Source organism: Loxodonta africana, chromosome 23 (genome assembly GCF_030014295.1).
Source record: "Loxodonta africana isolate mLoxAfr1 chromosome 23, mLoxAfr1.hap2, whole genome shotgun sequence".
Taxonomy (NCBI): domain Eukaryota; kingdom Metazoa; phylum Chordata; class Mammalia; order Proboscidea; family Elephantidae; genus Loxodonta; species Loxodonta africana.
Genome location: NC_087364.1, coordinates 72,236,012 through 72,380,190, shown reverse-complemented (window position 1 = coordinate 72,380,190; position 144,179 = coordinate 72,236,012). Strand labels below are relative to the sequence as shown.

Here is a 144,179-nt window from a genome sequence, read left to right as displayed (position 1 = left end):
GTTCGTGGACCATTTGTCCTTTTGTGATTGACTTACTTTAGTAACTTATAATAAAAGTTAAAATAAGTGGGTAGAGGCTATGAGGGCATAGAAACAAAGAGTAGACAATGCTTTAAAATTTTGGACCCAGAGGAGAGAATGAGGCATGGTGGGTACGGGTGTGTAGGGAAATGAGGGTTGTGGGGGGAGCCGAAAAAATTTGTTTTTAAGTTAGGAGAGACAAAAACTCTTGCCATCTAGTCAATTCAGACTCATAGCAACCCTATAGGACAGAGCAGAACTGCACCATAGGGTTTCCAAGGAACTTCTGGTGGATTTGAACTGCCAACCTTTTGGTTAGCAGCCATGCTCTTAGCCACTATGTCACCAGGGCTCATTTAGGAGAGACAAGCATGCTTAAATGTTGATGGGAAGGATCCAACTGAGAAGAAAATGTAGAAGATAGAAAAGAGTGGGCATGATTAACAGCAAAATACTTTTGAGGAGATAAGACTGTTAAAGAAGATACCTCCAAATAAGGAAGGATGCTGTCTCCCCCAGTGCCACAGCAGAGAAGATAGGATAGATGCAAATGCAAATACGTTTTACTTTAGATGGCAGGAAGTACACCTGAATCCACATCTGCTGATCCTTTTTTTCATCTTTGAAGTAGGAGCCAAGGTTATCTGCCAAGAGTGAAAGGGGATATAGTGGGCTTGGAAGTTTAAGGAAAAAGGCAAACAGCTGAAATTTCCTTCATGGAAAGTGGGAAGTAAAGCTTATTGAGAAAAGACACACGAGATTTCAGGTAGCTTGGAGGGCTCAGGTGATGCTGAGAATTACAGTCTGTGTTGCATGGCTTTCCGTAGAACTGCTGGAGCCAGTTAAACCTAGCAGACCTCACAACCTGCTGTCCCCAGGGTCCGCCTCAATCCACGCTGTTACTTCCAAAGCACTTTCCATTCTTGTCCATTACCTTGCTGCAAAAATCACTTCCCCTTTCCACAGCCAGGGAATGGAATGGAGGTGGAGGTGGTTACCCAGGACTCACTTGAGGGATTTCTTATCTTAAGTAGATGGGGAGGTTCTGATAACTCTAGAAATAGTCAGTGGCTAAATTTCATTGTGGTTGGCATAATTACGTAAAACTTGACATATTTTAGAAAGTCGAGGGTGATAACTTAGACTATGTGTGACAACATGATTTAATGTAGGAAAGATAAGCCTGTAGATGACCTAAGTTAATATGACTTGGTTGTTTGTTCCAGGAAATTTTGTCTTGGAAAGAAAAACTATAAACCAATAATAAATAACTTTACTGTTCTCTTAGGAAATTCCTACAGATCAATTCCTTGGGGACAGCAGCCTGCTCATGTAAGAAACTCTTGCTTATCAGTCAAACAACTGTTTACATACATATCAAGACTGCTTAAAGATGTTTGCCTTACTAGGCCCACTAATCCTAAACTATTATATCATATACCTTGTCCAATCCCAACTGGTTCCCCAACTTGAAAGTCCTGGATTAACCCACCAAACCCAGACCTCAAAAACCCATAAATATCTCACTTTTGACTTCCCTTTTTGAGATACTCCTAAGACTCTGTCAAGATTCATATGTTGGGAAGTGCAACAAGGGAAACGTATAGAGGTATGGCAGAAAACAGACCAGTAAAACCCACTTTTTAGCAGTTCTTGGCTGTAAAATCACTTCCTCAAGGAACAAGTTCAACTTTTTCAATTCTCCAAACTCTGCTCTGCTCCTCCATGATGGACAGCTCATTGTAGAGGTTCTTCCCATCTAAACACTCACTGTGCTGAATTAATTTTCTCCTCCTTCATTCTCATTTCCCACAAAAACTCACTTACCTTTTGATTCCACCTCATAATTAGCTCCCAAGTCTGTGTATCCTTTGTCATCACTACAGCCAGCCCCTGGTCCAGCCCACCTGGGCTTCTGCAACGGTGTCCTGATTATCCTCTGCCAGTGCTTCCCGATCATATCCGTAGCATGGTGCCCATGGTACTCATAGTGATATTTGTACTGCACGCTCTTGTCAATGGAGAAGGTTGCTTGTGGTTGGAGGAAACTGGTCCAAGATTCTGGCCACTGCAAGTGCCTCCAAAACCAAAAAAATCAAACCCATTGCTGTTGAGTTGGTTCTGACTCATGGCGACCCCATGTATTATAGAGTAGAAATGCTCCATAGGGTTTTCTTGACTGTAATCTTTATGGAAGCAGATTGCCAGGTCTTTCTTCTGCAGTGCCACTGGGTGGGTTCAAACTGCTATCCTTTAAGTTAGTAGTCAAGTGCAAACTGTTTGCGCCAGCTAGGCACAGGTATATCTCAGTTGGTTCAAATGCTGAAGAGATCAATATCTTGATGCACCTACGGGTGCAGTTGATGGGTCCGTCCTGGCATACTGTGTAGGAAGCTGTGCACCAAATGCTGCCCAGCGCATTGGCATAGGAGCATTTCTTCATCTTTTATCACCAATTCTTAGTGGCACCCGTCACATACTAAGTCCCTAATACGTGTTGTTGAACTGGTACAAGCCAATTTCTAGGGCTGATATCTTGAAACAAAGATTATTCATGTCACTTTCCAGAGCAAAAACTTTGGGGATTGTCTTAGTTGTCTAGCGCGGCTATAACAGTAATAGCACAAGTGGATGGCTTTAACAAAGAGAAATTTGTTCTTTCACAGTCTAGGAGGCAAGAAGTCCGAATTCAGGGTGCGAGCTCCAGGGGAAGGCTTTCTCTCTCTCTTGGCTCTGGAGGAAAGTCCTTATCATCAATCTTCCCCTGGACTAGGAGCTTCCAGCACAGGGACCCTGGGTTCAAAGGACAGGCTATTCTCCTGGCTCTTGTTTCTTGGTGGTATGAGGTCATCAGGTCTCTCCACTCGCTTCTCTCTTTTATATCTCAAGAGGTTGGTTTTTAAGACACCACCTAATTTTGTAGACTGAGACCTGCCTCATTAACATAACTGCCTCTAGTCTTGCCTCATTAACATCATAGAGATAGGATTTACAACACATAGGAAAATCACATCAGATGAAAAAATGGTAGACAATCACACAATATTGGGAATCACGGTCTAGCCAAGTTGACTCATATCTTTGAGGAACACAGTTCAATCCATTACAGGGATCCGTCATAAAGCTTTGCTTCCATAGGCTGCCTTTCAAGGTTCTCCCTCTCCTTCATCACAAAGTACTTCTGTAGCCTGGCCTGGAGTGCTACTTTTCAGATGCCTGGAGACCCCTCACTGCTTCTGGAACCTGCTCTGCATTCTTACGTTGCTCCACCTTTCTTACTCTACCTCCCCTGCTCAGGGTGCCGTTCATTCAATTTTTGACCTGATGAAAAATGCTACTCCTTTAAAACCCAACTAAATGTCACTCTGTCACTTAAGTCTTCTCAAAATGACTGTCTCCTTTTTACGTGTTTCTAAAGTACTTGGCAAGGAACCCTGCTGGTGCAACAGTTACGTGTTTGGCTGCTAACCAAAAGTTGGCAGTTTGAATCCACCAGGTGCTCCTTGGAAACCCTATGGGGCAGTTCTACGCTGTCCTGTAGGGCCGCTATGAGTCTGAATTGACAGCAACAGGTTTGGTTTTTTTTTTTTTTTTTTGGTAAAGTACTTTGCTGATAGTCTGTCAAACCAAACCCAGTGCTGTCGAGTTGTTTCTGACTCATAGCGACCCTATAGTAGTAGGGTGAAAAAGATATCTTACTAACAGGTAACAGAATTCTTATAAAGAAAAAAAAATTGCATTTTGGGGAAGAAATTGACTTATAGGAAAAAGGTCTTGATAACTCTGAAAACAGGTAATAAGGTTAGCAAAAGATCTGGGATGCTGTGTATGAGAAATGAATAGGAATTTTAGAGTGTAGTGAGCAGAGAGGAAGTTGGGAAAGATAGCTGGGTACATGGCAGAGTAGCCTGAACACTCTTAATGATTGCGATATCAGTCTTCAATGTTAGGGTATTAGTATCATTTTGACGTACGACCCCATCTGTATCTCTAAAACTTTCACTAAAGTATCCCACACACTTAAAACTCTCACAAGAGAGAGGATTTTAGTTTATTTTATTGTAGGAGACAGAAAAATCAAGGGCGGAGTTGAGTGTCATATTTGGCTTGAAAATAGTGGAAACAAAGGTGCACCCACAAGACAGAAAGTGAAAGATAAGAAATCAGCAGAATAGAAGGTCGAGGCTGAAGGTGACCGTGAGTTTGAGAGCACCTGGAAAGTCACAGGACAAACATGGGAATTTAAGTCAGTCTTCTCCAGATCTTAAGGAACAGCAAAACCTTAGCTGCCATCTCAGTTACATCTCAATTACACCAGTTATCAGACTCCATCTTATATTGGAGGTGATTATAGGTCATGTGAATACTCTCTTGGCAGAGTCACAATAAAATATAACTGCCTCTGTGGCAACCGTGGGTATAAAATGGGACTGGGAGAATTCACAGAAGAAGGCAGCCTAGGTGGAAAAGCAGTGGGTCTTTGTGCTAAACAACAATTGCCTTTACTTAACACAGCAGTAAAAAAAACATCACCTAGGAGGCCCTTAATTCTGCGTTGCATATTGTATTATCATTTGAGATCTCTTGCCTTTTCCTTTCTTGGAAGCGTGGGCTGTGACAGACGACACACCATAAACCGTGGGAGTATTACATTTCTAAATAGTCCCTTTGCACCAAATTCAAGTTTACCACTGAGCACAAGGGTAGGTTTTATGAGGACAGAAATTGTATGTGTTCTATTTACCACTGTATTCGGGTCCACAATAGAAGTCAAATAAATATTTGTTGAATGAATGAAGAAAAATTGATAGTTGCTCAATTATTTTGAAGTACATAATTTCTTGAAGAATGCATCACAGTGAGCTGGACCCAGGACTGTGGTGGTTAGTGGCTGATGAGGCACGGGCACAGAAAAACACGGAACGTGCTGTCTGCACAACCTATCACCAGGATCTCTTTTTCTTTTCTTGGTGCCAACTAACCTTACACTATACACGGTGGGCGTATGGTTGTCTCAACCCTGTGTGTTTAGTGATTTTCTAACTAATTCCTAAATAAATTTCAATATTTGCCAACAAACTGAATTGGATCTACTAACGCACAATCTCATTTTCTGAATTATTTAAATTTTATTCCCTTTGTGCTTTTAAGCAAACTAGAAATGCATGTGAAAGTACGGCCTGGGTTGAAGTGTTATAAGCTACTCCTAATGGTTCTGGAAAAAGCTATCTATGAAGCCTGGCCTTGCTGGTCTCCGTTCATCCCCTACGTCTTCAGAATCGCAGCCTGCCCGTGCCAAGCTGAAATTTAAGTCAGAGTGTCATTAGCTAAACATCCGCTAATTTCTGGCAACATCAATTTCCTCTGTGAATTGAAAACGCGCTTGTCATTCACATATATCCACATGCACAAATCCTGAAGGATAGAGTTCTAGGAGGCATTAAAATTACCTTCCGGACTAAAAGCTTTTATTTTATGAGCAGTTGACGTAACAGAAGTAGTTCTATCTGATGGCCTCGTTTTCTCAATACTGTAGTACTCAGAGTAGAATAAGTACATGTTGATCAAATATTGGATTGCCTTTACCTTCTACATTTTTATTTTACCCTTCTTAGTAATTTTGTGTGCAATTTGCAGTTGTTCCCTTGTTGCTGTATGTATTATCAATGCTTACTGAATGCGGGTATATCATTGTCAGGGAATGAAGTAAGGTAAGATGCGTAAGAGACAGAAATTTCCTGGGAGCTTTAAGTTGGACCCCGAGGGGGCAAAGTGCAAGACCTCGTGGAAAAAGAACACTTCACAAGCCATGGAGATGCAGACTTACCATGATGCTTTTGATTGTTGTGTAACATCTGCACCAAACACACATGGAGAGGGTCTTTTGAAAGAGATAACTAGTAAAAAAGAGCAGATTCTAGTCCCAGCTCTGCCATTTTCCAGCTAAGTAATTGTTGTCTAGTGTTGCTATAACAGAAATGCCAAAAGTGGATGGCTTTAACAAAGAGAAATTTATTCTCTCACAGTCCAGAAAGCAGGAAGTCCAAATTCAAGGTGCCAGCTCCAGGGGAAGGCTTTCTCCCTTTCTGGGCTCTGGGGGAAGGTCCTTGTCATCAATCTTCCTCTGGTCCAGGAGTTTCTCAGCACAGAAACCCTAGATCCAAAGGATATGCTCTGCTCCTGGCTCTTCTTGCTGGTGATAATGAGGTCCCCCTTTTTCTTTCTTCTCCTGTTTTTGTTATTTTATTAAGTTAAATGATTAAAGAATTTAAAGAAAATCCTTAAAATGCATAACACCCCTCAATGTGGTATGTATTGACTTTGCACTACTGTAGAGTCCATGCTGGTTCCCTGGCTAGTGGAATGGTGGGAGGCGGCTCACACAGGATCACGAGGCTCGGGGAGCGCATGTATTGAGAGTCACACCAGGAAGACACCTGGGCTCTCAATTGCAGGTTGCAGTGCCAGCCAGTAGCTCTGCTTGCCTCTTAGGCACCTCTCTTGTCTCATGCGTGGGCCCAAATCCTCATAGAACCCACTCTCCACCAGAGCTGTGAGGGATACCTGGGCTATGGGCTGGATTCTTACCCCTTTATTGAGTCTTCTCTGCAACGAGGGAGTATCTTAGGCTGGGTTCTCTATAGAAGCAAAACCAGTAAAGTGTATATATAGAGATATTCATATCAAGGTAATGGCTTGGGAGGTTGTAGAGGCTGGAACGTTTCAAGTCCGTGAGTCAGGCTGGAGGCTTCTCCTGATTGACATAGGCACCAGTGCTGGCAAACCCAAGATTGGCAGGCCAGAGAGCAGAGCTCTTACTCATAGGCTTCGAAGACCTGCGAATCCCCAGATCGGCAGGCAAGACGACAGGTAAACTGCTAGCTCAAGTCCCAAGAACTGGAGGTCAGACAGACAGGAGCCAGCAGCAGGATCCAGAGTGAGCAAAAGCCCAAGATCCTTTCCAGAAAGCCCACCTATATTGGATATAGGCCACACCTCCAAGGAAACTCCCTTTCAACTGATTGGCTACTCAGAGCAGATCCCATCAGAAAGGTGATCACATCATATCAAATCTTGTCATGGAATTGATCACATCATCATGTTGTTGTTAGGTGCTGGCCAGTCAGTTCTGACTCATAGCGACCCTATGTACAACAGAACGACACACTGCCCGGTCCTGTGCCATCCTCATAATCATTGTTATGCTTGAGCCCATGCAGGCACTATGTCAATCCATCTCTTTGAGGGTCTTCCTGTTTTTTGCTGACTCTGTACATTGCCAAGCATGATGTCCTTCTCCAGGAACTGATCCTTCCAGATAACATGTCCAAAGTATGAGACGTAGTCTCATCATCTTTGCTTCCAAGGAGCATTCTGGCTGTACTTCTTGCAAGACAGATTTGTTCAGTCTTTTGCGAGTCCATGGTATATTCAATATTCTTCACCAACACCACAGTTCAAAGGCATCAGTTCTTCTTCCATTTTTCTTATTCATTGTCCAGCTTTCACATGCATATGAGGCAATTGAAAACACCATTGCTTGGGTCAGGCGCACCTTAGTCTTCAAGGTGACATCTTTGCTTTTCAATAATTTAAAGAGGTGTTTTGCAGGAGATTTGCCCAATGCAATGGGTCGGTTGATTTCTTGACTGCTGCTTCCATGGCTGTTGATTGTGGATCCAAGTAAAATGAAATCCTTGACTACTTCAATCTTTTCTCTTTCGATCATGATATTGCTCATTGGTCCAGTTGTGAGGATTTTCGTTTTCTTTATGTTGAGGTGTAATCCATACCGAAGGCTGTGATCTTTGATCTTCATCAGTAAGTGCTTCAAGTCCTCTTCACTTTCAGCAAGCAAGGCTGTGACATCTGCATAACACAGGTTGTTAATGAGTCTTCCTCCAATCCTGATGCCCTGTTTTTCTTCATGTAGTCCAGCATCTTGGATTATTTGCTCAGCATACGGAGTGAATAAGTATGGTGAAAGGATATAACCCTGACACATACCTTTCCTGACTTTAAACCATGCAGTATCTACTTGTTCTTTTCAAATGACTGCCTCTTGATCTGTGTACGGGTTCCTTACGAGCACAATTAAGTGTTCTGGAATTCCCATTCTTTGCAACGTTATCCATAATTTGTTACGATTCACACAGTCGGATGCCTTTGCATAGTCAATAAACACAGGTAAGCATCTCTCTGGTATTCTCTGCCTCCAGCCAGGATTCCTCTGACATTAGCAATGATCTCCTTCACTCCACGTCCTCTTATGAATCCTGCTTGAATTTCTGGCTATTCCCTCTTGATAGATTGCTGTAGTATATCAGCAAACTGCGTCATAACTGCCAAACCACTGAGAATCATGGCCCAGCCAAGTTGATACACAGCCTTAACAATCACAGTAACCCTGTATGAGCAAACTAACTTTCATAAGCCTGTTTTTTTCTTGTCTGTAAAATAAGAACCTAACAGCTTGAGGCTTAAATGAGATCCTTGATGTGACGTACCAAATGGTACCTGTAACTTGGCTTAATAATAAAGCTTCTCTTCTCTCCTACTCCTTTTTCCTTTCTCCTTCTCTATCTTTAAAGTCAAAAAATTGCCCATACCAACGACTTCAAATAAATGAACATTTTATAGTGTCATGTCTGTCTGTCTTTTTTTTTTTTTTAAGATAAGTGATTGAAGGAGGAGGCTGTACAGCTGTAGTATAAAAGGATTCTGAATTGTTCTTCTGTTTTCTGTCACGAATCCTGCAATTTTAGCTTCTTTTGGGGGTCAAGGCATTTGGTCTTAGCAGTTCCTTTTTATGGCTTCCATCTAGCTTGGGACAATATTGGAGTCTCTGGATGGCACCAATGGTCAAGAGTTTACTTGCTTAGGGATCGGTTGGTGGTTTGGGTCCACCCAGAGGTACCTCAGAAGAAAGGCCTGGCAATGTACTTTTGAAAAATCAGCCACTGAAAACCCTATGGAGCACAGTTGTACTCTGACACATAAGGGGTCATCGTGAGTCATAATGTATTCAAGGGCAACTGGTTTTTGGGGGGCGGGTGAGAGTATTATAAGAACAGATTAGTACTAAATGATTCTTGTGGTTGGGCTGCTGTTTATTAGATGAACCAACAGGATCTTGAGGGAATTTGTTAGACCTAAAACGCTTGAGCAGAAGGCAGTGTTCGAATTCTTGCTTTCTGTGCGATAGAATTCTAGCAAATGCACCTCATATGCAGCCGGACCTGTCTGTTGGTGGGGGATTACATGCTACTGTGATGCTGAACAGGTTTCAGCAGCTTCCAGGCTCAGACAGACTAGGAAGAAAGGCCTGGCAGTCTACTTCTGAAAAATTGGCCACTGAAAACCCTATGGATCTCAATGGACTGGTCCTGTTATGCAGGGGGTCACCATGAGTTGGGGCCAACTCCACCGCAGCTGATAACAGAAAAATGCTTTGGAGTCATTCAGCTGGTGTTCATGAAGCTCCTTTTCTGTGCCAGAGACTGTGGTTGGGGCTGGGTGCCTGCTTTTGGAAAGCTCTCCTTTTCCTTCCGTGGAAGCACACGTTTCTCTGTACTGGAGGGTCTGCCAGGCCTGTTGCTGTACCTGAGGTCTGGGTGAGGCCAGGGGAAGGTACTGAGAAATGGATGCTGTTACCTGTGGGTGAGGAGGGTAAAGCTGTTTTACGGTTTTGTTTCCCCCAAAAGATATGTTGAAGTCCTAATCCCTGGTACCTGTGAATGTGACCTTGTTTAGAAATAAGGTCTTTGTAGGTGTAATCGGTTAAATTAACATAAGGTCATACCGCCATTCTTTTCATAAGAACGTCAGTCCTAATACAATAGGACCAGTGTTCTTATAAAAAGAGGAGAGACACCCACCCAGAGGGAAGAAAGCCATGTGAAGATACAGGAAGAGATTGGAGTAATGTCTCTCCAAGCCAAGGAATGCCAGGAATCGCCAGAAGCTAGGAAAAGCAATCAAGAATCTTCTTGAATTTTCGGACAGATCACAGCCCTGCCTACACCTTGATTTCAGATTCCTAGCCTTCAGAACTATGAGACAATAATATTTTTGTTTTGTTTTAAGCCATCCACTTTGGGGTACTTTGTTACGGCACCCCTTTGAAACTTATACAGGATTCAGGGACCAGGGCTTTGGAGCCAATCCCTTCCGGTTCGAACCTCTGCTGAGAATTTGCGTTTCTAACAAGTTCCCAGGACATGCTAATGCTGCTGGTTAGGGATCAATCCCGAGAACCTCTAGTAGAGCAGTGGGTCTCAAAATTTATTGTACCTAAGGATCACCTGGGGATCTTGTTAAAATGTAGATTCTGATTTAGTATATCTGAGGTGGAAATGCAAATTCTCAGCAGGGCTTCTAATGGGAACAAACTGGTTCCAAGCCCTGCCAAGGGCACACATGTTTTATTTATTTTTATTTGTTGATTTTTATTCTACTTTAGATGAAGGTTTACAGAGCAAATTAGTTTCTCATTAATACACATATTGTTTTTTGACATTGGCTGCCAATCCCACAACATGTCAACACTCTCCCTTTCTCGAACTTGGGTTTCCCATTTCCATTCATCCAGCTGGCAGTAGTAGCCGGGCACCATCTGGTTGTCTAGACTCAGTCTGGTGGAGGCTGTGGACACACATATTTTAGAGCTGGTCTTGATGGAGTGAAAAAAATTTTCTCCTCATTAAACAGTGCTTATCATGATAAAGTAAGGGTAATAAACAGCCATCTGTACTGTTAAGAATACACTTCAAAACAGCACATTTGAAAAATTACTAGGGAAGTTTGCACAACATCTCAAAGGCAACTGTGTTGTCTATCAGGCACAAGAAACAGTCCAAAAAAAAAAAACCCAGTGCTGGGAGAATTTTGCTTTCAGGCATTATGGCATGATTCAATGATAAGAAATAAAGAAAGCTCAGGCATCCTCTGGCTTGCTGTGTTATTATGCCTAGTAACACACCTTTCCCCTTATTTAGTCACGCTGCGACTCTGCAGAGTGTTTCAATGAAATACGACGTTGGAGCCAAAAGAGATTTTAGACATCATCTAGTCCACGTACCTCAATTTAGAGGAGAAGAAATTGAAGCACGTAGAGATTAAGCACCTTGCCCAAGGTTACAGCTCCTTCATGACAGGTCTCCTTTACTTCGATTGCTATTCTCTTTCCTCTTGGAGTTATTATTAAGAAATAGCAGTGAGAAAATTTTAATGTTTCGATTGTCAATTTCTCTCTGTACAGTTTGAAATAGAGCATGGATTGTCAACTCTCGTTTTCCCACTTCTATCAAATTCAAGTTAAATGTTGGTGCTGAGGTGCTCTGTGGTTTAAGTTTGGGCAGTCTGAAATACATAGAATTCATTAGCTTGGGAAACTTGCCTTCTTTTCTTCTTCCAGTGTTCCCTTCTTTTTCTGTAATGAGTCATCTTGACATGGTTAATGAGTAGATATTTTAACCATTCCTCCTGCTATTCTTACCATTTGATTTCGATTTGTATTAACTACCAGGTGTTAGGCAGCTGCTCTGCTCATTTTGGGTTCATCCTAATTTTGGGGTTCCTCCTTTATTTATTTATTTATTTTCCTTTATTACCTTGGACTGTTTTGTGTAGGATGTCTTAACGGCTTGGCCTAATTCTAAATTACAAAATAGGTTTGTAATTAGCTGCTTGCCAAATCCAGTTGATTTCAGAACAAGCCACGGTTTTTGAATATTCTTCACTAACTTTTAGTACTGGCCTTACAAAATAATTTAATTTGTAATCTTGGATTAAAAAAAAAATTATCTTGTAATGATCAAGGCTGGGAATGCCAAGTAACGCAAGTTTGTTCTTCACGGTTCATAAGCCACAGGCATTCAAACAAAGGGATTATTATGTCAGTTTTATATTTCTTCAGAAAGCTGGTATCTTGCAGGCATAAATACCCAGTTTTATTAGTGTCAAGAAAGAAGCAATCTCTATCTTACCTCAGAAGAACCAAGCAATAAATGAGCTTATTAGCCACCATGTCAACAAGTGTTGATAGACATTTTGGAAATCTATGTTGCTACAGATGTTTTATTTTGAGTGTTGTATAGCACATTGGTAAGCCTATTAACGAGAATTTCTTGGGTTGCCAAATGTTCTCCAGCTCGGAATATCTGCACTGACCCCCAGATGGCTTAACTAGGAAAAATGGGAGCCCCAAGAAGCAAGCAGTGATCGAGAAATGCTGACTTTCCCACAACCTCCTCAGTAGTGTCTCCAGCTAGATTGTCCTTCTGGATAATACTGCAGATCTCCACTTCTCTCTGGGGGCTCATGGAAAATAGGGTGAAGTATTTACTGAGCAAGGCTGTCTAAATTCTGTGAATACTGTAGGAAGGGTTCAACCTCTGAATTTCTTTGGATGAGAGATCACTTAGTCTGATAACTCTTGTGGTTTTTAAAGGGTCTACTTCCCATTTTCTTGCAGCTCAACTACAGTAAATAATGAGTTTCCACATAAAACCAAATTTCCTTGCAAATATCTACAGCCTTGTAAATACACCCAACTTGCTCCCAGAATCGTGTTCTGAGAACGTGTAAGAGCCATCAAGCCTGTTGACCCACATAGCTGTACACCTGATCATCATGTTAGGTTGCCCTTTCTGTCAATCCTAATTCAACTTCTTTGGATTCCTGAGTGAATGGTGAGTGTAGTGACTTGTGCAGTGCAGAGTGTTTTAATATACACGCCATTTTTTGGAGCTCTGCCTGGTGGAACCTACTGAGTCTCACTGAAATCCATTTTGTGAGAATCTGAGAAATGATTTTTTTGAGGAGCAATGTATCGTTGAGCTCTAACGCACAGTGGAGCCCCGGTGGTACAGTGGTTAAGAGCTATGACTGCTAACCAAAAGGTCGGCAGTTCAAATCCACCAGCCGCTCCTTGGAAACCCTATGGAGCAGTTGTACTCTGTCCTGTAAGGTTGTAATGAGTTGGAATTGGCTCACCAGAAATGGTTTTGTTGTTGTTTTTATATGCACAGTGTTAAGATCAATAAAATATTTTAGACTTGAAAAAAATGATTGATTCCAACACATGAAACTCTTGTATAGTTACACACTAATTATATTTTCTGCAGAATCTGAGTACATTTTCAAATGTTTGATGTGAAATGGGGTGGAGCTTCTAAAAGTAAGAATGGCCGAGATGTGGGAAGCTCTTTAAATGCCCCAGTTTCTAGAAACATCCATATCATCAAAGATATAACATTTAAAATTAGACAGCCACAGAATGTTCGATGTGGCAGATATCTCCGGAATCATCTAGCTCAGCTTTCCCACTCTCCAGCCTTTAGTACTTTGTTTGCTGATTTTCTCACAGATGAGGAAATAGAGCCCACAGGGGATGATTATTGCAACCAACTAGGCCATTTAGGGACTTATGCAGTCAGTTAGGGACATGGCCTGGCTGAGAGACCAAGTCTCCTGTCTCCTGGTTTAGCTCTTTATAAAGGTAGTTCATCATCTCACACAACAGTTCGTAGGTATATCTTGAAAAGGCCAGATAATTCTGGACTGAGACTAAATTTACAATGTAATTATGGCATTTTACCAAGGGTTTCGAAGGAATTAATGAGGAAATAAGTTTTATTCTCTCAGTCCCCATAAGACTGGGGCCAATGTTGCAGAATGGAAGTTATTCTGACTCCTTCCTAACTTTGGCATATGCTGCAGACAACACTCCATGACATACTTCACAGAATTGCAGAAAGTCCAGGAGTTTTAAAGGACAACAAATTGTAACCAGTATGTTAAGGGCTGTTGCTTCACAGAGCAGTAAAAATGGCTGCCACGGAAGAAACTGTAAGTACAAACGTTCACAAGCTTCCTGCACTTCCCAGTCTTGCATGTGACTGGTTCTGGCCAATGAAATGGGAGTGAAAATTTTGACTCATTTCTAGGCCTACGTGATAATGTACCCTGGGTCTTCCCCAGGTTCTTTTCTACCTCTCCCACCCCCCGTCCTTGTGTCAGGAAGTAAAGGACTTCAACACGGCAGGTGAAAACACTAGAAGGAGTCCAAATAACAGAGTTGCGAGTTACAGAAGAGCTACCCAGGAAAACTGCCCAATCTGTATTGCATTTTGTGTGAAGGAGAATAAAAACAATTTTTTTGGGTTCTCAAATTATGGGAGTGTTTATTACAGCTACTATTAATTACCCTGACAAGTGCAACTACTTTTTAAATTTTACTTATTTATTCATTTTAATATCATGGCCTGAAAGATCAATTCATATGAGAGAAGTGGCCACAAAAGACGTCATCAGAAAAATTTATTTTAACATAATTTTTTTTGTCATATTAAATCCCAAATAGGGTTGATTTCCAGGCTGCAACGCAGTTTGTAGCGTATAAATCTAAAGCTTCAGCCCAGTTTTTCTTCTCAATAGATATTCTCGCGTTGACTACACATCCTTTTGAGGTTCTATCTTGTAGTTTTTCTGGCCATTCGTATATAAAAAAAAATAGTTAAACCTTTGTTTCTTCCTTTCAGAGACTGATAACTTTCTAATGGCTCCTTGTATTCAGCACACAGATTAAGCGGCTGTAGCAAAGAGACCCTCCAAAACACAAACAAGACAGACATTTATTTCTTTTCATTTAACAGTCCAAAATAGGTTCAGAGCGAGGTTGCCCAGAGGCTGAGGACTTTTCTACTTTGTTACTTGACCATCCAAGGTCGATACTAGTCCATGAGCACACATTTGCGTGTTCCTGTCCACACCATGGAGCACAAGCCATCTCTTCTGAAGGATGTGACCCAGAGTTGTATACACAGCTTCTGTTCACATTCCATTGGCTGAAATGGTCCCATGTCCACACCTAGCTTCAGGAGTGGCTGGAAAATGCAGTTGCTAACTGAATGATCATGTGTTCAAGCAAAACTTGGGAATTCTGTCACAAAAAGGAGGAAGAGGAGAACGGATGACAGGGCACACTTCGTTTCGTCACGCTAACCACTTTGGAGCCTTTTGGCCATGGTTCAGTATCAGAAGGGATCACTAAACCAAACCAAACCAAACTTGTTGCCATCGAGTCATTTCTGACTCACAGTGACCCTATAGCATATGGTAGATTGTCCCATAGGATTTCCAAGGAGCAGCTGGTGGATTCGAACTGTAAACTTATTGGTTAGCAGCTGGGCTCTTAACCACTGTGCCACTAGGGCTCCATAGTAAATACACTAACAAATGAGAAGAATTTAAACACCCTCAAATAATAATGCCTGTACTATATCATATAGCGATTGTATTTTTTTTTCCCACAATTAGAGAAAGAAGGCACAGAAAATGCACTTTCCCGTAACATTTTTTAAAATGCATTTCTGCTAACCTCCATTGTGTTCACCCTCAGATTTCGGAAGGTTCGGAGACAGGGAACTGGTCAAAGTAACTAACACCAGCCAATCACAATGGGTGTCAGCTGTAAAGTGGTCCTGCCAGTTGAGTGTCAGTATACTCTGGAGGGTGAGGCATGTTCAACAGGGGTCTATTTAGAGCAGGAAGTGAGGAACCTCAAGGGAAATAATTTATCATAAGGAAGTGAGAGATGAGAATCAAATGATTCTTTTATGGGAAGGGGAATTCTGAGCTCAGGGCATTGTCTCTCACTCAGAATGTTGCCATGATGTTCAAATCTGGTCCTAGATCAAGTGGCCTGCAACAACAGTATATAAATATATATGTGTGTGTGTGTATATATTCACATGTCTGTGTGTATGTATATATACATCTATGTGTACATACATATATTAACAATGCAGGAAGCATCAAAAGAAGATGAAAGGAATACACAGAGTCACTCTACCAAAAAGAATTGGTCCACGTTCACCCATTTCAGAAGGTACCATATGAGCATGAACCCAATGGTACTGGAAGAAGAAGTCTAAGCTGCACTGAAGGCATTGGTGAAAAACAAAGCTCCAGGACTTAATGAAATACCAGTTGAGATAGAAGTGCTCACTCGTCTACGCCAAGAAATTTGAAAGACAGCTACCTGGCCAATTGACTGGAAGAGATCCATATTTACACTTATTCCAAAGAAAGGTGATCCAAAAGAATGCAGAAATTATCAAACAATATCATTAGTAGCACACACAAGTAAAATTTGCTGAAGATCATTCAAAAGTTGTTGCAGCAATGCACGGACAGGGAACTGCCAGAATTCAAGCTCGATTCAGAAGAGAACATGGAATGAGGGAGATCATTGCTGTCAGATGGATCCTGGCTGAAAGCAGAGAATACCAGAAAGATGTTTACCTGTGTTTTATTGACTATGCAAAGGCATTGGACTGTGTGGATCATAACAAATTATGGATACCATTGTGAAGTACGGGAATTCCAGAACACTTAATTGTGCTTATGAGGAACCTGTACATAGATCCAGAGGCAGTCCTTCAAACAGAACAAGTGGATACTGTGTAGTTTAAAGTCAGGTAAGGTGTGTGTCAGGGTTGTATCCTTTCACCATACTTATTCAATCTGTATGCTGAGCAAATAATCCAAGAAGCTGGACTATATGAAGAAGAACGGGGCATCAGGATTGGAGGAAGACTCATTAACAACCTGTCATATGCAGATGACACAGCCTTGCTTGCTAAAAGTGAAGAGGACTTGAAGCACTTACTGATGAAGATCAAAGACCACAGCCTTCAGTATGGATTGCACCTCAACATAAAGAACACAAAAATCCTCACAAATGGACCAATAAGCAACATCATGATAAATGGAGAAACGACTCAAGTGGTCAAGGATTTCATTTTACTTGGATCCACGATCAACACCCTCAGAAGCCATCAGTCAAGATATCGAACAACCCATTGCATTGGGCAAGTCTGCCACAAAATACTTCTTTAAAGGGTTAAAAAGCAAAGATGTCACCAAGAAGACTAAGGGGTGGGCCTGACTCAAGCCATGGTGTTTTTAATCACCTCATATGCTTTCAAAAGCTGGACCATGAATAAGGAAGACAGAAGAAGAATCGATGCCTTTAAATTATGGTGTTAGCAAAGAATGTTGAATGTACATGCCATGGACTCCCAAAAGAATGAACAAATCTGTCTTGGAAGAAGTACCTGCCAGAATGTACCTTAGAATCGAGGATGGCGAAACTTGGTCTCAGGTACTTTGGACACATTATCAGGAGGGATCAGTCCCTGGAGAAGGACATTATGCTTGGTAAAGTACAGGGTCAGTGAAAAAGTGGAAGACCTTCAACGAGATGGATTGACACAGTGGCTGCAACAATGGGCTCAAACATAAAAACAATTTCAAGGATGGCACAGGACTGGGTGGTGTTTCGTTCTTAGGGTTGCTATGAGTCAGAACTAACTCGACGGAGCTTAACAACAACAAAAACAAAAATGTATGTATGTGTAAAATAGGACAAATTGTTGTATTTATATACCATATATGGGATATGGAACACAAGATGTCAAAAACATAGTCGTTGATGCCATGGAAAGAGTGTATGCAGGAATCTCTTTGGCAGTAATAAGAGACACAGCCCTTAAGTGAGAAGATGATGCCCTCAACATCTGGCATTAGCATGCTCAGAACCATGTCACTGTTAATAGGTTGTAGTGGTAGTCCCTTTGGTAGGATTAGCAGCGGTGGCCCCTTTGAGGGCCCTGGAGCATAGCTGTTACGTGACTTGGCGTCAGTAGGTGTCTGTCCTGGAAACTGGAGCCAGAGAGGAGGGACTTCTTTGGTAGTGAAGGGTACTGGTCTTGGTTTTTACATGGAAGGCATTCGTGGTCCCTGTAGAGCTCTCAGAAGTATTTGGAAGGAAGCTCAGTGGGTCTGGCATTTGTTCCTACATGATGAATGGACCCAGAGGTTGTTTAGTAGCATTTACACTGATGCTATCTACCAGAGCTTAGGAGTCTCTCCCTGACCCTCCTACTATCTATGCTAGTTTTATAAACAGGGACCTCGCAATTCATGGTCTTGCTCTACTGCATCTAGTACTTGAGACCTTATCTGGTAGGGCTTCAAGCCAGTTACTTTCCTGCCTCACCGCTCCTGGCCTTTGTCACTGATTTGTCAGGATGCCCAGAAGCAGGATGTACTTCTGTCATGCTCTCATGCCCTACCCAGATTATCAGAGTAGCGTTCTTTGTCTCCAGGGACCAGGCAATCCTGCGTCTGAGAGGAAATGGTTGCCCTCACTAAAAGACACTCCCACTTTATTCAACCCCACTTTTCTTTTTTGTTGCTTTTGGCCTCACTTCGAGGACTGTTTGCTGCTTCTGACTAAGGCCCTGTGACTGACGGGATGAGGACCACACGACTAAGCAAGTTTCCTTTGTTCTACCTCTTTGTCATGATGTTCCAACATAATTATGCTCTGCTTGTCATTAGATTTGTTTCTAATCTGGCAAAATATTTTACCAGGGGAAAGGATATAAAAGTTGTCACGGATTGAATTATGACCCCCCAAAAATGTGTGCATCAACTTGGTTAGGCCATGATTCCCAGTATTGTGTGGTTGTCCTCCATTTTGTGATTGTAATTTTATGTTAAAGAGGATTAGGATAGGATTGTAACACCCTTAGTAAGGTCACAGCCCTGATCCAATGTAAAGGGATTTTCCCTGGGGTATGGCCTGCACCACTTTTTATCTCTCAAGAGATAAAAGGAAAAGGAAGAAAGCAGAGAGTTAGGGCCCTCATACCACCAAGAAAGCAGTGCCGGGAGCAGAGCACGTCCTTTGGATCTGGGGTCCCCGTGCAGAGAAGCTCCTACTCTGGGGGAAGATTGATGAGAAGGCCGACAGAGAGAGAAAGCCTTCCTCTGGAGCTGACACCCTGAGTTTGGACTTTTAGTCTGCTTTTACTGTGAGAGAATAAACTTCTCTTTGTTAAAGCCATCCACTTGTGGTATTTCCATTATAGCTGCACTAGATGACTAAGACAAAAGCCTTTTTGTAAAATGACTTGAGAAATGGTTTGCGGTTGACCTAGTTGGGAGGTATTGAAAATATTTTAACAGGTGTGTTTTGTGGTAGAAGGATTAAAGACGATGGCATAAACTCAGCTCTTAATTCTCAAACAGGGAGGAAAAAAAAAAGAGTACTACAATGTCCTAGGTGCTTCACAGAGCCTGAAGGCACAACAGTGAAGAAAGTAGACATGAACTCTATTGTCAAGTTGAAAATGAGCCTACGGAAACTATACTGGTCTCAACCATCTGATCCCATTGTGTGTGGGGTCACCATGAGTTGGGGACCGACTTGACAGCAACTAACAACAGCAACAACAAAGATATATATGGAACCCCCAGATTGTGTACATCCTTAGACAGCAACTCTGGTTTTGCTTATCAACCAGATTAGGAGGGGCCTTGGGTCAGGGCCAGTGATATGCTGGCCAATGTTGAACAACTGGCCGTATGGGAAAAACAAACAAACCCTGTTGTGTAGTGTTGGCTGATTTCAAGCCACCAGTGTGACATTATCTAGCTCAGGACATCAACTAGCTAACAAAATGCCTGAAAATTAAGCACCCAGCTCTCGTGAACTGGTTAGAGCTGGTTATTGCACACTGCAGACCAGGCTTTGCTGATTCATTTTGCTATCTATAGAACTCAGTAAATATTGAAGAAGCCCCAAGCAACATAAATATGGAACTTAGAGGTGTCTTGTACATTAAAAGAAAACAGCAACATTTTTGGTATTGTTACCAAGGACAGCACATTCTTGCTGATGTGCCTATCTATTCTCTATCTTTAATGTTCAAGCAGTTGGGCAATATATCTCTTTTATAGCTTACTCCTTAAGGATGAAGCACAGACATTCCTAAGCACACACTAATTCATTACTAGCTTGCCCAAGGTAAAAACAATACCTGTAAATAACTGCTCAGGAAAATGTAAATGTGCCCACCGCAGTAAAATCTCGAGGCTGCTTTATGATTAGTATTTCCATGGTCCTGGATTTCTATTTTCTCAAACCTTTGACTAAACAATTTATATTTTAGCTACTTTAGTGGATAAAGCCATAAATATTTTCCTGACATATTACTGCTTATGCAGGGAAGGTCCTCTTTGTGGCTAATGAGCTTACATGCTGAGATGAGAGGTGGGTGATAGGCAAGGCTTGTTATGTGTCAAATACCTAAGCTGCACATGATGGATTATGTTTATTTTATAAAGGCCAGGGTTTTAATCTTTGCATGAGCGAATCCATTATGACTACTCACTTCGGTTCAGATAAAAATGGCAGCCGGTATCTACTTATTTCAAACTGACGTTGTATCCACATACCCAGTATTTAATAACAGGTAGGTGCAGAACAGTAAATACTTTTGACTGGATTGTTATAGTTGCATACACTTTTGCCAGTAGCTTACCTGAGTTTAGCACACATCTTCAAAAGGTTTAAATAATTCTGAAATATTCCGAGTGCATATTTATATTTACTTACTTACTTATACTGTGTGTTTTTTGTAGTTGCCATGACAAATTACCACAGATGTAGCAGCTAAAACAACACAAATTTATTATTTCACAGTGCTGTAGGTCAGAAATCTGACCCAGACCTCACTGGGCCAAAATAAAGATGTCGGTAGGGCAGTGTTCCACTCTAGGGGAGAAGCCATTTCCTTGCCTTTTCCAGCTTCTAGAGGCTGCTAGTATTCTTTGGTGCTTCCTCTTCTTCTTCCATGTCCTATGCCAGCCACAGCTGGTCGAGTTTTTCTCACATCTCATCAGTCTGACCTCTTCTGCTTCCTTCTTCCACTTTGAAGGACACTTGTGATGACATGGGGCCCATCTGGATACGTTCCCGATTATAAAAAGTCAACTGATTAGCAACCTTAATTCCGCTTTGCTAGGTAACAGTCTCAGGTTTTAGCAATTAGGATGTAGACATCTTTGGGGTCAATTATTCTGCCTGCTACATACCTGAATGACAAAAAACTGATTACATGTCCATACTTTGCTTCTGAGCAAACTAAGTTTCAAAGAATTTAAATAGCTTTCCCGAGGCCTTCGGGCCAAGGATGTTTTCTGAGTCAAGTGAAGACACTTGCACAGTACTGTAAACTGTTTTCCCCAAATTATCTTGCCCCAAACTTCAATTTTGTTTTGAGTGTGTTCTTGCTTTTGCTCCTTTTACTTCTGAGGAACTCCCTTGCTGGTTAAAAGGCAGCACTTTTCCCTGATGGAGCAGGAGAAAAGTGGGATGCAGATCTCAAATTCTAGTCAAAAGGCTAGACTTCATGGTCTGACTGGAGGGACCCCAGAGGTCACGGCCCCCGGACTCTCTGTTAGCCCAAAACTAAAACCATTCCCGAAGCCAACTCTTCAGACAAAGATTAGACTGGACTATAAGGCAGAAATGATACTGTGAGGAGTGAGCTTCTTGGCTAGAGTAGACACATGAGATTATGTGGGCAGCTCCTGTCTGGAGGGGAGATGAGAAGGCGGAGGGGGACAGACAGAAGCTGGTTGAATGGACATTGGAAATACAGGGAGGAGAGAAGGAGTGTGATGTCACATTGTAGGGAGAGCAACTAGGGTCACATAACAATGTATGTGTAAGTTTTTGTATGAGAAACTGGCTTGAATTATAAACTTTCACTTAAAGCACAATAAAAAAGATTGCACTGTTTGTGTTTTTTTCTGTTTCAAGAGTGTCTAGTGAGAAGAGTGATTCAAAAGGGGTCAAGAATGGCAGTCACTTAGAGCAATATGGAAGACAGTACAGGTAGTTCCTGGATCACAAATGAGTTTCATACCCGTGGGTTTTGTTCCTGTCTTTAAGTCAAATTTGTATGTAAATTGGAACAGGTATGAACTATTTGAATCTAATGTCAATTAGTCAAACGCTTGTCTTACTATATAGTAAACCTCTCCGTGCATAAAAAACTTTAAAGAAACGCTTCTAGATATACTAAAACATCTTTAACATAATAATACAGTAATAATAATAATAATGTTTTGATGCGTGTCACAAAGTCGTGTCTGTTAGTACGAATCATTGCATATACCTCGGGTTTTTAATGTAATAAGCTTTACAGGGGTTGGTTAGTAACTATGGGCTGTACATAAACCAGATGTTCACTACCCGGGGACTGCCTGTATGGTAAAAAGAAAAACAAAATTCTGGTCTTTTAGTCAAAACCCTTGTATTCTTCAGGATGCACAGAGCTTAATTAGTGTCATAGACAAGTGAGAAGTAACCATCAAGGCATTAAATCCCAATTCTGTCAAATGTACAATTTGTTGGCAACTGGTACAATTTCTGGAGCTCTGGTGGCGAAGTGGTTAAGAGCTTGGCTGAGAACCAAAAGGTTGGTAGTTCAAATTTTCCAGCCACTTCTTGGAAGCCCTAAGGGGCAGTTCTACTCTGTCCCAAATAGGGTCACTATGAGTCAGAATCGACTATGGACATGGGTGGGATCTTCTTCCCACAGAGGTCTGAATGATTATGACCGTTTTCATTGAAAAGGAGGAAATAGAGGCTTAGAGGAGCAAATGCTTGCCGTGTGGCCATCTGGCTGGCCTTGGCTTTGAACCTGGGTGTCCCTGGGTCTATGTGGCTCTCTCAGATCTAGATCCAGGACACTGAGCCCTAGTTCATCTGCACTCTGATACCTTCCACCATTCTCCAGGGAGTTTGGTTTGCAAAACACTCCATCAACCTCCCTTCTGGTTTCAGAAGGCCTTGATCCTAGCTCCAATTTTAATTCTGAGGAAATGGAAGTGCAGAGAAATTAGTATTTGCTCAGTGCAGCAAGTGAGCCACGGGCTTGGAATTAAGAGCAGAGTTTTAAATTCCAAGAAAGAGGACAAACGTTATCCTTGTCACACAACTTTCAATAAATGCAAGAAGCACCTCAGGGCTTTTTTTCAAAGTAGAATAATAATGAGTCAACTTTGATAACAGCATAAGATGCCTGAATAAGTAAGGAAAGCTTGGACATCAAGAGATGTCAAAAAGTCAACAGCGAATAATGAGTAACTGTGCCAACAGACTCACTCAGATGGCGTATTCCCCGCTGTTGCCTCCTTCCAGAGTTGGCCTGACTGCGCAGAATTGTGCAAGTTTTGCTTGTTATTGCCTAATTTTGCATACGAGGTACCCTTCAGCGGGAATATTTCCTTGCTTCCTTTTCTAATTGTCCAAACCCCATCATCTATGCTGTCAAATGCAATTTAAGTGTTAATTCTTCCAGGATGTCTCTGGCACACTAGGAAAGCCATCTGAATTCTCAAATTTTGTTTTTATTTTTCCTGTATCATTTGGCAGAACACACACCTGGCTGGGTGATGTGTTTGCGTATGTCCGTAAAGTCTCTCCTATTTCAAAAGGCCAGCTGTATTAATTTATGGTGGCGCAGAGGTTAAGAGCTACGGCTGCTAATCAAAAGACCAGCAGTTCACATCCACCAGCCGCTCCTTAGAAACCCTATGGGGCAGTTCAATTCTGTCTTATAGAGTTGCTACAAGCTGAAATTGACTGTATGGCAACAGGCTTGGCTTGGTTTTAGTGGGCCCATTAGGGGTGAATCACACAAAAAAAAGGTACCCAGGGTTTGATCAGCCAACAACTGAATGTATGTAGAGGACAAGTGTAGAGCTGGCCAAAGAACACTTCTTTTTTAACTAATTTTTTTTTTTTTTTTTGCTTCTAAGGTAGTACCTTGAACACAGCAACTGTTCAATAAATGTTTACTGATTAACTGTTGAAAATACCTAACGTTTCTTTAAAAATAGCAAAGGATTGAATAAACAAAAGAAAACTGGAGAATACATTGTTCTTCATTAGTTTTTCTTTAAAGATCATTGCTTTGGGAATTACTAACCACAAATAAATAGTTGATTTTGGTAGGCTAAAATGCATTTTACAGTGATGTAGAGACCTTTAATAGTAAATTTATACAGACTTTGGACTTCAACATACCTTGGTTTGGTCCTCAGCTTTGTCTTCTACTATCTGTGTGAATTTGAGCAAATGAGTTAACCTCTTGGAAACTGAAATTCAATATCTGTAAACCTCCCTGCCAAAACAAAACAAAAATGCTGCCATCGAGTCGATTCCAACTCATAGCGACCCTATAGGATGGAGTAGAATGGCCCCATGGGGTTTCCAAGGAGCGGCTGGTGGATTTGAACTGCTGACTTTTTGATCTTAAGCACTTCATCACCAGGGCTCTGCAGTAGCTGTAAAATGGGGGTCATGATGCTGAACTCACAGGTTAGGTGTCTTCAATGGAAAATTTATATAAACAACCTAAATTATGTGGCTGGCTTATAATACATACTCCATATATATCTCTTCCTTCCCACCATGAATGACTTTCTTTTCTTAAATATAACTTACTGGTGTTGTGGACATCTACTTGGTCTTCTTTTCTTCTAGGAAGGGTGCTTTTCTTCTTTTGGGAAGCGGCTCTTCCCAATTCCCCAGGGAATCAACGATCAGAATTTCTACACATCCCCCCAACAGACTGGCCTTATCCAACAGGGTTGGCATGTTAACAAAACGGGCCAGTTTTTCTCAGGGATTTGTCCAGTGTGGATGATAGTTAGAAGCCTGGATTCTGGGAAGGGAAGATGAGAACCTGGGAGTGACTGACCATCATAGCTTTCTTGTGGACAAAGCCAGTCTGTGACAGTGTGGACCCATGGAAAGAAGGCCAGGTACTCATACCCACCCCACATTTGGTAATGGGATCAACAACATTTCCAGTTTGGCCTAAACTAGTGTGTTTGATTTCTGCACTTGCAAACCAAAGTCTTGACTAATATAAGCACACATAAGCAGTGAGTCCCTACAAGTCGAAATCGACCTGACGACATCTGACGACAAGCAGTGAGTCACCTGGGATTAGCTGCATTTTCTACCTTCTCTCTGGCCAACCTCTTAATTCTAGCATCTGACCACCAGGTAAAGCATGGTGTCCACCAGATGAAGGGTTCAGGTCTGATCATTGCAATTATCTACTGACTTCTGTCTCACAATCATACGCTGATGCTTAACCTTGGTCAGTGTTTCCCAAATGTCAAGGTTTGCTCTGGCGGGGAGGCCAGATGAGCGAGTGTGGCCAGACCAGTCCACCCTTAGCATGTTCAGAATAAATTAATCAACACTCTAGAGCGCGTGCTTTGTTCTCCCAGAACCACTCCGACTCAGAGCCGTCAGAGGAAGGTCCAGCGGATTCCCGTGCTCTGTGCGAACCAGGTGTCAAACCACCTCATTGACCATGAGATCGGACCTGTCCCGTCAGCCTCCTGACCAACAGCCACTCACAGGAGTTCTTGGCTCTATGCCTGAAGCACCAAACTGGATAGCTTCTTAAATAAATTAACAAACCTTAAAGTTCAGAGGAAGTGTATTTCTCTTTTTTTACTCAATTTCCCCCCATTTCTCTCCCTTCTATCCTCTTTCCTTTCAAATAACATTTTTAAAGGATTTTTAAAAAGTAATATTTTCTCATTATAGAAAAATTTAAAATGCAGAGAAACAAACCATAAGAACAACAACAAAAGACACAAGAGTCCCTTATGAGACACAGAGACAGCCTCTGTCAATTTTTGGCATAAATTCTTCCACTCCTTTACTATGTAAGGATATTTTAACATAGCTGAAATCATAATGCATATTCAACATTGTGTCCTTTTTGTATTTTCATTTAACACAGTTAAACATTTTCGGCTCTGTAGATTTTCCTCCCTATTTCTTTGGTACTCTAAACAAAGCCGCCGCTAACATCTGAGCATTACATCTTTGGTTCCATATTTCAGGGAACACAGAGCATTCACAGTATGCGTGTTGAGGATCAATAACCCAGGTACTAGACCCTATTCGTTTCTTCCTGGATATAGAGTAAGCTTTACGAATTTACTGTAATTTGGTAAGATCTGATTGGAGAGAGCAAGTCCATTTCTAGGAGTACAGTAAGAGGTTAATACGCCTGATCCCCGCAAAAATTGTTAGGGTCTGGGTAGGAAGGAAATCTGAAGTCCAGGAATTTAGTCGTATTGACTAGGCTTCCCGGTCTTTCTACACTGCCCACGCTGAAAGTTTACCATTATTTCTGGCAAGAGTCAATGCTTGTTTTTCTGCCAGGCTTCTCTTGCACAAACTAAAAGATCTGTGTAGTCAAACAAAACAGAAGCACAGCTTTTTTGGCTATGAAGTTGAAAACGACACTGTCTTAAAGGAAAGGCAAAATACAAAGGAACCGAAGTTAGGAAGACATGATTAAAGATTAGCATGCAATAAACATGTGCCATGTTGATACCAGTCATGCATGGCCCTTCTCTTCGCCTGATCAAAATCAAGTCCCTCAACCCCAGAAGCCATGGCCCCCAGATGCTCTGTTAACCCAGAACTAAAACTATTCCCGAAGCCCACTCTTCAGACAAAGATTAGGCTAGTCTATAAGATATAAAATAATACTCGTGAAGAGTGTGCTTCTTAGTTCAATCAGATACACGAGACCAAATGGACGGCTCCTATCTGGAGGCAGGATGAGAAGGTAGGAAGGGACAGGAACTGGATGAATGGACACAAGAAACCTGGAGTGGAAAGGGGGAGTGTGCTGTCACGTTATAGGGACTGTAACTAATGTCACCTAACAATGTGTGTATACATTTTTGCATGAGACATTAACTGAAGCTGTAAACTTTCACCTAAAGAACAACAACAACAACAAAAAAGATTAGGCAAAAATCAAGTCCCTCAGCCCAGAAGACAGTGCACAAAGACACTTTCGGCAGAATTCTGCCTGTCCTCTAATTATGCTGTGGCTCCATACAGCATTTGACAACCTTCTCACTTAACTTTTGAAAACAAATCAAATAAAAAAGACGACGGTACCTTTGGAAGAATGTGGCGGTAGAAACAAGAGCACACTGGTAAAATAATTTATGTTGTTCAGCGTTGAAGATTCGATTTTAAGTTAGCAGGAAGTGTAACGTTACACAGAAACAGCTCCGTTTGACCTGAACATTTTTTTTGAAGCTGTAAATGGGATGGGGGCTTAAATAGGGTGACTAGAACAGAGTTGACCAGGCAAAAAAGCAAGCGTGTAAAATTTTTGGGTTTTTTTGTTCAGAGATAAAAATTTCTGATTTTCTATCTTTCTCGGGTGGAGTCTTACTTTCTTTCCCAACTAATAGATACTTTCTACTTGGAGAACTCCACCTGTGACTACAGGAATGATAAAACCAGAAAAAACAAAAACAAAAACCAAACTCATTGTTGGTTGAGTGGATTCCAACTCAGAGCGACCCTATAGGACAAGGTAGAACTGCCTCATAGGGCTTCCAAGGAGTAGCTGGTGGATTCGAACTGCTCACCTTTTGGTTAGCAGCCAAGCTCTTAGGCACCATCTAAATGCCTAACGTTAACAGCATAGACCCATTAGATAAGGCTTTGGCTCTTTTCCTTTGGATTAAAATGTGGTCTCTATGGATTCAGGAAGTTAGTTGGAATTTTTGAGATTATCTTGTCTAGTAGTTCTTAACTGGAGGGCAGATTAAGGGTAAGGTGGCGCTGGACACATACATATTCTTCTCTTGCTGAGAACCACTGATAGAACCTAATGCTTTGTTCTTTCAGATGGGAAAAGCAGGTGCCCAAGGTTATTTTGACAATAGCAGCAGAATAAGACTAGAACAAGCCTGTTCTCCAAGGATCGCATCCTTTACAGCTTGAACCCATATGGACATTTCAGCATGGAAACAGATTCCTTACCAATGGGTTTTACTGAGAACTTTTTGGTATCTTCATTCCTGAGTTCCATCAGCTCTTGAGAATAAGATACTTTAACCCTTGGTGTGTCAGCTTCTAAACTCTTTCCTTGACCAGCACTTGGCCACAGTCAATGGGTTTACACGTAAGGTTACAGATGGGTCTTATTCGACATGATGACTCCAAATGATTGACATGGCTACCTAAGGTACCAGACTGAGAGGGATCATAAAACTCCCTATGACTCAAGAAAGAGCACCATGTACAATTAATGATGTCCGCATGTGTGAGGAGTGGGGAGGTGCTGGTCTTCTGACTGACTCTCTCCTTGGCCACAGAAAATCTTATATTTATAAAGAGAGGGTATTCAGGCACTGGAAATTTTCTTTCCCAGAAATTTTCACTGAAGTCCTTCCCTAGGGATGGGAGCCTGATGGTTTTAAAGAGCTAACAGTGGGGAGTTAAGTGTCTTTTTATAATTTGTACTAGTCACCCTTCACTTCTGGCTCTCCATCTAGTCTGATGGGATGGGAATTAAATAACTCAGAGACAGTTGGTCTGTTTATGGCTGGCAGCTTCTATCGCTCCGACTGCTTACATTACTTAGATATCTTTAAAAAAATTTTTTTAGGAAATACAAACATAAGTATTCTTTATCTATGGTAATGGTGGTGGTGATAAAAGGCGGAAAAGGTAGCTATATCCATGTTCAGTTTGGAACTATATTTTTAATATTTATAATGATTTTAGGAAGAAGTTGGGGAAATGTGTCCATTAAAGTCTCAAGTTAAAAGCCACGGTCTGTAACAGCCCCAAACTGGAAACTTCAAGTGACCATCAACAACAGGATAAATTGTAGTATAGTCACACAACGGAACATTATTCAGCAATGAGAATGAATGAGCCACAACTAAATTCAACAATATAGATGAATCTCGCAAATGTAGCACTGAGTGAAAGAAGCCAGACACAAAAGAATATGTGCTGATTGATTCCATTTATATAAAGGACAAAAATAGGCAAAGCTAATGTATGATATTAGACAAAAGTCAGGATAATAGTTGCCCTTGGAGGAGAGAAGTGCCTGGAGGCACTTCTAGGATGTTAGCAGGGCTCTGCTTGTAGGTGCTGGTTACAGGCTGTGCTCAGTTGGATAAATTATACTCTTATGCTTTATACAATTTTTGTATATATGTTATAGTTCAATAACTTTTTTTTACAAAAGGTAAATGGGCATATTTCAAGAGGCAGGAAAACCAATACCCTTCTTTTGGATAGAAATTCTCTTTTATGTTACATTAGGAAAAAATTAGAACTTTTGGAGGTGTGCCTCTTCTATAAAACCTTAAGTAATGAAATGCACCAAACTAGACAGTAGGACAGGAAAAGAGGAGAAGACCCTCGAGAGATGATCTCCCACCAGGGGTTAGACACCTTCCAAAACTCTCCTCAAGTCCAAATTCAAAAAGCAGGCCCATCTGGAGGTGCCGAAGCCTCCCATTTCTATTCAGAAATGCCCTTTCCAAAGCTAGACAGCTGGCCAGTGAGTGACAGGCTCCCAACTTTATTATCTGTGGTGCTACACTGATGCAGCTTTGCCCTTTTCGCATAGCACCCTCAGGGATGGACTTAATTTTAAAGTCCTGCTTGTAAACCACAAGTGTTATGGATCTCTAGAAAACCATCCGATGGCATTTTTTAAACCCAAAGTTTGTGCTTAAAGCTTTTCATCAATATGATTTATAAGTTTGAAAAGTCTCAAATCTTCATCTGTACATCACGTTACAGATCTTGGTTCCTAACTATGTGTCTCGGAGTAAAGAACTCTACCCGAAATGTCCATCTTCAATGATTACCTATAATAACAGTTACTTAGTCATACATGTAATTTAATAATTAAATATAAAAATTATTATTTATACATTACTAAAAATCTATCAAAAAGACCAAGTTTTGAGAGAGAGCGAGAAATAAATTCTCAGAAAATTGCAGGAGGCCCCAAGAATCTCAACATCAGTCAAAGTGGGTACAACGGACACAGTTTTAGACATTCATTTTTTTTGTCCTAAGAGTGCTTAAAACAAAACGATCTTAGAATCAGCAACTGATAATAGCAAAATTAGTTTCCAACTACCTAAGTCCCAAGGCCCAAATATGTATAAGAAATCCTTGGAAGGTTTCTGAAGGAAAGTAAATGTTGCAAATAAAAGTAAGAAGCAAAGACTTCAGGTGATGGATTCCCACTATCGTGTCTCCACAGTGCTTCTGCTGTCCTGTCTCAACTATTCCTCAATGTCTTTTCCCCCTTTGATGAGAAATCCCAGTCTACATCAACAAGTAGGAAACACTGATTCCAAGTGGCAACATCAAACTGGTAGACCCAATGAGAAACAGAAATAAATGGTAATGTCATCTTTAGAAACGAAGCATTATACAACGAGAAGAAATTGATTTGATAGACATCAGACGGTCTCCTCTTTCCATACCCTTTCCAAAATAACCTAACTTTGTTTTTATTACAATTCCAAAGCAGTTATCATTTTGAGGTCCTCTCATCTCTGTTAAATACTCCCAAGTAATTACGGTGATCTCCGTGGTCTGCTTTCTTTCGCAGAGAGAGTTCCTCATTTCTGGGGTGCTGGCAAGTCTAGCCAAGGGCTACACAGCGTCTCCGGAGGATCACCAAATCCGACATTTCTTTTCTGGATTCATGTATGAATTCTTGGGGCAATTAAAGGCTTCTGAGAACTCAGCAGAGTTCTGCAAAGTCCCAATAATCCTTCAAAACAAACAAAAAAAGTCACCGTCAGCATTTGCAACCCTTGTTCACACCACTTCGGAAATCCATAGAATTCCTCTCTGCAGACCAAACGAGTAAACGTGGAATTGACAGTTTACAAAGAAAAATGAATTTAAGCTGCTGGAATGGTGTCCCTTCTCATTAACAGAGTTCATAAAAGGAAAAGTGTGTAGAGTGGAGTCTATATAGTGAAGCGTGGGAGTCAAGAGCACAGATTCTGGAGCCAGGCTGCACGGTTTCAATCATGGTTTTGAGTTATATTTATTTAACCTCTCTGTGCCTCAGTTTCCTTTTCTACAAAATTCATATAATTAACAGTAATAATAGGTTGTCATGGGGAGTTGATAATTTATAAACCGTTGTTGGTTGCTGACGAGTCGACTCCAGCTCATGGTGAGCCCATGTGAGCAGAGTAGAACTACTCCACAGGGTCTTCAAGGCGGTGGGATCTTTCAGAGGCAAATCATCAGCCCTGTCTCCCAAGGTGCCTCTGGGTGAGTTCGAACTGCCAACCTTTTAGCTAGGAGTTGAGTGCTTAACCGTTTGAGCCATCCAGGGACTCCACTCCATACATGTTTTTAAAATAAACGAATAATTCATATTTGAAGTTGCAGTTACTAAGAGTTCGGTCAGAGAATAAGAACATCATATCTCACTTTATCTTGTAAGGGCTTACACAATAATAAATACAATTGGCCTTATATAGGTATTTGTTGACTTGATATAGTAGGGAAGACAGTGGATTTTTCCCCCAAAAGGACTCTTTAGAGATTACAAACTAGATTCAGCCTGAATAACTGGAAATGGCTGGCAAGATACCAATTTCTTCTTATCTCTGACCCCAACGGGCAAAAACAACACCGTCCGACACACTTACTGGCACCGAGCAGCGTCAGAGAGGAGATGCAGGCCAGTAAAACAATGCAGAGGTGAGATTTTTGCTTCAACTCTGAACTAGCGCCTTCCCTTCTCCTCCTGGGGCCATCCTTTCACACCCATCTTAGGGCGGGAGGAGGAGGCGGAGTAAGAAAGGCCAAAGGCTATTCACTCACTGACGCTTTTCTACTCCTATTTTGCGGGAGCAAGTAACAGGAGAGTAAATTCCGATTTACTGAAATCTCTAAAAATGGCAGATGTACTAACGTGTACAAGACCTCTGCACTCACACTGCCAGAGTGATCTTTAAAAATTTAAATCAGATTATTTAGTTTAACTTAAAACCTTTTTGAAGGAAATTCAGACTCCTAACTATGGCCTCCAAGGCCCCAGTGGCTCCGGCCGATATGTCTGGCCTCCTCTGAGAAGGTTTCTCTTCCCATTCCTCTCTAGGCTGGAGCCAGGCTGACCTGCTTTCCATTCCTCAAACCTGTCAAGCTCTTTGCTTCTTCAGGGCTTGCTGCTCATGCTGACCCCCGTCCCTGGAAAGTTCCTTGGGGGTGGTAACCTCGCTGATTCCTTCTCAGCCTCCATGCCTCCACTTAGACTCCACCTCTTCAGACGCCTTCTTTGAATACTGTGTAAGTTACTTCTTCCGCCTGTACTGTCACCATCAGACCATTTTTCACAATTTATGGTCTTTACTGACACACCGACTGGATGGTAATCTCTATGAGGGCAATGTGTATCTTGCTCCCTGCTGTACCACAATGCCTGGCACAGTGCTTTGCACACTGCAAGAGACAGCGAATACTGGGTGGGACCTAGTTGTAGTGACTACCTATAGAGGGGTTTTAGGGCATCCTGAAGGAAAACATTACTCAGTGTTTTTGTTATTTGTTGCTGTAGACCAACTAGGTGGGAAAGAAAGCATTTCATTTCTCTATCCCCATTCCAGACATTCATATGGCATTTCCAAAAGTCTGATCCCCTAATGTGTCACCTGTCACCACTTCAACTGGCCCTCCAAGCCCCATCACCACAACTCCCCTATCCTTCAGAGAGGACACAAACTTTTGCAGTTTCACAGAAGACAATTAAAAGGAATCTTCCTAGAGTGTGTATGTGTGGGGGGCGGTGTGCTAGAGTTTGCAGTAGGACCAGAGCTGGGCAATTTACATCTGTTAGTCTACTCAAACCCAAACTCATTGCCATCAAGTCAATTCCGACTCATCAAGTCCATTCTGACTCACAGCAAGAGTAGAACTGCCCCATAGGGTTTCCAAGGAGCAGCTGGTGGATTTGAACTGCTGACCTTTTGGTTAGCAGCTAAATGCTTAACCACTGTGCCACCAGGGCTCCAGTTCACTCAAGAGGGAGAAAACTGGCCTCTTCAAGGCTGGAGAGGGGTCTAGTAACAGCAAGTGGTGTCAATGACAAGAACTTTCCTCCCACTTCTGAGCAGGGGAAACCCTGGTGGCATAGTGCTTAAGTGAAAGGTCAGCAGTTTGAATCTACCAGGTGCTCCCTGGGAACTCTAATGGGACAGTTCTACTGTGTCTTGTAGGGTCACTATGAGTTGGAATTAGTTGGAATTGATTTTACGGCAAAGGGTTTAGTTTTGGTTTTTTTGAGCAGGACTCTGAGAAGATGCCTGATAGGATGGTATGTGGCTACTGGGGTACCAGAACATGAAGAACTGTGGCAGGAAATGGAGCCACTGACTACAGGTGGATCACCCACCTATACCTTGGTAGTGACAAGTGCAAACTGAAGCTGGAGGTTATTCCCTAACTTCTAGACATGTGATGCCTTTGGATTTCTGTATAACTCTAGCATGGGGAAAAACTACTGAAATTAAATGCCTCACCTGCTGGCTTAGGGTGGGAGCTTAGAGCTTAATTTGATTAAAAAAAAAATATATATATATATACATATATATATAATAATGTGTCATTTCTTACATCTGAATGTTCAAGAACAAATGCACTCCTGATACACTGTCAAGAGTGATCATATATGGAGGAATTAAAAGATCTCAGACATCAGGGATTTGCACTGGTCTTTTAGGTTCTAGGGTCAAGGACTCTAAGATGGAAAAGGCTTTGACTTCTTTTAATCCAGTCCTTTCCCAATGCAGGAAGCCCCACATACTAGCTGGGGCATAGTCATGACATTGGCCTGACCGTTCCTTGTCCTGAGAAGCAAGCTTCTGGGCTCACAGGACAAATATTTCAGAGTTATTGATGGGTACAGATGCAATTTTGCTTTTATTTTATTACTTTTTTTTTTTTCCAAAAGATAATGTCTTAGATAGTTATGTGGGGACAAATATTTCAGTAAAAATGTCCAAACCCAGGACTGAATTCTACCTGTCTCTTAAAAACATTAAAGAAATTAAAATACAACCTCAAAGAAAGTCTTCCTAAAGCACTATTGGGAGTTAGCAACGTAGAGACGCTCCATCAGCTCTCCATCATTTCCTTCCATCTCAACACTCCACTTAGATAATCTGATGCTGAATAAATAGGTCACCAACGCACTGGGGTTTTCATGCATTTTCCTAAGGCTCTAATTAGTGTTTCGTTGTTTATAATGTCAAATCTTCAGATGGATGATATAAATAATCCATTTTGAAAATAGATACATTATTAATAAAATGAATCATTTCTCTAAGAGACGGGTTGTCTTTCATTAATATAACATAGAGGCTTACATGAATTTCAGGCTCTACGAAAACTATGTCGTTCTCGTGCTTATGTGTAAAATAACAGAAAGTAATAAAGGCTCTTATTTCCTTGGCAAATAATCCCTTGTGTTCAAAATATCTAAAAGATATGGGGTTTAACGTCATGTGACAAAGAACGGCCTTTATGTCATAGAATATATCCGACGATGTCTGCCCACAATTAACTGTATTTTTAAATTACTTGATGAGCTTTTGCAATTCGTGGGCCCTCAAACACCCTTTTGTTACTTCTTTTAAAGGAATGACTTGGCTGTGAAGTTGGCTATCATTCATGAATTGACTATCCAATCATTACTATTAATTAATTTTCAGGAGTCCTTACAATTAAGTTATATTGACCAGCATATTTTGCACTACAAATTCATGAAGAAATAAATGCCTGAATAGATTCCTAGGTATCAGGCAAGGGTTAACAGGTGTTAATAGGAATTTCATAAGGCTCGTCAAAATCCATACTGACATTTATAAAGGTATCAGAAACCAATGCTAGTATCTAGAGTAAACGGAGGAAACATCAGTATTTCAAGGATGGCTTAACCTAAGCATGACCTAAATCATCAAAATGGAAGGCACAAAAGAGACATATTGCTTGAAAATGTCTGCACAAAATACTAAAAATAATATTCTTTCAAAAATCTTAAAAATTAAGCTGTGGAAGAACATTTCATGCATCGTGAGATGGTGTTAGTCCTGTAAAGAGTCCTTTTTTGAGCAATCAGAGCACATAAATTACCACCATTAGAATCTACGTAGCATTGGGACCATTTTGTCTACTTTGACGTGCTGTAAAAACTGTCAAATCCTCACATGTGATACAGAAATATTACATCTGAATAACTTTAGGAACACATTTATCGATTATAGTAAAAACTTTCATAACAAATAACCATTCCCTGGAGTGACTGCAGATGGTTTATTGAAAAGTGGGTTTCCAAAAAGAAGTCGATAACTTTAAACCAAGGATTCAATTTCTAGAATATTAAGGGAGAACAACCTTTTTGAATACTAAAAATTTTAGAAGTTTATTTAAAAATACATAAAGCTTTAGTTAGGGAAGAACAAAACAATAATAGAGTTAACAAATGTGTTTTATAGATTCATCTTTATATCAAGTATATTTTGTGTTTTGTTTTTAAAACTGACTAAGCATAAGTTTATGAGATCTCCTTTCATTTCAGAAATATTTCTACATAAACCACCACCCATAATTTTTGAATAGTAACTTAATATCTACCAGCTTTTAAGGTTCTTTAAAAAAATGTGTCTCGCTTTTTGTACAGTCAGGAAGCAGACTGTTTCCAAAACTAAATGTACCCTCAACCTTTTGCCAAGGAAAGCCCTTTACCTCCAGAGAAAATAGAAATTTCCTTGACAAAAGGTTGGCATTCCATTTGCCCTTTAGAAAAAAATGCCACATACTTCTCTTATTATGAACGAAAAATAATCACAAAGGAGCATCTTTGGGGACAGAACAAAGAAAATTAAAGTTAAAAATAATTGCACATATTTATAATGAAATACTGTTTTCATTAAAACTGAAGGTAGAAAACAGTTACTACTTACTTACATGTTATGTAACCAGCAATCAATTCTTGACATTCTGAACCACGCCAAAACTCATTGCCATTGAGTCGATTCTGACTCAAAGCGACCTTATGGGACAGAGTAGAACTGCCCCATAGGGTTTCCAAGGAGCTCCTGGTGGATTTGAACTGCTGAGCTTTTGGTTAGCAGCCATAGCTCTTAACCACTATACCACCGGGGTTTCCCTGAGCCACACAGAACGTAAGAAATGACAAAAAGTCTTTTTCAGCTGACATAGAATGTTGAAGAGTCCACAGGATTGTTAAGTTGTTTATACCTCCCTTATCTAAAAATAATTTTCAAACACACACTATATGATAACCCATCGTTGTCAAGTCCATTCCCACCAGGAGCTAATTATCCAATAGGCAAGGTAAGCATGGGCTTACTTGTGCTTACTAATTTCACATGTAGCTGTAAAGGGATCTAGAATTTAATATTCAAATGTTGGTAAAGTGATTGTCTTTCGACCCCTTGTTCTCTGAGATCTTCTAATTTGGAAAGAACTTTAGATATTTTCTAACTCAACCTTCTACTTTGTGGCGCATTTTTCTCCAGCCACTTGATAACTCTTTCTCTGCTTCAATGCACTCTGTCCTGGAGCTTTGGGAACAACCTTGTTGCATGTCGGACAACCTCTAGTAGAAAGTTTCTCCATATGTTGCCAGGAATCTTTCTTTGGAACAGCTATTCATTGGTTCTAGGCTTAAACCATTCACAACCTGTTATGTCTTTGTGCTACTGTTCTGGGGTGACATCTTTGTCGGAATCCACCAAGCACTGCACCTGGCTCACATATATTCTGAGGATAAGGACAATCATGGCAATCAGCTATTCTTGTGTGAACATGATATTTTACCCTGACGTGTTCTGTTGATCCTATCTTTGGCCCTCAAATAAAAACACTGAATTACAACTTTCATTAGAAGGAGCTAATTCCAAATCTGACACTGATGGAGCCAATATATGAGCACCGTGACTGGCGCTCGTACCCACACACCTGAAATTGCCTGGGCTGTGCACGTCTGTTTTAATGGAGTTGATGGCATACTCTGGCCTGTAGGTCCCACACCACACCTAGGGGGAGAAGTAGAAAAAAGCAGAATGGTGATCCCAGGTTAGATCGAGGATCATTTCTTGGAGTTTTACTTGGTCAGGTTGGTGGGAAAACAAACTTCCCACTTCAGAAATTTAATTGGAGTTTTGTATTCCTCAACTATTTACTCTTCAAATAACATTCAGTGATAGACAACCAGGAACATAATTATTTGTCATTATTATGATCTGACAGTCTGTTATACACAATGAAAGCTGGTCAAGTCAAATGCAATGTTACAATTGATTAAAACAAGAAAACTCAGCCTGCAATACCTAACTTACTGTGAAATTATAATTTGAAAAAATTTTCATATCAATCAATCAAGAAAGATACAATACCTGGGCAAAGTTCAAGAAGAACAGCTGTTTGTGGTTTAGGTCAAGTCCAGGAAGTAATTTTTCCTCACCATTCTTTTTAACGTAATTTTGATAAGCCTAGGCAGTTAATGAAACAGAAACATGATGTTTATCATTTCAAAGCTTATATATAAATCTGTTCAAAAAACCATGTAATCAAATAATTAACCTTTTATATCACAGTCACCATAATAAGATATTTAGATACAGCAACCTGCTACTATTTCACAGATTAGAAAGAATAACTCAAATTTCTGAGACGAATGGGATGCTGATTAGGAGATGAAAAGAGTCTGGGGGATGCCACATGATCAGTAAATGTCTCTTAAATGAATGGATGACATTAACTAAGTGCTGACAAACTTCTCTAAATGCTGTTCCGTAAATAGATGGGTAAGTCCTGCCAATTGGAGAAATGGATTGCCAAGGGAGTTTGCAACTGCCATATTTAGCCTAGTTAATGGTCTTAGCAAAACAGACTCACACCAGACTTCAACAGTTTAAATAATTCTTGCCAACAGTCAAAGGATTCTCTTGATATCCTTAGAGGCCCAGTATCCTATGATTCTCAGGGTAAGGAGCTATTCTGATACCCTAAAAACAGGACAAAATAGACTGAACTTCCGTTACATTAACCCACTGCTGTCGAGTCGAGGCAGGAATTTACTGAACTTGCTTGAAAAATGTAGTTGTCCTCTACTAAACAGGCTTAAGAAAGGGATTGACAGCAAACTTTCTGAGATGTATCACCTGCATTTTAGTAGAAAGGAAAGTGATCATTTAGATGATTAGAAGATCTATTTCATTTCTTCCTATTCCCCATCAATATAGCTTTACTGAGTCTCTGTTGCTGTCGTTGTTAGGTACTGTCAAGTTGGTTCCAACTCATAGTGACTCTACGTACAACAACGAAACGCTGCCTAGTCCTGCACCATCCTCACACTTCTGCTAGGTTTGAGCGCACTACTGCAGCCACTGAGTCAGTTCATCTTCTTGAGGGTCTTCCTGTTATGTGACAATGCTGTGGACGTGGGGAAGGCTTGTGTCTGCTCTCCGTTAAGGGGTTCACAATGTGACATTGGGACAGGTCAGTACCTGTTACAACTTCATGTATTTTCAAAGTGTAATGAAATATGTGCACAATGGTAAGTTGCTTGTTTTAGTTCTGCACTTGCTCTAGGTGAGCACTTTCATGGAAGCACCACTAACCCAGACTTTGGCTAGCTTTTTTAAACAGAAATTCTCAATCTGGTTGTGTATTAGAATCACCATGGGAGTATTATGAGTGCCAATGCTTTCTGCCTCCAGCCAAGATGAAGTGATAGAAATTAAATTTAACTCTCACCTGAAACAACCAAACAATGGACAAAATGTATGAAACAACAGTTTGCATGGCACTAGACAACCTGGAGAAAGGCGTGATCCCTGAGAGACGTAAACAAACAAGTGAGTTCAACAATTGCCCCAGCTTATTGCCTTGAGAGTATCCACGTCAGTATGGAGGGAGGGAAAACCCAGGTGGAGCCCAGGGGACTCTTTGAGTTGAGGAGAAGGAACTGCACAGGTGAGGAGAGGGAAGGACAGAAGAGGACAGGAAAGAGGAAGGGAGGAGAGAACAGAAGAGGAGAGGAGCCTGACTCTACCCTGGGTCAGCTTACTCCCTGTATGCTCTTGAGTGGACCTGCTTATTCTCTACCTGTGACCTACCCCAGGGTTGAGAGGAAGGCTCAAAACTACCCTCACTCCTCCTTGTTGCTTCCGAGACCATTATTCTTCCACCCGTGTGTGAAAATCCCTACACTTTCTTGTGGACGTGGCACCCATTAGACCATCCTCTAGTCCTTGTTCCTTGTTCAGATCATCAAATAATGACATCCTCTAATTCATATCTCATTCAATAACACATTCCTGCATCTACAACAGGATCAGTGTAAAACACATTAAAAAAAAAAAAAGACCAACCAGTTGCCATTGAGTTGACTTCAGCTGATGGCAACCCCAAGTGTGTCAGAGTAGAACTGTGCTCCACAGGGGTTTCAATGGCTGATTTTTTGCAAGTAGATCACCAGCCCTTTCTTCTGAGGCACCTCTAGGTGAACCTGAACCACTAATCTTTTAGTTGGCAGCTACTCACCTTCACTACTTGTGCCCCCTAAGGACTCCACCAATCACACAGTACAACTCTTCACAAGTATTCGTGAATGCAAGAATGAATGGAGGCCTAAATGAGATTCTAAGGATTGTTGGTTACATCCATACACTCCACTCCTCTGGGTGTAACAGTTTGGCTGACTACAAGGCCATCTACTAGAGAAAAATCATATCAGCCCTTTCCTGTATCATCGTAACTGAACCACGTTTAATGTTATGTCTGTGGTTTGTGCTGATTATTCTTCTCAAATGGGGCTTCATCTGCCCCGAAGCTGAGGGTCCTGGTCACTAAACTACTTGCTAATCCTGAAATCATCCTTCTCGTGGAGCAACTTTTCTCAAAAACTTATCTCACTGATTATTTCTTAGAAAAATGTCGTTTCTTCTCAGGAACCTGCGTATTTCCTCATATCTGTTGATGTAGCATCCCATGGTTCTTCTTCTTCTTGGTTTCTTGGAGGCTTAGAAACAGATTTTGAGCTCAGTCACAGCAACTGTACTGACCCTTACGGTTCACATGCTTATAAACCCCTTTCTCTGCATTTTCTATCCATTACTTATTGCCTGTATCATAGGCTCCTTCTACAAAATGCTTTAAATGAATAAATATAATAAACAAATACTCTAACCACTAAAATGGGAAGAAAATATTATTACTCACTCTGTATGCTTGTCCAAGACCGCCATTATCTGCAATATTTTCTCCCAAAGTATTAATTCCATTGAGCTGTTAAAAAAAAAAAAAAAAAGACCCTAACTGCATTAGAATTAATTGTTAGGAAAAGTATTAACAATTCACTTAAGATTTAACATATGTAAAACTTCTCGAGAGAATGGGGATGACATACGTGCTGTCCACCTGCAAGGTCCCATGAGAAGTTTCCATACTGGTACACCATGCACTTGGATTGTTCTTTAAAATTATTTGCAGATTGTTGACTCCACCAGTCAACAAGGTCTCCATCCTTGTTAAAATTTCTACCTGTAATAAATTTATTTAAGTAAAATGGCAACCCATTACAACAAAAATTACAATAAGATATCTCAACTCAAAGTTCAGGGACTGAAATATCATTGTGGAAGAGAACATTAAATTGGACAGATGATGAGAAAAACCATTGCTCTTCCTCATGCCCAGGGTTAATAAAGCCTGAACTGCCAGGCTGCTGTTGTACTTGATATTTCTTCTATTTTTGTTGTGATAAAAACATATATAACCCAACATTCGCCAAATTCGACATGTTTTACCTGTACTATTCAGTGACACTGATTACATGAATTATAACATGCAACCAACCGTTACCCATGGTCATGACCCAATGGACTCTTGATATCTCAGCTGAGATGACCACGTAGAATGTTCCTGAAATTGTACCTTGTTTCTCTTGCACGGTTTTCATCTGAACCACATCTGTTTAATTTGGTATTTTAAGATTTTAAGAAGGCAATGATTTTATTCTGGAGTTCAGTTACTATTCCCATCCCCTTCATGAGATGCTGGAGGCTCACACCCTCCCTCTACTTCGAGCACAAGGAAAAAGTCTCCTTTGCCCCCTAATTTCCCTGGCCCTTTCCCGCTGACCTTAAACTACTCTGATCTTTTCCCTCTTTGAGTTCCAACAGCACTTACGAATGTCATATGTTTTTGCACTTAATTGTATCATCTTTTAAATATTAATCTACCTATAGTGAATTAAAAAAAAAAAAAAAGGATTATGAGGCCAAGCTGTCTGAACTCATATCCTGGTTTCACCAATTCCTAGCTCTGTAACTCTGAGCAAGTCCTTTCTGTGCCTTTTTTTTTTTTTCTATTTCAAAAATGGAAAGAGTAAGAGCACCTACCTCTTAAGATTATTGTATAGTTTAATTGAGTTAATAATATAAAATTTGCAGAGTCATTATCAGGTAGTAGATAGCCAGTAAATACTGTTATTATTAATTGCATGTTTGCAAGCGTTATTTTCCTAACAAGTATGTAAGGTCAGTGATGGCAGGGACCAGTGCTTCCTTGGGACGCCTAGTGCTGTGGATGGCACTGAGCTGATATTTAGTAAACCCTTTGTGAAATTTTACCTTTCTTGTCTCCTTCTCTTTCCTAGCTCTCCAGACATGGAACTCATTAAGGCTTAGTTAACATCGCTCTACTTTCTTTCTACATGTGAACTCATCTTTGCTATAGCTTCAACTGTCACCTCTTTACATCCATCTCACATCTTTACATACTTCTCAACATTCATTGAAACGATAAATGCATTTTGCCACTTGATGCAGTGCCTGCTGTTTGCAAAGCCCTGAACTAAATTCTAGGAATAAGATGGAAAACAAACAAAAAACCCAGAACAAAATAAACCACTGACGACAAACACCTTTAAGAGTCTTATGGACACTGCCACTTGGATACACAACAGTTTCTGAATTTACAACTGATTTCTAATTTTAAGACAGGAACTCTGTCCTCTAAGAGTGTGGAGAAATGAGACATATACAGTCAAGAAATAAGACTAGGCATTATCACCATGTTGATAAACATCACAATTTTTTCTCAATGTATTTGTTTTAGTCCGTCAAAATAAAGCTCACATGGCTTACCTCGATATTAGAAAAAAATTTTTATATTCTTAAGCAACAACTTAAAAGGAACACTGAAAGTAAAGTGATTATACGACCCAATGATACACTGATGAATGTGTTTTTGTACTGATAATTCATTAATGACTCTTAATTCTGTTTATTAGAATATATTTTAGCCAAAGCAAACTATAAACTGTCCTTTACCATTGTCATCGAAGCCATGGGTGATCTCATGTCCTATGACCATGCCGATACCCCCATAGTTCAGTGAGTTAGACTGCTGGGCGCTGAAGAAGGGGGGCTGCAGGATGCCAGCTGGAAAGACTGCAAAGAAAGAAGATACTCAAGGTGATTTGTGGCATTATTCTATGAAGACAGCCTGGGCTTGGCTTCCTGCCTGCTAAGCTGAACAGCAAGTCCGTTTCTCTTAGTTGGATACAAATACCTTCTATGATAGAAACGAATGCAGGTCTTTTATTATTGATGACAACAAAGAGGTCATCCAAAAATAGCATCGTGATCTATGATTTATAATCCCAAAGGGCATTTTACAATCTTTCTGAAGATTGTTTTCTACTGCAAGGAGTTAGGGCAAGGAATAATTATAGTCTCCACCCAGAAGGTTCTTGTCTTATTGTAAAAATGTGGATGCAAGCAGAAACAGTTACTCAATAACACACGGTACTTTTAATGCTGTCTCTACAACTTTATTCACCTACAACAGTTTATTAAGCAAACAGAGCCACACAATCTGAACTACCCCTCAATCGCACAACCCTATTTTAGTTTCGTTGAGGCACCTATAAATACGCTTATGTTCTGTTTATTTCTTCACTTATGCTTTGTGTCTTTCCTTTTTCTGTCTGCCCCACTCTCACCCCAGCACCTGAAACACTAATCCTCTGAGAACAGAAATTTGTGTGTCCGTCCATTTATTTTTTGTTTGTTTGTTTGGGTCCATTCGTTTACTCAGTTCATTACCCCTAGCACCTAAAACTAGTATCGGGAACATAATAGGAGCTCACGAAATGTGTTAAATAAATGAATAATCAATGCTAATCGAATGAATACTCAATTTACGATGATGTCTCAAACATTTCGGTAAACAGATAGCTTGTAGTTTTTATATTTCTACTCTGACATCTGCCATAACTCAGCAAATTTCTCCCCGTAGACGCCTGACAAACTCTTTGAATTTAGCACGTTGAATACCAAAATCACCATTCTCCCTTCTAGGCCACCGCTTTTTTGACTTTATTACTTTTGCTAGTGGCATCTGAAGTACCTTAATCATCCAAAATGAAAATTTAGCATTTATTTTTGGAGCCTCCTTTCTTTTGCAAAGTTTTTTATGGTCTACGTAAACAAAGACCACATCATACACCTGCTTTCCAGTCACATCCCTCGTGTTTATTTGTTGATCTCTCCCTTCTCAGTCTTGCTGTCACTATCACAGTTTGCAATCTCATTCCTTGTCTCAAGGATTACTTACACTAATCTCCTAACTGGTCTTCCTACTTCCTGTTTTACCCAACTCTAATCTATCCTAAACCTAATCTATCCTCTTAATCTATCCTGCAGCTAAATTAATCTGTCTAAAGTGCAACTCTGGTCATTATCACTTTCATGCTTTGAAAAAAAAAAAAGAAACCAGTGGCTTTTCGTTGCTCTCTAAACACAAAATCTTCAGCCTGGCCTTTGATGCCATCCATGGTCCTGTCTACCTTTCTAGTCTCCCCCACGCCTTTTCCTTCCCTATCCCATCCCATCATCCTCATATAATGTATATGCCCACCAAGCTATACTTACATATTCTCTCTCTCTGTCTCTAAACACACACACACACACACACAGAGTCACACACACTGTTTTTCTTTCTTTCATTTTTTTAGAAATACACAGTTTCTGAAATACTCTAACCACCGGATCTTTTTTCTGTTCTCTTGGAATATATTTCCCCCTGTTTTACTTTTTAAAAGATCATCTCTTTTGGACCATGATGTTTGAGGTGGTTAATTTTTGACTTTAGAAAGAAAGTAAAATTAATGTTCACATTTTAATACTTTTATCTTTTAAAACACTGGTATCCACCCACTGAAATACCATGTTCTGTAATCTAAAAACAAAACAAACTTTATATCAATATTTGTTAACATGCAAAGCCCTGGGTGTTGCTATTGGGATACAAAGAATGTAAGAGAAAATCCCTGACCTTAAGAAACTTAGCATCTAGTTTACATGGAGTAGCAGATGTTGTTTCTTTGCCTCTCAGGTCGGGGGAGCATGATATTAACTGCATGGGTGTCAGAGATACATATTAGGTATTTAGAGGAGACTAAAAATACTTTGTCTCCAGACCTTCAAAAACAAATGAAGAAATTTGTTTTACCTTTCAAATGACAAAAAAAATTTTTGTCTTTAGAGAATTCTGATGAAAGTTACACCTTGCATGCAGCTGCCTGAGCTATCAACGGTGCCAAGAGATTATTTTTAGCTTAAAGGATAAAAATTAAGCACAGTACTTTATTAACTTAAAGTGAACACTATCTCCCACACTATGTACTTCGATTAAAATCCACCCGTTATATAAAACGCTCTTATGAAACCTGCTATCAAGACTAAACATTAACTGTAAAGATTCTGCTCCATTAATTATACCCTGATATGACAGTCTTTGGAGCTCTGGTAGCACAGTGGCTAAGAGCTTGGCTACTAACTGAAAGGTCTGCAGTTTGAATCTACCAGCCACTCCGTGGAAACTCCATGGGGCAGTTCTACTTTGCCTTACAGGGTTGCTATGAGTCAAAATCGACTCAGTGGCAATGGGTTTGGTTTGGCTTTGATACGCCATTCTTCAGGCAAGTGATACAATTTTCATGGCTCATATTAATACTAGTCTCCAAGTTCAGCATTGCAAATTACGATTTTCCCCTTTCACTCTGTCAGCTAAATATCTGAGATGAGGGTTTTTCCCATTAGTCTGTTATCGGCAGACTTTACAACCATTGTATCCAACCAACTGCTTAGTTGTACAGTTTTTATGTTCACGATTATCAAAGACTTAGTTAATTAAATAAGTCATTGGTCAATGAAACAAAAGATTATACATCCCCTTCCCTAGTTTATTTCTTTATTTTCATTAAGGTCACCATTTTAGAATCTTCCATACAAATCTGGAGCCTGCAAAACAGGTAAAATCAAGTTTTTTTTTTTTTGGTGGAAAAAAAAAATCAAACACTCTTTTTTTATAATAACCAGAGCAGAAACATTTTGGAAACATTTACTCTTAATTTTCAAGACTGAAAATAATACTGCCAGAAATGAGTAAGATACTTTAGGAAGTTTGATTATCTCGAGGCATTTGTAGACCACCCAGGCTGTATACACCAAATAACCCATACATTTCCTGACAATGAAAAAAGGTGATCGTGAAAAGATCCCTGGTACTTTTTTAATGAAAAGGGAGAACACAGCAATTATAAGACTCCCCATCTGAACCGATCACTTGTGTGGACCATACTTTAAGGTTTAATGAGATGGTTGAAGAGTGCTTGAAACTTGTATTTGACAGAACATTCATGCGTAGTTTTCTTAACGACAAAGGTGGCTCCTGGAGCTTCAACAAGCAAACATGAAAGGAAGTCGAAGCAGTGAATTAAACAATTTTAGTATTATCAGGAAACTTTTAAAAATACCTCCTTGTCCTGGAAGTTGCCTTTTGTTGCTATTGATGTGAAGTAGCAGGGGTACAACAAATTTGAAATTTAGCCTACGTGTGTGAGTTCTGACAAAAAAGTGGTGGGACATGAATTAAAAAGGAAAAAATTGATATGAATAACAACTTATTTTTTAACCTAACAATGTAAAATGACCAATCCCATAAAAAATTGTATGTGATCTAATTTGGGGTTATTTGGGGCATGGGAAGGCATTATAAGACGCATACTATTTTGTACCAACTCAATTTTGTAATGCACATCTCACAAAACCCATTAAGTCAGGGTTGCAGACTATGTATGCATGTATGTACAGGCTCACAAGTTCCTATCAAGGAGGAAGATGGAGACACGGATCTTCAGTTATCTTTAGTTAAGACAATCCCCACTTTGAAGGCTTAATGAACTGTCACAGCGAAATAATTGCACACGTCAAAGATTTCTCCTCTTGCGTGACACTTCCCCCTTCTCTGAACTGCTGTTTTTAGCAGACAAACATGAAAACAGGTTAACAATTTTATTTCGTATTTCCATCAGCTGAGATTATCTTGACACACTTTAAAAAGATCTTATATATTAAGGATGTTTATGACAGACACTTCTTGATTATTCAGAGGATAACTGTCTACTTTGTGAAACGTTAGGCCACTTTCACTCTTTTTCCTTTTGCTGTGTTGCTTGTTTGGGTCAAGGGGATTAAACTCAAAATGAACACTGTCAGGTCTAGCTTGATCAGGGAATCTTGGAGGCAGACCAATTTTGAGTCACCTGCAGGGATTTAGGGTAACTGAGAGTCAATCAAGTCCCTTCTTGACCTAAACTGCCTGGACCTGCTCCAGAGACAGGCTGAAGGGATGAACAAGCCAGAGTGGTTCTAAAGAGGATCTGTCAGGCTCTTGTCTGTGAATAAACCAACTCCTGGTCTGGTAGGATCCAAGGTCCTTCCTGAGCAGGCTTAAAATGAAACTTAATATGTCCAAATGCAAACTGATATCTTGGCTGCCTCCCTTTGTCCTGGTATTCCACTGAAAATTAATTTATTCTGTTTGAGTCTCAATCTTGAATGAACTTGACCCTACATCGATAGAAGGAGTGAATATTAAAAGCGATAAGAAAGAGATAAAGGCATTTCTAAGGAAAGTTCGGAGTGGTTTCCAGGAATACATTAGGATGGACTGCACAGATTCTAAGTTGATCATTAAGCAGGCTCTGGTCTGGGTTTGGGTAATCATTTCCCTAGCTGGGAAACATATTAGCCTAGACTTTGAGCTAAATGATTTTAACCCAAGTATGCATGCCTTAATTATTATCTATATGTGATATAAAGACATTCTTGATTACTTTGCATAATTCATTTTCATGTCACGTAGCAAAGTAGAATTCCAGGTGGGTTAAAGTTTTACTCCAAAAGCAAAAAACCATAAAAATACTAGAAGGAAATGTAGATAACTTCTTAATTGAACTCTTCCTAGGCTTAAAAATGGAGCCGTGGTGGTGCAGTGGTTAAGCATTTGGCTGCTAACCAAAAGGTCAGCAATTCGAACCTACCAGCTGTCCCTTAGAAACCCTGCAGGGCAGTTCTACTCTGTCCTATAGGGTCACTATGAGTCAGACTCGGCTTGACAGTGGGTTTGGTTTTGGTTTTTAGGATTAAAAGCAACAAAAAGGTATTATCAAGGTTTAAAATAAAAAAAGATATAATTTTTTAAGGGTTTGTTTTTTAGTCAACGATAAAAATCTTACAGAATTTTCCATCATTTCTAACCCAATTGATAGCAGAATTAAAGAAAAATGAGGCTTAGGGAAGGTTCTGAAATATAAAAAGAATAGTTAGAATAATGCTGAGATTATCTTTCCTCTGGATTTTGGGCCACAGTTAGGAATGAATGGCTGGACTGAAGACAATGGGGGAAGCTTCCTCTACTGTTTTTTAGAATATCTCTGGTAGCACGGAATCAGTGGGTGCTTTCTACATACTCAAATCTCTTGTGAAAAGGGCCTGATTTATGTCATAATTAAGACAGACAGAATTTAAAGATGTACAGGTCTTCCCAGGAAGAGAAAAAGAATGTTTTTTATTAAGTCATTCATTTCTTCATCACACCATTCATTCACGTATTAAACTTCCTCACACCCTGCTGTAATATTACTATTAGTGAACACACCATTTTTTTCTCTTCTGATTGAAGTGAAATCACAAAGTGGTCACATCGATATAATTTCATATGATCCAACCTAGTATATTTGACCTGTCAACGTTCTGAGCTCCTTGAAGCTTTCCGGAACGGAGATGACACAGAATTGGACCATCCACTGGAGCCAGCAGACAGAACTGCCCAACACTGTAACTCTGAAAAGTTGGCTCTTGCCACTTTAAGACGCTAATGCTTAGAAAGTCTTAAAGCCAATTTAATTTTACGGAGACATATTTAAGGGACTTTCAATCGCAAAAAGTACTTAGAAATAAGATAAAACCATTTTAGTTATAAATGGCAAGATTACAAAAGAAACAAAACTGTTTAACATGATTTGTACAAATTTAAATTTTGCCATTACAGTGAAAAAAGTTACTAGGATGCATTTAGCTTTCAAGAAGTATATTCAATAAATCAGTAACTCAGCCTCGGCTGTTTCTTTTTTTTTTTTTTTCTTGAGGTATTGTAAGTTGGTCATACAACACACTGCAGGTTGGGAAAAAAAAGAGAAATATTAAAGAATTATTTAGAAATACACCTTACCTATCTGGTTTCTGCCTGAAGAGTAAAATGCATTGACTACAGCTGCTCCGCTTATCCACCTACGGAAAACAGGAGAACGTGTTACAAGTGATTCGATCCACTCATCACAATGAAATCGTTATTTCTATTCCTAGGTGAATCTTCTCTTTCTGAGTCTGAAATATGATCAACAAATTAAAATTAGCTCGCTGGGTGAGAGAGCTCATTTAAAAGTCTTTCATTTCTTAAAAAATCAGCGTATATCCAGGTCTGCAATCTATTTCACGCACGTGAATTTTTCTGGCAGCGTCTCTGACAGTGCAAAACTCGTTAAAATGTACCCCTTCAAAAGCTGCAGTGGGTTCACATTACACTGAAACGTGTTTGGCTTTCTTTTCCTGGTTCTAGGTAACCATGCCTACAATTTGGGAGTAGTTGACAGAATATTGAAATACACATATTAAAACTTCAGATTCAAGTATATTTAAAAATATTTCAATTCATAGTTTACAAAGAGCCTTTCTGGAAATAAAATATCTCCGTGGAGGAAAGTGTAGCTTGGAGTAATGTGTCTCCAAGTTCTGCCTTTAAAAACTTTTTTAAAAGCAACATTCAGCTAATTGAGCAAAGGTCTATTTTTCTATGACAACTGTAAAATACAGTCCAGGTGGCTCTTAAGTAAATTCGTCTGTCTCTGTACAGCACGACTTGGGCTCTGTACAGAATCTGTTGTTTTTGTGTGCTGTCAAGTCGATTCCGACTCATAGTGACCTTATAGGACAGATTAGAACTGCCCCACAGGGTTTCCTGGGCTGTAATCTTTGCAGGAACAGATCACAGGTCTTTCCCCCCTTCCCCCCTACCCCCCAGGAGAGGCTGGTGGGTTTGAACTGCAGACCTTTCAGTCAGCAGCCAAGGGCTTTTAACCATTGCACCACCGGGGCTCCTTATATACACAGTCTAAAGATGTATTAAAAGACAGTCCCTGACTTCAGAAGACTCTAGTTTAATTGAATAAATGAGAAAGATACATAAATAACTATAATACGAGACTGAATGAGAAAATGAAACCAAAACCAAAAACATCTCCCCTGAATGAAGATAATTAAAGGGCAGCATTAAGGCAAAGGAGAGGTGCCAATATTCCCATGTCTGCGCTACGATGCCCTGAAGACTGCACGTCAATAATCAGGTGAAGCACTTGTGTCCAGCGGAAGAACTATTTCCATCTAGACTATTATACATGTGCTGTATACTCAAGGAAAGTGGACACCACTTGACTTCATATAACCTCTTAAAGGTCAGCAGACTGCACACATAGACAGTCATATATCACTGTGTAATGGCTTCAGCGTAGCGATTCCTCTTTCACGGCAGCATTTACTGTGGCAATTGTTACCCCTCCCACAGAAGTTTACAGTCATTAGCACAATGAGGTCACATTGAACTGTTTCCAGACCCTGCTTTGCGAGGTTAAGCTGTACAAAGTCAGATGCCCAAATCAGCATTTTATCTCTGCTCTCAGTAATCATGGACTGCAGATAGGATCTCTTAAAAATAACTGGGGGAGGGCCGTGTATAGCAAATGTCTGATAAACTCTGAATGGGGACAGGTTGTCTCCAGTAACACGACTTCGCAAGATTTGGGACTTTTTTTTTTTTAATGCAGACAACATTTCTGTGAATTTTTCTTTAGGAAGAAAATAATCTTGAAGATGGGAAGACGAATGTTTGATCAATGTATCTGTTGTTGTTTGTAAAGGGAAATCGCTTTTAAACACTATGAAGTGACTAATAGACCAGTTCTCTCTAATCTCATCACAGCCAAGTCATCGATGCTTTCCTGGTTCTTGCGGGTCGGTAATGACAAGTAGATCAGTTTATTTATTTTAATTAAACTCCACTCGCTTCATGATTTACAGTGACTCACAACAAAAGTGTGTATTTGTAACCCCAGGGGTGTTAGAATAAAATTGAGACATCAGAAACTATATAAAGTAACTGGATCAACAAATTTTAAAAAATACATATTAATAAAAAACAAAAATGATGGCCAGGAAGAATACTATATTAGGAATATGTTTATGTATATTCACACGGTTACTATGATTCAGGTTGAAATATGATTCCAAATTGCCTGGCAGAAAGGGTGAGATGGAAAATGTTCTCACATTGCTCTCAAGGGGGCGGGGGGCACCCTTCCTTGCAGCGATTCTAAGAACAGTTTCCCGATGTGTTCTCAACATTTAGATAGCAAGTGTAGCAGCAAATTTTATATGTAAACAGCTTATGATTATTCAAATTTTAATTGTAATAAAAGTTAATTTAACTTGCTCCAGGTCTCGGTGGTTTTAAGGTTTAGTTTCTCCATTACGGACTTCTAACTTAGTGATGGTAAACGTTGTATGGGATTTTCTGGATAATCACAAATGAAATACGCAAATCATTTGGTTCTGGAATCAGTCAAGAATGCTAATAATGAAACAAAAAAAAAGACCGAAAAGGAGGTGCCAATCTAAAATGTTTTGCTTTTTTGCCTTTTTAACTAAGTGTATTACAGAGAAGAGGAACAAGATATATGGAACCAATGTTTCAGAAACTAATGATTCAGACAGCCACAGATCTCACATGTAGGACGCAGATGAAGTGTCCATCATATTACCCATCTTGTGTTTATCACTTTTATAAAAATGAATGCCCTGCCTTGTTTCGGCACCTTTCTGCCGTTCTCTTACGTTACTCTGAGGGGCTTGAGATTGCATTTTGATTAATGCTTGTAACCTTCCAGCAGGGAGAATTTTACATATTAACATGTCCACTGTGAATTATGCCTCCAAGAAAATAGGTAGCTATTTATGACCACAGAACACACAAAACCAGAATTATGGTAGTTAGATTTACAGAGCACTCGTGGGCACTGTTTGCCTTTTCTTCCTTGAGAGCGTTCATGGTACATCCTCATACCACCCCTGGCTGATTATCCAGGCTGAAAGCACTGAGCATTTTGTTCCCGGGAATGATCAGAACTTGAAGTGCTGTGGTTCGATCATTACATCTTAAATAAGGTAATGATAACAGCGACAGGCTCAATGTCTAAGAATATTTGTGGTCAGTCATGAAATAGCTCACTATGTTAATAGAAAAACTAAACTAACAGGGCACAGAAAATACTTTCCAAATTAATGGTGATGTAATAAAAATTCTAAGTTCTTTTAACTTGGATGTAGTTTGAAAGTTTCAAGAGAAGTTTCCATTTATGGAACACAGACAAATGTGGCCCCAAATAGCAGCCGAGAGAAGAGAAAGTACACAAATAGGAGAGGAAACCAAATGGTGGTGATTCTTGCCCTAAAACAGTGGGAATTGTGGGTTACCTGAAGATACCTTGCAAGTGTGGAGACCAGATGCTAACAGCCTCTGTAGAGAGCCTCAGACCCTGGTGAAGAAGTACAAACCATTCTGCTCTTGGATTTCTCTTCCTGCCTCCAGTGTTCTACGAGCATACGAGTGTGGGTGTGTGGGGTAGAAAGCAAAGAGGGGGAGAGTACGAAATAAGAACACTTTTCAGGCTTAATTGTGTCAGGTAAGCTGACTCTTGTTTGGAGACATTCAATAGTAGAACAAAAAAGGGCTACTGCAAGCAGAGCGTCCCTCAAAGCTGAGCGGGCAATGAGGGTGAGCGAGACGACAGAAACACCCTTGAGAGAAGGACCAGGTGTTTCTCTTCTAATTCTTTTTACCCCAAAGAACCTAAGTGGTGATGAAATGCAAGCATCCAGACATCATTTTTACAGCCGGGAAGGAAAGTTGAAGTCAACAGCCTGATCCTTTGGCACTTCCGATTAGAACAGACCCACTAAATTGCAAAAACTCAAAAACCAAACTGGTTGCCTTGGAGTCAATTCCGACTCATAGTGATCCTATAGGTCAGAGAAGAACTGCCCCATAGGGTTTCCAAGGAGTGGCTGGTGGGTTTGAACTGCTGACTTTTTGGTTGGCAGCTGAGCTCTTAATCACTGAGCTACCTGCGTTTCAGATTGCAAAAACACTTTCACCCACTCCTGGCGTCATCTCGTGATTATAATCACTATTACCCTTTACATTTATTAATACTGTCTCACCAAGACGTCGGTGTTTTCTGTATCTTTCAGACCACGCACATAAAATAGATGGTGCCTCCAATTTACGGGTGTAGAAAGTGAAGCACATCACGACTACTAAACTCTTCTTCCTAACACACATGTAAACTGGGTGAGCCCACTGGGAAAAGAATGTAAACTAGGGAGAAAGAAGGCCCTCTCATCTCACCTTCCAATCAAATGCTCTGCTTCTAAGGCATTGGATCTGCATTTAACACAAAAGTTCGTTACAATGATTAGGGGAAACTTCTATGAATATTAATGACTAACCCCTCCTCCAATGCTATTTTCTTGCCAAGCTCTTTCAAAACTAAGGTGCTTACTTCTTACAACTGTTTCATACTCAGGGTTCCCCCTTACCACTAACAAGCTTCAGGATGCCGGCCTTTATACCACCCTGAAGGCATTCTAGAAGACCCAGCAAGACCAGGCTATAACAATAACAGCTATGTTTTAATGACCACTTAAGTTATGTGCCTAGCCCTGATGGTGCAGTGGTTAAGAGCTTGGCTGCTAGCCAAAAGGTCAACAGTTCGAATTCACCAGCTGCTCCATGGAAACCCTGTGGGGCAGTTCTACTCTGTCCTGTAGGGTCGCTGTGAGTTGGAATCGACTTGACGGCAATGGGTTTAGGTTTTTTTTTTTTTTTTGGTTATGTGCCAGGCACTTCACACAACGTAACTGTAATCTGCACAACATCTCTGCATTGCAAAAGTAGGTTATTATCCCTAGTTTATAAGTGAAAAACTGAGGCTCAAAGGTATGACATAAGTAACCCAAGTTTACCCGATAAGTGGCAGGGCAGGAATCGTAACACAGGTCTGCCCACCCCCACTGCCCCTTACCCCAGCATCCAGAGGACATGTTCCTTCCACTTGTTCCAAGAGGAGCCATTTTTTAACCAAAGGCCCAGCACGGCGGGACCAAAGGGCCTCATTAAACTGTTGATTATTGTTGCAAAAGAGTTTTTAAAATAACTGAAGGAGTCTGAGTGACTTATCCAGGTCTGTCTGTGGGATAAGAGACAGGACGCCTGTTTTGACCTTTACTTTGGCGAGAATCCATTTCTCTTTCAACAAAACCTAATGGTAACAACTGCTCTATTTGTATTCCCAGAAGTCATCAGTTGGTTTTGTGGTTCTAACCATAGCAACAGGATAAAATCTTTTCAGTCTTCAATTACTCTGTATATACGTATTTGTGCATGTCTGCGTGTACACAGTCACATTGTCATTTTTATGTGTCGTTCAGTTGGTTCTGACTAATAGTGACCCTATGTACGACAGAGCGAAACATTGCCAGGTCCTGTGCCATCCTCACAATTGTTGTTATGTTTGAGCCCACTGTTGCAGCCACTGTGACAATCCATCTCATTGAGGGTCTTCCTCTTTTTTTGCTGGGCTTCTACTTTACCAAGCATGATGTCCTCTCCAGGGCCTGATCCCTCCTGACAACATGTCCAAAGTATGTGAGATGAAGTCTCTCCATCCTTGCTTCTAAGGAGCATCCTGGCTGTACTTCTTCCAGACAGATATGTTTGTTCTTTTGGCAGTGCATGGTATATTCAAATGTCCTTTGCCAACACCGATATTCAAAGGCCTCAACTCTTCTTTGGTCTTTCTCATTCATTGTTCTGCTTTTTTATGCATATGAGGAGACTGAAAACACCACAGCTTGGGTCAGGGCAACCTTAGCCCTTAAAGTGACACCTTCACATGGGACTTGGCAAATTCAGAGAAATACGCAAATTTGGAAGCCACAACATGTGGGTGAGTGGATAATGTCTGTCAAAATTTTATTTTGGTGACTTTTCTCAGTTCACATTAACCTCGTATCTTTCAGGAAACAACTAAAATCTCTTCCATTGCATCCCATATAACACTTAACCCTTATATGACTTGGGCTTACAAGTCTTTTGTCTGCCTAGCCCATTAGAAGGTTACTCCTACATACGAAGGCAGGGCTGTTCCATGTTTTGTTCTCAGTTGTATCCCTAGGGCTTAGAAGAGTGTCAGGACTCACGAAATATTTGTTAAACAAATGACTAAGTTTTGGGAACAGGTCGCGGTATATCAATTTTGTCCCCCAATCCCGGGAGTGCTATCCTATCTCATTCTGTGACCCAGGGAGGGTGGCGGGCACAGTCCTAGGTAAGGTACAGCTAATGTGCAGGCTGCAGGGATCTGTGGCAACCAGAAGCCATGCTTTGTCTAGACATTGTCCTCACAAAAGGATACACTTGTACATAAACCCCAGAATGCTTTCCCAAAGTTCTCCCAGTTTAAATGGAATTGTAAGGTGTTTTGATTACGTTGTTTGAAAAAGAAAGAAGTATAAAAATCTACCTAAAACTTCAACCCTCAAATATTCAGCTTTCCTTTCTTACTGCCCCCCGCCCCCCACCACCTCTGAGAAAAACCCAAAAAACAAAATAAAAACCCTCCTTGGGTGCTAACTAAATAGCAGAAAGACTTTTGCTGATACAATGAGTTTTGCTCACAACCCCAAAACACATCGGATAAACGCAAAATGGACTTTGTTGGTTTTACGGGCAGGGAAAAGACGGAAATCTACGGTTTTCATCTATTACAATATGTGCGGAACATGAGCAGACATCATGGCAGACCCTGCCGTGAAGAATTAGAGAGATTTGTCCAAGTTGAGGCTAAATATCTGCTGCTCAGTCTCACAGATTGGGTAATATTTGCTGACTCAAATAATATTTTTTGTAAACCTTACCCAGACATCTACACTTGTGGAGATTCATTTGTGTTCCAAGTTTCCAGCACTCTGCACCCCATTTTGGACAGGCAATATCAACTCTCCTAGTTTTTTTAGTGGTGTCGTCCCATTCACCCCTATAAATCCTGCATAACTATTTTTTGTTTTGACAATCAACAGAGGGATAGAGGAATTAATTAGAAAGAAGATTGGTTCTAGAAATATCAGCAGAGAGGAAAAGTCAGAAGCGGTATTTTACAAGGGCATATCTATCTGTCTGTCTGTGTCTGTCTGTCTATCTGTCTATCTATCTATCTATCTATCTATCTATCTATCTATCTATCTATCTATCTATCTATCTTTCTATCTATCTATCTATCTATCATCTATCTATATAAAAAAGAAAAAAATTTTTTTTCTTTTTTATATATATACACACATATTTTTATTTTCATTATGGACCGTCTTGTTGACTCCAACTAATGCTGACCCTATACGACAGAGCAGAACTACACCATAGGGGTTTTATGGAGCGACTGGTGGATTCGAACTGTCAACCATTTGGTTAGCAGCCTGAGCTTATTAATCACTTCGCCACTAGGGTTCATATATATATATATAGGGAAACCCTGGTGGCATAGTGGTTAAGTGCTACAGCTGTGAACCAAAGGGTTGGCAGTTCTGGAAAACTCTATGGGGCAGTTCTACTCTGTCCTATGGGGTTGCTATGAGTCGGAATCGACTCAACGGCACTAGGTGGGTGGGTTATATATATATATATATATATATACACACATATACATATATATATATTTTTTGGTGGAGCCACTGGATGTGGAGAAGCCCAAGAGGAAAATCTCCTGGCCTGTATAAAACATTCACAAGGAAGGGTATAAAATTTTAATGCCTGGAATAACTTTAGAGACTGGATATAGTCTAGATCAACCTGCTCATTTTATAAATAAAGAGATTGCATGGCTCTTGAAAGGTCATCCAGGTAGTAACTGGCAGAGCTGGAACACTAAAAAAGTATTAGTGACTCATACCAGTGGCAAACCTACGGTGTCACTTCACAGGGAACCAGCCTCCCTGCCATTTTTGGTGGTGTTGGCCTTTCAGAAAGAACCATGGAGAACCACAGCTCTTGGACTGTCAGCCTCAGGGGTACCACTTATTTCAGGGGCTTGCCACCATCCAATTAGCCCAGATTAGAGCAAACAGCAGGCTGGAAGCAACAAAAGGGAAGAGGGAAATGAACCGTTCTTTTTTTTTTTTTTTTTTGGTTTTGTTTCTTTTTTAGTGAATCTTCTTTTCACTTCAATAATAAATACTGACATGTTGTCTCCAGAAAATTCTTTATAAATAAAGGTTTGATTGTGGTGTTTTATTTTTCAAGTGCTATGTTTTATTTGCTTGTTATAGCACCAATCAAATCCTGCCTTTTGTCACATTTAATTTTTACTCCTTTGCCTCTGACACTAGATTGTGAGCTCCTAAGACTGTTGTCAGATGCTGTCGAGTTGGTTCCGACTCATAGCAACCCTATTACAACAGAGTGAAACACTGCCTGGTCCTGCGCCATCCTCACAATAGTAGGTACGTTTGAGCCCATTGTTGCAGCCACTGTGTCTGTCCATCTCATTGAGGGACTTCCTCTATTTCGCTGGCCCTCTACTTTACCAAGCATGATGTCCTTCTTCAGGGACTGATCCCTGCTGATAACATGTCCAAAGTACATGAGACAAAGTCTCATCATCTTCACTTCTAAGGTGCATTCTGACTCTGCTTCCAAGACAGATTTGTTTCTTCTTCTAGCAGTTCATGACACATTCAATATTCTTTGTCAACGCCATAATTCAAAGGCATCAATTCTTCTTCTTCAGTTTTCCTTATTCACTGTCCAGCTTTCGCATGCATATGAGATGATTGAAAATGCCATGACTAAGATCCAGTGCACCTTAGTCCTCAGAGTGACATCTTCCATTTATATCACTTTGAAGAGGTTTTTTTGCAGCAGATATGCTCAGTGCAATACATCATTTGATCCCTTAACAGCTGCTTCCATGGGTGTTGATTGTGGATCCCATGTAATAGGGTGCTCTGCACATAGTAGATGCTCAGTAAATGTTTATTGATTTGGCTCCTGTCAACGTCAGTGTTTTTATTTTGATGCATAATGACAGGAGAGACTCAGCAATAAGTCTCTGTAGTTCATGAAAACCCCATCTAGCTCTATCGTCATGATTTACAAACACTGGCCCTACCCACCAAATGACATTGCACAAAGTCCCGTCCTCAGGAAATGCCAAAGTAATTTCAAGTCTGAAAACAATTCACATTCTTTTGTTCTTATGCATTTTTTTTCTTTAGAGATTTATGTTTGCCCTCCGAACACTAGGGGAAAAATCATGTCACTGTAAGCAAATAATTTTAGAAATACTACAAGTAATTTTGCCAATGGATATTGAATTCCCAATTCAGCACTATTACTAATAATATGTCATGTCTGAAGTTCTTTGCAAACTGGAACCAAAGCCCCAGAAGATATCAAATATTTGAGATCATTCTGGAAATACAGGCTAGGTTCTTTTTTATTTTAAATCTCTGTCCTTTCCAAGTGCCAGACACTCATCTGGGCAGGTGGAGACTCTTCTAGCCCAAGATTAGCTCAGGTGTTCACAGGCACACTTTCTAAATTGATCCATTTCTGAACTTGTCAAACAGGGAGAGCGGCAAAGATAATGTTGCATATCTTTACGAACTGCAATAGTGAAGTGCTTGGATGTGACCGTTTTTATTTTAGGAACTGAGTTTAGCCTTATAAATTCCGACTCATAGCGGCCCTATAGGACAGAGCAGGATTGCAACAATTACTTACAAAATTATCAATTAGTCTTCTGGTGTCATACGGATGTAAACCAAAAAACAAAGCCTGTTGCCGTCGAGTCAATACTGACTTATAGCGACCCTATAGGACAGAGCAGAACTGCCCCATTGAGCTTCCAAAGAGCACCTGGTGGATTTGAACTGCTGACCTTTTGGTTAGCAGCCGTGACACTTAACCACTATGCTACCAGGGTTTCCTAACTTTAACCATCTTCGGGAAGGATATTTGGCAATATTTGTTAGTAGATACTCTGTACGTGCTACCCGTTATCAATTTTAAGTATTTTTTAAAAAGGAAACTATTCCAATTTGTAAGAAACATTCTCAGATGATACATTTACCCACAGGGTATCGTTTTTGATGATTTTTTTTTATGAGTTTATAAAGATAGGATTTGATAGCTGATTAAAACACCAACCATACGTACCCACCCACTTCCCTTTTGTTCCTAGCTGGGACACTAAGCATTCTCTGATATTTGCAGCTCCAGTTTTAGCACCTGACAATACATTTCCTTCAGTATAAACCCGGGCTTCAGCCCAATAGGCAGTCTCTCCTGCAGGCACCTTGGTGTTGCAAGGCTTCAAAATGTTGTGCAAGAATTGAAAAGTACTGACATTTCCATTTGGGAATTGCAGCCAGCCTGCTTCTAGTTTAATGAGAACAGAACGGGCCTTCCGTCACACAGTCCCACACTGTACTCCACACCTCTCTTGGCACACTGCTTCCCTCATTTATTACAACCTCTCTTGTCTACCTTCTGGTGTTGGTACATAATGCAACGTCACCGGGCTTCACCTTTGGTTCTCCCAGTGCCCAAGGACACCTGGACTCTGTCAGTGTCCAAAATAGTAGTTGGATGACTGAATGAAAGAATAAATGAACGGTTAAATGAACGCACAGATGAATCCAGTGCCTCACTGGCATCTTATTGTGTTAGTTGTTGGCACAGAGTCAATTAGTATGTTTTCATTTGCTCACTCATTCATTAACTCCATTTTAACTGATAAGCTTTGATGTGCTCAGCACTGTACTGGGTACAGAAGTGTTAGTGGCTGTCATGGATTGAATTGTGTCCCCCCAGAATATGTGTCAAGTTGGTTAGGCCATGATTCCCAGTATTGTGTGGTTGTCCTCCATCTTGTGATTGTAATTTTCCTACATGTTATAAATCCTAATCTCTGCCTGTGGTTAATGAGGCAAGATTAGATTATGTTAAAGAGAATTAGGGTGGGATGTAACACCCCTACTGGGGTCACATCCCTGATCCAATGTAAAGGGAGTTTCCCTGGGGTGTGGCCTACATCATCTTTTATCTTACGAGAGATAAAAGGAAAGGGAAGTGAGCAGAGGGGACCTCATACCACCAAGCAGCAAGAGCCAGGAGAAAAGCACGTCCTTTGGACCTGGGGTCCCTGTGCTGAGAAGCTCCTAGTCCAGGGGAAGGCTGATGACAAGGATCTTTCTCTAGAGCCGACAGAGAAAGAAAGCCTTCCCCTGGAGCTGACGCCCTGAATATGGACTTTCAGCCTACTAGATGTGAATAAACTTCTGTTTGGTAAAGCCATCAACCTGTGGTATTTCTGTTATAGCAGCACTAGATAACTAAGACAGTGGTCAAAAAGAATTGCTCCTGTTCTCTAGGAGCTAAGAACCTGGTAAGACAAAGTCGACGCAAGCAGTTCTAGGGATTTAAGTCCACAAACACATACGTTGCTAAATATGTCACACATGCCTGTTTAATTGAAAAATAAACAAACTAACCTTTAACAGGAGGTACTGATGTTACTAGCAAGCAGAGAGTAAGAACGTTGGAACGACATGAACGGAAGTGATTCCTGGTATCTTATATTTGCCTACAACAGGTTTGAGAGAAGTGCTATATGATGAATTTATGAAAGGGATGGAGTTGTGGGATACCCGACTGATAGAAAAAAGGGAAGGCTCTGGGCAGAAGGTAAAATTCTGGGGATAGAGTAAGGCCTAAGAGAAAGATCGAAAAGCCATGTTACTTAGACTAAGGTGTTATTGAGAATTTTGTCCACAAACAAAGTAGGGTGGACATGCGATAATGAAAGAAGAAAACAAAAATGGAGGTAGTCTGAGGATGTCTTAGTGGAAAAAATTCAAATTTGGCTGAATTCCTGACCTAGATTTTTAGCATAATTCTCTTAAACGCTCTTAAAGATACTCAATGGAGGGAAGCCATTATACTTTTAAACATTTTCATAAGTCAGACTCTTTCTCCCAACCCAATAAAGGAGGGGGTGGGGAGGCTCACTTCTGAATGAACACAAACAAACAAACAAACAAAACCCAAACCTGTTGTGGTTGAGTTGATTCGAACTCATGGTGACCCTATAGAACAGAGTAGAACTGCCCCACAGGGTTTCCAAGTAGCACCTGGTGGATTTGAACCGCCAACCTTTTGGTTAGCAGCCACAGCTCTTAACCACTCCACCACCAGGGCTCCATGAACACACTGGAAACTGGAATATACATACTCGTCCTTGTCCACTTTTTCTCGGAGCTTCTTTAGTTGTTTACTTTGGCCGAACTTCAAATTTTGAATTATGTTTTCAAAGTATTCCTCTTCCTTGTAGTCCAACTATATTATGCAAAAGATTTTGGGAGAAGTATTAAAACAGGTATCTTCAAAATTTTTGCTAAAAATTATAGTGGATATTTTCTTAAATTCTAGTATCAGACACACCTCTCTATACCAATATGAATTCTTACATAGTGGATGATGATAACAGGACATTTCTATTTAGTAGTGTCGCTTATGTGTCAGGGGGAGCCCTGGAGGCACAGTTCTCATGTGGTTGGCTGCTAACTGAAAGGTCAGTGGTTCAAACTCACCAGTGAGTCTGTGGAAGAATAGACCTGAAGATCTGCTCCTGTAAAGATTACAGCCTAGGAAACCCTATGAGGCAGTTCTACTTTGTAATATAGGGTTGCTATGAGTCAGAATCAACTTAACTGCACACAACAACATCAACAATAACGCATCAGGCCCTGTTTTCGGCATTGCCATTGTGTCGATTCTGACTCACAGTGACCCTACAGGGCAGAGTAGAACTGTTCCATAGGGTTTTGAAGGAGCTTTTTGTTAGCAGTTGAACTCTTAACCACTGTTCTACCAAAAAAAAAAAAAACCAAACCCGCTGCTGTTGAGTCGATTTTGACTCATAGCAACTCTATAGAATAGAGTTCAACTGCCCCATAGGGTTTCCAAGGAGCCCCTGCTGGATTCGAACTGCTGACCTTTTGGTTAGCAGCCGTGGCTCTTAACCACTACGCCATCAGGGTTTCCACTGTGCTACCAGGGCCCCTTAAATACGTATTGCTTTCATTTAATTCTTATAATAATCCTCTGAAGTAAGGGCTGTTGGATCCATTTTAGACTTGAGAAAACTGAGCACAGAGTAATTAAGTCACTTGCCCAAACTAGTGAGTGGTACAGCTGGGATTTGAACCCAAGGAGTTTGGCTTTGCATCTAGGCTCTTAGTCACTATTCTTCTGCCATCAGGCACCCCCCCAAGACTTGCCCTCTGGAGCAAGCTCATTTAAAAGAGATAGCTATGCTATTATGCCAATGGAAAGGGAAGAGTGGGCATTGTGGCTCACAAATCTCACCTTTGGCAAGAAATCACTGGGTAAGGCATGACTGTCATCCCTGAACCTGGGCAAGGTGTGCCTCATTGTCACCAGGGTTTCAAGTAGTGATGGTGGCCACAATGTTAGCAACAGGGCCCTTAGCTGAGTCTGAAATCACTTCTGCAGTGACGTTAATCTTTCTTCTCTTTTAATTGTTACATAATCAGGGGAGAATAAAATTGTTTTCAGCTCTAAAATCATCTTTTTTTTTTTTTGTCTTTTAAATACGAAATACATGACCTGGTTTATCCAGTAGAGGATACTTAGAAAATGGAAGGAAACTAGAAGATTCGACTTGTCAGGCCTGTTTAAGATGTGATAAGAAGCTTGAGGGCTACCTGTTGTCCAGCCCAGTTTTATATCTGGGCCACTTATGCCCACCCCTGGAAAATAATATTAACTGTACCCATCAAATACAGTACAGGCCAATGAAACAAAAAGCTAACTAAATAAGCAATGTTCTGACTTCAGGGTAAAAGGCTTCAGGTTTGGAGATCTACACTTGCAAGCCACTTCACATTTTTGAAGCCCTGTAGCTGGAAATGACACTGTCGCTGGCCCCAGGAATCGCTACCCCAGAATCTTTATAAGCCTGGGGACTTACCTCGAGGTACTCCTTGTTCAGTTTGCTATCATCTGAGATAAGGTCATCAGGGTAGCCGATCCTTTCCTTGATTGCTAAGGCCTGTGAAAACCATAATGTAAGGATGGTTATCTAACTTTCCAGCACAAACACTACACTTCAGCCATTACTAGCAACTAAGTAACTTGATCCATACTACTTACAAAAAAAGAAAAAGATTCCGGCAACCCTCAAACAGAGGCCTTTGCATTGGGTTCTTTCGGGAGTTCAAAATAAACTAAAATAGGTCTGAAATTTAGCTTCTAATGCCTAATTCTCTTAGACTACAGCTTTCCCAAGGAAACAAAAGCTGACAAGCCATTGTTCCACATATATTGTACTTTTACGAATTTCTTCTCTGAAAGACTTTTTTCCTTCAATTCTACAGAAGGGATCATATTTAGAGCCTCCATTCTAACAGCTTGTAATTATCTCTCTGCTTTGGTGATTTGGCTGAGAAAACAGGTGAGTTTACAGGTTTAGTGCTAATATTCATCCTGGGAGTTTTGTTCTCTTTTGGTCTCTGAAGCCCTGGTGGCATAGCTGTTAAGAGCTACGGCTGCTAACCAAAAGGTAGGCAGTTCAAATCCACCAGCTGCTCACTGGAAACTCTATGGGGCAATTCTACCCTGTCCTACAGGGTTGCTATGAGTCAGAATCGGGTTTGTGTTTTTTTTTGGTCTCTAAAATGAGAATACCTATCTTCTCAAAGTTAAATGAACAAAAATAATAATTAATTGAGTGAAAGACAAGTTTTGCCCTATTATACCAGCACATATTTACCACTTTTTTTATTGCTTATTATTTCTAATTTTTTTTAAAACTGTTGACTTTTATTATCATTGCCACTTACTTTAAAAAAAAAAAAAAACACTACTTGCTATTTCTATTTTAATTTCGTTCTAATTTTTTTAGTTGTTTGACTTTTGGGTACATAATATTACCTTGCTCTTGAATCATTTAATTAATTTAAAATTTTCATGGGAATTCAAGCGTGTATCTCGGAGTCATTTGGTTTGCCATCCAGTGGGTGTGGTTTGGGTTTACAAATCTGTTACATAAGCCCGTGATTTACCCAATGCAACGGACAGCATGTGTGTCACTGAAGTCAGTCAGGTCCAGCCCGTTTTCTTGTAGTTTTTCACACCATGGGCTACTTACAAAGCAGCTTCCTAGGTATAAAATCAGTCTCCTCTCACTGGTACCTTATTCCCTAGAAGACATTTCCCCAAAGACTATCGTATTTTACGTAAATAATGCCTGCTTTCTGCGTTTGCCTGCACCCCCACCCCATCGAGGCAGCGCCGTAAGGGCACTATGCTATTTATTTATTTTTTTTTTACAGCAACACATGGGAGAGGACTGGCATGGCAGCATTTGAGAGGTGCCTCCCAGGGGAGGCAAACAAATGCAGAAACCTCACTGCCGTCGAGAGGATTCCAACTCATAGTGACCCCATAGGACAGAGTGGAATTGCCCCATAGAGTTTCCAACGAGTGGCTGGTGGATTCCAACTGGGGACCTTTTGGTTAGCAGCCAAGCTAAAAAAAAAATCTTTTAATTCATCACATGTCCACCACACAGATTTTCCTCTTGCTTTCTGATGTCATCTTTAAACAAAAAGAAAATGGGAGTACTTTCAAAGTTTTAAATTGAACATGGGGAATGGGTGCTGGTTGCAAAGAGATAGTGAAAGATGAAAATCATGGAAAAATTATTTATCAACAAAAAATGTTCTTGGAAACATTAACATCTTGAAGGAGCTTGTGTTTTTTTAGGGCAATCTTTGATTACATTTTTCCTAACCTCTTTTACAGTTAATCTTTTGCTATAATGAAATTTCTCTTTGATAGTTAGCTTTGCCTTGCTTTTTACCTTTTCTTCAGCTTTCTTTTTTGTTTCAGCATCCATCCAAGTGAGGTCATCTAAAGTCTGAATAAAAACTTCCCGGATCTGTGTAATTAAATCCTCAACCTCAAAGCAAAAGAACAAAAGACAAATTTAGGCCATGAATTTATTCTTTGTAACATGAATTTTTTAAAAACAGAGCTGCAAGCTGTCTTTATGCGACTCAATAACATGTTAAGAAACGTAAGTTTACAGACAAACCACGATCTAAACAAATGGACACAGTGGAACATGAGGTTCTTAAATCATATTGCCACTGTTAACGCTGCTGATTCAATAGGTCTTACTCTGTCCTAATAGGTTGCTATGAGTTGGAATGACTTGACAGCAACGGTTTCTTTTTTTTAAAATACATACATAAAAAAAAAAAAAATACTCAGAATGTAATAGCTCCCACTCTCATATAAGAAGCACTAAGAAAAAACATCTATTAGCTGTCAGTACCGTTAGTTAAGGATGAGGTACCTTTGGATAGGTTCTTTGCCATGTCTTTACGTTCCATTGTTTCTCCCTCAGTGACAATAAAAAATGGAGTGCATTTGTTATACTTCAAATAAGCCCTAGTTTACCTTCTACGTTTTTCAAGAAAACATGTATTCTTGGTCAATTTTGCTAAGAGAAGAGTTTATTATCAATAGAACATGGGCAGAGTCCTTTGAATACACTGCTCCTGGAAAATGGAGCACTGGTTTTGGACTAAACAATATTAGGAGAAAACCCTTGGGAGGAGAGTGAGATTTGTTGAGAAACAATGGCAAATAATGATTCAGAGGCTTTCTGCCCAGTTAGTAAAATCTTAGCCAAGTTATGGACTACTGAATTGTCCATCAGTGCAAACAAATAACTGATAAGTTTCTTGTGCTGCAGACGTTACCAGGTGTTTACTCTCCCCAGCAAAGGCTGCTTCCACGTAAAGCCTTCCCACAGCATTTTCCATGTTCCCATTGACGTAGTTTGCACAACGCCTCCAGGCTGCAGTTTCAGATGTTGTGCCATAAATCGCCTGTGGAAGGGAAAAAGGAAATGGGGCTTGACCAAGAGTAGACGGTTGGAAGATAGTTTAAGAGCACACATTTCAGAAGGTTCTATTCTTTAGGTCTCCAAGCTCTTGCAGTATTGATTACTTCTCACCACGCACATGTCCCTACCCTACGATAAAATGCAATCTGACTGGATTATTCGTTTATAGATGACTCAGAAGCATATGTTTTCAGTAGCATATCCCAGGAGAACTTTGGCCATTACAAGTTAATATCCTCCTAATAGCTTTAGAAAAAGAAAGAAAGAAAAACCATACTGTCACCACTGCATAAACATAAATGGGAAGTAATCTTCAAGAAATATACCAGAGGGGACATCTGCTATACAAGAAAACACATTCCGGCTCCTTAATGTGTTAGCTAAATTTCAAGGTATTTAGAAGAACTATATATGAAGGACCAATAGGGGATTAATTTAGGTCAGGGAGATTTGGCAGAACACCACCTTTGCATTCTTTAATTTTAAAAATGTTGCCTACATTTTCTTTTAAAGGGTAAACACTGAAAAAATTTCCATCAGAGAGTGATTTTCTTTTCAAGACACCAAGCAATATGTTAGGAAGAATCCCTTCTTCCTCAGTCTCTCCTCACCTCTCCCCTCACAACAGGGCTAAAATGATGACTGTTTAAATGGTGTCGGTACAGCCTAAGAAAAGACCCGAAGATTATCTCCAGGCAGGTGTACTTTCATCGATTTGTCCAGGTGAATGTAGTCCATCAGTATATCTCTAGTATGCTACGAGCGCCTGAAAATTACGTTCATTGGAAGGTTCCACTGCGATTGCTTTTAACACAACCAAAACCAAGAGAGCGTTCTTTCATGAATGACTCCAATAACGAAATGTAGCTCATGACCCTACAACGCAATCATGGTGCCACAGTAGACAATCATAAGGTGGCAAAAGCCCACAAAAACAGACTCCTTTCCCTAGGCAGAATATCTTAAATATGGCCAAAAGAGCCAACAGCTGGCATTTTGTCTCTTGGCAAAGTCCACTACATTCTAGCGGTGTACACGGGGTAACCATGTATCTCTTTATGCTTTAAGTCTTAAGAAAAGAGAGATTTTTTCTTCACCTTGCGGAAAGCATTTCTGGACTCCTTGTAGTTTCGGCTGAGGCTGCTTACAAGATCCATTATGAACCGCCAGGACATTAAATTTTGAAGATCTCTGTATAAAAAAACCCACCACCCAGCAACAGAAAAGATGAGGCTGCAAAGCTTCTAAAGAGTGATATGAAATGTAAACTTTGAGGATGTGGGCACTCTGACATACCTACCTGGCAGAATATTTGGTAAGAATGAGTTTAAGTTTGGTTAAATATTCTGGAGCATAAACAACCACATTTTCTTCATTTGAAATACTAATATTCACTGTTGACATGATTTCATTTGTGAAATCTGACCAGCTGAATGGCTGGAAAAAAACAAAAAACAGGCATAAAACATTCAGTGATCACAGATTTCTCTTCTTGGTTCCAAGATTCAAATTTGATTAGAGGGTTAGATGTTCAAAGGTGTCAGTAACACCACTATGTAATTACAGCACGGCCAACTTGTTATTTGTTTGGGATTTTTCCTCAATTGTTCAGTCAGTTTGGAATAAAAATTAATTCTGCAGCATGATTATTCAGATAGCTGAATTTATAACACAAAACCTCGAATGTAGAGATATACAACTAGAAATTAGACTAATGTCATCACCTTGGATTAATAAAAGAAAGAAAACGGAAGAGGCAGCTTTAAAAATATAGCTTCCTACATTCAACAGCAACGGGTTTATGGGTTACATGATGAATGTAATTAATATCACTGAATTGTACATGTAAAAATTGTTGGAATGGTAAATATTTTGCTATATGTTTTTACCACAAAAAGTTTAAAGCTTCCTTGCTTTTTGCAAAAATTGAAATATGCATGTATATTACATATATATTTCAATACAAACAAAATACAGTGTTTATCTTTTAAAAGTAGATATTAAAAAATAAATCTGGAAGACAATGCATCTCAGTGGAGATCCCGCTGTAAGTGAAAACACTCTCTTGGTTACCAGAGGTGGTGCCCTTATACAGACAACACAAATGGTCCAGTGAAGCCAAACAAAACACACGTTTGAAACCATCAATATTCAGTCTATGTGGCTCCTCATGCAATTTTTATGCTTAGAAGGTAGGTTTGGAGTTGCCAAAAGAAATCTTGACTCCCTTTTCTTTTTTTAAATGGGAAATGTATTTACTCAATCATCAATGGAAATCTAAGAAGGCCTAAGTGGAGATGGTGCAAACCCTGTGGATTTGTTTAAACTCGTATTTTAGTGTCGGAGACTAAGAAGATTAGCAGTCTCTTGTTGCTGTGTGCCGTCAAGTTGATTCCAACTCACAACTCATAGCGACCCTATAGGACGGTGTAGAAATGCCTCCTAGGGTTTCCAAGGAGTGTCTTGTAGACCTGAACTGCGGCCTTTGGGTTAGCAGCCGTAGCTGTTAACCACTACACTACCAGGGTTTCCCTATCAATATCTTAAGTTCTATTATTCGAGGAATATGTAAATAAACTGATCACACACTAAGTATGAGGTGCTATGATGTACTTTTCTTGATCTCCTTTGGTGGTTCAGATCATTCTTTCAAAATGTATTTATTAGGCATTTAAAATGCTGTAAGTAAGCAATGCTTAACTCAAGAGGTTATGCCCTTAAAGTCCTTGTTTACAACAATTAGTGCTAAGGAGAACGGCCCCATCACTGACTGTGGTGGCTTTTACCTTTTCCTATGAATGCTGCCACCTTTTCTGGTCACGTGTACAAAAAAGTACACAAGAATAAACGCATAGCCCCCAAAACAGTGGTTAGATACTAGCTAATGAGTTACAGACAAGCCAAAAGATGACAACTGCTGATTATAAATGCAATCTAAGACAAAGTTTCTTCTTATCGCTTGGGGTCTAACTCTCCATTCTTTTGCTCTGAACATCTCCATAGATGGTCTTAATGAGAACATGGCAAGCTCTACGAATAAATTCTTTTTCTCAAGAGTGAAAAAGAAATCTAGTGCCTTTATTGTTGGCTCTTCAAGTGAGGTAACTCTATACTGGTCTCTCAGAAAGATTTTCTGTCCTCTTCTATGATAGTTTCAATATTATTGTATAGTTGTCTTGCAAGGAATTTTACCTTTGAAATTCATCTCTAGCTTCATATAAATGATTTCACATGAGAGTTCTGGGTGTTGTCATGAAGTCACCAAAGTGGTTGGTGTTATCTAAATTCATTTTGAAGTTCAATAAATAGTTAAGTATATTTTAGGAAACAGCTTTTCAATGTTATAATTTTAGGAAATGGCAGAATAAGAGGGCACAAAACTTGCTACTTACCTTCCCATCAATCTCTAATGAGAAGTTATTTTGGACCTGGGCCAATGTCATTTTATTATAGAGAAGCATTGGATCGTTTCGGTCTTCAGATTTAGTTGTAGCCTATGGGTTTAAATTTTTATTGTTATTTTAGGACTAAAAATTCTTTAGAAAACTATAATCCTATAAGAGGGAAAAAATCTGAGATAGATATCCCAACATTTCATATAAGTGCTATATTTGTTTTGTAATTTACTTTGGCATACCAGAAAGCAAAGTGAAATTTAAGAGGTTTTAGGTGCTGGGTCAAGTTTAAAGTTCTTTTGAAAACTTTTCACGTTTTAGCACCTGCCCAAACACATAAGTCATATGTGCGGTCTTCTTTCCTTCTATGGTTAGTGGCTGGCTCCCTTTTGTCTGCAGGTGTTTATTTTAATAAGTTTCTGGGATATAGTCAGCTCCAATTTCTCTCTCAAATACTAGCTTCCCCCCCTCCCCCTTACCACCATTCTGTCCCAGTTAAAATTCATTCCCCACCTCCCAAAAGTTAATAGTCTCTGCAAACAAATTTAGGCAAACAAAACAGAGAATTCCTAGTAAGCAGTACAGTCAGGTTGCAAGGTACCCGAGGACCGTAACAGCAACTTCCACTTTTGCGACTGTCCTCTCATCCTACTTAACCAGTTCAGTACTCTACATCCAACAGCATCCAATTTTATTTTTTTTTCTGAATGTATCAAGGAAACAGAGACAAGAAAAGTGCAGTAACTCCCCGGTTAGGAGTTGAAACAAGAAAAAGTGAGAAGAGACAAAAGGTGAAGGTTTAAAAGTGGACATTGTTTCTTGACAACAATGGCTCCAACGTCCCCTTCGGGTCACTTATTTATTCATTTGCTTTAAAAAGTTATTTGTTGAACATCCTTTGCCAGCAATACTATGCTGAACGCTGTTAGGGATACATAGGTGATACGAAGATGGCTCAGATGCCATCCCAATTCTGGAGTCTAAGAGAAGAGAAAAAATACAGATACAAATAAGACAGGCCTACTACAGAGCTCAGGCTGGTCTAGGGAGAACACGGCTTAGGGAGGTGCGAGTGGTAATTTGCCCGCAGTAAACTGTTCTAACAATTCTGTCACCAGCACAGACCCACTTGTAACCCATCAAAGTGCCATGCATCCAGCTGCATCTCCAAGCATAATCGGGTTCTGATTGGAGATTTTTCATTTCATGTAGCTCTATTGTTAGGTGCCATCAAGTTGGTTCTGACTCATAGCAACCCTATGAACAACAGAATGAAACACTGCCTGGCCCTGCGCCAGCCTCATAATCGTTGCTACGTGAGCCCATTGTTGCAGCCCTCTGTCAATCCATCTCCTTGAGGGCCTTCTTCTTTTTCACTGACTCTCTACTTCACCATGCATAATGCCTTTCTCCAGGGATGGGTCCCTCCTGATAACATGTCCAAATACATGAGAAGTCTCGCCATCCTTGCTTCTAAGGAGCACTCTGGCTGTACTTCTTCCAAGACAGATTTGTTCATTCTTCTGGCAGTCCATGGTATATTCAATATTCTTTGCTAACACCATAATTCAAAGACATCGATTCTTCTTTGGTCTCATTGATTGTACGGTTTTCACATGTGTATGAGGCAACTGCAAATACCATGGCTTGGGTCAGGTGCACCTTAGTTCTCAAAGTGACATCTTTGCTTTTTAACGCTTTATAGAGGCCTTTTGCAGCAGATTGGCCCAATGCAATGTGTCATTTGATTTCCTAACTGCTGTTTCCATGGGTGTTGATTGTGGAGCCAAGTAAAATGAAATTCTTGACAACTTCAATCTTTTCTCCGTTTATCATGATGCTGCTTATTGGTTATGTAGCTCTAATAGGGAGTCTAAAATGGCCCTCAAAGGTCCTCAGTTCTCAAGACTCTGATAAGGTCAGAATGGCAGTGGCAAGCAGATGGGGGATTTAGGGGTACGGGTTGTTGTTGGCAGTGTCAGAGGGAGCATTGTGGATCCTAGACAGAATCTGACCATGAGCTCCATCAATACTACCTGGTGCCACTTAGGCCCAGGGTTAAGTCACTGAGAGTGCAGGACCCGTCAGGGGAATGTCAGAGAAGAAAGTACCCACCCAGACTCCAATGTTTCATCTGGGAATAGAGGAAATTCAGGCATACACCGCCTAGGCTTTCCTGCAAATCTCTCACCTGATCTCCCTGAACCCAGTAGCCTGACAGTCTGAACTCAATGGCATCACACTGTCATGTGACTGTGTTCAGGGGAGAGAGGCAATCTCTGTGACCATCTTAAACTCTGAAATAAAAAAGTAAAATTCTACAGATAAAAAAAACAAAACAGCTTTTCCAAATAGTAACCAGTCAAGGGTACCTCAACAACAGTTCAGCTATAAATGGCAGAACTCTGATGCAATCCTCTTAAAATAGGCAATTAAATGTATCTAGTTTAATTTGTCAAACTTAGTCTGTCTCTTGGATGTCAGAATCCTAGTTTACTAGGCAATTCTGCAGTTTCAAAGGTCTTCTTGAATCAATGACCCACTTAGAGCTATGCACCTTTATCACTTAGTTAAGGAGTTGTACTGAATTCACCTTTTACCCTTAAAATAGGATAGAAAGAGGGGGGAAAAGGGGCTAAAGATTATCCAGTGTGTCAGAGAAAATGTGTTTTACATTGGCAATCTCTTTTTCCAATTCCATAACTTTATTCATTTCCAAAGAAATCTGGTTTTCATCGACGGCCAGTCCTTTCTCCTGATGAATTAGTTTAGCCACGGCAATCATGAAATCCACATACGCCGTGCAAGCCTGTGAGAAAAGAAATAGCAGTAAGTTACTGGAGAACCTTCTATGTGTTCTTTGTGGAGCTCTAACTTGAATTTTTTTTTTTTGTATTCAATAAAGTTTCGGTAACACATAAAGCACAGCAAATTAGAAACACTTTCCTAAATTCTAAAAGACATGAATTGTACAGATTCTTAGAAGGTCAACGTGTCTTCGATTCGGAGCACAGCAGTAGGCATCATTTTGAAAGAACTCAGTGATTTACAACCCTCTGGTCGTGGAGATTTTATCGTTTTCAATTTTCAATCGAGTCATTTTAAATTGTCTTAATGAGAATGCAGCCTTCATACACTTGGTGAGCAACAACACATACTACTTTTTTTCTTCAGTTACACTAAATTCCTTGACCAAATCTTCTTTTCTCAGGTTTTCTCTGATTGTACATACTGTAGTTACTTTTCAAATTATTCCTTAAGAGATGGTCTCCGATTCACATAATACGATCAAGGTATCTTTCTATCTGTCTCCTCAGGCCTGGCAGTGTTGTTTTTTTATGAGACACTGTTCTCAGGAGCTCCTCCAAAACAGACCTGTGAATTTAGTGAATTCCCTAACTGGCTCCTGTTACTGTGAAATTTTACTACATCATAGATTAAGATTTCAGTTTTCTAAGAACTCAAAATTCTTTATATCTTCACATACATTCTGACTTTGTAAACATAAGCTATAAAGCAGTTGTACTACTGACCTCTTTAAGAAGATATAAAGGCCTTACTGAAATGCAGTGGAATTGTGTTTCACCAGGAAATGGAATTCAGCTTTTCTAAGTCTCAACCCATTGCTATTTACTAGCCATTTTTACCTAACAGGAATGAAAAAAAAAATATGATGATCCCACTTCATTAAAATTTACTCAGTATCCAAGTTCCCAGAACCAGCGGGACTAGAAACAGGCAGATGTGATCAGGAGACATAAGCCACATGAGGTGGGAACAAATGGGCTCGTCCATGCTTCTAAGACTTGCTCACAAGGAAAAGACAAAGGAAGGTTATATAGTGTCTAATTTTTCATTTTCAAGAGGTTTTTAATATCCCTACCAATTGATTAGAAACCCTGGTGGCATAGTGGTTAAGTGCTACGGCTGCTAACCAAAGGGTCGGCAGTTCAAATCTGCCAGGCGCTCCTTGGAAACTCTATGGGGCAGTTCTACTCTGTCCTATAGGGTCGCTATGAGTCAGAATCGACTTGACGGCACTGGGTTTGGTTTTGGTTTGGACCAACTGATTATCAGCAAAAGGGGCACCCTTATATCCACTGTGCATAAAAAGGCATGCTGGAATTTACAGTGATGCATTAAAAGAATCAAACCTAACCAGGAGGGAAATAAAAACAATATTTTATCATGCAAGATCCTAAAGCAGAACGTGCAAAGTACTTGTGAATTTGCAAGTCAAGAGAACAACCATAAGATTTAATACTGGCATTCTGTGACCATTGCTAAAGTCGAAGTCAACAGTTCCCTAGGAAGAGGGACTCTCTTTTCACGGATACCCTGCAATGCTGGGGCTAACTAGCATCTCTACGCACGGACTCAATACAGCAAACTATTTTTCCGCTGTGGGTCTGCATTAAAACTCTAATATCTAAGATCACAGGAAAGAAAGGAAGATTTTATGTATATTCTCACCAATTCCATTCTTTCCCTATTGAAAGATAATCAGAATTCTTGGTTCACTCTGAAGCAAACAAGTATGTATGAGTTCATACCTTAAGGGATCAGCTACTCCCAAGCATTAGCATGCAGTGTTTTGAATTAACTGTGTTTCATAGCATACACATTTGTCTGCCTTCAGCAGGGAATTACTACTATGTAGCCCTGGAAACCCTGGTGGCGCAGTGGTTAAGAGCTACGGCTGCTAACCAAAAGGTCGGCAGTTCGAATCCACCAGGCGGTCCTTGGAAACTCTTTACGGTAGTTCTACTCTGTTGTCCTACAGGGCCGCCATGAGTCAGAATTGACTTGACGGCAATGGGATGGTTTGGTTTGGTTTTGGTATGGAGCCCTGGTGGCACAGTGGTTAAGCAGTTGGCTGGTAACCTAAAGGTCAGTGGTTCAAGCCCACCAGCTGCTCCTTGGGAGAAAGATGTGGCAGTCTGCTTCCATAAAGATTACAGCCTTGGAAACCTTACAGGGCAGTTCTGCTCTGTCCTATAGGGTTGCTATGAGCTGAAATTGATTCAACAGCAGTAGGTTTGCGTTTTTTTTTTTTTAGATGAAGGAGACGGTAATTTGAATTTTCCATTATCAATCTTCTGAGATTTTTCTGTACTATATGTGGTGTCTTTTTTGCTGCTGTTGTTGTTAATGAGGTGAGAAAACAATAACCAGAATCCTCTTAGGCACTTTGTTGACTCTGCAAACTGGTTCTACTCCAGTATCTGTATCCTTAGAACATGTGTTTAAAGACGATAGAAATTGGCATAAGGACGTTGGATCATGCTTCTAGCCTGCTGAGTTGTTAAAATTTCCCAGAAAACTAGAAGCATATGATATTGCTGGCTTCTGGGGTGCTTGAATATTTAATACAGCTACATGGAATAAAAAACCAAACCCGGTGCCTTGGGGTCGATTCCGACTCATATGGGATACTCTTACCCTTTTAATGAGTCCTATTACCTGGTAACCACTACAACACGGTGGGTTAAAACAATGTGTGTCTTAGTATGTTGCTAATTTCCTAGTTTCCCAATTTATCTAGTAGCTGTTAAAACCCAGGCGTACTGGCACTGTTAAATCCTTTTTAACAGGATAGGATTCTTCCTCAAGATTTTAATTTTCTTCCTTGAGATACTTCTAGCTATGAAAAATGCCAAATGATTGTATGGTCATGACTGGGAAAATAATCAACAAACATTTTAACATTTAAAAAGTACATGGGACAGGATATTTTTTTTTTAAAGCTGAAATGGAATTTTTCTTCTTTTTGTCATGGAAAGAGCAATTAGTTACTAGGACAGAAGCCAGAGTCAGCTATCTCTTTTGATAGTCATAAGTGAGCTTATTTGAAGACTTGAGACAGTCATTCAGTGATCTTTTAGGTGATAAAGATCCCACACAAACATCTATATAGCTCCTTCCTTTTATTTTTTAATATTTTGTAAATTCCAATACTTTTACAGTAGTGGGTTCAAAGGTGATAATTCATTTTCAATGATTGGATAAGATCCATATAAAAGTAGTTTTGTGGAATTTTAATCACACACTCTCAATGAGCTGATATTTACCAACACTCAGAACCATAAATTGCTATTCTAATTAGAGCTGCCTTCCTTTGGGAGGACCAAGCAATACTAAAAACTAAACCAAGCCAGTTGCCATCGAGTCGATTCCGACTCACAGCAACCCTGTTGGACAGAGCAGAACTGCTCCATAGGGTTTCCAAGGAGTGGCTGGTGGATTCAATCTATGGATCTCTTGGTCAGCAGCTGAACTCTTAACCACTAGGCCACCAGGCAATGGTAATTAGAAATTGAACTCCTCTTTCCCGGGAAAAAGCTGATGGTCGTCAAACATGCCAAAGAGGAAGAAAGCACGGCCATTTGACTGTTGTGCTCCAAACTGCTCATTACCAATGAGAGGAAGCAAGATCCAGGGAGGAACAGAAAGATCTCCAGCCACATAGATTGATATTTGGGTACCTTAGGTACCAACCACCTAGGAACCCAGAGTTTCGCTTCCAGACATTCTGTTTGGGACACTCAGCTTTTACTAATCTTCTGTTTTCCCCTTGAAGAAAAGCATAAAGTGGGGCATGAAGTGAGGCATCAGAGAACTGTGATATTCTCAGCCACTGATGCTGGGGGATATTTAAGAGTGTTACACAGGACGTTTCCTGGGGAACACAGGGGAAACCCATTTTGAATGAAATACAATGCAGAAAAGAGGTTTCCTATCAAAAAGGCTTGGAACTTTTTTCCCAGGTTAAGCAGCATGGAGAGACTTGCTCCTGCAGAGGGACTGCAAACATAGAGAATCACACAGCCGCTCCTGGGCTTATTAAAAACTTAAAACATAATCAAGTTATAAAAAATAGCCCCCAATGTCTTCAACGCTAGTAAGTAGCCATCTAAGATGCATCAATTGGTCTCAACCCACCTGGATCAAAGGAGAATGAAGAACACCAAGGACACAAGACGATTACGAGCCCAAGAGACAGAAAGGGCCACATGAACCAGAGACTACATCATCCTGAGACCAGAGGAACTAGATGGTGCCCGGCTACAACTGATGACTGCGCTGACAGGGAACACAATAGAGAACCCCTGAGGGAGCAGGAGAGCAGTGGGATGCAGACCCCAAATTCTCATAAGACCAGACTTAATGGTCTGACTGAGACTAGAAAGACGCTGGTGGTCATGGCCCCCAGACCTTCTGTTGGCCCAGAACAGGCACCATTCCCGAAGCCAACTCTTCAGACATGGATTGGACTGGACAATGGGTTGGAGAGGGACACTGGTGAGGAGTGAGCTTCTTGGATCAGGTGGACACTTGAGGCTATGTTGGTATCTCCTGCCTGAAGGGGAGATGAGAGGGTGGAGGGGGTTAGAAGCTGGTGAAATGGACATGAAAAGAGAGTGGAGGGAGAGAGCGGGCTGTCTTATTAGAGGGAGAGTAACTGGGAGTGTGTAGCAAGGTGTATATGGGTTTTCGTGTGAGAGACTGACTTGATTTGTAAACTTTCACTTAAAGCACAACGAAAATTATAAAAAAAAAAATAGCCCCCAACCCCAGCAAGATTCTGGAGTAGGACAAACACAGGACACAAGAGGATCTACCATGGACCAACATGGGGATAATTCTGGGCTTTCATCAGATCATTACAAGAACCTGGAGATTCATGTGACAACTTATTGTAGAATGGCTACCGTTTATTGCATATTTTCGGGAAATCACAGTTGTTTTTTTTTCACCAACTGGATTCAGTCAGTCTCAGAAAATTTCTCGTCACATTCACTAAGTCTCGAGTTAAAAAGCTCCTTTATGTTTTGTTAAATACAGGTGTTTGGACTGGGTGAAACTTTTTGACGATGAGTCACCTGGTGCCCAGGTAATAACACGAGTTCAGCAGTTCCCTTGCAGGATCGATCTTATCATGTCCAGGCTGTGTGCAACACGGTGTCACTGGTTCACCAGGTATCATTCTGGCTACATCAGCTGAGCAGTTTAAAGTACAAAACAATTTCCCCATAAGATGGCCACTTGCAGAAGGTATCCTAAGTCTGCTCACATTTTTCCATTTCCCTTGCTGTCACCCTAGTCCACCACGATCTTTCCCCTGCATTTCCATGTGGCTGCTCTCCCATCTCTCTGCTCCCATCACTACCCAGTCTCCAAACAGCAGCCAGAGCCATCTTTTACAAAACCTAACCTAATCATGCCTGAATCACCCACTCATTCCTACCCCCAGTCATATCGTCTTTTGAAATCTCCTTTATGATACTTTATTTCAACTTATCTTATTTCCTTATTATCAAGGACCTTTTCTACCTGGGATGAGATGAGAAATGAGGTTCCGCTGGCTGTAAATACACCTGTGGCAAAGTCTCTTCGTCTCCACTGGGCAGCTTGACTTCTTTTACTCGGGAATATTTCAGGCCCCTTAGTATATTTTAGCCATCTGTTTCTCAGTTTTTATGTAAAATTATCCTTATTTTAGGTTTGCCAGTTAGTGTTTCTTTGCCTTTAGGATACTTTTTCAATCTATTCTTTTCCTACTCCTTTGTATTGACCTAGCCCTGGTGGTGCAGTGGTTAAGAGCTATGGCAAGCACAGTTGCTAACCAAATGGTTGGCAGTTCGAATCCACCAGCCACTCCTTGGAAACCCTCTCTGGGGCAGTTCTACCCTGTCCTATAGGGTCGCTATGAGTCTGAATTGACTTAATGGCAACGGGTTTGGTTTCGTTTTTTTTTTTTTTTGGTTTTCTATTGACCTATCTTTGCTACTTTATTCCTGAAAAATGTCTTTTCTAATCTCCACGTTGTTCACCCATGCTTAAGCCAAAGAGTATGAGGGCTCTTTCCTATTTATTAGAAACTTCCTTTTGGAAATGGAATATTTCACCAAAAGCCAGGGGCACAGGTTTCTTCTTGGCTTCATTACCCCCTCAGCGTAGATTCCTTAGTCAGGAATCTCCAGTGTGTTGGTACCCTGAGGCTACAATGCTGTCTTCAGTACAGGGATATGGTAAAGTCTCCACAGAGATGAGAACATACAAAATGCTTTATGATATATTAAAAAACGGGGGGGAGGACAATACAATTTAAAAGTTTGTAGTAAAAGAGTAATTGGTACCACACTGCCTGAAACACGCGATAGTCTCAATCTTTAACTCCTGTCAAAAGGGATAAGGTGGTATTTAATGTATATGTAACCAGTTGCCATCGAGTGCACTCTGACTCACGGGGACCCCGTGTGCGTCAGAGTAGAACCGTGCTCCACAGGGTTTTCAATGGCTGATTTTTTGGAAGCAGAGCATCAGGCTTTCTTCCCAAGCACCTCCGGATGGACTTGAGCCTCCAACCTTTCAGTTAGTGGCTGAGCACACCAACTATTTGCACCACCCAGGGACTCCAAGGTATATGGACTGTCCTGTACGTCAGCATGGTTTACTTCATGCTTTGGGAACCAAAATAAGAATTCAAAGACACTCAAGAAATTCTCAGTAAATCTCACTGTAACTGAGCCTTATACGTCACAGAGACGAGAAAGGGGTGTATCCTTATCCCATGACAAGTGGGAATTCCCATTTATTTCCTGGGAAAGGAAGCCTTACACAACAAGATGGTACACTGCTAAATCCAAACTAGTAAGATGTGTCAGTTTTTAAATGTATAAATTGCTAGAATTACACAAATGTCTACATGGCCCTCAGCCTCACACGCAGCCTGCACAACAATGAGCTATCGGTTTTAGGTTACACATCTCTAGAAGGGGAGAGTGTTTACCTATTCTGTGTGGCACCTCAAGTCAGGCACATGAGCTGGCTTAATTAAGACTTTTACACAAAACTTTCCTTCAGCTTTTTTTGTAGAAATAGGTCCATCTAGAAAGAAAGCTAGGTTGGCAATCGGGAGACTGGATCGTGGCAGGTTACAGTCCTAACAGAACCCTCTGTTTTGTTTCCTCTTGGTGGACCTGCCAATCAAGGAGCCCATCTTCCTGAGCCATAGAGACAGGCAGGCACTGCTAGCAAGCTCATCAGAGAGCCCAGTCCCCTGGGGTGAGCACAGGACTCAAGCAGGGCCACAAGAGCCCTTTCCTCAGAAACTGACAGACACTGGGAGAGATGGAATTTCTTTTTTCTGGATTGTGAAGGTACCAGTGGTCATCTTCAAAGCCACAAGGGAAATAGCCTGCTAGAGAAGGAAGCCAATGGTAGACTCTTAAGAAGAGGAAAGAGACAGATAACTCAGTTGAACGCTTGGAAACAACTGTGCCTGATTAATCCATAGAACTTACTAGTCAGGTGAGCTCCCACCAAACAAAAACAAAAACACAAAGAAACAAAGCCTCTTTTACGAATATCAACTCAGAGCAGGCTTCTCTTGCTTTAATGAATTTTCCCTAACTGACACACGTATCTTCTAACTCATGACCTTAACCAAGTCACTTAACCTCTTTGGGTCTCAGTTTCCTCATCTGTAAAATGAGCAGTTGGGCTAAATTCCCCAATGTCTCATTTAGCTTTTAAAGTCTGTGCGTGAGTAACTTTAATTATAAATGAAAACATACGACACTGTCATGGAAAAAATACAAGAACGTATACCTTTGAGTTTTGATTGGCTCAGGCATGCTCCCTTTTTAATTGAGAGGAAAGGTACATAAATTGAAAAGGAACTGAGGTATTTAAGTCCAGAATGACAGCCAGAGGAATACAATCTGCATTTCTCAGAGTACGGCATTTGAAAGTACCAGAAGAAAAGCAAATAACTTTAAAGGCAGAAGCTCCTTTAACAGCAGGAAAATTAGGTTTTGTGTTTAAGTAAGGAAGTGAGAAATAGTTCTTGAAAACAAAATGAGTTGTCTATTTTCACTACGCAGTGGTGTAAAAACACAAGCCATTTTACTATTGCCATACAAATGTCACAACACAAAAATTCTGTTCCTAAGGTATTAAAAGACACAAAAAGTGTTTCTGTGAGTGAAAATGGCCTTCCTTAGTAATTGTAGGTGCTATTGTCACCATGTGCTTGAGTTTGGTTTTAGATTATAGAAGATAATTCTGCTGGATGCTCAGGACATTTCCCTGAAGGAAGGATCAGAGGACCTGAGGGAATGGGACTTAATGATTTGAGCAGGGAGAGCTATGATTGTTTCAGTCATCTCTGCTTAGCAAATGCATTGAGGACTGGAACTTGGGGAAGGGCCAAGAGGGAGTGAACGTTCAGAACTGGAAGAAGTGGTAGTCTGCTGATGACTGCTGGAGGGAGCTGACGTAGTGAAGGTGGGGTATAATGCTGCCAGTCCTTGCCTTTGAGGAGCCAAGATGTAAGCTCAGATGCCAGCTTACAGCTGTGGTTTACAGAGTATTTTTTGGCAACCAAAACCAAAACCAAATCTGTTGCTGTGGAGTTGATTCCCACTCATAGTTACCCTACAGGACAGAGTAGAACTGCCCCATAGAGTTTCCAAGGAGCGGCTGGTGAATTCCAACTGCCGACCTCTAAGGCTAGCTCTTAACTACTTCGCCACCAGGGCTCCTTTTTGGCAATTGGACCCTCTGATACAAATCACCATAGGGTTCCTTTGATTGAAGAGAGGATGTGACCTTTTCTTCTCACCAGCCCCCAAAGCATATCTGAAGAACCTAGGATGCTATACTCCAGTTTGAAAATCACTGGCTAGAGCTACAGGTAAAGAAGCTAGATGTCTCTGCTCAAAGATAGGACACCTTCCTTGGCAAAAATCTGATAACTCAATGTCAACCCCCAAAACTTTTGGTTATTTTAAAAAAAAAACAATGTGAAATACAAAAGGATGGGACCTAATGAATGTGTAAATGTACCCCAGGAAAACTGAGCATGACAGACAAATGGGTCAAGAGTGATGCTCCAGCTTGAAGAGATCAAAACCACAGAGGTCATCTGAAGAGGTGTAGGCGGTGACTAACGGGTCTTTACCTTTCTGGCATGCAGCTAGAAAAGAACCACTGGAATTTAGGGCCTTTCTAGACAGAGGAGTCAAAGTTCAGGAACCAGGGCCATGGGGGCCTGAGAGGGGGCAAAGGACCAGGCAGGAGAGCAAAGCATAAAGACCTGGGGGCATGAAGGGCCAGGGGGAGGCAGGATATATCAAAAGGGTTTTCTTCTAACTGGGGCTGAATTTCAGGAACTAGGTTAGGACCCAAGAGCACTTCAGTGGTCACAGTAAAGGATATGACAGAAGAGGCCAACAGGGAGAGTGAAAACGAGAGTCTAGATTCAGAAATGTGCTAGGAATCCTCTTGGACCTAGCAGTGCTGACAATGGGTACCTCTCCTTTGGGCTCCAGCTTTCAAAATATAGGCTATGAAGGCAGGATTGAGAAGAGGCAAAGGGACTGATGGCTTGTAAGATGTTTGAGTCAGGTCAGCCTGAGATTATATGAGGATAAATAATCTGGGTTTATTAAGCCTATTCCTTCAGCCATAGATGCCCTAGAGGTCGCACTTATCCAAAAATCAAAGTGAGGAATCCAGGAAGGACCTCTGAGAGATGGGGTCCTTCCTTTTCCCTTTTCTTTCTTCCTTTCTTCCTTCTTGCCCCTCAACCATTCTCCAAGTCAAATATTCATTCAGCAATATTTATTTGGCAATTCCTAAGGACTAGGAACTGACATGGGTACCGGGAACATAGCAACGAGCATGGGAAACACAACACTGATCCCACTGAGTGTACAGTTCCTTAGAACAAAATGACACTGAACAAAGACACTCAGTTGCTACAGAAGCATACGGGTGTCTTCATCTAGTGTGACGTAGGGACGACCTTCACGAGGCAGTGACATCTAAACTGAGATTTAAGGTGAAGCAAAAAGGAAGGAGACTGGGCAGAGGGGGTATGTATGCGGAACGCTCCAGGCAGAGGGAACGGCATATGTAAAAACCCGTGAGATAATCAAAGGAGACCAATGATACGTAAGGATATTAAGAATTCTTCCAGCTTTTTAACTTCTCCACTAGATGTTATTTTGTTATCCTACCCTTCTCATCATTTTTTTTTTTTTTCGTGAAGCAATACAATACTAAGGAGAAAAACAAAAGACTTATGGGGGCTGACTTCTTTCAGATAGCAGGGTTGTGGAGCCAAAAAAAAAAAAAACCCAAACCGATTGCTGTTGAGTCGATTCTGACTCATAGGCACCCTACAGAAAAGAGTAGAGCTTGCCCATAGGATTTCCAAGGAGTAGCTGGTGGATTCGAACTGCCGATCTTTTGATTAGCAGCCATAGCACTTCACCACTGTGCCACCAGGGCTCCCTGAGCCTTACACTCTTACCTAAAAAGTCCTTTGAAAGTTAAGTCAGAAGGTTCTGTAAGGGTGCTGCGAAGAATGACGTCTCACTGGACCTGGTGGGCTCCACTCTAGGCTATGATAAATCTGTTCTTTTTTTTTTTTTAATGATCTCATTTACAGGCTAATTAAATCATTTAAAACTGACTTTTTAAAATAGGTTATGGAATTTAAATACCATTACATTAAATCAATACACGAATAAGGAATTTTGAGTTTCCTTTTGTTTCTTAAAATACCTTTTTGCACTCTATTGAACCTAGATTATCAAAGGTAGTGCCACTATAATGTGTGATTTGAAGTATCTGTCCTGAGTGAAGGATCTAAGAGGGTTGAGCGCAAATTTGGCCTTAGTCTTTTTCATTATTCGTAAGTTTATATCAGATAATTCTGTAGGTTATTTGTTGTTTGTTTTACCTCTTTGTATATACCAGTGCATTCATAGTAGTCTCTGGAAGGGAGGCCAAGTTGAGGTTGATCAAACTATTAAAAAAAAAAACATAAAAAAGAATAAACCATTCAAGTGAAACAGAACAGTTGGACAAGATACAACCATGCCTATCTATGAATAGACCATCATCTTCTTGCTGTTTCCATGGGTAACAATCAGACACTGAACGAACCCATCATCAGAAAATGGTTTCCACACTACTTGTGTTGTACCGATGGGTGATTAGGAAATCTGTAAGACTGTGCTTCAGATATTTGAAGAAAACAAAAGAGAGCTTGACTAAAAAATCTACTGGGAAGGACTGTCTCAACCAGTGGTTTTTAATGCAGAATAGAAAGTGAGGTACATAAAAACATGTTAGGATCTAGAATTGGAAAGTTTCTAAGCTACACATTTATAGGATTCTCCCTGTTTCCTGAGATTTCAAATCCCCCCTGGAGTGGTGGTAGGGGGATTCTTTTCTGCTCCCACTGTCAGTTGGGGTCCATTCCTATTGGTGGGAGTAGGTCGTAATTTTTAAGTTCATTTGGGTGGAAAAAAAAGTAGGAACTCTGGCAAGAAGTTTTTTGTTATCCACCATCCTGGGGAGATGGAGGGGACTCCTCCTTTGCTCTCCCCAAAGCTGGCCTGCTCAGAAAGGCTCCAGACACCCGGTGAAGTATGAAGAGAAAACTTAACTCAGCTCTAGTGTGTTGGGTCCATCTTGATCCCCAAGCGACAGCTCCCTGGACACTCAGAGCACTGGGAGACTGCTTCTTATTCACGGCATTGCAAGATGGGGAAAGAGGCAAGCCAGGCCATTTATGGCTTAAAGTGAGAATGCTTACAGCTGCGAACACGTCCCAAGGTAGGGAAGGAGCCTGAGGGCATCCCAGCAGCAAAAGGCCCTGCTCCTTCTCAGCCTCCCAACCCTCCTTACTCAGATTTTCACTGTAATCATGCAAGTCACTGGCATTTGAGAGCCAAAGGGGGGGAAAAAAGTTGAAAGGGAGCAAAGAAGTCCATCTTAGGAAAGGGTTGGGTTCAATCTCTTTCCTGATTTTAATAAAAATGACTGCAAAGGTCTATGCAACAGTGATCGTATCCTATGACCTGCAACTTTTGACTTCATTTCTTCTACAGATGACCAATGGAAAGCTCTATGGAGTTTTTTTGTCCATTCCAACATACCCATTAATTATTAACCTCCTCTTGGGTGGCACCTAAATAGTTCACATCAAAAAAAAAAAAAAAAAAAAAACCTCTAATAAAGCCATTTAAAAAGAATGGCATTTTATTTACCTTATTGAGAAAACAATACAGATATTCTTTAGAGACCCAAAATTATGTTCAAAATCCCTTTTCTAATTTTTTTTTTTGAAGCAATTAGGAATTTCTGGTTTCCAGACCTGCATAGCTTAGCTTATACCAATCAGAGCAGGTTCCTTTTATGAATATACATAGAAGACCAGGGCCTTCTATTTCTTATCATTTGTTTTATGAAGGAAGAGGTACGTAAACCAGAGGTAGCAGGAGGAGAGACGAATGTCTAAAACATAGCATTAAGAAAACACTTTTAACATCCAGAATCCGAATCTCAGGGACAGAGTGCAGATTTATGGCTACTTTGGGCAGGCAACTCAAACAGTGGCATGCATTATTTCTAAATATCAATAATAATAATGTGTGTGGAAGTTTTATTACCATTTAAAGATAACTTCAGCCTTCTGCCTCACCAACTTACATGAATTATATGGTTCGTAGAGTTTTTATCATCTGTGCCAACAAAAAAATTAATAAGAACTTTTTTCCCATATTTAGAGTTCAGTTGTGCGATAGATTTCTCGGCTGTCCAGGAAGGACCTAAAGCAACGAAAGATAACAGGCATCTTTAGACGCTTTCCTACATTAACACGATCATATTATAACATAGATTTTTACACGGGATTTTTTTTTTTTTTTTTTTTTAAAGAAGGAAAACTGCTTTACCGTATGTTTGTTCCCAGTTGGCTGTTGCTACTGGCCACTCGTATATATCTGGTAACACTTTGAGTAAAGGATCTCCACCTCGGCTATCAATGGCAGCTTTCGAAAACAACGTAAATAAATTCAATATGAAGTTTATACATATTTTTGCCCCAATATACTCACACTGCTAATGAACTCAAATGAAGGGCACTCACATTCATTTGTACAAGACCTGTACAGTGTTTTCGCCTTCTGCACTGCTACTATATCTTCTGGCTTGGCTTCCTGAAGGACATCTGAAAAGAGGACATGGAATAAAATGCATCAACGTCACAGCTCATTTGCAGCTGTAATTAACATTTTCAATATAAAAACCCGTGGCCGTCAAGTCGATTCTGACTCATAGAGGCCCTATACAGAGTAGAACTGCCCAATAGGGTTTCCAAGGAACGCCTGGTGGATTCCAACTGCTGACCTTTTGGTTAGCAACTGTAGCACTTAACCACTACGCCACTAGGGTTTCCATTTTTGACGTAGGTTCAGTAAACAATCTGTTTTTCTGGATGCATGTTCACTCCCTCTCCACTCCAACCACCTGGAGGACAAACCAAATCTCTTACCAGAACGTTCTTCCTAGTGCAGAATTGGAGTTAAGTTTTATCGGTCAAGTGAGATGACAGTCTCTTGGACTAGGTTATCTTGTTTTTTTGTTTGTTTGTTTTTGTGAACAGTGATGTGTACTGATCGGCCATAAATGACAGTCACTTTTCTTGAAATTGAGATTAAAAAAGAAAACAAATCATAATACAAAGAATTTAATATAGATAGTTCTCATGATGGCTGGAAAATAGTTATCTTTATGTGATTGTACTCTTCATACTCCATATGAATCCAATGAACTGTTCTGTTTGTTTAGTTGTCAGAAACTATGAAAGATTGTTTTTCTACAAACTAACTTCTAGAAGAGAATAGATGGAGGATAGCAAGGGTTGGTCATGGACTTTTTCAGCTTCCAAGGAAGAGTACCTTAGCTGGGTTAGAATAAGTACACTTGCTCTAAAGAGTGGCGGCCTGGTGGCACAATGGCTAAGAGCTTGGCTGCTAACCAAAAGGTTAGCAGTTTGAATTCACCCGCTGATCCTTGGGAACCCAATCGGGCAGTTCTACTCTGTCCTATAGGGTCACTAGGAGTAATCTCACAGCGCCTTCTAGTGACCTCAACCCAGGCTGGGATAGGGAAACCATGGTGGTGCTGTTTAGTGGCAATCATCTACATATTTTATTCTGTAAAATGGAATAAAGATGACATCTCTAGGGAGATGATGATGGCAGCTTGATATGGGGCTTTATTGTATGTTTACTGACAAATGAAAGCAAGAGTGCTAAGCACTGTCAACATATTCATTTCAATTCTACCCACCTCGGAGTAACTCTGCGGGGCCACAAAACCCACATCATTACTGACTTTGATGTTTTGCAGTTCTCTTTATGATGGCATCTCTTAAAAAGGCGGTGGCAGAGGGGTGAATGTTAAGAGGGAAGCCTTTAGTGCATAGAAACAAACTTCACTAACCTTTCAAAATGACTTCTAGCTCATCTCTTAAAATGTCGAAGTTACTGTAACGGGAGCTGGTCTCAGGAATGATGTTTTGCTTCAACCAGCCTCCACAGGCGTATTTAAAAAAGTCTGTGCAGGGCTCCACCGTGCCATCCATGTTCTCCATCAGACGAGCAGCTGGAAGACCAGAGAAAGTAAAAACTAAGGTTGTATTTCTTACGTACTTTCACAGGGGAAATAGAGCCCTGGTGGCGCAGGGGTTAAAAGCTTGGCTACTAACCAAAAGGTTGGCAGTTCGAATCCACCAGCCACTCCTTGGAAACCCTATGGGGCAGTTCCACTTTGTTCCATAGGGTCGTTACGGGTCAGAATCGACTCGATGGCAATGGGTTTGATTTTGGTATCATCTTTATTATCAAGTCAGCTGGGCTGATGCTCCTTTTTCTAACTTGTGTAACCAATTCACATGGAGCGATGAATATTATCTGTGCGTAACCCTCTTCTCCTTTACTCTTGGTGATTGGTTTATTCTCGAGAAGTCTTGGTTCCCCCCACTGTATCCCTGCTTCTCTCCCAAATAACTGAGGTTCTTGCTAGTTCTTACCTCAGAAATAAAAAGAAGGGGTCTACTTAGCCTTGACTGTCTGGGTCTGGGGTTAATACGACTTCACTCTTCTTCACTCGGTAACTTTAGCTGCTGACTGCTCTGCAAAGTGCTGTGACTTTTAAATGTCTCTACGCCTTCAAGGGATGAAGGACTTGATGGATTTTAGCGTTTTAATAAGGATCCGAAGCTACAGTTATTACTTCTGAGGCCCGGTTTACAAATATTTTGCAATTCAAATCTGACACCCGATTTGCTTTTGTTTATGTAGCTTCTGTCATTATAAAATCACCCCTGTATCAGCTTGTTAGTTTTCTCATGTCCACTCTTTTATCTTTGAGAACTACAATGAAAATGAAAATCCGCCAACGCTGGGTATTTACAATAACTGTGCTAGGTGCTGCCGTTGAGAGAAAGACATCCAAAACATGAGTTATTACCACTGAAGAGAAGAAAAAAGGACAAGTAGGGGGGCCCACAAGTTCCACGTTTGGAATAATCAGAGAAAACCCCACTGCCCTCCTCACTGTCTTCACATACACCGTGAAGGCAAAAGAACAATTGAGAATTCAGCTGTATCAAGATAATATTAGTTCTCCAACAAGCTTTTGAAAATACTTTACTTTCTGAATAAACAAGTTAATTCATTAAAACCTCCAAACAGTCGCTGAGCTGCGTGGAGTTTTTCGACATAGTGTGGTCAACCTGTTTTCCAGCTGAGCCGCAAACCCTCATTTCTAATCACCTTCTGGACTCTCTGGGCTGCCTCCAAGCCAGGCCCTCCTCCTTTGACTTCAATACTTGGGTGCACAGCACAGTCATCACAGCTTTTCAGGTCTGAAACCTTGGGTAAAGGCTCTGTGCCTCCCTCTCCCTTGGGCTTATCAGAGTAACTCCTTTCTCTCCACTTTCAGTGTTAACCTAGTTTATACCTTCACTCCCTTTGGACTAGAAGCCACCTAACCACTCACCTTGTAGTCCCATCTCCCTACTCTTATACACCGTGCACACCTTCTACAGATTAAACTTCCTAAAACACCATTTTGCACTGGCTACTCCCTTATTCAGAAATGTCAGTAGCTGGACTTGGCCCAGATGAAACAACCAAGTCTTTAATTTGGCCTCTAAACCTTTACCAGACACAACATACTTCTCTACTATCTCATTTTTCCTCTCTACTTTTTTAGACAAACTCTCTGCCCCGATCAGGTGGGCCTGCTTGATGTGCCGCAAACATTCCATGTGTTTTCCCACCCCTGTGCCTTTGCTCCTGGCCCTTTCTCCAACCAGAACCCTCCTCTCCTCCTAAGGTTCTAACTTCCCCTTCCATCTTTCCAAACCCTCCCTTTCTCCGAAGCTGCCAGGACTCCATGCCTTGGGGGACAACTCTTCCTCTGAATGTCTGAGTGTTTTTGGTCTCGTTCAGTCTTCAATGCACAGATCAGGCTACTTTGGGCTGTTATTTTTCACTCTGGGAACCAACTGGGAATGTTATGAACCTCTGTGTTCCCATCACCGAGCTAGCATGGACCTAGGTAGTCGCGGTGCAGTAATGTTTGGGTGTGAGTGTGACCGAAACATCTATGAGTACTCTTACTTCCCCTTCCTGCACATCCTTGGTTCTCATGTGACCACCTCCAGAGCTCAGTCCCTCCTTCCTATTCCCACTGTTCCCATTCTATTTCAGGCCATCATTCTCTCAAGCTCTACTGGTGACCCCAGACTGCCCTCCAACCCAGACCATCCTGTCACCCACAGTCAGATTAACAGTCTCATAACATGTCAGCTTACCATGTCGCCAGTTACAGGTTTTCAATACAGCCCTATTGCATTCAGGATAAAATCCATATTCCACAGCACATTCTAACCCTAGGATACCCAGTGAAGCTTCTCTCATTATGTTCTCACACAACCCCATCTGCCCCAATTAAAAACCGGTTGCCGTCAAGTTGATTCCAGCTCACGATGACCCCAAGTGTGTCAGAGCAGACCTGTGCGCCACAGGGTTTTCAGTGGCCGAGTTTTCAGAAGCAGAGTGCCAGGCCTTCTGGGTTCGAACCCAGAGAGTTCAGTGAGAGTCTTCACTGAAACCTGAGGTAAAGATCAGGAAATCAACTTAAAAATGGGAGAGAGAAAAAGTAACTCCCTTGAGCTTTGAGGGAAACAGATATGAAGACAGGGGACGTGAACACACAGACCCGAAATCCGTAGAGGATTATCATGCAAAGTAAAATAACCAGAAAACGGGAGACTGAAAGGCGTGCTAACTAAGGACCTTCTGAGAGGACATTTTATGCAATTTTATGTAACTCTTCTCTTTTAAGATACTTTAAAAGTTTTACACTGAATGTTGTAAAGGCTACTGCCATTTTGGGAGCAAGTGCGATGTTCTTCCCCTCTCTGGGGAAACAGTGTGTGTCATAGTACGGGGAGAAGCAGTAAGCTCCTACTCGGGCGTATACTGGTGCCCAGTTCTTATTGCCCATCTGGAAATACCACATGCCCTTTGAAACACCCTAAAAAAAAAGATGAATGGTGGTTCCAGTTCTGTGCCCATGAGCGCAAATGCACTGCCCACCTGAAGGCAACCGTACCTCCTACACCTCCCAAGGCAGAACCACTACCCTGCCCTTCTCAGGCTGACTTGGCTTCCCTGACACGTAGTCCAGTTAAACTAGTGTCTGAACAGCTAACTAAAGGAGCAGCATTCAAACCCTTCTTGAAGGACGTGCAAACAAGAGTCAGGAAGCGGCCATTTTGCTAGCTCCTTCCTGTAGCCACATTTTAAATTTCCCTTTGACCAGAGCGCTCATCTGAAGGGAAAAGGGACTGATGAATATTTCGGGGCCACAGGCCAAGGCAACTCCTGAGCTACCACTTTTTTGCGGGGTCTTCGATCAACCTTAATCTCTTATCGTGGATTTAATTCTCATCTTGCCCCTTCCCTTATCCTCTGGACCTCCTCTGTGGCCGATTGTTCTTTGAAGTCAGCGGCAGACCTGTGGGCCGAAGGGCCACGGGAAACAGACGTGCGACCGTCAAACTGGTGTTGACTGTTTTACTGTCTTGTACTTTGTTTTGAATTACTCAGCCTCTCCACCTAGCCACACCTGGGCTTTTCAGAGGTTTCTTTATCTGTGGGTCTCTGACATCTGAGTAAACAAATGTGGCTGCAAAACAAACAAGCAGTATTCACCTTAACCTGTAAACATTAATGGGGATGTAGCAAAGACAAACTAACAGGGAATGTTATTGGCCAGATACTGTCAAGTGAAATATAGTACACTGTGAGTTTTAATTATCTTATTGGAATAAAAGCCCAGGAAGTTTGCAAGGATAGATACTACGGTGTTTACAGCAGCTCTGTCTGGGTGAGGGGTTATGAGCGTGTTTGATTCTGTGTTACTTGGTTATCTGTATTTTCCAATTTGTATTAGATGCGCAGGCATCGCTTTTGCAATGAGAAAAAAAAGTTAATTTTAATTTTAGAAAATAGTCACATAAAGACAGCAACAATAATCTTCTATTAATAATGAGCTTATTTCCTATGAATGACAACGCTGAATGCTCCAGGCTGATAATAAACGGCACACCATTTTTTTCCCCAACTAATCTTCTTGTAACATTCTCCCAACTTATTTGACTATGGAATTTAAAAACAAGCTGAAGTACCTTCTGGGAGGTTATTAATTACTGGATTTATTTCCGAGGGTCTATTGTGTGAGTCCCAGCACCCTGGTGGCATGGTGGTTAACAGCTTGGCTGCTAACCAAAAGGTTGGCAGTTCAAACCCACCAGCTGCTCCTTGGAAGCCCTCTGGGGCAGTTCTACTCTGCCACTATGAGTCAGAATGGGTTCGACGGCAATGGGTTATTGGGTGAGTAGGGACTGGGACTATAGGGTCGCTATGAGCTGGAATCGGCTCAATGGCCATGGGTTTGTTTTTAGTTTTTTTTGGTTTTTATGGACCGGGAGATGCTATGCAGGCTGGGGAATTGCTTGTCTTCTTAAGGTCCCTGGGTAGTGCAAACTGTTTCTGTGCTAGACTATGAACCTAAAGGTTAGTGGTTCAAGCCCAGCCTGGTGATCTGGTTCTGTAAGGATTACAGCTGAGAAAACTCTATGGAGCAGTTCTACTCTGTCGCCACAAGTCAGAATGGACTAGATGGCAACAGGTTAAGTCAGACAGACCAAGTCAGACAGATCGGTTTCGGATCCCAGAGCGCCACCGCTCTTTAGCTGTAAAACATTAAGTAGTTTTCCCGAGATCAGGCAGCTAGGAAATGGTGGAGCCCAGGTGTGTGGGGCTCCACGCTCATGCTCTTCCCTCCATCCTTTGCAGGCAGTAGGATGGGAATGCAGGGTGAAGCCATCAGCAAGAAACAGCAACTGCCCTCTTCACCTTCCCCCTCCCCACTCTTTCCCAATTACCTTCTGTTTTCCCCCTGCCCTGCCCTCTTCCTCACTTCCTCTCTCCCTGCCTCTCTGCAGCTACAATCTCCCTTCTCCTCCAACCTCCAACTTTTCCCATGCCAGTCTTCTCTCCAGCATCTAATGCTGGGGCAAAGGGAGGAGAAGGTATCAGGACTCAGAGGGTGTGCCGTGGCCAGAAGAAGGAAAGGGAAAAGACATGGATTGTTCACGGCGGGGTCAGCAGACAGGAAAGGGGCGTGGAGGCCAGCTGTGTTCAAAGGCCCATCTACAAGGTGGCCCAGAGCAAGGCTCCTGCCTAAGCTGCACTGGGAGCGTATTGGATGATGGAGAGTGAAGAATCTCAGCGATTATGTCCTAGACCAGTATTTTCAACCCTGGCTCAACACATGAGTCAGCAGTGAGACCCTATAAACATACGGATGCCCGGGATCCACCCCCGAGCAATTAAATCAGAATCTTCAGGGTGGGTTCAGGTAATTTTTAAAAGGCTTGGTAAATAGTTCTATGCACAGCTGGTGTGGGAGAACCACCAGATGAGACATTAGATTAACACGGGGTGTGAGGACAAAAGGATCCTGCAACCGAAGGTAAAGATGGTCCCATCTGTATGTGTATCAGCCATATTACTCTTGCCTTGCCAGTCTGCAAGAGCAAATGGGCTTGCATCATAATCACACATTCCCAGGGCACTTCAGTCTCCTGTGAGTTCCTGGCAAAGCTGCAGAGAACCTCACGTGAGTCTCACGCACAAGCCAACACCCCCTGGCCTCCACTTTGCTCTGCTGACTTTGGCCTTCATAACCTGTTTCCCCCAGACAGCATCGGTGACCCAGACCCCGTGGAGTGCTGGAGCTGCTTGGGAGGGGCAAATGCCTCTCTCTTCCCGGAGATCTCAAAGCAGAGCCCCTTGTACCTTCAAGTAAACAGCTCTCTTCTGTTTTGCGCCATCCCTCCCTCTGCCAAGAAGCACAAGAGCCGGCACGCCTGGGTTTCAGGGGACCACGAGAGCAGAGACTGTACTGTGGTCAGAATCACGTCTCCTCTCTAATGGCCAAGGCTTTGTTCAAGGCACATTTTTGTTGAGCTTGACTTTCTGTGCCTTTGAGATGATCGCTCCATCTCAGGCAACAGGCTCGAGGCGTAATCGCTCCAGCGGTCTGTCAAACACGCTGAGAGATGGCTCAAATCCAGCTACACTGGATCCCCCTACATGTCTACCTCAGGAAGAGGCAGCCCCTGGTCTGCTTTTGAATGCCAATGGTCTCTGCGCCCAGAAGTCTCCCCTCTCCTATCTGCTTTCCAACAACATCAAATAGTTTTCCAACTGAAAATAGGATTTTTTGGCACTATACACAACAAGTATTTCAACGTTCATGCATGTGCATTTATTGTACTGGAGCCCTGGTGGCGCAGTGGTTAAGAGCTCAGCTGCTAACCAAAAGGCTGGCAGTTTGAATCCACCAGTCACTCCTTAGAAACCCTATGGGGCAGTTCTACTCTGTCCTATAGGGTCGCTATGAGTTGGAATCGCATCCACGGAAACAGGTTTGGTTTGGTTATTTACTTGATAAAGTCTTATCTTCTGGTATGGTTTGTACATGTGTTTTTAAAGAATTTTTGTGTTCACCAAGGGCTCCTGGGGCAACTGTCAGTAAAACAGGGACACCTGAAATAAATGAGTATTGATTGTCACAAGCAGCAAATGAATAAACTGGATGGCACATGGTTCTGTGCTCTAGGAACTGGTTTTATGGCTTTAATTTTATTTCATGTTGGGCCCTGCTTAGTGGGTCATTGATGTTCCCCTGTGTGAATGAATTCAAGGGAATTGAGGAAATACTTATGTCTCTGGGGCTTTTTGAAACATGCAGGAAAATGCACAAAGCAGGCAAAAGATATATGTGACTGGGATTCCAATTTTTTTTTCTTTTTCAGTTACTACTCCATTTTTAAAAACCCTGGCCACTAGAGTTGTGCAAATGGTTAAGCCACTCAGCTGCTAACCAGAAGATTGGCGGTTCGAGTCCACAGAGGTGCCTCAGGAGAAGGGTGGAAAATCAGCCACTGAAAACCTTGTGGAACACGGTTCAGCTCTGACGCGTGTGGGGTCAACATGAGTCAGAGTCAACTTGGCAGCACCTAGTTTTTGTTTTTGTCTTGGTTGTGTGTTAACCACATTTAATCAGGTTAGGCATTTATTTACAGTATACACACCACAGATACACCTCCCCCCCAGCCCCAGGACAAAGATTTCTCCATCGACTCTACTTGTTCAGCATGAAAATAGGTTTAGGAAATAGCATATGAGCAAGGTTGTTTTTAGCTTATTCCCTTCGATCTGCCTAAGCCCTTGGCTTCCTGACCCCAACCACACAACACTTTCATTTCAGTATCTTAAAATCACTATAATCAGCCTGGCTTACGACTGTTCTGGAAGTGTCCGGAAGAGGTCAAGAAGATGTTGGAGCCTCCAGAAGCAAATGGTCTTTTGTGAAGACACTGGGACACCCATCTCTGCCCCAATCTTCTCTAGCTTCATTAGCAGACACTAAGCGTGATATCCCTATACCAGGCAACTTTTTGACAATTTAAAAATCTCCTTTGACAACGTTCTGAGAGCACCGCCAGTCCCGTTGCCCTGCTGCCTCCTCCTCTCACCAGGCCCCGACTAAAACTAAGGCAAAGTCAGAACGTTCTGAAAGAACACAAGGAAAATGCAATGTAATCACAACGGTCACAAAGGACTCCATTCAAAAGGCAGCAGCGTGGAAACTAGAATCTGGGGGACCATCCCTGAAGTGAAAACAACTGAAAATTAGCAAGCACATGGACGCTTGTGCTAATAAAAACCAAATGGCTTTCATCACGAACATTCTGGATTCTTCCACAATCCGCTCCTCACTTACAAATGAAAACCCTTGCACCCAAATTGCTTTTGTGATGCCTTGGTTGAAGAAGGGTGGAGGAAGGGGGGCGGGGGGATGCCTGGTGCTGAATGTAATCTAGACTGCTAGTTTATTACTTAATTCAAACATGTGCTGTCGACCACTGGTAAGTGTTCCGTAAACCAAGGTCCTGTGTTATACTGGCCTAACTGGTCAGCATTAAGAAGGGCAAACACTACCCAACTTTTCAGAAACTCTCTGAGGACTTAAGCAAGTAGACTTGGGGGGAAGTTTCCAATCACAATAATTTACTCTGTATAGCTGCCACCCTCAAGTGAGGAGACCTATTTTTGCATGTAGTTTGGAAACTCTGGTGGCATAGTGGTTAAGTGTTATGGCTGCTAACCAAAGGGTCGGCAGTTCGAGTCCACCAGGCCTTCCTCGGAAACTTTACGGGGCAGTTCTACTCTGTCCTATAGGGTCGCTATGAGTCGGAATCTGGATTTGGTTTTTTTGGTTTTTGAGAGTAATTAATTTATCACTGCTGTTGTTAGGTGCTGTCCAGGTGGTTCCAACTCATGGCGACCCCACGTACAACATAACAAAACACTGCCCGGTCCTGTCCCATCCTCACAATTGTTATGCTTGAGCCCACTGTTGCAGCCACTGTGACCATCCAACTTGTTCAGAGTCTTCCTCTGTTTCACTGACCCTCTGTTTTACCAAGCATGATGTCCTTCTCCAGGGACTGATTCCCCCTGATAACATGTCCCTAGTATGTGAGAGGCAGTCTCGCCATCCTTGCTTCCAAAGTTGTATTTCTTCTAAGACAGATTTGTTTCATTTATCATTATACTTCATATTTGTTGTTGTTGTTACCTGCTGTCAAGTTGCCCCAGAGTCATGGCAACCCCATGCACACTGGGATCAAACCATTGTGATCTATAGGGTTTTCAATGGCTGCTTTTTGGAAGGAGAAAGCCAGGCCTTTCTTCCTAAGTATGTTTTAGTCCAGAAGCTCCACTGAAATCTATGGAGCATCACAGAAACACTCAAACCTCCACTGACGGATGGGTGGTGGCTGTGCTTAAGGTACACTGGCAGGAAATGGAACCATAGCTTCTCACACGGAAGGTGAGATTTCGACCTCTGAGCCACACGGCCCTCACCTATTTCCTATGTACACGCGACCAATTTATCTTAAATGTGTAGCTCTTATACATACGACACACGTATACACACATACACACATGCAGGTGCACCCCTATAAGTGTCGTCGTTCTCAGGTGCCACGGAGTCGGCTCTGACTTACAGCGACCCCATGCACAACAGAACAAAACTGGCCGGTCCTGCACCATACTCATGATCGTTGCTGTGCTTGAGCCCATTGCTGCAGCCATTGTGTCCATCCATTTCGTTGAGGATCTTCTCTTTCGCTGACCCTCAGCCTTACCAGTAAATAGCTAACCTGAAATCCATTCACTATCAGATTTACATGTAGAATAGAAATGTAAATAGAACGGAAAACTTCACCTTGATTTTGGGGCTCCAGTGTCCAGAACTTTGAGAGACTAAATATCTGTGGTTTGAAGCTACTTGGTTTGTGGTACTACACTGGGGTCATCCTTGGGGACTAACACAGGCTCCTCCTGCTTACTGCGGACTAAGCACTTTCTAAATGCTTCAATGTTTATTCTCACTTGACCCTGTATGATAAGTATATTTTTGTCCCCATTTTAGAGATGTAGATACTGGGGCTAAGTAATTTGCCCAAGGTCATACAGTTGGTAAGTACCAAAGCTAGCGTTTGAACCCAATCACCTCATAGCCCAGAGTCTGGTATCTTAACTACTCTGTAGACTGCCCATCTGGCTTTAGTTATTTGTCTTCCTTGTCATTGTCCTATAAAGTAGGATATGTTACCCCTATCGTAAGGAAACCTAGGCTCAGAGTGCTTACACATCATGCCCAAGGGCACCAACATGAATTTAGATTGAACCAAAAAACCAAAACCACTTCCTTTGAGTGGATTCCAACTCATAGCGACCCTATAGGACAGAGTAGAACAGCCCCATTGGGTTTCCAAGGCTGTCATCTTTACCGAACAACATTTCAATTAGTAGCTGAGCACTCAACCACTGCTCCACCAGGGCTCCCGAACACCCTCTAATCCGTTGCGGTTGAGTTGATTCCAACTCATAGAGGCCCTATAGGACAGAGTAGAACTGCCCCATCGGGTTTCCAAGGCTATCAATCTTTACAGAAGCAGACTGCCACATTTTTCTCTCAAGGAGTAGCTGGTGGGTTTGAATCACCAACCTTTTTGTTAGCAGCCAAGTACATTAACCACCGCGCCACCAGGGCTCCTAATTTAGATTAAGCCTAAGTATAATTTTAAGCAGGTGGTTTTTTTCCACAATATTATCCTGCCATAACTCCAAATAACATGAAAGAAATTAAGATGCTGTATATAGAGAGAGGGGGAGAATCCAAACCAAGTCACAGAGCAGCCACTGTTTTTCTTGCTGCTCAATTAAGGTTTTAATTGCTCCCTCACATGAACGTAGCTAGATGAATTTCGTCACCTCATTTGGCCCTGGATTTTAGAACTCACTGAGATAATTGCAGAAATCTCAAGTCTAAGGGACCCACAATAATAACCGTTAGTGGATACTCCCCAAATTAGTGAAATTCTTCAGCCTTATCTCAGTGCCCATTTCAATGAATGGCTCATAGCCAAGACAAGACAGCCAATCGGTTTCCATTTGGGATTCCTCCAAAATCCCCAACTAGAAACATATTCTGCTAATAAATGAAAGCCCTGTAACAGCGTTACAGTTAAACTGCCATGAACCTAAAAATAATCTTTTTTTCTTTTCCAGGTCCCATTTGCATTTTGAATCCTAAAAGAATTTTTTTTTTTACCTAAAAGAATTTTGATAGCAAAAAGCTAAGAGGGATTATAAAACCCAAACCAAACCCATTGTCGTGGGTCAATTCTGAATCATAGCACCCCTATAGGACAGAGTAGAACCTTCCCATAGGGTTTCCAAGGAGTGGCCAGGGGATTAGAACTGCTGACCTTTTGGTTAGCAGCGGAATGCTTAACCAGGGCTCCATCAGGGATTATACTACAATTTAAATATATCGTTGAAGTTATTAGGGTTGCATGTTGACTATAATTTAATAAAATGGCAATGTTCCTCTTTTAAGGAAAGGTGTAGAAGGCTATGAAAAGGCTACATTGTTCCCTCAGTAACTCTAGCAGTTAGATCCTAAGCTCCCTGCACACTGGTAGATGTCTCTCAAGAAGAAGCAATGAGATTACATATTCATGTTCCTCCCCTTTAAACATTTTGTCATTTTGGATCATATTGTTGGCCAAGGACACGGCAGACTTCAATGATATATAATTACGGAGAGTAATTCAAGACGTTCTGTCTTTGCATCAATTCTGGTTAGGGAGTGGCGACAGGACGACCACAGCAGGAGGGTAACAACAGGGTCAACGGTGCTTTTAAATGCTCCTTGAACTGCAGTTAAACCTGTGAAAAGGTTTTCTCTATGGAGCACTACTGTATTTGCTGTTGTTATTGGTTGCTGTTGAGTTGATTTCGAGTCATGATGATCTTATGTGTCCACTAACAAAGTAAGCAGAAGTCCCTACGTGGTGCAAATGGTTGGAACTCAAGTGTGAACCTAAAGGCTGGCAGTCTGAACCCACCCAGCAGAACCACAAAAGAAAGGCCTGGCAATCTCCTTCCATTAAGACCACAGGCAAGAAAACCCCATGGAGCACAGCGTAACTCCATGAGTTGGATTTGACTTGAAGGCAGCTAACAACAACAACAACAATAAACATTCAGTTGGCACAAGACAGTATTTGATTCCATGTGTTCATATTTTTCAATGAATAGATAACTCTTCTTGGTTATAGAAGACCCAAAGGATGGTGCTGAATCATTTTGCCTTTCTCCAAAAAGATTTCCTCCCTATGGACCATGAACAGGCTCTGAAGCTTTTCATTTCATTTTGGTAAGTACTTTTGAGTGCCTTTATATGTCCAACACTGTTAATTGAGTATACCATGAACAGACATAATCCCTGACTTCGTGAAGCTTGCAGGCTTTCATCTTTAAGAAGACTGTCTCTCTTATGGTGCACGTGAACTCCTATGATATAAATTATATCTAGATATGAAGGGTTCTTTTGTTCAGCTCAGTGCTTATTTTCAATCCCTAAATTTACCCAGTGTTTGATTGACAAGTAAGGCTCCTATTTTATATGTAATCTAGAGATAAGGAGGAGCCCCTGGGTGGTGCAAATGTTAACACGTTCACTGCTAACTAAAAAGTTGGTGGTTCGAGTCCACTCAGAGGTGCCTTGGAGGAAAAGCCTGGTCATCTACTTCCAAAAAACCAGCATTTGAAAACCCTACAGAGCGTAGTTCTACCCTGACACACATGGGGTCGCCATGAGCCAAAGTCTAACTGATGGTAAGTGGTGCCTGGTTAGTGATAAGGAGTTGCCTGCAGTGTGCTGCCATAAATGAGCTTATGTTGTATGTGTGAGCGGACCAGGAATCGGCTTGTTATGAATTAAGCAACCAGGGACAGAGGAGCCTGATATGATGACGGCTGAAGACCAGCAGCTCTTGGCTGCATAATGGCATCCGAGAGGGGGAGGACACAGAGACATAACTGAAGGAGGGCTGCATAATGGCGTCCGAGAGGGGGAGGACACAGAGACATAACTCAATAAGCTGTTGAGAAGGAAGAAGCTCAGAGAAAACTAGAGTTGGAAAAAAAAAAAGCCAGACCAGTAGTGACTTTGGTCATGGAGAACTGGAAATATTTACATATTTATCTGCATAGGACATTAGCTGAAAACTCTCCCTGAAGCAGGAAATCAAAGGGAAAAAGAAGCCTATGCAGAACCTGTTTCCACGCTGACCTAGATCTAGCTAAGAAGGGTAGAAATAGCAAGGAAAATTAGACAGCTGAGAAGGGAGTAATTGACTTTCCTGCTAGCAACGGAGATGCATCAGACAGAAAAGGGCTAAACTTAGGAACCCTGACAGGGAAACAAGAGTGGAGGAATCTGACTTACATAAGCGGGACGGAGCCAGACTAGAAACATGGCTGTGCCGCCATATTTGTGTTTCAGGTGCCCTGAAAAATCACCTCGCCTAGGCAACCATGGTTTTGTGACCTCAAGATAAAGAACCTGAGAATATATTTGTTTATTCAAGCAATATTTATTGCCGACTTACTCACGAGTCACCTACCTTGCTAGCTGCTGGGAATAGAATGATGAACAAGATAGAAAGAGTCAAAGTTTACAGTACAGTGGGCAAAGGTTACTGGACAAGTAACTAACAAGCATGATGTGAATTATAAGAGGGACATCACACAGTGTCCTGAGAGCATCGAACAAGAATAGCAAGCCTAGTCTGGCTGGAGTCAAGAAACGCCCTCCCTAAAGAAATAAGGAGACTTTAGTCAGTCTCAAAGGTGGAAGAGCAAAGAACACTTCATTCATTCATTTAGCAACTGAACAGACATGTGAGTGCCAGGTATTGGGCTATGCTGCAAGGAAAGAAGGTAGGTGAAGGCCTTGAAGGAGAACTGGAGTACAGAGTGGATCTCTGTGAGAGTGGAGAATTAAAGGACTGGTTGGGATGAAGGCAGGGTAAGAGCTAGGTTCCCCAGTCCCGTGGATTGAACCGTGTCTCCCCAGAATGTGTCAACTTGGCTAGGCCATGATTCCCAGTCTACCATTTTGTCATCTGATGTGATTTTTCTATGTGTTCTAAATCCTACCTCTAAGATGTTAATAAGGCAGGATTAGAGGTAGTTATGTTAATAAGGCAGGACTCAATCTAAAGGATTAGGTTGTACTTTGAGTCAATCTCTTTTGAGATATAAAAGAGAGAGGCAAGCAGAGAGACAGGGAGACCTCCTACCACCACAAAAGCAGAACGTGTCCTTTAGACCCAGGATCCATGTGCCAAGACATTCCTAGACCAGTGGAAGATTGAGGACAAGAGCCTTCCCCCAGAGCTGACAGAGAGAGAAAGCTCTCCCTGGAGCTGGCGCCCTGAATTTGGACTTCTTGCCTCCTAGGGTGAGAGAATAAATTTTTGTTGGTTAAAGCCACCCACTTGTGGTCTCTCTGTTACAGCGGCACTAGTTAACTAAGACACCCAGGCTTCAGCCTGTGAGAGGAGCCCTGTGTATCTTTGTTGATAGAATTAATAAGAGGAGCCCTGGACTTGATCACCCTGTCCAGTGAAGGGAAGGCATCTGCTGGTGGGAAAAGTAATCTACCGTTGCTGAGGTTGCAGAAAACAGCCCACCCTGTCCTGGAAGTCTGTCAAGGGCACCTGGCTTTATGACTGGTCACAAGGTTCTAAATCATCTTTTTCACACATACCCTGCCAAGTCAACTTATGCTTTCACTAGTCCTAGCTTGGGCAAGTTCTCTCCATGAACTCAGATAGAGTTCTTGCAGACTTCAGATGTTAAGCTGCTGGCCAACCTCTTCTGTAAGGTTCCTAACGCATCATTCTGGAGACTGGAGCCTTAGACCATCAACTACAGTTACCAGTATGGGCAGTGTGATTTCTAAGAAATAATTCAAAGCGTATCCTCGAGTAACCTATAGAACATAAAGATAATAATTCTATTTTCTATAATAATCAATACATTTGCATTAATGATTCTAATCCCAACACCTAGCACATTGATCAGCCTATAAGGGCCACTACAAAAAGACCCTTCATTCTCAATTAATAAATTCTCCATACCGTAAATTATCCCCATCTGTTATTTACAAAGTTTAAAAACCACACACGGACTGTATCAGAATCTTAAAATATTTTGAGGCTGGTTTCAATTTTCCATGACTACACTGAATAAAAAAGGATTTCTATTGCTCATTTAATGTCAGATAGGTCATATCTGAAAAATTTTGGATTTTTCACACATAATTAAATTTCCCTTTTTTAAATAAATTAGACAACTAATTCCTCCAAGTGTTTTTTTTTTTTTTTTAATTAATAGGTATGGTAACTGATGGGAGGGAAAAGTGGGATCCTTGGCTTTCTGTGTTGGCACACGAAAATTAGGGAAGCTGGACTTCCCCTGTAAACAAAGAAACATTTTTCCCTTTCATACAAAATGTTTGTCATTTTGCTAAACAGGGCTGAGGTAGAAGTGGTTTGAGCCAGTCCAGTGACACTGAATCAGATTTTAGATGACCCTCACAAGATTGGCAACAGAGAAGTCCCCAGCTAAGAGCAATGGAAAGAAGCTACGTGGGTGAGGACCAGGCAGGCAGCTGCGGCCACGGAGCTATAACCAGCAGGCGGTCTGGTAAAAGGTGATGAGGTTAAGAGCTAAGCTAGATTTCAGCCTCAGGAGACAAGGACAAAAGGCAGAAACTCAGATTCCACAACTGGGCAATGAGCCAGGAGTGAGATCCCCAGGGAAAAGACAGGAACACGCTCACTAGAGCTGGGGTCGGAGGTGATCAGCAAGGCTGGCTGGATGAGGAGCCACTGACTGACCTTAGCCTCAGAGAGTGTCAGGCCTGGTATGGGCTGATCCTGAAATTGGGACCTTCCATGGAGCTCAGTCAGAGTTGGCCAACTTTTGTTGAAATCTTCCCACGTCTTTTTCTTTGTTTGTTTTTATTATCACGGTCGAAGTACATCATGTGGCGTTTCATAGCGCCTACTGTTATTACTCAGAAGGTTTTCACTGGCTAACGCTTTTCAGAAGTAGACTGCCGGGTCCTTCTTCCTAGGCTGCCTTAGTCTGGAAGCTCAGCTGAAACCTGTCCGCCATGGGTGACCCTGCTGATATCTGAATACCGGTGGCATAGCTTCCAGCATCACAGCAACACGCAAGCCCCACAGTACGACAAACTGACAGACACGTGGGGGTACACAGGGCCACTATGAGTTGGTACCGACTCGATGGCACCTAACAACATCAACACTGTAATTACCTCCCTCTGTTTTAAAAGATTCATATCTGCACGGATATGAGTTTAAGGGGAATTTCCAAGGTTTCACTTGGACCATTTCTTCTCTGCATATTATCGGACCCTTGGTACAGAATACTATGTTACGGTGCTTTGAGAAATTAACTGTTCAGCTAATGACTTTTCGTATATTGCTTCCTTATTTGATTCACTCAAATGTGATTAAGTTATTTCTCTGTGGCAGATAAAAGTATTACTATTTTGCCTTTTGGCTTTCAAGTTAGTGAAATCATTAATGGCTATAGCATGTGTTTGAGAATAATGAATTCATTTTGGCTTCAAACTGATAGAGGTATCAAAAAATCCTAATTTCTTTATACCAGTAAAGATTTGACAAAAGTTTTCTTTTCTGAAAAAAAAAAAAAATATATATATATATATATTTAAGTAATATTTTATTGTGTGTTTGGTGAAAGCTTACACGGTAAGTTAGGTTCCCATTTAACAATCACAACACATACTATTCAGACACTGGATACATTTTTCATGATGTGTTAATATTCGCTTTAATTCCTTCTGGAACGTTTCTCTTCCCGTAATCTGGCTTCCCTGTCCCCTTATCCTTTCATCCTTGCTTTAGAGTAACTGTTGACCGTTTGGTCTTATACATATGATTTTTTAAAGGTGTGTAGTACTTGCTGTTAATATTCTTTATTTTATGAGCCAATCTGTTAGCTAAAAGGTGCCCTCCGGGGACAATTTCGGTTCATGATTTATGTAGTATCTCAGGGCCTTCTCTGAAAAATATTTTTAAATAACTACCGGCTCCTCGAGTATACCTTATTAGAAGTCCTTAATAATTTGGGGGTGAGGGAAGGGGACAATGGTTTCAGTGGTAGAAATCTCGCCTTCCACGTAGGGACCTGGGTTCGATCACCGGCCAATGCATCTCATGTATAGCTGCCACTCATCTGTCAGTTGAGGCCTTCATGTTGTTATGATGCCAAACAGCTTTTAGCGGGCTTCCAGACTAAGACAGACTAGGACGAAAGGCCTGGCAATCTACTTTTGAAAATCAGCCAATGAAAACCCTGTGGAGCACAATGGTCAGATCCACACTGATCATGGGGATGGTGCAGGACTGGGCAGAGTTTCATTCCATTGTGTACATGGGGTCACCATGAGTCAGGGCCAACTAGACAGCAGCTAACACCAAAAAATGATTTGGGGAGTTCTGAAAATACGAATTTGTTTGAAGTTCAAGAAAGGCTTGATTAACAAAAAGGAAACTGTTTGAATCATATAATGGGGCTATGTCCACCACTGTACAGTTGGCTTCCTTGTTTTTGCCTTAGGAGTCAAGGCAGCAAATCCATTGCTGGGTATTGGTTACCTGTTAATTGACTTTAATTTGATTTTCCAAACATCTAGCCAGTGGTTTCATTAGCTTCACAGCTAAGATGCCATTGTCAGACCCCACTACATTGAAGAGTTTTAAAAAAGAAGCCATTTGACTTCTGAAATGTGGCAATTCTGTTTTTTGTTTGTTTCGTTTTGCTTTAATTTTGAAAGAAGATTATGCCTCTGAGGAATGTTTAGACAAAATATTTTCTGTTTTATGAATTCATTGTTTCACTAGCTTTTATCTATGGCTACTGACCAAAAGGTCAGCAGTTCAAATCTACCAGCCACTCCTTGGAAACCCCATGGGGCAGTTCTTCTCTGTCCTATAGACTTGCTATGAGTTGGAATTGACTCGATGGCATCGGGTAGGGTAGTAGTAGCAGTGAAAAGATAAATCAAAATAAATTTATTAGTAATTCTAATTCCATTTAACAGAGTCCCACAACGGAATGCCAGACAGGCAGCTCTACAGTATCTCCTCTGACCAGTTACTGTTTATCCCACTTGAGTGACATAATTACATGTGACAACATGTGGGCTGAAAACCCTAATCCGCATGAAATAATTTCTAGATCAGGTGGCAAATCCTATGATTCTGTGACTCTTACTCTTGTCAGCAAATATTTACCTCATTTCAGAAGGGCGTCTCCTACAAACCCACCTCTTGAGAGAAGAAAAGAAAAGGATTTAGGTGAGAAAGGAGGATTAGAAGTGCATTTCTGGAATCAGACTGCACGACAATATTAAGTCCTAAACCTACATATGGGAAGGCTCCCTCCAGCTCTCTGGTTAAACTGAAGGCCCTTCGCCTGAAGCTGTCTCCTGCGCTTTCCCTCCACTACACCACAAAATCGGAAGGCAAGACCAGCCTTCTATTATCACCCTAATGCAGCATCCAAAGCATCATTCTCCACTGTGCTTACTTGGTCTTGGCCAGTCAACCAGCCCAGCCTCAAATCTGTCACCTTCTGACTGCCCACGCAGCCATTTTTGTTTATTAAAGACTCAGATATCTTGCTCAGTCTTCCCTTCTCACAAGTTCCACCATCTTCCCAGGTAACACCAGGGACTATATGGACAACCTCGGCTACTTAGGAATCTCTTGACCTGAACTCCCGCCAACCTTCACTTCCACGACGCTTCCATGCATCCAGTTTTCATGGTGACATCCTGATGTCATCATCACCCAGAAAAGTTCTACCTTTGAAATTTTCAACTGGGGTAAACCACTCTCTGAATTTCCCATCTGCATGTTTTTCCGTTCCTTTATTTCCTCTACACCTGCTTTTCTACTTCACTGAGAACTCACCCTGTAACCACTCCACTTTCACTTTGTTTTTCTCTTCTACCCAGCCTACTTCCTGTGGTCTCCCTACTCAAACCATCATCTCACCAAAGTATGTCTTTCCCTTGCCCCATGCAAATGAGCCTACCTTCCATCGGTCCAGCCATCTTCCTTTTTCCCTTCCAACTCTATGTTGACACGTTTATTAATGTCTCTTATACATTTATTTGTTTATTGTCTGTCTTCTTTTTTACTGTAAGTTCCTCATGGGCAGTGACTTTGTGTTGTTCGCTTCTGTATCCCTGGCACCTAGAACCGTGCCTAGCACCAATAAATAACTGTTAAATGTATTATCAGTGATGCTAGGAAAATCCCACAACTGCTGATGTTATGCCATTTCAAACTTACGGCCTTCAACTTCAACGGGGTCATCGATTCTGTGGGTGGTCTTTCTCCATAGCCCTAGTCAGCCTCCCCTTCCACTCCTCACATTGGCCCTTTGTCCTCCTTACTTATTTTCTCTACCACCCAACTCCCAGGAATGGGTCTTGACTCTTCACACAGAAACTGAAGCAGCTGGATGACAATAACTCAGCTTCCTACTCTTCCCCAGACCCCAAACCTATTTGCATTCAAACCATCATTGCCTCTCTCTTCCTGGTAAGAGACAAAGAGGAGAACCTTCTCCCGTTGTCTAAGAGTGATCCTGCTGTCTTTTCTCTGGATTTATTCTCTTACATCTCCAGAAACAAGGTCCACCGGTTTCCCATCTTCCACCTAAATCTTCAATGTCTTCCTCCTTGCTTTCAATTCCTGTATAACCTCTCACCCGCTAAACTGCATTTAACCCCAGGGATCAGGCTCCAATTTCTGACAGGCCCTTTTCCATTTGCTTTGGTGGTTTTTACACTTTTCTGATTTTCCTTCAACCTCCCTGACTACTCCTTGTCAGCCTCTTTTGGAGGAATTTCTTCTTCTCATTTTAAGTGTTGTTGCTTTATAGGATGTGCTTCTCTGCTTGCTCTCCATTTCCTTCTTGGGCAATCCCTACATCATCCATAAGCTGATGACTCTGGAACCCACATCTCCAGCCTGAGCTCCATGAAGACTCACCAGTACCCCTAACCCAACTTGCCTCAAACACAACTCTTCATTGCACTGGCCCCAGCCTATTCCCCAACCTGGTTTTCCTCTGTGTTCTCTGGTCTGAGGAATGGCAATACTCAACACTCAGCTGCCCAAGCCAGACACTTAAGTTAACCTTTATTCATTTCTTTTTTCACCACCTCTCACATTTATGCAAATACTGTGCTTTATGAATTTTGCATGCTGGACATTTCTGAAACTCATCCATTTCTCTCCACCCCATTTCTACCATTCTACATTATCCTTCATCCACAGAAGTGCAGTGGCCTAACTGATCTCCTGCCTGCAGCCATTGTTTGCTTACAGTTGGTGGTCCGTTTCAAACAATTCTGACCAAGTTGTACCTCATTTAAAACCCTGCCTTCTGTGACTTCCCATTGCTATTAGTATAAGGTCCAAATGCTTCAACGTGGACTACAAGGGCCTTTATGACTCAGCTTCTGGTAATCTCTTTCACAAACTCTCAACACTTCCCCTTCTCACCCCCACCTTTACAAACCCCCGACACACCCTCTATGACTTAGCCAAATCAAAATTCTTTCAGTTCCTCAATCCTGCCATACTCTCTCACATCTAGAATACTAAAAGGGCTATTCCTTTGTCTGGGTAATTTTTTACCTTTCACTTCACCAGGCCTAGGCTAGATAGAAGACAAGATTAAGAGTGCCACAACCCTGCTTAAGATTCTATAGACTTTGGGGGCATTACAGCCCACTTGGCATGGCACATAAGGCCCATTAGGACCTGGCCCCTGGCCTACTTCTCCTGCATCATCTCCCACATTACCCTCCAGCCCCTATGACCCCCCCCCACCAGGTTCCTCAACTCATCCATTCCATGCAGTCTTCTCGGTCCCCGCTGGTGGGGCAATTCCTGACCTGCCTTCAGGACTTAGCGGGTATCGCTTCCTCTTGGGAATACCTTCCTGGCCTCATAACGGTCTGTAGCAGCTCACTCCTCCACCTGGTCTAGTTTAGGTGCTCCTCTGTTCTGTGCCTTGTAGCACACTCAGCTGATCTCCGCCACAGCACTTACCAAACCATAGGAAATTTGTTTACTGGTCTGTCATCCCAACCAGACTCGCTTTCCTGAAGGCAGGGGATATCTTGACTTCATCTTTCCAGCGTCTAGAAAAGTGCTTAACATATAGAAGGTGCTCAACTCATGTTTTTGGAATAGATAAATGAACACTGAATGAATGAAGAAGGAAAGAACAAACAGATAAGGGGAAAAAGCCAGTTCTGAAGTTTCAATGGACAGGTTCGCAGCCCTTCTATGCTGGGGAAATTCAGGAGGGCATTCCAGGCTCAGCTTCCCCACGATTATCAGAAGACTGGGTCCAGTGTCTCTCTCACTTTGACTTAAGTTCTCCACTGAGGACCACAGTCTGAAATTGCACCCATTAAAGCAATCCATTGGTTAATATACACCTTCTTCTAGAAGTGCAAATGAAAAAGAAAATAAATGCAAATGCCCAGGCAATTCCTACAGACCTGAATGCCAGCTTATTTACTTAAATTGCTTTCCCTTTGAATGTCTAACAGAGATCCTTCCACTGCTCCTTCCACTGCGGGAACAGGAGGCAACTTAATGCCAGCGTATTTATTTAAATTGCTTCCCCTCCTAACATACAACAGAGACCACTGCACTGAAGGAACTGGAGTTTTGTGTTGCAGGGAAGGAGAAAGACTGGCATGAGTATATTTTAAAAGCTTCCCAAATTATTTTAATCAGCAGCCACAGTTGAGAACCACTGTTCCTCAGTGCTTCTCAAACTTTAACCCTTATATACTGCTGCCACTGAGTCGATTCTGACTCACAGTGACTCCACAGGACAGAGGAGACCTGCCTCATAGGGTTTCCAAGGAGCAACTGGTGGATTCGAACTGCTGACCTTTTGGTTAGCAGCCAAGCTCTTAACGACGGCGCCGCCAGGGCTCCAAACTTTAAAGTGTACACTAATCCCTGGGAACTTGGCTAAAAGTGCAGATGTCGATTCAGTAGGAATGGGCCGGGGCCCAAGAATCTGTATTTCTATAAGCTCCCATGTGATGTCGTTGCCTCTGGTCCACAGAACAAACCTGGAGTATGGAGGATCTAGGCAGCTCCTCTTGGTGCAGGCCCCTGGCTTATTTCCTTTTAGGGGTTAATCAGGGGTGAGGGATGAGCTAACAGTGAGGGTCTGCAGGGGCCAGCACAGAGGAGCTAAGGCTTTCAAACCAAGGTGTGCCAAAGGCAGGTTCTGGTTCATAGGGAACACAGATCCAGTGCCCGCACTTCTGGTCCTGCTCGCTTCAACTGATCCATGCGCTCAACTGCGTCTCCCACCCCCCTTCCCGTCCCCCACCACAGAGCTCAGTGGACAAAAGAAATGTAAATAAGGACAGCACTTTTTTATTTGAGAATATCTAAAACACTGCCCCCCCATACATTCTTTCGTTGTCACACCTTCCTCTTTTTAAAAAAAAAAAATACTGTCCGCTCTCTGACCCACAACAAAAAGCTTTAAAAAGTGTTTGTAATTTTCATGAAATAACGGGCTAAGTGAAACAAATCTGTGCATGCTACCTACGGTTCATCTCCCTGAAGGACACCTAGCATGAAATGGGCTGTCATGAGCTTTCGCGTTGTCTCTGTAAGATGAGACACTTTTAATTCCAATTTCATAGATAAGGAAAATGAAATGCAGAAAGCTCAACTGACTTAATTAAGATCACATACCAACAACACAGGATGTGGCTGAAACTTACATCTTAGCTCTCCCATGCTAAGTTGGCTTAAAAAAAAGTTGGCTTAGTGGGGGAAAAAAAACAACAGTCATCTTTCAAAAGACCGCACCTTAATTATACACAACCCTTGCGTCTCTTTGAAACCAAGTTTACCATTTAACAGCCCTTCTGCACACTATCTCTTACTGAAATTTATTTATATTCTCATGCATGTATTTATTAACCTTCATTGTTCCTAAAAGATTTCAAAGTCACCTTACAGGAGCACATAAAATAAAACCATATACATTAGATGAGAAGGAAGGGGGAGTACAGGAATAATGCTAATAAGGCAATTCCATACAAAGATACAAAGGGGTCCTATAGCTGGGTTGCAGGCCTATGGCCAACCTACAGTATGAGCTGAAAACAAATTTGGCTCTTGATCTTCTAACAGCCAAGGTGAAAAGGCAAACATGATCAGTTATACATTTCACAGCATCCGTGTGAAACCAGTATGTTTTTCCAGAAACAGGGCTATCCCAGCACATGCTCTCTGGTAGACCCAGTGAGTGGGGCCTTGATTCAGCTGGCTGGTATACCTGCCACATACATCGCTGCTCCCCTCTGTCGGTGCAATCCCAGGGCGGGTGAAAATGCTGCCAATGTCTAATCCTGAGGCAATTTTAACTTCCTTGCGGATTTACTATTTCCATAGAGTTTTAATCAATATAATCCTATACGATTAAATAACATGGGCTCCCTCAAACTAAGCCTGCGTTTACTTATTTAACTTAGATTTGGTAGGCACGGAAAACTAAACATAATCATTTCGAATTGTAAAAACAGGAATCAATGTATTCAACATTTAATAAAATAACAAGCATAAAAACAAAACAGAAGACAATTGTAAATGGACACCGGAAAACGGAAAGGAGGGAAGGGTTTTTTTTTTTTTTAAACATTTTTATTGAGTTATAATTTACATACCATAAAATTCACCCAATGATTTTTAATACATTCATACAGCTGCGCAACGATCACTACGCCAGCTTGGGTCACTTCCCTCGCTAAGGAAGGTTCCTCGTGCCCATCTGCAGCCAATCCGTTTTCCACCCAAAACCACTATTTTGCTTTCTGCCTCTGTAGTCTGGCCTTTTCTGGAAATTTTATATAGTTGGAATTATACAATACGTGGACTTTTGTGACTGTTTTTTTTTAATTAGCATAACGTTTTTGAGCTTCAGCCGCATGGCTGCACGTTATCAGCACTTCACTCCTTTTTAATGCTGTGCGGAATTCCATTTCGTGGACGCACCACGTTTCCTTTATTCGCATGTTGATAGACACTTGGATTGTTTCCACTTTGGGGCTATTATGAATACACCTACTCCTCACTTAACGACTACCTTGTTATCCAACATTTTGCATTTACGACAATAGTAAAAAATCTACTATCCAACTATTTTGCCCATGAACAGAGTACTTTTGGCAGTTAATGAATACTGAGGTGCAAGGAGAGAGGTGAGAGTAATGCTGTTTATGTGTTTACTTGGCTGGGCTGTGATTCTCAGGGGTTTGGCCATTATGTAATGATGTAGTCACCCTCCATTTTCACAGAATGACCTGGTCTTTGGAACCTAAGCACATTGATAAGTAAGGAGTGGGTGTAATACCGTAATGAACAATTACATACAAGCTCTTGTGAGGACATGTGTTTTTACTTCTCTTTGGTAAATTCCTAAGACTGGAACTGGTGGGTTGGACAGTAAGTATACGTTTAACTTTTTTTTTAATTGCCAAACTGTTTTCCAAAATAGCTTTCACAATTTGAGCAAAATTTGAGTTGGTTTGTAATGAAATATTTCACCTTTCCAACAGCAATGCATGACAGTTCCAGTTTCTCCACGTCTCCACTAACTTTTGGTATTGTCTGTCTTTTTGATTCAGGAACCCTGGTGGCACGACAGTTAAGTGTTCCACTGCTAACCAAAAGGTTGGCAGTTCGAACCCACCCAGTGGCTCCAAAGGAGAAAGACCTGGAGACCCGCTTCCATGAAGATTACAGACTAGAAAACCCTATCAGGCAGTTCTACTCTGTCATATGGGGTTGCTATGAGTTGAAAATTGACTCAATGGCAAATAATGACAACGACATATTTTTGATTTGACCATCCTAGTGGGTGTGGAGGAGCCCTGGTGGTGCAGTGGTTAAGAACTCAGCTGCTAACCAAAAGGTCAGCAGTTCGAATTCACCAGCCACTCCTTGGAAACCCTATGGGGCAGTTCTACTCTGTCCTATAGGGCCGCTCTGAGTCAGAATTTACTTGATGGCAATGGGTTTGGTTTTTTTTTTTCTTTTTTTTTTGGGTTTTAGTGGGTGTAGGGAACTGCCAGAAATTCAGGCCGGTTTCAGAAGAGGATGTGGAACCAGGGATATCATTGCTAATGTCAGATGGATCCTGGCTGAAAGCAGAGAATACCAGAAGGATGTTTACCTGTGTTTTATTGACTGTGCAAAGGCATTCGACTGTGTGGATCAAAACAAACTATGGATAACACTGCGAAGAACGGGAATTCCAGAACACTTAATTGTGCTCATGAGGAACCTTTACATAGATCAAGAGGCAGTCGTTCGGACAGAACAAGGGGATACTAATTGGTTTAAAGTCAGGAAAGGTGTGCGTCAGGGTTGTATTCTTTCACCATACCTATTTAATCTGTATGCTGAACAAAATAATCCGAGAAGCTGGACTATATGAAGAAGGATTGGAGGAAGACTCATTAACAACCTGTGTTACGCAGATGACACAATCTTCCTTGCTGAAAGTGAAGAGGACTTGAAGCACTTACTAATGAAGATCAAAGACGACAGCCTTCAGTACGGATTACACCTCAACATAAAGAAAACAAAAATCCTCACAATTGGACCAATGAGCAACATCATGATAAACAGAGAAAAGATTGAAGTTGTCAAGGATTTCATTTTACTTGGATCCACAATCAACAGCCATGGAAGCAGCAGTCAAGAAACCAAAAGATGCACTGCATTGGGCAAATCTGCCGCAAAGGAGCTCTTCAAAGTGTTGAAGAGCAAAGATGTCACCTTGAAGACTAAGGTGCGCCTGACCCAAGCCATGGTATTTTCAATTGCATCATATGCACATGAAAACTGGGCAATGAAGAAGGAAGACCGAAGAAGAGTTGACGCCTTTGAATTGTGGTGTCAGCGAAGAAGGAAGAATAAATCTGTCTTGGAAGAAGTGTGGCCAGAATGCTCCTTAGAGGCAAGGGTGGCGAGACTGCATCTTACATACTTTGGACGTGTTGTCAGGAGAGATCAGTCCCTGGAGAAGGACATCGTGCTTGGCAGAGTACAGGGTCAGTGGAAAAGAGGAAGACCCTCAACAAGTGGATTGACACAGTGGCTGCAACAATGAGCTCAAGCATAACAGCGATTGTTAAGGATGGCACAGGACGGGGCAGTGTTTTGTTCTGTTGTGCATAGGGTCACTATGAGTCGGAACCGACTCGATGGCACCTAACGACAACAACAGGGTGAGGGTGTTTTGATCAGAGAATTTATTCCAATTCTCAGTCAGTCCAGGATCAAAACTATCTCAGCAGCCTCCTCTTCTGAATGGTTTTAGAGAATGAATTTTTTTTTTTTTTTTTACATTTAAAGGGCTTGTGCAACTTTTCTGTTACGGTCGTACAGCTCTCAATTCCCTATTTTTCAATTTTCCATTAACACTCTGTTAATTTTATCAATTTGTTTTTATTATATCAAAGACTCAGTAAAAAGCCACTTGCTATCTCATGGATTTGGCCCTGAGCAGGACAAAGCAGGATCCTCCAACTACAGAGGAGGTTTCCCATCTCTCTCACCCTAAAATGTCAAGTGTGAAACCTGGGTCCTCATCCCAGCCTAAGCTACGGTTTATATTCCCCCTGTTTACACACAGCTAATTTTTGTCACTGTAAAATGAACCTTTGGGTTCTCAAATAAGTTTACCAGAGCATTGCTATTTTTCTTTCCCTTTTTTTTTTTTTTTAGCTTCTTAATTCAAATTATATATGTTTTCTGTCCCTTGACCATACATAAAACCATTATGGTGCCCTTCTGATTAAAATTTACCTAGAAGGAAAACATGCTATATAGGTGTGTATTTATCACCTGGAGCTCTGGTGGTGAAGTGGTTAGAAGCTACGGTGAGCTACGGCTGGTAACCAAAAGGTCAGCAGTTGGAATACAGCAGCCACTCCTTAGAAACCCTATGGGGCAGTTCTACTCTGTCCTATAGGGTCACTATGAGTTGGAATTTGTTCTATGGCAACAGGTATTTATCACATAATTGACTCCTTTACGAGAAAACAGGATTTGACTGACAGATATTAGTTTTGACTAAAGAAATTTTAAGATGGCACAGCGGTTAAAGGGCTTGGCTGCTAAAGGTCAGTGGTTTGAATTTACCAGCTGCTCCACAGGAAAAAGACATGGCAGTCTACTTCCCTAAAGATTACAGCTTTGGAAGCCCCATGAGGCAGTTCCCCTCTGTCCTATAGTGTTGCTATGAGTTGGAACCGACTTGATGGCATGAGGTTTGGTTTTGGGTTATTGCTGCACAATTGTCGTGAAAACCATCCCAGGGAAGCTGCCCAAGGCAAACAGCCACATAGCACACATTTAAATTAATAAAGGTGTGCTTCAGTGGTCTTTCCACTAGGGTGCCTGCTGAGTTCTTACTGCCTAAAGGATTTTTTTTTTTTCCAACTTAATTACGTAATGAAATAGCCCCATCTCCTACTTTGAATGGTTGCTACAGGGCTGGCAGTTCTCAGGAGTCAGCCTGCAGTCCTTCCTGTACCTATCTAATTGCGCCATTTTTAATTCCTGGGGGTTGCTGGGGTGCTAACAGGCAAGAAGGAAGGCACCACGGTCCATAGAGATCCAGAGATGCTCACTGTTGCAAGGGAAAGGCCAGATGGTGATGCCAAGACACTTCATGTAAGGCATTGCCAGGATCTGGTCCTTGCAGATAGGACCAGCTAGTTGGAATGCTCATTTCCAGGTTCATGGCTCAAGCCACACAAAACTGACAATTATATCAGAATGAGAACACCTGTCACCAGGCTGCTTACATCTTTCTAGGGAACAGAGAGCTTCCTTTTCTGTATTAAAAACTAAATAGTCATCCAAAGTTTGCCTGGTGAGTAGAGAATTCAAGTAGAAGGAGTGGATGGTCCTGATGAGTGTGTCATCCAGGTCTTGATCCTCCACGAGCCTATGTCTTAGGGAAGCCGCATACATTTGGGCAGTGTACAACCTGAATAACCGTGCAGGTGGTCCTGCTCCCTCTCTTGGGATCGCATTGCTCACGTATCTTAACTTCTTTAGCTTGTGGAAGGTTTTGAATCACGTGGCTAACATTTGCTCCTCCAAATCTGTCAATTCCTGTCACCACTCTTGAGAAAGTAGCTGGTTTCTGGGCCTAGGAGATACTTATTCCCCTCCTCCTAGGTGTGATTTAATTATTTCAACTCTTTGATTTCCAAGTTACAGCAGGAAAAGAGACAACCCACTTTCATACACTATATACATAGGCATTGGGCATTAGAGTACAGAAGACTTCTGGTCTCCTCTGAGGCAGCATAGAAAAGTGGTTATGAATATGGGCTCTGAAGCCAGGGTTCCTGGGTGTAAATCCCAGCCCGAGTTTGTTCATCTGTAAAAAGACGGTAATAAGGCTGTGACCTCAGAGAGTCATTGTGGGGATCAAATGAGTCAATACACATGACCTGCTTACAGCAGTGCCAGGACCAACAACGTGCAGTAAGTGCCCGCTTTGCTTTCCTTTCCTTTTCGCTATTCCATTCCTCTCCTCCTTGTTCAGCCAACCTGTGTGACACTCCTGTCTTGGTCCTACATACTTTGTTGTTGTTAGCTAGTGGCCATGGAGTTGACCTGACTCGTGGTGATCACAGAAAGCCGAGTAGAACTGCTGGGACCTCTCGGAAGCAGATCACCAGGCCCTGATTCTGAGGCATCTCTGGGAGGGCCTGAACCACCAACCCTTTGGTTAGTAATCCAGCGCTTAACTATTTGCACCGCCCAGGGACTCCCCAGTGTGCGCCCCTCGATTTACAATAAAACAGCAGTTCAGTGAGAAACACTTGTGTATTTGTGTCTTAACTCTCCAAAGACAACTTAAAAGAACAGGACTAAGGAGAGTATGTTATTTTCCTATCATTCCCGTAACAAGTTCCCATAAACTGAGTGGCTTAAAACACTACACATTATTATCTTGCAGTTCTGGAGGCCAGAAGTCAAAAAGGGTCGGCAGGCTGTGTACTTTCTGGAAGCTCTGGGGAGAATCTGTTTCTTGCCTTTTCTAGTTCCTAGAAGCCACCTGCATTCTTTGGCTTGTGGCCCCCCGTCACTCTGGCCTTTGCTTACATTATCAATCTCCTCTTAGAAGGACCCTCCTCCCTCCTTCTTATAAGGGCACTTGCCATTACATTGGGCCCACTCTGATAATCCAGGAAAATTTCCCCACCTCATTATCCTTATCTTAATCACATCCCCAAAGTCCTTTTTGACATAGAAGGTAACATATTTACAGGTTCTAGGGATTAAGGCATAGATATCTTTGGGGTGAGGGTATTATTCTGACAACCACAGAGGGAAAAACTTTAGATGACCTCTTCAGGTTACTTAAAACAGGGATACCCAACTGGAGGTGATTCTGCCTTTCCCCCACACCCCATCCCAACCCCCATCCCCAGGGTGGTGAGCAATGTCTGGAGACATTTTTCTCTTGTCACAACTGAACATAGGGTGCTATGGGGATTCTAGTGGGTAGAAGCCAGGGGTGCCACTAAACATTTGTCATGGATTGAATTGTGTCCCTCAAAAATATGTGTCAACTTGTATAGGCCACAATTCCCAGTATTGTGTGGCTGTCCTCCATTTTGTGACCTGATGTAACTGTCCTATGTGTTGTAAATCCTAATCTCTGCCTGCGGTAAATGCGGCAAGATTGGGTTAAGTTAAAGAGGATCAGGGTGAGATTCAACACACTTACTCAGGTCACAGCCCTGATCTGATTTAAGGAGAGTTTCCCTGGGGTATGGCCTGCATCACCTTTTATCTTACAAGAGATAAAAGGAGAGAAAAGTGAGCAGAGAGATAGGGACCTCTACCACCAAGAAAGAAGAGGCAGGAGCCGAGTTTATCCTTTGGACCTGGGGTCCCCGTGCCGAGAAGCTCCTAGACTGGGGGGAGATTGATGACAAGAACATCCCCCTGCCCAACAGAGAGAGAAAGCCTTCCCTTAGAGCCGGCACCCTGAATCTGGACTTCTAGCCTCCTGAACTCTGAGAGAGTAAATTTCTATTTGTTAAAGCCACTCATTTGTGGTATTTCTGTTATAGTCCCATTTAAATATAAAAAAAAAACCGATTGCTGTCCAGTAGATCCCGACTCAGCACTAGGTAACCAACACAACATCCCACAACGCACACAACAGCCACCCCACAGCAAAGACTCATCGAGCCCAAAATGTCAACCACAATCAAGTTGAGAAACCCCGACTTTGCCCGTATGATTCCTTGAAATCTACCGAGTTAGGAAACTTATATGCAATGGAGGCCAGTTTCAGGCTCTAGGTTTACCTACGGAAATTTGAGAAATTACACGTAAGATCTATATCAGGTATGTTTCTGACCATTTTATATGGTAAAAAAAGGTGAATAATATTACTCATACTTTTAATAGTAATGCTTTGAACACTGCTTTAAAAATTATTTGTTAAGAAGTGGTTTTTATATTTTGTTTTGGTATAATTTTTCATACTGATGCATTTCATATATAAAAAAACCAACACCAAATCCTTTGTCATAGAGTCAATTCTGACTCACAGTGACCCTATAGGACAGAGTACAACTGCTCCACAGGGTTTCCAAGGAGCGGCTCATGGATTCGAACTGCTGACCTTTTGGTTAGCAGATGAATTCCTAACCACTGCACCGCCAGGGCTCTATTTCATATATAAAACCAAACCTGTTGCTGTCGAGTCAATTCTGACTCATAGCAACTCTACAGGCAAGTTATATCCTCAGACATTTAAGTCATTTTAAAGTGTGTCTTCCTTGAGTCAAAATCAAATCGATGGCAACAAGTTTTGTTTCTTAGGTCCCTGAGTGGTGTAAAAGGTTTGCACTCAACTACTAACCTAAAGGTTGGCGGCTTGAACCCACCCAGCTGTGCCATGGAAGAAAGGCCTGGGGATTTGCTTCTGTCAAGATTACAGCCAAGAAAACCCTATGAAGCAGTTGTACACTGTACCACGTGGGGCTGCCATGCGTCGGGGTTGGCTTGATGACCATGGGTTTGGTTTCTTTTTTGTTGTTATGAATATTGGTTCATGTGTTTACAAATATTTAAATTAGAAATGGTATTATTTAAATTACCTCACTTTAAACAGATTTCAGGGTGATCCACAGCCTTCTACATGTTTCATTTTTGCCTGGCACTGTTTTACTTGACTCCTTGACTTCAAAGGATGAAAGAGAGAAACACACTTGCCACAACATTCCTTTCCATTGGGAGAAAGGCTCAAGGTAGAACCAACTTTCACTAAATGAAGCACACTGGATATCAAGACCTACTTTTCCAATTCTAAGAACTTCTGTGCTCGGGTTGTAACCTCTCAGTCTTTTAGAATGATTTATAAATTGGGCAGTAGGTTGTTTTTTCATTTTTTTCTGCATCCTTCTTTCACCTATTTTCTGTTCCATTCACTCCATTCTTTCTGTTGTTACTTTCTTCTCTCCAGGATTTCCCTAGAATTTTCTTAGTATGCAGCACCTTCTAAAAGCAGCACTTGTATTCCCTGTGGCAGAAAAGATTTCCTAAGCAGCAGAGGACTCTGTGTGTGTATGTGTGTGTGTGTGTGTGTGTGTGTGTACAGGGGCATGAGGGTATGCATCATCTTTCATTTTTCCCCAGGAAGAATAGTAACTACGAATATAAATGTATTCCAACAGCTTGTGAACCAACAGAGCAGAATGAAGAGAAACACACAGCAACCTTGTTTACCACGGAAGCGATTCTACTGCATACATTTCTCTGCCAAGACACAGTTCTGCAAGGTGTTTGATTTCTAAGCTAAAATTAAAGGGTGCTCGTTAAATACATTTTAATGAATCAAGACATTGCCAAAAGACGATAAAAAGGCCACATCACCAAACGTTAAGCCACATTTAAAATTCCAGATTCTGAATGTCGTACCGCTGTCTGGGGTTGGCATTGCTAGAGGAACTAGTCTAGGTCCCTGGGTACAACCACCTGTAGGGTTTTAGAAATGTATCCCTACCTCGTCAAAGGATCTAGTTTCTTCAGAAATGAAATGCAAGGCAGAGAAATGGAGACAGATTAGGAGACGTAAGAGACACATCAACTAATTGTCACCGGACGTTACTGAATCCCAATACGAACAAAATATTTTAAATATTCAGAAGGCAACTGAACAAATTGAAGACTGATGAGAAATTTTATGATTATAACTTATTTCTTTATTCAGGTGTGGTAAAGGCATTGGGTTTGTGTTTTAAAAAAGGCGTCCTGAATTTGGACTTGTAGCCACCTGAGCTGTGAGAGAATAAATGTCTCTTTGTTAAAGCCATCCACTTGTGGCATTTCTGTTATAGCAGCACTAGGTGACCAGGACAGCTGCTATGAGCCCAAGTTGTCCAAGTTACCCTTGCTCCCTCCCAAGTCCTCTCCCTCCTTTCTTTTCACCAGCTGCCCTCTTACATGTTCACGTCTACCGTGCTTTGAGAAACTTTCACTTACGTATTGACCTCTGGTTATCTCCTAGCTTTGCAGTCCTTAATACACTCGGCATCTCTAGCAAGGTGAACCCAGCTACCACTGTCTTTCTCCTTGTCAAAATGCTCTTCTTTTTTTTTTACCACACTTATTAATGTGACTTATACCGCTCTATCCAGTTCTCCTTCTCCTCCCTGCCTTTTCTTTTTCTTTTATCCTAATTCTTCATGTCCTTCTAAGTTTAGGCCTTGGTTCTCTTTTATTCTTCTTGTATGGAACTCAAAAATCTCGAGATTTCAGCTATCACCCCTGAGCCGAGGGGCCCAAATCCAGAGTCCCTGCTTCTTTTGCCCATCTCTAACTTCCTGCTGTCCCTCTACCCTGGCTTAGACCAAACGTCTCCAGGTCTATATGAATCACGTTTCTCCCTGAAAACAAACTGTCATGGATTGAATTATGTCCCTCCAAAATAGTGTGCATCAACTTGGTTAGGCCACAATTCCCAGTATTCTGTGGTTGTCCTCCGTTTTGTGATTGTAATTTTATGTTAAAGAGGATTATGGTGGGATTGTAACACCCTTACCAGATCACATCCCTGATCCAATGTAAAGGGAGTTCCCCTGGGGTGTAGGCTGCACCACCTTTTATCTCTCAAGAGATAAGAAGGAAAGAGAAGGAACCTGAAGGTTGGGAACCTCATGCCACCAAGAAAGCAGCACTGGGAGCAGAGTGTATCCTTTGGACCTGAGGTTCCTGTGCTGAGATACTCCCAGACCAAGGGAAGACTGATGCACTGCAAGGACCTTCCTTCAGAGCTGACAGAGAGAGAAAGCCTTCCCCTGGAGCTGGCGCCCTGAATTCAGACTTCTAGCCTACTGGACCGTGAGAGAATAAACTTCTCTTTGTTAAAGCCATTCCCTTTGGTATTTCTGTTATAGCAGCACTAGATGACTAGGACACAAACGTATTTCCTATTTTTTTCTATTTCTGTGTGGGCTGCCACCATTCTCCTGAATCCCTCGGGTTTTAAAACTTGCTGTCATTTTCAACTCATTCACACCCTTCATTTCATTGGGCCAGCCGGCAATGCTGAGTCATCTTATGTCCCCCTTCACGTAGTCTCTCAGCTGTCAGCCCACCACGGGCTGACCTCCTCCACACACCAGATTTCAGCAGCAGCCCCCCACCTGCCCATCTTCTCTCACTCAATCCAACCAGCCTAAAACTTCCAGAGTCATCTTTCAATTTCTGCCTTATCACTCGTCTGCTCGTGAAAATATTCATGACTTCTTTATTACAACATCAAAGTGAGACACGGGTTTTCAAGGCTCTCCATAACGGACCCCTATGCATCAAACCTCCGTTTTCACAGCTTCTCAACAACTTAATTTATTCCTGTTGTTCTTGTTTGGAATTCCCTCCTCTGTTGCCCCTATTTTCAGACCCTAGCCCTGCATTAAAGCCCCTCTTGAATCTCAACTTCCCCACGAAGGCTTGCATAACTGCATGTCATTTCCCTTCTCTGTTTCTACTCCTTGAATAATTTGCATCAAGAAATTTAGTAATTAACGATAAGATGAGAATATGTGTTGATTTTCTTTATTAAGCTTTATAAAGCTAGAGGTACAGTTCTCTGTAGCCCTACCATAAATCCCAGGCCTAAAAACAGTAAGCTATTTTTTTTAGAATAAGGTTAATTAATCTATTTACAAATATTTTAATTTCCCTTTCCAGAATGATTACGAGTATAAATAAAGCAAATGTAGATATATATCTATCAGTATTTGAGTTTTAAATGTCATAAGCTATTAATTTTAGAAAGAATCTTACCTGATTTTATGCAGCCCGATGACTTGCAAATGCCATCTAGAAAAAGGAGGGAATACGCATAAATATTTGTAATATATTTTCTGATTTCTCTCTATGTTTTGTTATTTTAAACTGCCAATTAAACAAACTATTCCTTAAACAAGAGCTAAAACTTTAATATTATGTCATTGTCAGTGGTTAGAGGGAAAAATAAATAAATAGGAAAATCCTAAATTTAAAACGGATCATGAAGAAAAATGTGTTCATTGTATCATCTCAACCTACCAAGACAAAGGCCTACTAAATTGAAATAGTTATTTTAGTCTGGTAATCTTTTCTCCCCACCCCCCATTACCGAATGAATCTTTGGTAATCTTTATTGAGAAAAAACTTCTAAGACACAAATTAGACCTTTTAAATTCCCATGTAGCCCTTTAGAACTTCACTGACACAATAAAAGCTGACTAATGACCATGGCTGAACTTGGCCATGAAATTGTGTCTACTTTATTCAAATAAAATTATACATTAGAATCTTCATAAAATAAGCACAAGTATACTAAGTACACCGGGTAATTAATAACTCAACACAAACAGAAAAAACGTGGTACTTCGGCCAAAGTCAACAGTTTTGACATACTCGTGTCGCATTTTATAAATAAGTCTTTATATCACCCTTAAGTGTTTCTCCTCTTAACACATTTGTTAGTGGGCAAAAGTGTAAGATGAAGACGTCTGTGTCCTTCACGTTTGCTGGCGTGCAACCGGGGTAGCGGCTCACCGTCGTAGGTGGCGTAGAGTGCTATCATCGTCACAGCTATGATGGTGAGGAGCAGGACCAGGACCGAGAGGCTGATCTCCAGCGGGGTCCATCGTGGTTTGTTTTTTGGCTTTGGAGTGTTGATATCAGTGATATCCATCTGACTTTCTGATTTACCCATCACCTAAAATCTGCAAATAAAGAAAAATGCTTCTAACAACAGGTAAATAAATAAAAAGAAGATATATACATATAAATTTACCTGATGCTTAAGGTGCCTGAATAAGAGTAAACAGCTAATTTGTCTTAAAGTAGAAAGAAATGAAAGTTTTAGTTGAAAAGTCCAGAGTTTTGATTATCAAAGGGAAGGCTATAGAATCAGATATATTTGATCGGTTCCAGTCCAAAGCTGATACACACACACACACACACACACATATCTCTGAAGAGCCAAACGAAATTAGACACAGAGACTCGGGGACATACTCACGCAGGGTTATTTCAGCAGCTCACAAGCAAACCATTGCCATACCATCATTGAGGGAAGTTTTAAACCAACCCTTCTGAACTTTGCACTAATGGCAAAGGTTCATCTTATATCTTGCCCCAGTGGCTCAGAAAGCAATGACTAATACGACGAGTTTTGACTAAGCAGTAACCTGAAATTTGAATACAGATAAAAAACCGGGGGGGGGGGGAAGGGTACACTTGAGGTAGTTTATTTTTAAGTCTCAAAAACAACTTTTATTTTTACAGTTCAAAATTACTACTGCTGCTGGTATGAATATCTATTAACTGGTTAGACAACACTCTGAAAATGGTCACTTCTTGGACCACAAGTCAACAGTCTGCACTTTGGGATGGACGGTTTTAAACATAATCAATGTTTTCCTGTGCAACTGAAGAAAAAAGAAAACACGATTTAAAAAAAAAAAAATTCATCTTTTAGGTCAGGGTTTCAACTGTTAAGATATACATTTTACTTGTATTTATTTATTATTGTGCTTTAAGTGAAAGTTCACAATTCAAGTCAGTTTTTGATACAAAAACGTATATACACATTGTTATGTGACCCTAGTTGCTCTCCCTACAACGTGACAGCACACTCCTTCTCTCTACCCTGTATTTCCCGTGTCCATTCAGCCAGCTCCTGTCCCCCTCTGCCTTCTCACCTTGCCTCCAGACAGGAGCTGCCCACAGAGTCTTATGTGTCTACTCGAGCCAAGAAGCTCACTCCTCACAGTATCATTTTTGTCTTACAGTCCAGTCTAATCTTTGTCTGAAGAGTTGGCTTCGGGAATGGTTTTAGTTTTGGGCTAACAGAGAGTCTGGGGGCCATGACCTCTGGGGTCCCTCCAGTCTCAGTCAGACCATTAAGTCTGGTCTTTTTACTAGAATTTTGAGGTTTTCTCCTGCTCCATCAGGGATTCTCTGTTGTGTTCCCTGTCAGGGCATATTTTACTTGTATTTAAATTAATACTTCCACTAATTACCGGCCCCTCCCCCTAAAAAAAAGTTGCCATTGAGTCAATTCCAACTCTTGGTGACCCCGTGTGTGTCAGAGGAGAACTGCACTACACAGGGTTTTCAGGGCTGTGACCTTCCAGAAGCAGATCACCCCATCTTTCGTCAGATGTGCCTCTGAGTGTGGTCACCACCAATCCTTCAGTTAGTAGTCGAGGGCTTAACTCCTTTGCACCACCCAGGGCTCCATTTTATGAGTACTTCTACGTGCCAGTCAAGCTTCTCTGTGCTTTACATGGGCTAACTCACTTAAGGAGCCCTGGTGGCACCATGGCTAAGGGCTTGACTGCTAAACAAAAGGTGGGCAGTTCAAATCTACCAGCCACTCCTTGGAAACCCTATGGGGCGGTTCTATTCTGTCATACACGGTGGTTATGAATCGGAATCAACCTGATGGCAATGAGTTTTTTTTTGTTTGTTTTAACTCATTTAAACTTCATGAGATGGATATTAATACTCCAAATCTATACTTTTGGAAATCAGGGGACACCATAGTCAGGTAACTTATCCAAGGCTGCACAACCAGTAAGTGTTCTTTACAAAGATCACACTTGGTTACTGTTTGAAATAACACAGTGTCACCATGCAGAAAAGGCTACAGTGCACCTCACTGCAGAAGTTTTGAGGGAAAATTGAGTGTATACAAACCTAAATATTAGATTTCATTCTGTTTCTTTTAGAGGTCTAGCGATTCTTTATCAGCCATTCACCATTTACTCTGGGTGAGTAAAGAAAAGAGAATACCTTAAACTAACAGATCAGCCCCTGACACCTGGATACAAATTAATCAGCATAATCTAGGTTCTAGATGAAGTGACTGCTCAGAAATGCTCTTGTCTTTCAAGATCTTTGTTTAATACATACGTAAACACCCTGAGGGTGTGTTTGGTGGCAACTGAGGCAGGGAAGTAAATGAAAAACAAATTCCCCACTTGAAGTGTGGTCTGGGAGATCCAGCAGCTAACTAGGAATTTAATCTCCCCAGTGAGTTATTAATAAATGAACCACAAATGGACTTTAAGGTTCTGGATACAAAGTCTGAAACATACTGTCCACTTGATTACACGAGGCTATAACCAAGGACAGACTATCCAATAAAAACATTTTATTAGACAATGAAAACTGTGTCTGCTCAATAAAAGTGGAATGTAATGTACCTGCATGTTAAAACGGCCTACTTGATGGTTACGTAACTCATGTCGGCTGGCTGATTCTCACAGCCTGAGTGTTATGATATGGAATTACACTGATCACACTATTTTACCAGAGATGCCCACCACTTGGGATGGGGGCTGGGGTGAAAACAGATGGGAACAAACTTAATACTTGCATGCCTACAGAGAGGTGAACAGTTAAAGACCAGCTCCCTCAGAAGATTTCAAGGCTGACTTAGAGGACATCTGAATATTTACCATATTTGCTGAAGTATTTCCCTTTCTCAAATCTTTCTCCCCTCTGCTCTAATAATATTTCAGAAGACGATCTGGAGGAGTGCTTTCCTGGTATAAAATGACCCGTTTCTCTTTTTGGTTCTCTCTGAGAAAGAGGAATCAGGTTCTCTAAGGAAAACATAAGGCCGGGGAACCAGGACAGCCAAGGGGTTAATCTCAGGTGCTCTTTGGCACCACCAGGCTTTCTGAGGCAGCCAGGCTTGTTGGCAGGCATTTCTTCTTCCCTTTCGGTGAACTTCCCACTGATGTCTCCTTCCTACCCTTGAGACTGGAGCTCTTAGTGTTGCTGTACCTAACGTTGCAGGTACAGTCAGGAGGAAATCAAGGCAGTGGCTGGAGCCTTAGTCCGTCTATCTGCATCGAGAGACTATCACCTCTGAATGAACCTGCGAACAGTCCCCACCTGCCCCTTCTGTCAATGCTCTACACATTCTTCAATCAAGTCTGTTGCGCCCAAGGAGCACTTTTCAACAGCACCGAGCAAAGGCAGAAACTAGGCAAGTTTAAGCTCCTAACTAACTCGGTCATTTACTCTAGTGAATTTTGACGGCCTCGCTGTTTCCTTTAAGACCATAGGGGTCAGAGTCTTGAACCCCAGCACAGAACAGACCATCAACCCACAGGCACTTGAATATCCAGCTCAACCACACACAACCCAATTCCATTTTGGGGAGGGAGGAAAAGCGGGGAGAAGTATGATTAAATAAGAAAACATAAAAAATGATAAAGCTGGTACTTCTGTCCCATCTAAAGCAGGATATGCAGAAGTATACGCAAGACATCAAAACACTTCACCTCAATGGGAGAGGCTGGACAGCTTAAGCCCAGAAAGTAGGCACTTCCACAAACCAAAACCAAACCCAGGGACGTCCAGTTGATTCCAACTCATAGGACACTACAGGACAGAGTAGAACTGCCTAAGTTTCTAAGGAGCGCCTGGTGGATTTGAACTGCCGGCCTTTTGGTCAGGAGCCCTAGCACTTAACCACTATGCCACCAGGCACATCCACAGAGGGAGACAAAAGAGAACTAGGAGGTCTGACCCAACAAGAGGTCTCTGTCCCCCCCTTCCCACTCTTCAGCCTGCCAACACCACTGACAGAATAAATGGTTATTTTGCTTAAGCATAAGCTCAATTTCAAAGCAAGGCAAAGCAGCAACTCTTACACCAGTTGCGTATAAACATGTCACGTAGCAGCCAGGCAACTTCAGGAACCTGGGGGATAAGCCCCTGGTTGAAAGGGCGTTTCCCAGCCTAAGCCATTTTCACCACCCCAGCACATTACTGCATTACCATATTTCTCCAAGTCCTTGCGGCCGTGCTAGGCAATTACAGCTTGTATCGTGGAAACTGAGGCACGGGAAGAGGCGAGGCAGGTTCAGTATTTAGACTACAGGCACTGAAGCTAAGGTGCAGGTATGCAGCAGACACCTTCTCCGGTTTCCCTGGATATTAATTACTAAGTGTCCCCGGGCCTGGAATACGGAGTACTGGCGCGAGGTCCCCCCACATTGCTCCCACGTGTAGTGTCGCCACACAACCAAGTCACAGCATTGAGGTCAAGAAACTACGGGGCAATTTCTTTTTCTTTTTTTAAGTGCTGGAACCCCGCAATAAGGTAAGAGGGGGAAGCTGCAGGCCTTCCTAGCGGGTTTTCCGATTAGAAGCTTCCAAATGCTAACAGGCGAGTCTGGGACTAGTTCTCGGTTTCATAAAACTCCCAGTTGAGTCATATATGAAGATGGAACAGACTTGATACACTAAAGAGGTGTGTTCGCTTGCAAAAACTGCCCTTATTTTCCAATAATATAAGTAGATTGAGGCCAATTAGTAAGGAGAGGGTCTTAGAACTTAATTTGCAAAAGAATCCCCCCCCACCACCTCCCGCCACCCAACCCTGGTGTGATTCGAGGGTGAAATAATTACAGAATAGGAAATTAAGGTTCAAAGCAAGATGAAGAGGCGGGACAATGAAAAGATCTTTAGGTTAAGAAAAGCGAAAAATAGAAAAGTGAGTTATAAACGAGGGGGACAATCCGACAGAAACCAAAATGAAAACAAACCTTGCTTTCCAAAAAAAAAAAAAAATCAGTGTCTCTACCGCAGAAATTTCCAGCCCCCAAGTCAGCTCGACTGCAATTTGGTAGCGTCGGTCTCCGTAAGCCAACAACTCGGCGAGGCAGAGCGGCTGCACCGGGCGGGGGACGCCAGCCCGAGCGGCGACCTGACAGCCCGGCTGCGCCCTCCGCGGGCCCCTCTCTGCCCCCGGCCCCGCTCCCCACGTCCCACTGGCCGCTCCTTCCCAGGACACGCCTCCCCCGCCCCAGGCCACGGAGTCCGGGGCGCGCACCACGCCGGACCTTGGCCGCCGAGCCGCTCCGTGCGCCTCGGGCGGCCGCTCCCCGGGCCCCGGCGCCCGCCGCCCCGCACGCTCGCGCCCATCGGACCCCTCGCCGCCAGCACCCGGGTGCCGGCTCGCTCTCCCGGGACTCACCAGTGGGATGCGGGAGAAGTTGGAGGCTGCCGAGCACACATCCCGACCAATGAGCGCGCGGGCCGGGGCCGGGAGCCGCCGAGCGCCGGTCCGTCCGTGCGTCCGCCCAGCGCGCCCGGGGCGGCGCGGGCTCCGGGTGGCGGCGCCGAGCCGAGGCCGGACTCTGGGGAGGGCTCCGGGCCCGCCTGGGCCGGGGACGGGGAGGACGGGGGCGACGGGGAACCCGGGCATCCCTGGGACCCGCCCCCGGAGAGACTCACCGTGGCCTCTCAGCGGCTCCTGCGCCGGGAGTTGGGCGGCTGCTCCCGCCTGCGCTCGGCCGGGCTTCGCCACTGGCACATCCCCGCGGCCCGCGCGTCTCGGCGCACGCCCCCCCGCCTCGCCCTGCAGGACCCGCCGGAGCCGCAGTTCCCCGGGTGACCTGAAGGTTTCCGCTAGGTCTCAGGGCGTGAGGGGCCGGGGTGGGGGGCGAGAAAGTCTACCCCCACTGCCCCCGCCCCCCACCTCACCAGTCCCCAAAGGGCTTTGCCAAACATTCTTGGAATTGCTTGGCTTCGGGGCTTTCAGGAAAACAATACATTGCCTCTTGGGGATTCTGTAGTGCTGAAGAGGGTTCTGTCTCTGCTCCTAGTGGACCCGAGACAATACTGATTCCCTTTTCTCTCGCTCTCTTTCTCGCTCCTTCTTTTCCTCCCTTCATCCAAGCTTCCTTCTTTCCTTTCTCCTTTTACTTCTTTTCTCTCCCTCTCTCCTTTCTTTCCCCCGCTTTTTTATTTTCTCTTCCTTCACCTCTTTTTTACTTCCTTTTCTTTCTCCTACCCCTGTCTTGCCTTCTTTCTTTTCCTTGGTCACGGCAATGTGATGTCAAGAGCGACCAGCTGCACTGAAACGGTCCACTTCCACCTCCTGACTCTGGGGAATCTTACATTCTCGTGTACAGAGGGGCACGGGTGGGGAGGAGGCGCAACAGAGAAATGAGCTGAAGTTTGTCTGCTCTGCCTACTGGAATTGGCTGTAACACGTCTGGCCCTTGGAGCCAGGCAGCACACTCTTTTCACTTAAAACACTGCGATTCCTACTCAAGGGGGTAAGAAAACAAGAAAATACTTTTTCCATAAAGGCAGTTCCCTTATAAAAGCTGTTTTTAGCAGCTACAACTGTCAAGAAGCTTAGAGAAACTGAACCTCTAATTTTTTGCTTCAGGATCTTTAATTCAGTTTTTCAATGCCAAGCAGATAAGCAGCTGTAATGTTTACCCCTTTCCTCTTTGGAAGAATCACACACAATTATAACCCTCCCCGCCCCATGCACCCTGAGGCGTTCATGCTGAAATACAGGTGTGTTCTCCTGAACTTGCAAACACCTGATTTTAACACCCAGATGACAACACCCAGATGACCGGTTGAGAGGAATGCCGTTGAACTGATAAATTTTACATACTTTTCATAGAAGAAGCTGAAAAGCAAGGTGACAAAGTGATACACGCAAATGAATAGAAAGTGGAATAAAATGGAGAGACATTTCAAAAAAAGGTTAAATAATCTGGAAATAATCAGATTAATATAGAGCCATCTAATGCGTAGACTTCAGAAGTATTATCTTCTTATCTCTATGCTTTCACTCTCTCTTTTGCACGTTGCAGACAGTACTTAATCCTCACAGGAACCTTTATTAATATATGGGTGTAATTACCCCACAGAGGAGCATAGGGAGCTTGGCTCAGTTAATACAGCTGGGAAGCATCTCAGCCAGAATTTGAACCCGGTTCATTTTTACTCAAATGCCTGAGTTACCATGATCCTTCTTTCACTGAAGTATAAATCGGTGATTTACTCAAATTCATTCCGTGGGAAATGTAGATCTTCCAACAGTGCAGAACTTAATTCTTGTTACTTTTTAGCTACATTACCAAAATGTTATTTCAGCCTTACAATAATTGACAATGAATTAAAATGAGTCACTTAGCCAGGTCTCAGTTACTCGCTTCAGGGCCACGTGCATAAAAGGTTTAACACACTTCTTCTGGTTAACATGATAATGAGGAATCAATTTTTTTTTCCTGGTGGGGGGTGTCCTGGACAGAATATCCCTCAGTTGGAGCATCGAAAGGAAATGTAAGTAAGCGCACTCGCCCGGTTGTAACATTTCTATTTAAGCTTTTCAAACCAGGCTTTGTTTTCGAATTTATACAAAAAATTAAAAAAGATAAAATTCCTTGGGAAGGTGGTAGTATACTGTTACAGTTCCAAATCGAAAATCCGCTGCCGTTCAGTCGAGTCCGACTCATAGTGACGCTATAGGACAGAGTAGAACTGCCCTAGAGGGTTCCAAGGAGCAGCTGGTGGATTCAAACTGCCGGCCTTTTGGTTAGCTGCCATAGCTCTTAACCACTGAGCCACCAGGGCTCTGGTATATCTTAAAAAAAAAAAAAATCTTAAAGCCAGTGGAAAATAAGATGATCCGGTTTGTTTATTGCGCTTTTAAACTTGGCCCTGAAAATTGAAAACGAGATAACTCATTTACATTTTTAATTAAAGGTTTGCTAAAAACTTTTCAGACTATTCAGTTATGAATATACATTATAGTTTCATTTCAGTCTTGCTGCAAGAGAGAGAAAAAAAAAAACCTGCAGGAAGCCAATTCAAAGATTCACTCTTGGTAGGGATATTTTACACGAAAAAAAGAATGGCTATAGATTATACAGCAAAAGAAAAAAAAATGCCTAGTTGAGTTATTTTTGGACTCCAACATTCAGCTGACAGTCAACAGTGTGGGTGAGTTTCCCACAACAAGTCTTAATCCCATTAAAGTGCAGCAGAATCTTAAGGATTTTATCGAGAATGTGAAATCTCTTTCCAGGAGGAGGTTATGCAAGTTTGAGATAATTTCTCTTTGACAGGATCTGTTTAAGAGGCCCAGGTACTTCTAAACTTAGAAAATCGAGGCTGAGTGAGGTTGTCCAAGGTCGCCCAGTTTGGTGAGTCACAGGATTGGGGTAGAAAGTAGCCCTTCTGTCTCCCATGCTTGACTTACTAAAAGTGGTACACACCAGCCAGAAAGGTGGGACCATCAAAGATTTATTTGTAGCACTCAGTTACCTGGGAAGTGGACTATGGCTCCTTTAATTCTCCAAAGCATTAAAGTATTAAAAGATTGAAGTGCCTGTGATAAGTATGCTGGTCCCCAAACGAATGTACACACATTGACAAAGGCAGACAGCAGACATGCAAGTCAACCCGATCGGCTTCCAAAGGGCCCCACTGGCACGCTACAATTGCTTAGCCATTAAAACCAAGCCAAACCCTTTGCCATTCAGTCAATTCCGACTCACAGCAACTCTGTAAGAACAGAGTGGAACTGCCCCATAGGGTTTCTAAAGCTGTCATCTTTACAGAAGCAGACTGCCACATCTTTCTCCCGTGATGCTGCTGGTACTCCCAGCCTTTGGGTTAGCAGCCCAGTGCTTAACCACTGCACCACCGGAGCTCCTCGTTTAGCCATTAGCAAGGGTTAAAATATTAAGCCAAATGACAGAGGAGTTTCCACTACCAACTTATGATGCTGAAGACTATGGTTTTGACGGGAGGGCGTTTTCTAAGCAATTACTCCCTAGGGAGGAAGGAAAGAATCCTGAAGCAAAACACCAGGGACCAGACTGGTTCAGGCTAAAGTTCAAGTATAGCAAGAGAGAAAAAGAAGAAAAACATCTCACTGTGCAGGGTGCAAAGGGGGCCCGTGCCACTTCCCTAAAATGCGGGATAAGAACCCCACAGAAATCAGCACCTGGGCTCCCTTATCTAAGATCGCATCTACAACCCAGGGCACGCGAACGTGTTTCCTTTGGTCCCTGGAGGAGGTGTGGCAAGCCTGAAGGCTCACCAACAACTAAGAAAGAAAAAGGAGATAAATTTCTTCCAGTGGTGGACCCGTCGCAGGGAAACTCAGGAGGAGACGGTGAAACAAGCTGGCCCACGAGCTGCCCAACAACGTACTGCATGTTTTCCACGGTGCCAATCTAGATCTTTTCTTGACAAGTTCAATGCAAAAGACATTTTGACTAAAGGCTAATCAAGGGCCGCAGAAAGATCTTCATAATTACAGTAGAAGTTGTCCAGACACAAATGCTGTTCTATTGCCGAAATTCCCCAGCAGATTACATTGTTGGTATTTTTATCTATTTCTTTGTTATTGCTGTCGTTAGGTGCCTTCCAGTCGATTCCAACTCATAATGACCCCATGTGACAGTGTAGAACTGCCCCATAGGGTTTTCTTGGCTGTAATCTTTACAGAAGCAGATCACCAAGTCTTTCTCCTGAAGAGCTGGTGGAAGTTCAAACCACCAACCTTTCGGTTAGCAGCTGAGCACTTAACTATTTGCACCACCAAGGCTCCTTCAGAGAAATACTTGCAAACATGCAAATATATGACTTTAAATGCATCCCCAAACTAAGCCATCAATTGGTATTTAAGGCTATTGCTTATTCACATCTCCTGCTCAAAAGTGCATCGGCACGGTCAAGAGCTGCTGGGAAAGTCAGTGCAGTTCCGAGTCTCCCCTTTGTCATTTTGTAAAGTATATTTACATGTCTCGGTGGACAAGACAGCTGTGGTCTTCACCTTGGTGCTGGGGACACTGCAAGCCACAAGCATGATTTCTGTGGTCACTGCAGTCCCCGGTGGTGCTTCCTGAACCAATATGTGCCGTCTTCTCAGCAGTGACCTCTCCCCTGTGCCTCTGGAAGCACCCAAGTTAGGGCTGGGGACAAAGGGAGGGAAGGGAAGGGGGGATTCTGTCTGGCTACAGCAAATTGGACTTCTGTGCATTTTCTAGCACACCAAATAAAAAAAAAATTTTTTTAAATCAAAGATAAATACGATGTCTCAAGATCCCCCCTCCAAAATAAATAACTCCTCCCTGGGGGAAAAAAAATGCGGTGCATTGGCTCGGCAGTATGCAGAGTAGACCCTTAAAAACTGTCCTGGTATGTAACACTTACAAAAACTTAATAAGGCACTTTTTAAGGCACTTTAAATGCCCTTTGAAACAGAAAGAAAATAAGGGGGCCCTCAGAAGCCAAAAACAAGGAGTCGAGAATCCAGAAAGGAATATAAGTGCTGAGTGTAGCGGCTGTTCTGAGGGAATCTGCCCATCGCTGGAGATCTCACCAATCCTTGGTGGCTCAGAGCTTCAATTTTGCTATGAGTACGAATCAACTCCATGGGAACCTTTTTGTTTTTAAGTACCAGGACTTACGACAAAGTCTGGGCCAGAAGAAGATAAAAAGTCGGGTCAAAGATTCCTACATAAAGCTGAAGACATCATCAGTGAAAAAGTAAACTAGAAAAACCAAAAATCAAAACTGAAAGCCCGCTCCCACTGCTCACCCCACGTAAAAACATATTCGCTTTTTCAGCCTTGACTCAGGGTGCAAATTTAAAACAAAAGCTGACACCTGAGAATTCATCATCGGGTCAGACTTCAGATGGATGTCGGGCTAGAATTTATATTCATTGTGTGGCCCGAAAATTCCCAAATTAAAAATTTATACTGAAGTGTCCCAGCTAGACTACGCTAACAATTGAGAGAATTACCACCACCTGATGCTAGCTAAGGAAATCCTGGTGGTGTAGTGGTTAAGTGCTATGGCTGCTAACCAAGAGGCCAGTAGTTCAAATCCGCCAGGCGCTTCTTGGAAACTATTGGGCAGCTCTACTCTGTCCTATAGGGTCGCTACGAGTCGGAATCGACTTGACGGCAGTGGGTTTGGTTTTTCGGGTTTGGATGCTAACTAAAGGAACTTCTTGAGAATGCATATGAAGCAAAATGATATGTTTTAAAAAAATAAAGCACAAATACATTAAAGTATAGAGGGTTTATTTGAGCAGCTATTCTATACACAAACGGAGACATTTCTAAAAAAAAAACAAAAACAAATGGCTTAATGCAGGCTAGTCACAATGAAGCTTTTAATAAGAGGAAAAAACAAGAGTAAAAATTGACTAGTCTCAACATGATTGATTAAAATCATGCCACTCCCATTTGTACTACCTGACCTCAGCACCCACTATACAGCTACAGTAGTCAAAACAGCCTGGTACTGGTACAACGACAGATACATTAATTAATGGAAAAGAATTGAGAACTCAGATGTAAATCCACCCACCTATGGTCACCTGATCTTTGACAAGGGCCCAAAGTCCATCAAATAGGGAAAAGATAGTCTTTTTAACAAATGGTGCTGGCAAAAGTGGATGTCCATCTGCAAAAAAATGAAGAAGGACCCATACCTCACACCATATACAGGAACTAATTCAAAATGGATCAAAGACCTAAATATAAAGCCAAAAACTATGAAGTTCAGATCAACACTAAAGGCCCTAATACACGGCACTAACAGGATACAAACCACAACCAACAACACGCAAGCTCCAGAGGATAAGCTAGATAATTGGGATCTTCTAAAAATCAAACACTTATGCTCATCAAAAGACTTGGGCAAAAGTAAAAAGAGAACCTATGGAGTGGGAAAAAAATTTTGGCTATTACAAATCTCTAAAATCTAAATGAAAATCCAACACATCTACAAAAGAAAGACAAATAATCCGATTAAAAAATGGGCAAAGGAAATAAACAGACACTTCACCAAAGAAGACATTCAAAAGGCCAACAGACACATGAGGAAATGCTCACGATCTCTAGCCATTAGAGAAGTGTGAATCAGAACCACAATGAGATACCATCTCACCCCAGAATTACTGGCACAAATCAATAAAACAGGAAATAACAAATGTTGGAGAGGCTGCAGGGAGATCGGAACACTTTTGCATTGCTGGTGGGAATGCAAAATGATACAACCATTTTGAAAAATGATACGGTACTTCCTTAGAAAGTTAGAAATAGAAATATCAGATGATCTAGCAATCCCACTCCTAGCAATGTATCCTAGAGAAATAAGAGTCATCGCATGAACAAACCTATGCACACCCATGTTCATTGCAGCATTGTTCACGATAGCAAAAAGATGGAAACAACCAAGATGCCCATCAACGGATGAATGGATAAAGAAACTAAGGTACACACAATGGAGTATTAGCCAATGAAAAAGAGCAACGATGACTTTGTGAAGCACCTCATAGCATGGATGAATCTGGAGGGCATTATGCTGAGTGAAATAAGTCAATCACAAAAGGACAAATACTATATGGGACCACGACTGTAAAAACTCATGAAAAGGTTTACATATAAAAAGAAACAATCTTTGATGGTTATGAGGGAGGGGAGGGGTACGAACTGGAAAAACACTTAATATAAAAGTCAATAGATAAGTGTTAACTTTGGTGAAGGGTAAGATAGTACACAATACTAGGAAAGCCAGCACAACCTGTACAAGGCAGGGTCGTGGTAGCTCCACAGATAAATCCAAACTCCCTGAGGGACTGAATTGCTGGGCTGAGGGCTGTGGGGACCATGGTCTAGGGGAACATCTAGCTCAATTGTCATAACAGAGTTTATAAAGAAAATATTCTACATTCTACTTTGGTGAGTAGAATCTGGGGTCTTAAAAGCCTGTGAGCAGCCATCTAGGATACTCCACTGTCTCACCCCTTTGGGAACAAGGAAGAATGAAGAAAACTAAAGATACAAGCAAAAGATTAGTTCACAGGACTAATGGACCACATTTACCATGGCCTCCACCAGACTGAGTCCAATACAACTAGATGGTGCCTGGATACTGCCTGCTGTGATAGGGATCACAATAGGGGGTCTGGGACAGAGCTGGAGAAAAATGTAGAATAAAATTCTAACTCAAAAAGAAAGGCCAGATTTGCTGGCCTGGCAGAGACTGGAAAAGCCCTGAGAGTATGGCCCCTGGACACCTTTTCAGCTTAGTGATGAGGTCATTCCTGTGGTTCACCCTTCAGCCAAAGATTGAACAGGCCCACAGAACAAAACAAGATTAAAGGAGCGCACCAGCCCTGGGGCAGGGATTGGAAGGTAGGAGGGAACAGGAAAGCTGGTAATAGGGAAACCAGAGTTGAGAAGGGAGAGCGTTGACAATTCATGGGATTGTTAACCAATGTCATAGAACAATGTGCGTACTAACTGTTTGATGAGAAACTAGTTTGTTCTGTAAACCTTCATATAAAGAACAATAAAAAGAAGAATAAGTAAAATCATGCCCCTCCTTTGAGATCAGCTGACATCAGGAAATCTCCCCTCCATTGATTTGAAATTGGCCAATGTTAAATACAAGATAAACTCTAAATGGCTTCAAGGTGGTTATCACAGTTATCCCGAGGGGGTTTGCAATTTTATGATTACCTATCTCCAAATTATTATTTGTATTCATCTCTTCTTAGAGAAATTTCTCTTTGGTCAGTGACCTTTGTGAATGTTTCTATACACTCAGAGGAATCTGACAATTCCTGTTCCTCTCTTTTAAAAGGTACTGTATAAGAAAATCTAATATGCAAGAAGGAATGGTGAATAAAGATATAACAACTGCAGAGGTAAATCTAAGCCAACATTGACTAAAAATAATAATAATAACTTATGGGGGTCAACTTAAATATGGGGCAATGGTGGTGTTTAAGTTGGAAGCCTGTTGATTAGAGTCAAAGCACTCTAAAGTTTTTATGTTCTTGGAAAGGAGGATAGTGATATTAATTAATTTTAGGCATTATTAAGTTAAACATACATGTAAAAATTACTAGCGTAATCACTAACAGAGTTGAAAAGACTGTGTAAGATCAAATCATAGAGAGGACTAAACTGGAATGAAATAAAAGTGAATCTGAAAGAAGATAAGGAAAGAGAAAAAAATTAAATCGTAGAAAAGGACACATAGAAGGTACAAAATATGATGCCCAAAAATAAAACCCATTGCCATCGAGTCTATCCTGACTCATAGCAACACTGTAAGACAGAGTAGAACTGCCCCCATAGGGTTGTCAAGGCTGTAATCTTACAGAAGGAGACTGCCACATCTTTCCCCTGTGGAGTGGCTGGTGGGTTCAAACCACCAACCTTTTTGTTAGCAGCTGAGCACTTAACCACTGCACTACCAGGGCTCCTACAAAATATAATAGTAGAAATAAATCCAAATATACTAATCACAATAAATATAACTAGACCAAATTCTGCAATTAGAAGACAATGATTTGAATAAAATGAACAACATACAACTGTCTTCTGTTTTAAAGAGACACACCTCAAACATACGGCCAAAGAATGGTTGAAAGAAAAAGATATATCAAACAAATATTAAACAAAACAGTTGGTGTGGCAATATTATAACCAAACAAAATAGATTAAAATATTATAAAAAATAGAGTAATCAGTTCCACAAGATAAGTATAATTCTAAACTTGAGTATGTCCAGGGTATAAATAAAAATAGGTACAGCAAAAATGACAAAAGAACTACGAAGGGAAATTGAAGGTTCCCCATAATAATGGGTGACCTTCATATAGCTTTCTTGTTCTTCGATAAATCAAGTGTCCAAATCAGTAAGGATATAGAAATTCTGAATACCTACATTACAAGCTTGTCTAATGAAAATATGGAGAACATTTCTTCCAAGAATTGGAGAATATGTATTTTTTTCAAGCATCCATGGAGCATTTATACACATTGATTATATATCAAGCCAATAAACGAGCTCGCTGAATTTCAAAGATTTTTCATTATAGAGTTGCTGTGGCTCAAAGGCACACAATAACAACAGCACAGTCTTGGACCTTGACACAGCTAAATTACATGTGCGTAATGGAAAGATAAATTAAAATCACATATATGTTTAGAAATTGCCAAATGATGCATAAGCATTTTTGAATAACTCAAATCAAATTTTAAATCATAATGGATGTTAGGAAAAACTTACAACTGAATGACAATGAAAATATTGCACATCAGTGTGTATCAATTGGAGTATTTAGAGAGAAATTTATAGCGTTAAATGCTTTTACTTTAGAGGAAAAAAGCTGAAATTTAAAGAACTGAGCAACCAACTAAAGAAGTTAGAAAAACCGACAACAAAATAAATACTAAGAAAGTAGAAGGAAAGAAATAATTATTCTAAGATAATAAATTCATGAAAAGTATAGACATCAACAAATTCAAAGCTGGTTCTTTGAGAAGACAAATAAGTTTGGTAAGACTTATTGAAGGGAGGGAGGAGATCTCATGGCAAACGAGGCAGTTGTTCATGGAGGCAATTAGCTACACATCCATTTTTCCTCCTATTCCTGCCTCTTCTTTCCTCTCTGGCTCCAGGTGAAAAGAGGCCAATTGTTGTGCCTTGGATGACTGCTTGTAAGCTTTTGAGACCTCAGGCACTGTACAGCAAATTAAGAGGTAGAACAGAAGCACTGATTATGCTACTAGGCCAATTAACTGGGGTGTTCATTGAAATTATGACCCTAAACCTCCAAACCAAGGAACCAAATCCCATGAGGTATTTGATTGTACATAAGCAGCCCCAGCAGCTATTTACATTTATTTGTCTATTTGGTCATGGTAGTAAATATATCTATCATGCACCTTTTGACAATTCAGCTTTTTGCAGGTGTACAATTTATTGACAGAAGTTACAATAATAGGCTGTGCAGCCCTACCTTTTATCACCTGGGTGCTGCTTGGCTAGCATTACTGAACATTTTGTTCAAAGATTCCATTGAAGGATCCTGATCGAAAGGGAAAAAAATACAGAACAGGATTTCAAATTTTCATGGACTTTCTGGAGCCATGGAGGCTGGTTGAACTCCTGAAACTATTGTCCTGAGATAAGCTTTAAATCTTAAACCAAAAATATCCCCGGGTCTTAAAACCAAACAGTAGTTTAGCATGTTTGCCTTGAGCATTATGCTCTTTTTTTATATGGTATCAAACTGACAACAGCAACTAGAAATACTAGATAGGAACCTTAGGGGGCAGTGAGTTTATGTTGATGGGGGAGGAATAACTCGGAAATGGAGGGTGGAGATGTCATTGATGTCATTGAATTGTACATGTAGAAACGGCTGAACTGGTGTATGTTCTGCTGTGTATATTCTCAACAACAACAGCATAAATAAATAAATAAACGGGGGAATGAATGCAGTCAAAGGCTGTAAAGAATGAATAAAAGAAGAAAATTACAGATAAAGCAGAAATGAAAAAAGATAATGTTATGGGCAATATTAAGAAAGTAAAAAAGACAAGCTGCATACTAGGTGACAATATCACCAACATATGAAAGTGAAAAATTATAGGTATCCAGAATATATGCCAGTTGCTCTTGAGTCGATTCTGACTCACGGCAATGCCATGGGCTGCAGAGGACAACTGGATGCCATAGGGTTTTCGTGAGTGTGAGCTTTCAACTGCAGATTGCCAGGCCCTTCTTCTGAGGTGCCTCTGGGTAGGTTCAAACTGCCAACCTTTTGGTTAGCAGCCATGTGCGTAACCATTTATACCACCCAGGGACTTCTCCAGGATATATAAAAAACTGTAAATCAATAAAAAACAAACAGTGCCCCAAATGGATTTAAAAAAAAGAAAAAAACAAGAACAGGCATTAAAAAAAAAAAACAAGGAAGAAATAGAAATGACCACAACATATAAAATGCACAGTCTCGTTAATAGGTAAGTGCCAATTAGAGCTCCAACGTGAAGCCAAGTTTTACTCACATGATTTTACATACGGCACTGAAAAGAGTATTAATTTGTACAATCTGTCGGGAGACCAACAATCGTCCAAGACTTACAAAGGGCAAAAGAGCTGATGGGTTGTCTTTTCAGCAGAGTTTCTGGGCATGGGCTAGTACACACGTAGGAAAACTTGTTCTGTAAAAGACCAGGTGGTAAAGGTTTTAGCCTTTGGGGGCCACAGATAGCCTGTTTGCATTTTATTATTACTTTTTTTTTCTTTTTACAACCCTTTAATAAAACTGTAAAACACATTCTTAGTTTGTGGGCTTCATAAAAGCAGGCCACTGGCCCCTACTAGATTTAGCCGGCAGGCAGTAGTTTGCTGATCTTTGGCTAGCAGGTTCTTCAGAGATGGCCTGATTCTGTTGGGGTGTACACCCGTCATGGAGTTTCCACGGACCAGGTTCCTTTACAACTCTGAAAAGGTAGCTCTTGCAGAAACTGATAGGAATACAAATCATTCTTGTGTAAAGAAAGGAAAATTAACTTTTCCTAGAGATACTATTGGTTTCCATTGAAAAGTTAACCCCACACATTATATTTTATTGGCCAATAAGGTATTAACAAGGTTTGCATCTATCAAATTCATTTCAGCATTCCCAGTTGCTATGTATCTCCCTGTTCTTCAAAATCTTTGAACCAGTCTTATCATGTCCCTTATTCCCTCCTTAATAAATAAACCAAATAAGACATTTGACAAGTATTCACTTCATATTTGTATTAGTCACGATCTTAATTTTTCAAAAACAAAACAAAAAACCATACCTTAGCAAACCATTTTGGAAAACACTTGCATTATCTAGAAAAGTCAAAAAGTATCCTGGTGAGTGCAAACGGCTTTTGCACAACTACTAAGCTAAAAGCCGTTCAAACCCACCCAGCACCTCACGGAAGAAAAGATACAGGACTTATAACCCAGCAATTCTATCTTTAGGTACATACTCTATAACCCAGCAATTCTATCTTTAGGTACACACTCTATATACAGATGCACTCCTGCACATGTGCATCTGGCCGTATATTATGCAAGACTTCATCACAGCATTTTCTCTAATAGCAAAAAAAAAAAAAAAAAAACAACTGACACAAAAGTTCACCGGTGGGAAAATGAGTAAAACATGGTAGCACTTTCGTAAACTGGAAGACTAACATACAACCCAGAATGCAAAATGAACAACTGCAGCTAAACAAATCAATATGGGTGAATCTCAGGGACATAATCTTGAGCTTTAAAAAAGGGATGCTAATTATATAATCAAGGAATCTGTAGGATTTCTGTCACATTATAAAACAACAATGGGGTATCTGTAGCCTCTGACAATCCAGCAAACACCTAAATATTTGTTAAATGCCAAATGCAATGATTAACTGTGATAATGGGACAAATTAGGTTAAAAAATACTGCAATGTCAGGTCTCCAGTCTCAGTTAAGAAAAAAAAAATCCAACAATCACCGAAAGACTTTTTTTTGACAATAGTCACTCACCAAGCTCTCCTTTGACTGACTCTGACTAGCTGACTGACTGAAAATTAAACTTCAAAACACAGGATTGAGCCTATTTTCTGACTAAACTGTTCCATGGGCTCTGATATTGCGGGCAGAAAAGTCCCTCCAGGAACAGGCTGCACCTTCCCCTCATGCAGACGTGACTAAGCTCAGTCACAGAGATGTCATCATCCCTCCACAGTCCCAAGATGATCGTGAGTTCCTCCCAGCAACCCTCTGAAATTCCATTATTGACAAAGTATGGAGGAAAAGGAAACAAAGCATGGTTTTACAGCACAATCTGTGGGGTCGCTCGGCAGTCACAAGCCTGGAAACAATTCTTCCCTAGAGGGAGGGCTGCTAATGGCGGCCACATTGAGGATACTCATTGCCACATGTGATCTGCTCATATTAGGCCTCTCTGATGCACTTCCCGTGGACAACTGCAGCCAGACGCTGGGGTAGGAGCCGAAAGTTGAGTACCACACAACAGCAGCTGCGGAAGAACCCACACACCCCGGATTTTTCTGAAGAGGACAACAGCTCAGCTTTGGCGCAGTCTATCTTTAAATCTCTGGGTCTTGCTGACTCTGGCCTTGGGCTGAGGTGCCAATTACAAATAGTCAAAACTAGGACAAGCAAGAGAAAGGAGAAACGTAACTTCTAAGCAACCCCTGAGTGGGAAGATTTGCACTTTACGTTGAAATAATTATATTCTAAATGTAATCGATTCCCAGCTTCTCCTAGATCCATAATGTTTCCAGGAAAAGTGCCAAGTGAAATAGAAATATCTTGATTTTAGACTCTTACATTTATCTGTTATAGCAGACCAAGCCATTTGCAGAGATGACCCTTTTATGCAAAGCCGTCATTCTCAATCTTTTCCATTGACAGTCGTTCCTGCATCAAGCATTCTTACCAATTCAGATTATTGCACTTACCTACATTCTTTAAATGCCAGGGAAAAGAACAATCTTTAAAATTCATTCTGATCAGTACATACAGGTGTATGGATATAACCAAAACCGAAAAACCAGACCCATTGTGGATGAGCTGATTCTGACTTATAGCAACCCTACAGGACAGAGCAGAGCTGTCCCACAGGGTTTCTGAGGTTTTTTTTTTTTTTAATCTTTAGGGAAGCAGACTGCCACATCTTTCTCCTGCTGAGTGGCTGGTGGGTTTGAACCACTGACATTTTGGTTCGCAGCAGAGCACTTTAACCACCTTGCCACTGAATATAGTGGCTTTAAATGTTTATTTTTATTATAATGTGTAAAACATCTGAATGCCAAATACTAAAGAAAACCAACTGCTCATTGTTACAAGGTACTTTTTAATGTAAAAAACCTTTTTAAGTATGTTGATTAGGGAATGCTAGTTTACAAAAGTTTGTTCCATCCACATTAATACCCTGTAACTTTTGAAACTAGGCCAGTACAAAGAAATGAAAGTATTAATAGAACTCATCGTTTTCTGGTGCAAAGGATTCCCTACATGGTGCTGACAGTTAAGGAGCTGGGATGCTAACTGAAAGGTTGGAGGTTCGAGTTCACCCAGAGGCACCTCAGAAGAAGGACCTGGTGATCTACTTTGGAAAAATTAGCCAATGGAAACTCTATGGAGCACAGTTCTCCTCTGACACACAAGGCGTTGCCATGGGTCACGGTTGACTCAACGGGAACTGCTAACTAGTGCAAAATTGTGTATAATCGAAAGACAGTTTGAAAAATATTAAATAATATGGTTTTGCCTCTATCAAACGACTGGTGTCTGTTTCCCTCATGGATCTATGATATTTGATGGTTATTTGTACCAATGGCAGTTACCTTCCCAAGGGAAAACAGCCTCTTCCTGTTCCCTCTGCTCATGCTCACTTCCTGCTGCTTTTGGAGCTTAGTGGGCAGGCAGATCTCAAGGCGTTCCTGCTGGGGTTGACTGACATCACAAAGGGATAGGGTAGCCTCATTCTTGTTCAACTGAGCAGTACCAAGACATTAAAATGGCTGAAGGAAGGGAGCCAGCTCCTGGATCTGACAGCATCACTCTTTTACTCATTGAGTTTCTTTCTGCTAAGGAATTCAGGGTAATATCAATTTCTCCAGCAACTCTTTGAAGTAAGTGTTAATAAAAGTAAAAAAAAAAAAAAAAAAAAAAGGTTTCCCCATGAAGTACAATTTCTCTCCTCTATGTTGTTGTCGTTGTTAGGTGCCGTCGAGTTCGTTCCAACTCACAGCAACCCTGTATACCACAGAACGAAACACAGCCCTGTCCTGTGGCACACTCACAATAGTTGTTATTCTTGAGCCCACTGTTGCAGCCACTGGGAGCCCAGGTGGCACAGTGGTTAAGAGCTGAGCTGCTAACCAAAAGTTCACCAGTTCCAATCCTCCTCTATTTCACCAATAAATTACTAAGGTATAATTCCACATTCTAGCAGAAAATGTTGGATATTATTCTAAGGCATCTCAAAGAAAGAGGGTCAAGCTAGTATGCCTTTGCTTACAGGTTGCTCATCTTCACTCCACATCAGTCCCTTGAGGGCTCAGCCTTATCTTAGGCCTCAGCAAAGCTCTCCTCACTCTGAGTTGCCCCTCCCTTTCTGACCAGTCTTATCACCTCTATTACTGAAAACTTTCTTTAACTTCCTGTAATATTTCTAGCCCCATAATCTTTCTTAATCTTTAATTTATCTCTTTCTTGAACTCTCTTTTAGCTTCTACAACACTGTACTATCAAGGGCTGTTCCTTCTTCTTTTTTCCCCCAATTGCCTACGCAATGAAGTGTCCCTGAAGTCTTCTTTCATGTGCCTTTCTCCTCTTTCTTCCTGGATTGCTCTTCTCCACCCTCATTATTTCAGCTGTGATATCTTGGCAGACAACCCAAGCCTACATCCGCTGAACCCAATGTCTTTGTTGAGTTGCAGACCCACCATTTCTTCCATCTGCTGGACACTTCCCAGGCCCATACTCCTGGGAACCCATACATTTTATAGAATCCACATTGTCCTCATTCGTCCAGGCTTGATACACCCACGTGGTCTTTGACAACTTCTTTATTACTTACCCGTGCAATATGTTTCTAATCCTTAAAATCTTTGTCTCCACAGGGTCTCTTGTAGACTTCCCCTACCTTCCATTTCCAAAACCAGCATGCACACTCTTACTTACCCTGGATTATTACACTAATATTTTAACTCATTCTCCTTACCAATCACAATTTCACCTTTTCCTTATCCCAGTTCATTTTTCGTATTATTTCTTTGTTGATTGTCTTAAACAGAAACTCAGATTATTTCTAACACTAACGTGTTCAAACACTTTCAATACCTCCCTAATCAGTTGCCATTGAGTAGATTCCAACCCATGGCGATCCCATGTGTGTCAGAGCAGAACTGTGCTCCATGGGATTTTCAATGGCTGATTTTTTTGAAGTAGATCATCAGTAATGTCTTCCAAGGCACTTCCTGGAAGATTAGTTTGTATCTTGAGTCAATCTCTTTTCAGATATAAAAGAGAAGCGAGAGACAGAGGGACCTCCTACCACCAAGAAAGAAGTGCCAGGAGTGGAAGTGGAGTGCATCCTTTAGACCTGATGTCCCTGCGCTGAGAAGCTCCTAGATGAGATGAAGATTGATGTCAAGGACCTTCCCCCAGAACCAACACAGAGAGAAAGACTTTCTCAGGAGCTGATGCCCTGAATTCAGACTTCTAGCCTTCTAGACTGTGACAGGATAAATTTCTATTTGTTAAAGCCATCCACTTGTGGTATTTCTGTAATAGCAGCACTAGGTAACTAAGATATCTGGGTAAATACCTAGGAGTAGAATGCCTGGGTCATATGGCAGGGTAAGTTTAGCTTTTTAACAAACTCCCAAACTCTTACAAAGTGGTTGTATCATTTTACGTTCTTACCAATAGTATGTGAGAATTCCATTTACTCCATGTCCTTGGCAACACTTGGTATAGTCAGTTTTTTTTTTCCATTTTAGCCATTGTAATAAGAGAGTAGTGATGGTGATGACTCCTCATGGTTTTGATTTGTGTTTCTCTACTGACTACTGACTAGTACTGTTGCACACTTCACGTGCTTGTTTACCGTCTGTATATCTTGATGGTGAAATTTCTGTTGAAAAAGAATTTTAAGAAGCAAAGAAATTGTAAAAATTTTTCTTTAATATTTTTATGTTTTTAAAAATTATAAAAACCCCTTTGCTTTGTCTTTGAACGAGAGAAGATTTTGTTTTGGTCTGTGTTTTCTCTGCAACAATTGTTGGAATACTAGTGAAAAATGGAGTCTCTAGGAGAGTTATTATATGCACAAGGAAAAGCTTGGCTTTCTTCAACATGGCCTAAGAAAAAAAAGGGCCTACATCCAAAAGATACATTCTACAGGTCTGTGTCGACCAAAGATTTAGTGCTGTTATAACAGAAATACCACAAGTGGATGGCTTTAATAAAGAGAAATTTATTCCCTCACAGTCTAGTAGGCTACAAGTCCAAATTCAAGGCATCAGCTCCAAATTCAAGGGAAAGCTTTCTCTCTCTGTTGGCTCTAAAGGAAGGTCCTTGCCATCAATCTTTTCCTGGTTGAGGAGATTTTCGGGCTCAGGGACCCCAGGTCCAAAGAACGTG

At 41.5% G+C, this 144,179-nt stretch overlaps 1 protein-coding gene across 1 annotated transcript; it reads right to left on the bottom strand.

The window, feature by feature from the left end:
* Positions 1-28,541: 28,541 nt before the first annotated feature.
* On the bottom strand, positions 28,542-121,085 carry MME (membrane metalloendopeptidase). Its single transcript, XM_003416139.4, has 22 exons — positions 120,918-121,085; positions 120,159-120,194; positions 86,057-86,218; positions 84,699-84,779; positions 84,505-84,600; positions 84,260-84,378; positions 82,503-82,568; positions 71,421-71,555; positions 68,744-68,845; positions 66,652-66,788; positions 66,449-66,542; positions 65,206-65,334; positions 64,299-64,397; positions 62,406-62,486; positions 60,645-60,748; positions 48,416-48,474; positions 42,166-42,285; positions 40,239-40,372; positions 40,052-40,117; positions 37,222-37,317; positions 36,785-36,861; positions 28,542-30,554 (listed from the first exon to the last, which is right to left on the bottom strand). The coding sequence occupies exons 1-22, from the start codon at positions 121,075-121,077 to the stop codon at positions 30,455-30,457; spliced, it is 2,253 nt and encodes a 750-aa protein (XP_003416187.1). The 5' UTR covers positions 121,078-121,085; the 3' UTR covers positions 28,542-30,454.
* Between the last annotated feature and the right edge of the window lie 23,094 nt (positions 121,086-144,179).

Coding starts and splice junctions, on each gene's coding strand:
- MME (XM_003416139.4), bottom strand. CDS start 121,077: ATGGGTAAATCAGAAAGTCAGATGGATATCACTGATATCAACACTCCA. Junction 84,379..84,504: donor CAACTGGGAACAAACATACG/GTAAAGCAGTTT, acceptor TCGTTGCTTTAG/GTCCTTCCTGGACAGCCGAG. Junction 37,318..40,051: donor GTCTTGGACAAGCATACAGA/GTGAGTAATAAT, acceptor TTAACTGCCTAG/GCTTATCAAAATTACGTTAA.